At 36.5% G+C, this 139,369-nt stretch overlaps 18 protein-coding genes and 2 non-coding genes across 29 annotated transcripts; 11 read left to right on the top strand and 9 right to left on the bottom strand.

Annotated features, from left to right (window-relative positions):
• The first annotated feature begins 16,090 nt into the window (after positions 1-16,090).
• Positions 16,091-18,292, top strand: LOC110602534 (probable protein phosphatase 2C 24). Its single transcript, XM_021740078.2, has 4 exons — positions 16,091-16,914; positions 17,007-17,339; positions 17,560-17,665; positions 17,746-18,292. Exons 1-4 carry the CDS (start codon positions 16,399-16,401, stop codon positions 18,099-18,101), a joined length of 1,311 nt encoding a protein of 436 aa, XP_021595770.1. The 5' UTR covers positions 16,091-16,398; the 3' UTR covers positions 18,102-18,292.
• Positions 18,293-20,754: 2,462 nt separating this feature from the next.
• Positions 20,755-24,645, bottom strand: LOC110606641 (methylsterol monooxygenase 2-2). The gene is made up of 7 exons (XM_021745548.2): positions 24,489-24,645; positions 23,000-23,137; positions 22,419-22,564; positions 22,126-22,245; positions 21,813-22,025; positions 21,631-21,711; positions 20,755-21,070 (listed from the first exon to the last, which is right to left on the bottom strand). Exons 1-7 carry the CDS (start codon positions 24,516-24,518, stop codon positions 20,989-20,991), a joined length of 810 nt encoding a protein of 269 aa, XP_021601240.1. The 5' UTR covers positions 24,519-24,645; the 3' UTR covers positions 20,755-20,988.
• Positions 24,646-42,042: 17,397 nt separating this feature from the next.
• TRNAV-CAC lies at positions 42,043-42,116 on the bottom strand. Its single transcript has one exon. It is a non-coding gene; the product is annotated as a tRNA-Val (tRNA).
• A 48-nt stretch (positions 42,117-42,164) lies between these two features.
• On the top strand, positions 42,165-46,060 carry LOC110609165 (protein WEAK CHLOROPLAST MOVEMENT UNDER BLUE LIGHT-like 2). 2 transcript variants are annotated; one of them, XM_021748548.2, is made up of 15 exons: positions 42,165-42,308; positions 42,468-42,555; positions 42,657-42,703; positions 42,986-43,075; positions 43,183-43,236; positions 43,344-43,421; positions 43,513-43,581; positions 43,668-43,826; positions 43,897-44,023; positions 44,186-44,223; positions 44,443-44,532; positions 44,627-44,731; positions 45,164-45,346; positions 45,531-45,640; positions 45,761-46,060. In XM_021748548.2, the coding sequence occupies exons 1-15, from the start codon at positions 42,273-42,275 to the stop codon at positions 45,834-45,836; spliced, it is 1,350 nt and encodes a 449-aa protein (XP_021604240.1). In that variant the 5' UTR covers positions 42,165-42,272; the 3' UTR covers positions 45,837-46,060. The 2 variants fall into 2 exon arrangements, with proteins under 2 accessions (XP_021604240.1, XP_021604241.1); XM_021748549.2 differs by having other exon boundaries at positions 42,239-42,308; positions 42,990-43,075.
• A 481-nt stretch (positions 46,061-46,541) lies between these two features.
• On the bottom strand, positions 46,542-50,735 carry LOC110609164 (thymidine kinase a). 3 transcript variants are annotated; one of them, XR_006350015.1, is made up of 5 exons: positions 50,099-50,735; positions 48,368-49,756; positions 47,819-47,963; positions 47,099-47,156; positions 46,779-46,946 (listed from the first exon to the last, which is right to left on the bottom strand). XR_006350015.1 is itself a non-coding variant. In XM_021748547.2 (4 exons), exons 1-4 carry the CDS (start codon positions 50,416-50,418, stop codon positions 46,691-46,693), a joined length of 843 nt encoding a protein of 280 aa, XP_021604239.1. In that variant the 5' UTR covers positions 50,419-50,691; the 3' UTR covers positions 46,542-46,690. The 3 variants fall into 3 exon arrangements, 1 of the variants encoding a protein (XP_021604239.1); XM_021748547.2 differs by lacking the exon at positions 48,368-49,756 and having other exon boundaries at positions 46,542-46,946; positions 47,099-47,220; positions 50,099-50,691; XR_006350016.1 differs by lacking the exons at positions 46,779-46,946; positions 47,099-47,156; positions 47,819-47,963 and adding an exon at positions 47,986-48,223.
• A 944-nt stretch (positions 50,736-51,679) lies between these two features.
• On the bottom strand, positions 51,680-55,167 carry LOC110605881 (DNA-directed RNA polymerase II subunit RPB7). 2 transcript variants are annotated; one of them, XM_021744563.2, is made up of 7 exons: positions 54,823-55,167; positions 53,865-54,030; positions 53,705-53,755; positions 52,905-52,970; positions 52,744-52,812; positions 51,988-52,092; positions 51,680-51,859 (listed from the first exon to the last, which is right to left on the bottom strand). In XM_021744563.2, exons 1-6 carry the CDS (start codon positions 54,936-54,938, stop codon positions 52,030-52,032), a joined length of 531 nt encoding a protein of 176 aa, XP_021600255.1. In that variant the 5' UTR covers positions 54,939-55,167; the 3' UTR covers positions 51,680-51,859; positions 51,988-52,029. The 2 variants fall into 2 exon arrangements, with proteins under 2 accessions (XP_021600255.1, XP_021600247.1); XM_021744555.2 differs by lacking the exon at positions 51,680-51,859 and having other exon boundaries at positions 51,885-52,092; positions 54,823-55,164.
• A 1,478-nt stretch (positions 55,168-56,645) lies between these two features.
• On the bottom strand, positions 56,646-57,842 carry LOC110608797 (extensin). Its single transcript, XM_021748091.1, has one exon. The coding sequence runs from the start codon at positions 57,840-57,842 to the stop codon at positions 56,646-56,648; it is 1,197 nt and encodes a 398-aa protein (XP_021603783.1).
• A 1,714-nt stretch (positions 57,843-59,556) lies between these two features.
• On the bottom strand, positions 59,557-65,121 carry LOC110604709 (serine/threonine-protein phosphatase PP1 isozyme 2). Its single transcript, XM_021742992.2, has 3 exons — positions 64,736-65,121; positions 60,085-60,644; positions 59,557-60,000 (listed from the first exon to the last, which is right to left on the bottom strand). Exons 1-3 carry the CDS (start codon positions 64,941-64,943, stop codon positions 59,827-59,829), a joined length of 942 nt encoding a protein of 313 aa, XP_021598684.1. The 5' UTR covers positions 64,944-65,121; the 3' UTR covers positions 59,557-59,826.
• Positions 65,122-67,531: 2,410 nt separating this feature from the next.
• On the top strand, positions 67,532-70,458 carry LOC110607832 (metal tolerance protein B). Its single transcript, XM_021746996.2, has 2 exons — positions 67,532-67,800; positions 69,187-70,458. The coding sequence occupies exon 2, from the start codon at positions 69,187-69,189 to the stop codon at positions 70,426-70,428; it is 1,242 nt and encodes a 413-aa protein (XP_021602688.1). The 5' UTR covers positions 67,532-67,800; the 3' UTR covers positions 70,429-70,458.
• Positions 70,459-72,891: 2,433 nt separating this feature from the next.
• Positions 72,892-75,004, bottom strand: LOC110609819 (ras-related protein Rab11C). 2 transcript variants are annotated; one of them, XM_021749640.2, is made up of 3 exons: positions 74,846-75,004; positions 74,542-74,752; positions 72,892-73,557 (listed from the first exon to the last, which is right to left on the bottom strand). In XM_021749640.2, exons 2-3 carry the CDS (start codon positions 74,704-74,706, stop codon positions 73,072-73,074), a joined length of 651 nt encoding a protein of 216 aa, XP_021605332.1. In that variant the 5' UTR covers positions 74,707-74,752; positions 74,846-75,004; the 3' UTR covers positions 72,892-73,071. The 2 variants fall into 2 exon arrangements, with proteins under 2 accessions (XP_021605332.1, XP_043810095.1); XM_043954160.1 differs by having other exon boundaries at positions 74,542-74,962.
• Positions 75,005-79,576: 4,572 nt separating this feature from the next.
• On the top strand, positions 79,577-82,062 carry LOC110606657 (elongin-C). Its single transcript, XM_021745573.2, has 3 exons — positions 79,577-79,842; positions 80,110-80,215; positions 81,630-82,062. The coding sequence occupies exons 1-3, from the start codon at positions 79,731-79,733 to the stop codon at positions 81,706-81,708; spliced, it is 297 nt and encodes a 98-aa protein (XP_021601265.1). The 5' UTR covers positions 79,577-79,730; the 3' UTR covers positions 81,709-82,062.
• A 2,788-nt stretch (positions 82,063-84,850) lies between these two features.
• Positions 84,851-98,806, top strand: LOC110610062 (protein THYLAKOID ASSEMBLY 8-like, chloroplastic). Of its 2 annotated transcripts, XM_021749933.2 has the most exons (3): positions 84,851-85,363; positions 85,740-86,196; positions 98,434-98,806. In XM_021749933.2, the coding sequence occupies exons 1-2, from the start codon at positions 84,983-84,985 to the stop codon at positions 86,193-86,195; spliced, it is 837 nt and encodes a 278-aa protein (XP_021605625.1). In that variant the 5' UTR covers positions 84,851-84,982; the 3' UTR covers position 86,196; positions 98,434-98,806. The 2 variants fall into 2 exon arrangements, with proteins under 2 accessions (XP_021605625.1, XP_021605626.1); XM_021749934.2 differs by lacking the exon at positions 98,434-98,806 and having other exon boundaries at positions 84,854-85,363; positions 85,806-86,408.
• A 1,722-nt stretch (positions 98,807-100,528) lies between these two features.
• On the top strand, positions 100,529-100,610 carry TRNAS-AGA. The gene has a single exon. It is a non-coding gene; the product is annotated as a tRNA-Ser (tRNA).
• A 2,265-nt stretch (positions 100,611-102,875) lies between these two features.
• Positions 102,876-104,988, top strand: LOC110609483. 4 transcript variants are annotated; one of them, XM_043954158.1, is made up of 6 exons: positions 102,878-103,324; positions 103,735-103,831; positions 103,965-104,131; positions 104,231-104,306; positions 104,409-104,471; positions 104,557-104,775. In XM_043954158.1, exons 1-5 carry the CDS (start codon positions 103,199-103,201, stop codon positions 104,423-104,425), a joined length of 483 nt encoding a protein of 160 aa, XP_043810093.1. In that variant the 5' UTR covers positions 102,878-103,198; the 3' UTR covers positions 104,426-104,471; positions 104,557-104,775. The 4 variants fall into 4 exon arrangements, with proteins under 4 accessions (XP_043810094.1, XP_021604767.1, XP_043810093.1 ...); XM_021749074.2 differs by having other exon boundaries at positions 102,879-103,324; positions 104,747-104,988; XM_043954159.1 differs by lacking the exon at positions 104,231-104,306 and having other exon boundaries at positions 102,876-103,324.
• Positions 104,745-107,236, bottom strand: LOC110609481. The gene is made up of 2 exons (XM_021749072.2): positions 105,561-107,236; positions 104,745-105,415 (listed from the first exon to the last, which is right to left on the bottom strand). Exon 1 carries the CDS (start codon positions 107,234-107,236, stop codon positions 105,803-105,805), a length of 1,434 nt encoding a protein of 477 aa, XP_021604764.1. The 3' UTR covers positions 104,745-105,415; positions 105,561-105,802.
• Positions 107,237-108,106: 870 nt separating this feature from the next.
• Positions 108,107-109,843, bottom strand: LOC110609482. The gene has a single exon (XM_021749073.2). The coding sequence runs from the start codon at positions 108,683-108,685 to the stop codon at positions 108,116-108,118; it is 570 nt and encodes a 189-aa protein (XP_021604765.1). The 5' UTR covers positions 108,686-109,843; the 3' UTR covers positions 108,107-108,115.
• A 605-nt stretch (positions 109,844-110,448) lies between these two features.
• LOC110608753 (glutathione S-transferase U7) lies at positions 110,449-111,519 on the top strand. The gene is made up of 2 exons (XM_021748042.2): positions 110,449-110,892; positions 110,974-111,519. Exons 1-2 carry the CDS (start codon positions 110,581-110,583, stop codon positions 111,334-111,336), a joined length of 675 nt encoding a protein of 224 aa, XP_021603734.1. The 5' UTR covers positions 110,449-110,580; the 3' UTR covers positions 111,337-111,519.
• Positions 111,520-112,418: 899 nt separating this feature from the next.
• Positions 112,419-113,732, top strand: LOC110608754 (glutathione S-transferase U7). Its single transcript, XM_021748043.2, has 2 exons — positions 112,419-112,965; positions 113,057-113,732. The coding sequence occupies exons 1-2, from the start codon at positions 112,651-112,653 to the stop codon at positions 113,414-113,416; spliced, it is 675 nt and encodes a 224-aa protein (XP_021603735.1). The 5' UTR covers positions 112,419-112,650; the 3' UTR covers positions 113,417-113,732.
• A 294-nt stretch (positions 113,733-114,026) lies between these two features.
• LOC110608796 (glutathione S-transferase U7) lies at positions 114,027-115,137 on the top strand. The gene is given in 4 exon segments (XM_043954157.1): positions 114,027-114,307; positions 114,309-114,424; positions 114,427-114,503; positions 114,590-115,137. Coding segments are annotated over 4 exon segments (630 nt in total). The 5' UTR covers positions 114,027-114,206; the 3' UTR covers positions 114,926-115,137.
• Positions 115,138-115,903: 766 nt separating this feature from the next.
• On the top strand, positions 115,904-117,154 carry LOC110608755 (glutathione S-transferase U7). The gene is made up of 2 exons (XM_021748044.2): positions 115,904-116,593; positions 116,661-117,154. Exons 1-2 carry the CDS (start codon positions 116,282-116,284, stop codon positions 117,015-117,017), a joined length of 669 nt encoding a protein of 222 aa, XP_021603736.1. The 5' UTR covers positions 115,904-116,281; the 3' UTR covers positions 117,018-117,154.
• The last annotated feature ends 22,215 nt before the right edge of the window (positions 117,155-139,369 follow it).

Genomic DNA, 139,369 nt, shown 5'->3' with positions numbered 1-139,369 from the left:
TTTTCTACAATTCCCTTTGCTTTGACTCGTTTTAAAGAGAAAAATCTCATCCATATAACGGGAAAGTGTAGCAGTACTTAATGATATAGTTTAATATAATCTTACTGCTTAATCAGGAGTTTCTTTGAACCAAAAAATTTATAAAAAGCATTTTACCTATCAAATAATGATATTGTTATAGTTTTAAAAATAGTCAACTATACCAAAATGATTTCAAAATTGAACTCTAAATTTTTAAAAGTGGAATCGTTTCCGCTCCAAATTAAAATTGATTTCCAAATGAATTAAATATATATGAAAATTAAAATATCCAAAATTTATATTTATATTAGAATCCTATTTATATTAACAATACATGAAATTATTCAAAATTCAATTAAAAATTAATATAAATTATTCGAAGTCATTCAAACTCCATTATTATTACTCAAATAAAATACTATTTAGTCTCTTATATTTTAATTAGTAATTTATATAAAAAATATTTTTCATTAATAATTTTTATTTAAAAATTTAATATTTTAAAAAATATTTTATTTTAATTTTAAATAAAAACATATAATTAATTTATAAATATTATTCTAAAATATATATTTTTATATTAAATTAATTATAAATATAAATGAATTTAGCGATAAATATCTTATAATAAAATCTAAATCTCATTCGAATTCATCACGGTTTTATTTTTTAGAATTCGTATCAAATTCGATTATAATTATTTAAATTTATCTTTCTCAAATACCGAAAATACCTGACTTAATTATAAATTTCATAATTAGTCTAAATAAAATAGTGATTATATATATTACTTCTTAAGGCTAACCGTTCAGAAAATATTTGTAGAGTAATTGATAAATAAAAATATTTTTTTACAAAATAAAATTAATTTCTTTAAAAAATATTTTTTACAAAATAAAATTAATTTCTTTAAAAAATATTTTTATGAATGTTTTTTAATTTAAAATCCTGTAATTTAAAATTTTATTAACTTTATTTAATTTTTAAAATTATAATTAAATAATAAAAAATATTTTTTCTTGAGAAATGTGTTTTTACAATGTTTTATAAAAAAATTAAAATGTTACATTTCCAAAAATAGACCGTCAAAATTGGTGCAGTAATTTATGTCTGAAAACCAAACCAACCTCCCTCGCAAAGCAATCAGATCCACTGCCGCCACAACTCCCGCAACAGTTTACTCAAACCACCGCCCCTCTGTGTGCAACTCCACATCTCATACCACCACGTAACCCCTCCACCACCCTTCCGCCTGCAGCCCCACATTTGATATCACCACGTAACCTCTCCTTCTTCTCGACGTGTCTCTCTTGTTTTTCACCACGTATTCACAGTCTCTTTTTCGATTTGATCAACTATTTTCATCCTTTTTCATCATCACCGCCACTGCCACCATACGTTTCCCTTCCACATATCACATTTTATTTTATATTTTTTATTTAACTGTTTTAATTTTTAATAACTCTCTGCGAAAGGTTTTAATTCAAGAGATTTCACTGTCTCTTAAAATAAGAATAATTTTTTTTTATTAAAATATAAATATTATATTTTAATTTAATTTATATTTTTAACTTTACTATATAAAATATAATAATATTTTAAACATAATTAAATAATTAGCATGAAGGATAATAATAATAATTATTAATTATAAAGTAAATTTAGGAATTGTACTTGGAAGAGTAAACCTCCGTATTCACTAGCTTGCAGAACTATTTCTTGTTTGATGTTTGATAATTAGTGTATTTACATTATCGCCCCCCAAAAGCCCAAATGTTGTCTTTAACCAAGGACCAGCCTCATTTTTAAGGAGACACAAGTTAATTTGTGGTCAAAAGCACATCTTATTTATACTCTCTTGTCTTTTCATATATTTTTCATAATATTTTTCTTTATTAAAATTTTTGTTAAATTATATAGTATATTTATTATTAATTTATTTAGTTATACTAATTCAGATTTTAGAAAATATTTTCCTTCATTAGCTAAATTGGCAGTTAATACATTAGATTCTTTTAATTTCATTGTTATGTAAAAGATAATAAGGTTGACATTATTAAATTATTTTTAAAGCTATAAAATTGTAAATTTAATTTTATCTAAATTCTAGAAATTATTGAATGTTTCGTGAGAAATAAAATTAATGAAAAAAATCCAATGCTAATTATTGATCTTATAGATAATGCTAGATTTTATATTGTTAGTGATTTTTTATTTTGGAAACCTTAATTTAAGGTGAACAAATATTTTTTATTTTGATGTTAATTTTAAATCATTAATTAAATAATATCCTAATTTAGTAATGCGAAGAAAATTACATATTTAATATATCCATATATATGGATTAACAAATATTTAAAAAATAATTTAATTAAATTTTAATAAATTTATTTTTAAATTACTATAGAACTTGAACAATTATTTTTAATCCCTAAATAATTATTTTTAAGGATGTCTCGCACACAACGTCCTTGGAGCAATCCTCCCTCGCGATCGAACTTGAACGCCTCCACTAGCGCACGCCACCAGTTATCTCCGCAACAAACTGCGACTCTGATAATTACTCTCAGCCAAAGACGTTTTTTTTTTTTTTTTTTTTTATAAGAACTCCTCAAAATCAATATTGTGGTACCAATTATACTTTGTATCAGGCTATTATATATAATGGAGGTTTGTCTGTTTCCTTCAGAATATTTTTTTATCAACTCATTTGATTCTCATCATTATGGAGATTTTAATTATTATCACTTCTATCGATTGCATAAAATTAGTGGCACTATGTAATGTCATTTGTTGATTATTTGGGGAACTTTGTTAATTTTAAAAATTTTTTGAAAATGAGAATGGTGGGAATCATATTAAAATTAGTATAATAATGTTGATAACCGCGAGACCTCACCACTCTTGGATAAGATCGGGTTCAAGAAAATAATGCTGGGCCAAAACCCCTGTCGTTTTCCTGAGTCGCCCGGTTCAGTATCTTAAGTCCCTGTCCAAGTGCACGGAACAGGCCGGGTCGTCCGTGAGTCCAGATCCGATGAGAAGAAAACATAGAAGGAGATGAGGAAAATGTAGAATAAGTTAGTATAGATTCTGTAGATGTTGATTATGTGGGTGACATGGAGGATGAAATGATAGGTAAAAGTGATTCTATCCATTTCTCTGATTTCATAGTGGAGATGAAGATAATATTGATGAAGAAGCTAAAACTGTAGATGAGAAAATGGAAAAATTCTTTAAAAAAATTATACTCAGATCAATTTTCTTGTCAAGAAGGGGAAAAAAATACAATTTAAAATTGGTTAAGTTTTTTATAATGTTCAAGCAGTTAAAGATGCACTTATGGACTATGCAATTACAGGGGGGTTTACAATAATTAGAAAGAAAAATGATAATAAAAAAGTGACCGCAGTATGTGACAATAGTACTTGTCCTTACAGATTTTATGCTTCTGTTTTACCTGACAAGATTACATTTATGATTAAAACGTTGCAAGATGAATATACATGCATAAGACCAATTGACAATCAAAATCATAACCATACTTGCATTTGGATTGCTGAAACACTTAAGAGTAATTTGAGAGCTAATCCTAAAATGAGTTATGAATTGATGTGAAATGAATTGAAGCAAAAGTGGGGTGTTAGCCTCCTATATGGCAGTTGTATAAAACCAAATGTAAGGCAAAAGAAAAAAATATTGGTTTCATTAAGACTCTTACAAACAATTGCATAAGTATTTCAATCCTGGTACTGAGGTGAAAATTCAAAGTATTGAACCTTTTAATTGTAATGAACCTAGGGTCTTCAAGAAAGTATTTATCATGTTTGATGTTGTTAGAGCAGGATTCATAGATGGATGTATACCCCTTTTTTGGGTTGGATGGATGTCATCTTAAGAGATTTTATGGTGAGATATTCTTATGTGCTATTGTATTGGATGTCAATAGGGGAGTGTTGCCCTTAGCTTTTGCAGTAGTTGAATTTGAATGTGGAGATAGCTGGAGGTGATTTCTACAATTCATGGAATCACGTATTGGGCAAGATACAGATAACAGACTATGGACAATAATGTCTGATAGATAAAAGGTATATATTCATTATCTGCATTATATTCTTTTCACAATTATTTCAATAGACTTTATATAATGAAAACTTTTTTTTTTGCAGGGATTAAAGGAAGATGTGAAGGACATATTTCCTTCAGTTGCTCACAGGTTTTGCTGTAAACACTTATACAGTAATTTTAAGAAGGAGTTTCCTGAGTTAACATTAAACAAGGACTTCTGAATGCAGCCAAAACTACTCATGGATATGAGTTTTGGCTACATATGAAAAATATGAAATCTAAGGAGCAGAAGCCTTATGATTGGTTGCTGAATATACCACTTTCACATTGCTCAAGACATGCATTTTGGACAACAACAAAGTGTGACAACTACACCAACAATTTCACTGAATCATTTAACAGCTGGATTGAAAATCTGAAAGGTTTGCCAATCATTCAGATTATTGAGAAGGTAAGACATAAATGTATGCTTAGATTCCATGAAAGGTATGAGAAGGCTGCAAATTGGCAAGGTAAAGTGACCTGAAGAACTCAAAAGACTTTGAGGCAAATTATAAACTAGAGTAGATGTGTGAAGTTAATTCCTTAAAGAAATGATGAATTTGAATGTCACGAAGGTCCTTATAGGTTTGCAGTTTCACTTGAATGGAGAACTTATTCATGTGATTGGTGGGACATTTTAGGCTTGTCATGCAAGCATGCTGTTAAAGTAATAAGATATAAGAGAGCTAAGATTGAAGACTTTTGTGATGAATGTTTTACCATTTCTATATGCAAGAAGGTATATCAACAAGCAATACATCTCATAACACAAAGGAATTTGCAACCAGATAAGGATCACCAACCAATACAGCCTCCTCCTTTGAAAAGATAACCAGACAGACCAAAAAAGGCAAGAATGAGAGAAGATGGTGAGACAGGTCCAGCTCCAAAGAGAAAAAGAAATGCCACAATGGTTTGCAAAAGGTGTCACAAGTGGGACATAATAAAAGAACCTGTCAGGTTACACCTAGTGGGGTAAGAATATCTTTCTAATTACTATTTTCATTTACATATATGTCCATTTACTGTTTCAATTTATTTGACTATATCTACTAATTTTGATTGCAGTCTACCAGTAGTCACAGGGAAAGTCATTTTGAAATGGGGCAGATTGGACAAGAGACGGTGGATATTAATTCTACTCAATCAATGGACCTCCATAGACAAGTATCAACAAACTAAGATACATTTTAGAAAATTAAAGATATTTTGAAACTTATATTTTTTTGGGCAGATTTATTTTTGCATGTTGTGATATTTTTTGTGTACAGGTATGCAGATTGCGAGTTTTTTATTGTATATATTAGATGTGCAACATGTTTTTTTGGACATATTTAGTAAGTTTTAATTTAGTCCAAATTGGATGAAATTGTTATTTTTTTGGACATAATTAGTGTGCAGCTATTGATGTTTTTTTTTTTTTTACAGATTTCATTTGCCGGTTTTGAACATATATTGATCTTCTTGATATATTTTGATGTACAGCTATTTTAGATATATACCGGTCATTTCAGATATGTAGATACTGTAAAACTATTTTAGGCAACTTTGGAGAATTTAGATAGTTTTTTTTTATATATTTTGTGATATAATTGATAAAATTTTGTTTGCAATGTAATAGGCTTGATCAGTAGAATAATAAGACTAATGTTGTCATTCAAATAATCAAACTTTTATATGAATGAATATGTAGTTTTTTTCACATCATGTAAATGCGTTTACATTTCTTGTTAGTTACTTTTTTGTAACATTTTTATATGTGAATTGAGATAATGTACTTTATAACAAAATAATACATTTGTGAAGGATATTGTCACTTGATTAATTAAAAGTTCATAACTATATAGTTCCTATAGGTTTAAATATTTAAACACTATAATTCTCATATTTTTAAATTTGCAGACACTTTAGTCCTCATATGTTCAGTTTTTAAACACTTACGTCCTCATAAAATCAAATATTCAAACACTTTAGTCTCCCATACTACTGTAAATTCAAAATATATATTCATAGAAAAAAAATAGTTTCTATTATCTAAATTCCTGGTATATATTATTTTAAATCACTTTCATTACTACTCTAACTACTACAAAAATCAAAACAATATAAATTATTCTCAATTGGCACATAATCCCCCCAATATTTGCAATCTCATCCCTACTAGCTCTTTGTTCTTTCTTCATCTTCTTCAAATCATTCTTCATTTTTGCAATACCTTCTATTACCTTCTCTAGCATTCCTTCTATAGGTATTCTGTTTTCGATTTTTCATCCCTCCTACACGTTAATGCTGTCATTTGATGGAGTTGAACTTTGATTCACAAGTTCACACTACCCACAAAAACTTCCACACACATCACTTCTACAAAAATAATATGGTTTATTAGGGTTTTTGGCTCACTCATAAATCTTTATCCCAACCCTTTTGCCACATCTGCGGTTCACATTCTTCAATCTTCCATTCCAGTATCCGGTAGACCCACTTGATATAAACATTATTCTTCCCCAGTGATGATTCACAACAATGGCCGAAAGAAAATAGAGAAGATACAAAGGAGAAGAAAGATGTAAATGAGAAAAATAAAAGGAGAATCAACAATGGCCGAAAGGAAATAGAGAAGATATAAAGGAGAATAAAGATATGAGTGAGAATAAAGATGATAAAGAGAAAAAAAAAAAAAGGAGAATCAATAGTAGTCGAAAAGAAACAAATAAGATACGAGAGAGAAGAAAAATAGAGAGATTTCACGTTGAGATGGGTTTTAACAAGTTCATTAAGAATGTTTTTGAAAATAAATCTCACCTCTCATCTTAGACTGTTTGATCAAACGGTTATTTTGGATGGAAATACTACACAGAAGAGAAATGAGGGATTTAAGTATTGAGTGGTCCAAATAGAGGGATAGAAATATTAATTATGTTAAATCTTAGAGATTAAAAATCCCTGCATCCCTTTTGCCTCCTTTTTCTACGATTCCCTTTGCTTTGACTCATTTTAGGGAAAAAATCTCGTCCATATAACAGGAGGGTGTAGCGATATTTAATAATATGATTTAATATTATCTTATTGCTTAATCAGGAGTTTCTTTGAATCAAAAAATTTATTAGGAATATAACTATTTTGAAGTTTATTACAAGTTTAAAAGATCATTTTACCTATCAAATAATGATATTGTTATAATTTTAAAAATAGTCAACTATCACTGAAATGAATTCTAAATTGAACTCAAATTTTTAGAAGTGGAATCCTTTCACTTTAAATTAAAATCAATTTCTAAACAAATAAAATATCTGTGAAAATTAAAATATTCGAAATTTGATTTATATTAACAATACATCAATTTATTCATATTAACAATATTTGAAACCATCCCAAATTCAATTAAAAATTAATATAAACTATTTAAACTCATCACAAATTTAATTATTATTACTCAAATAAAATCCCATTTAGTCTCATATATATTTAATTAGTAATTGATATAAAAAAATATTTTTCATTAATAATTTTCATTTAAGACTTTAATACTTTTAAAAATATTTTATTTTAATTTTAAATAAAAAATTATAAATATTATTATAAAATATATATTTTTATATTAAATTAATTATCTATTGTTGGTGGATATTTTATAATAAAATCTAAACCCGATTCGAATTTATCACAACATTATGTTTTTAAATTTATATCAAATATAATTATTTAAATCAATTTTAATCGATAATATCTGAAAGCACTCGCAATATCATAAATTTCACAATTATTCTAAACAAAGTAATGCTTATATATATTACTTTCTAAGGCCGTGTCTTCAGAAAATATTTGTAGAGTAATTGATAAATAAAAATATTTTTTACAAAATAAAATTAATTTCTATAAAACTATTTTTTTATTTTTTTAATCTAAAATTCTGTAATTTAAAATTTTATTAACATTATTTAATTTTAAAATTATAATTAAATAATAAAAAATATTTTTCTTGAGAAATATGTTTTTACAATGTTTTATAAAAAGAATTAAAATGTCACTTACATTTTCAAAATAGACTGTCAAAATTAGTGCGGTATTTCCATCTAAAAGTCACCTCAAATTTATGTCAGAAAACCAAACCAACCTCCCTCGCAAAGCAATCAGATCCACTGCCACCCCAACTCCCCCAACAGTTTCTTCAAACCACCACCCCTCTATATGCAGCACCACATCTCATACCTCCTCGTAACCCCTCCACCACCCCTCCGTCTACAGCACCATATCTCATACCACCAAGTAACCCTCCACCGCCTTCCGTCTGCAGCTCCCATATCTGATACCACCACGTAACCCCTCCTCCTTCTCAACGCATCTCTATTTTTCTACCACGTATTCACAGTCTCTTTTTCGATCTTCTCAACGTATCTCTATTTTTCTACCACGTATTCACAGTCTCTTTTTCGATTTCATCAACTACTTTTATCTTTTTTTGTACCGCCACCACATGTCACAAAATCACCATCTACATTAAAATAAGAATAAACGTTTCCATTAAAATAATAATAACAGTAAATCTATTAAAATAAAATATTATATTTTTAATATTCAATTTAATTTAATTTAATTTAAATTTTATAATTAAATTTAAAATAAATTTAAATTTAAAAAATAATATTCTTCATAAATTTAAATTTTATTTATAAACTATTTATTATTTGAATTTATTTATATAAATAATTAATTTATTATAAAAATATATATTTTATAATAATATTTATAAAAATTTCTATATGTTTTTATTTAAAAATTAAAATTAATTTTTTTAAATATTAAAATTTTTAATAAAAAATATTTTTATATAAATTATTAATTAAAATATATATTGAATGGGATTAAATAATAATAATAATTAAATTTAAATAATCTATATTCATTTATAATTGAGTTTGGAATGTATTGTTGTAATATGAATAGTTTTGAATTTGGGTATCTTAACGCCCTTAATCATATAATCTAACTCACATTCTCTGCATTTAACCAAACCACAGGTTTCCTTTGTACTGTTGTAAAGTAACCACAGTTATTTCAAGTTTTGCCCTTATTTGTCACGTGGTGGTAAGCTTTCGCCTGCTGTCAACTTCATGGCACTGGATACAGTACAACTGCTTGCCAGCCTGATTTTACACGCGGAGCCTTTGCTATGGGTCTTTTATCATCCTACATTTTTCCCGAGTGGCTCCTACGCACCGTACTCTCCTATCTGTCATCTCACCCATTGTCCATTAGGTTCCTTCCACGTGTCATAAGAATCCACTTGAGTTTATTATTCGCTGCCCAGTCCTCATTAGTTAAGATTACTATTCATCTTGTTATATTCTACCAATGGTATCTTTATTTTGATATTACATAATTATTATAGTGTCTCTAATTTATCTTAATTAATTAAAAAATTTATATATTTTTCAAATTATGTCGCGTGAACCTTTCTATTTGGTTGGATTTAATAGTAGAAAGTTTTGACTTATTGAGTATAAAGAATCAGACCATCATTCTTTCTAAATTTACTAAAACCTGAAATAGACAGATTGATCTTTTCAAAGTTTAGAGAGGATGGATAGACCTATTCAAAACCCATATTATAATGAGATTTTAAATGCAAACGTGGTCGATCTCAGTGACCGAAAGGAATTAGCCTCTATATAAGTCGGATGAACAAGGTACAATCTGATGAAGCCATGGTAAGGACATTGATCTCTTACGCACTAGTCGTCTCCTTGATATGGTACAAGAATCATTAGGCAGATTCCATTTATTATCACGTCGCCCATCATTAATGTGTCGTCTGACACACCTACACAAAAACATCCTCGCCCAGTACGATGGGGGCACGACATCAGGGGTGTCAGAGTCATCAAGAGGTATATGTATCACTAAACTAACTAAAAGAGGAGACCCTTTCTCGCTCGGGGGGACAGAGTCAAAACCCTAGAAACCATCCTCTCTCCGGGGGAGCTTTCTCTTCTATTCTCCTCTCCTCACTATTTTATTTCTCTCCATACCATTAAAGGGTCCTAGATCTGACTTAGTGTCGAAGGGTGTTCACTAGAGTACTCTCGGTGGACCCTTAACCTTTTTTCCATATTTTGCAGGCCCTTTTTTCAAGATCGGCCATGGAGGGACCCGTATAAAATCTCCAAAGCATCCACCCCTAATCGGTCCAATCACAAATCGATAATTAGTTTATCAAATTGAGCCTCTACCTAGGTGTTCGCATCTGGTGCCTCTGTTGGATCTTGCTTTATCAAGTGGCGCCATCTGTGGGAACAAATGAGACTATCATGTCAGTAGAGTTTCCAAACAAAACCCATTGTGATCTGCTTGGCAAATCAAGAAAAGCTAACAGCCAGACAATAAGAAAGATCGAAGGGAAGAGAGATAGTAAAAGACCCAAGAATCACCAATTGCATTTAAAAGCCATACGGTGAAAATAAAAAAGAGGAAGTTATTGATATAAGAAGAAGAAGCAACACAAGGGCAATCCATCAATCATGGAAGAGATATAAATTTTAAAAGTAAGAGTAAGACTAATAAGTCCGGAAGCCACAATCACAAAACGAAGAAAAACTCAACTACGATAGGTGTTAGTCTCGAAAATAGACCCCTAGTACTAGATAAGCCGAGTTGACGAAGTGAAGACCCCAACCGCGGCAGGTGCTGACCTTAGAAATAGACCCCTAGCACCAGAAAAGCCAAGTTGACACTCAACAAAGAAAGAAGCCCAACCTCGGCATGTGTCAGCCTCGAAAATAGACCCCTAATACCACTAAGCTGAATCGAGGACTCAACGAAGAAAGAGCCCAACCATAACAGGTGCCAGCCTCGAAAATAAACCCTTGAGACCAATAATCTGAGTTGAGAAATTAAATGAAGAAGACCCAACCACGATAGGTATCGACCTTAGAAAATTGACACCTGGTACTAGGTAAGCCGAGTTGAGGTACAAAATGAATGAAATACCTAACCACTGTGGATAAGGCTTAAGGGAAAAAAGCCTAAAAAGCGCTTAAGGGCAGATAGCCCAGAAGATACAAAGAGCCATAAGAGCACGAAAGTAGAATAAAGGCAAAAGAGCCCGGTAGATGCTTAAAGACAATAAATTCAGAAAGTGCTCAAGAGCAAAAATGCTCAGAAGAGTAACCAGCGCTAAAGAGCCTAAAATAAGGTCTAAGGGCAAATAGCCCAGAAAGTGCTTAAGGGCAGATAGCCCGGAAGGTACAAAAAGCAAAAACGGTCGGAAGTAAAGTCAGGGCTAAAGAGCCCCGAAGCTGACTAGAGAGAACAATGATTGGACTAAGGTCTAGGGCAAAAGCCTAGAAGATAACAGAGAGACAAAATGCTCAAATAAAAAATCAGGGCTAAGTACTCCGAAGACACTTAAAGAGTAAAATGCTCAGACTAAATTTTAGGACTAAGAGCCCAAAAAATGACAAAGAGCAAAAGTGCATAGGAAAAGAATCAGAATAAAAATACTCAGAAGCAGATCTAGGGCTAGGTTCTTGGAAGAAACACAAGAGAGAAATGCCCGAAAGTAAGTGAAAAAATAGCCCGAAAAAGTGAAAATGCTCGGAAGCGGATTCCCTTCTCCAATGGCTCATAAATAACCCTCAAAGAAGGGTAAGAACACGGAAGAAGAATGAGGGCTAAAAGCCTAGAAAACGTTGAAGGGCAAAAAACCCATAAGATGTTCAAGAGCAAAATGCTCGGAAGGATATTCAAGGTTTAGAGCTAGGAAGACATTCTAGAAGCAAAACGTTCGGACTAAGGTCCAGGGCAAGAGCTCAAAAGAAGCGCTTAAGAGCGAAAGAGCTCGGAAGAAGCGCTAAGGAGACTAAAGAGCTCGAAAGAAGCTAAAGAGGCCAAAAAGCTCAAAAGAAGTGCTTAAGAGCCAAAGAGCTCGGATAAAGACCTAAGATAAAGAGCCGAGAATATCACAATGAGCCTAAGAGCCAAAGTACCTGGATGAAAACGCAGGGCTAAAAAGAGCCCGATAGAATACAAAAAGATAAAAGTGCTCTGAGAAGATGCTTAAAGGGCAAAAATGCTCGGACTAAGATCCGGAGCTGAAAGAGCTCAAAAAATACTTAAATAGAAAAAATGCTCGGACTAAGGCCCGGAGCTAAAAGAGCTCGAAGAAAACGAAGAGCAAAAGCGCTCAGACTAAAAATCAAGGCTAAGAGCCTAATGAAAGATCACAAAAAGCCTAAGAGTTCGGACAAAGAATTAGAGCTAAATAGCCCAAAAAAGAGCTAAAGTGCTCTAAAAAATATTTAGAGCTAAAAATTTCGGAATGATATAGAAAACCAAAGAACTCGATGAACGTTCAAGGCTAAAGAATCCAGGAAAGAGCTAAATCGCTTATAAAATCAATCAGTTGAAACACTTATTAAAAGACTTGGGGCTTAAAGCCCGGAAGACGTCTCAGAGTAAAATGCTCAGAAGAAGACCCAAAAGGGTTGACAAATAAGATCAGGTCAAAAAGACAAGGCTAAAAAGGGTAACCGTCAAGATCAAACCTTCCATAAAGAAGATTCGAAAGGGCAAGTCATTAAGGTCAGGTCGAAAAAGCAAGACTAAAAGGGTATACTATTAAGATCAGGTCGTAAAGGTAAGGCTGAAAAGGCAGAACATCCAAGTCAGATTTTTCAAAAGGAAAACTACCAAGGTCAGACTTTCCATAAAGAAGACCATCAAAATCAAATCAAGAAAAGTTAACAGCCAGACAACAAGAAAGACCGAAGGGAAGAGAGATAGTAAAAGACCCAAGAATCACTAGCTGCATTTAAAAGCCACACGGTGAAAATCAGATAGAGAAAAATACTAATATGAGAAGAAGGAGGAACACAAAGGCGATCCATCAATCATAGAAAAGAGATAAATTTTAAAAGTAAGAGCAAGGCTAAAAGAGAATTAAAATAGAAGAAATGTGGAAAAAAAATAGAGACTAAACTCACCAAAATTCACCTAATCTCAATTCTATTCTCGATTCTCAGACATCACCAACCATGGTCAATAAATAAAGAAAGACGTTATAATTAACATATAACTTTCAACTCTATTTTTTAAAAATCTAAATAGAACCTATTAAAGTCTTCTAAATAACAAAATAAACTTACTAAAAACTATACAAAATAAAGTAAGAAAATATTAATCAATATCATTTTTTTCTAAATCAACAACATTTAAATTTTATTTAAAAATTGATACATCTTTTCTATTTATCCTTTTATTGCCATTTACTTCTTTATTTTTATTTATAAAAAAATAAAATTAATAAATAAAATGATATTTTTTCAGTATTTCTAAAATGAATAGTCCGCAAATCTATCTAGTCGAATTACGCGGGCTCGATCTCAAAATAGACCGAATAAAAAAATCTATTTTAAAAATGGATCTTAAATTTCTTGTTCAAATTCATAAAAATTATGGGGAATTCTAAATTATCAGTGAACTTAAATCCATTTTAAGGATACTACTCACAATTGTCAATGTATTGTAAATCTCTATTTTCTTAAAGAGAAATATGAAGGGAGATGCAATAGAATATGAGAAGGGAGAATATGAATATGAATTGTAAATAAATTTTATCTGATGAGAGAGTAATTTAAGTATACAAAATTTTTCAAATTTATTAATAAATTAATAATAAAAATAAATAAAAATTAGTAAATATCATTTTTAATTAATGTAATAAAAATATAAATATATTTTAATGTAATCTTAAAATATAAAAAAATATTTTAATTATTTAAAATAAATTTAACAGTAAAATTAAATAAAAATTAAAAGATGTTTTTTTAATTAAAGAGAGCTAAAGCTTAAAACAAATAGTAATTATGATCATATTTCTATAATTTTTGTATAAAGAATAATTGTTATCATATTTTTATAATTTTTTTAATTAATTAAAATATTTATAGATTTTTAGAACTATATTAAAATATTTTTAATTAAAAAATAATTAACTATTAATTGATTAAATAGTGATAAAATTACAAATTAATGCATTTATTATTCAGAACAAAGCAATAACATGATGCATTTTACAGATGTTTAACTGCCGAATCAAAATTAGGATAAGTTGATAAACTACTTGTAATTAATTTTATTTAAATAAAGAGTGTAATAATTTTAAAGAAATTAAATTTGAAAAAATATCTCTGAAAGATTTTCTTTTATAAGTAGAGGTTTAGTCGTAGAGCATGCTGCTAAAGTCTCTAACGTGAAACGTGTCAGGCTAGACAACAGGTAGGGTCCAGGTGTTGGGTGGATCATCGACACGTGGAATTTAGTAAACAAGCCTCGCCTCAGATATTCTACAGGCGTTCCCCGTGGATGGGGACTCGTGGGCCCAAGAATGTCAATGTCACTAATGGGTACGTAATGGAGTTTGATTGGGCCACAACGCCTTGAGGAATAACGTTTGGAATTTTAAAAAAATTGTCTACTCATTCTCGTATTTACTTGAGGGCGACACGTGTTCCATACTTTAATTGCGATATCATTTTACTTTTTTTTTTTTTCCCTAACAAAAATTAGAATTGATCGTTCGTTTTTATAGTAATTATATTTGATATAAATTCATCACCATATAATAAATTATATATTTTATTCAAAATTTTACATATTTATTTGAATGATTTTTTTATTATAAAAAAATTACATATTAAAAAAAAATCAATAATAACACTATGGAATTTCACAAATACGAAATAACAAATAGCTCAAAAAAATTACAACGTAGTCTCACATAAGCCTATAAGCAGAAGCATAACAACTCATTCCAATAACTCAACAATCTCGTAGCCCGTTAACGAATGTTTTGAAAAAGCTCACCATCAAAATAACAATAATAATAATAATAATAATAATAATAAAACTATACAAGTCTACTGCCACAAACATCATTATCTAAAGGTAAAGGAGCTTGATGGCCACAGCACCGATTTGAAACAAATTGCAAGCAGGTTCGCCACTTTATCTTTCGATAATTTTATTTGGATTGATGAAAAAAAAAAAGACAAATTTAAAAGATAATTTTAAAAAAAAATCCTTGTTTTATTTTTTTATTGCTCATAATTTACGCAAACATACTATAAAATTCACATTATGAGAAAACACTATTTTAATAGTTATAAAAAGTTTATTTTTTTAACCTTTTATTAATTTTAATGAATTATTATACTTAATATAAAGCTTAGAAATATGAGGAATATTGATGAACTTTCATATTATTAATTAAAAAATTAAATGTATCAATTATATTATTTATTTTCTTCTTCAGTCCTTTATTTAAAAAATAAAATGCTATATAAAAATTCTCAATATTACATATCACATTTATTTGATTTTATTTAGTGCAAATAATAATATATATATGAATTCTAAAATTTCGAGTTCCATCAATATGTATAATTTGCCCATTTATTTTAAATGCTATGAGCATTGTTAAAAAAGAAAGAATGCAACCAATTAAAATTAAGGAATCATTGTAATAAATTGAGTAAATTCGTTTTACATTTAAGAATTCTTTTATAATTTTTTTTGTTTTTTTAACGATTGAAAGTTACACAATTAGATTTTTAGAAATATAAACATATATATAAAAACGAACACTTCAAAATTTAAAGTTTAAAAGCCATGGGAGAGATGGTGGAACAAGGGAGGACCACATGCGTGTGAGAAAAGAAAGGACCTGTTATTGGTCGTGGAGAACTGTAATTGGGCCACGTAGTTTCTGAATAAAAAGGCTTACACGTGTCCAGAAAATGAAGCAGAGAGCTAATAATCTAACGGTGGAGATGTGTTTGATTGGAAAAAGGAGGGCAGTACGTCACGCCACAGAGAGTACCAACTGCCCGTGACGGTGACGGGCAGGCAGCCCGTGCCGACCATACTCCGCTCTCTTATTAAACCAGAAAAAAAGAAGCAGAAAGTGTTTTTCGTTCGTTTTAGATTACAGATTACAGGCTCCTTAGCACGCACCCGCCCATCACCCACCAGTCCAATCCTCCATGGCGGAAGCAGTCTCTCGCTCTTTTCAAGCTCTCGCTTAAACAAGCGGGGCCTTCTCTTGATTCCAGTTTCAAAAAGAAAACTTGAAGAAAGGGAAGATTTTTATCATAGTCTTGGTTTAGATGGCTTGTGACTAATAGGTTAAACAAGAATCGTTACTGAGTACGGGAAGTACAACAAGTTGCTGAAGATCTTGAGTTAATAAGGAGTGTATTTTCTTTTTTAATGGCTGGGATATGTTGCGAAGTGGTGAGTGACGGTGAAGCATCGACTCAGAGTGAAGGGAGTTCGAGAGAGGCTAGGCGGAGGAGAATGGAGATCAGACGGCTTAAATTCGTGACAAATGTTGCTCCGGCCTCGCCCGAGACTGAGGAAAGTAATAAACGCCGGAAAATAGAAGTTCACACGGCATCATTACCTGCTTCTCGCGGGGACAACTGTGAGGATACGGTTGTGGAAAACCAAGATAAAAGAATCGAACTAAAGGTTGAAAATGGAAAATCGGAGGGTAAAGAAATTATAAATTCGAGCAAGTCTTTGAATCTGTTTCGAAGTCGTTCCATTTCATCACCTGCCATAGATCCAGACTTCTTTCCTAAGTACGGTGTTGCTTCCGTGTGTGGAAGGAGAAGAGATATGGAAGATGCAGTGACAATTTGCCCATCTTTCTGTAGCGTGGGCAAAAAATCTACCACCGATTTGCACTATTTTGGCGTCTACGATGGCCACGGTTGCTCTCACGTATGTCACCTGCCCATGTTTGTGCTAAATTGTGTGTTCCAGTTCTAGGGATGATAAAGATTGAATCTTTTTTGTCCCCTATTATTTTTCAGGTGGCGTTCAGGTGCAAGGAGAGATTGCATAAGCTGGTGGAGGAGGAATTGCAGGAGAGCAAGGAAGCAATAGCAGTGACAGCTGCTGCAAAATGGAAAACGGCGATGGTGAGGAGTTTCTGGCGGATGGACAGGGAGGTGATAGCTTGGAATAAAGGGGTCGTTGGTGCTAGTTGTAGGTGTGAGATGCAAACCCCAGAATGCGACGCTGTTGGATCTACCGCCGTGGTTGCAATCGTCACACCTGTTGAGATCATCGTAGCCAACTGCGGAGATTCTAGAGCCGTCTTGTGCCGTAACGGCAAATCCATCCCCCTCTCTACTGATCACAAGGTTCTTGCTCATCTTTATTATCCCAAATGCTACAGAATTTTAAAATAGTGATCAAAGCTAGCTAAACCAGTCTTTTACGCGGGTTGGTAAAGGAATGGGCTTTTTTCGGTTTTTTTATTTTCATACCAACCAAACAAGTGAATGCAATGTGTGTACTTGTTCTTAAAATTTTCGGATTTTTTTTTATTAACATGGATATTCTCGGGATATGTTGTGACAGCCGGACCGTCCAGATGAGTTGAAGCGAATACAAGCCGCCGGTGGGCGTGTAATATACTGGGACGGGCCGCGGGTTCTTGGAGTTCTGGCGATGTCTCGAGCCATAGGTACTTAATTTTTTGTATAAAAAGGTCGCCATTTCTAGTGTGGGATATCTCACAAATTTTTTTTATAATAATCCGCTTAGGTGATAACTATCTAAAGCCTTACGTGAGCTGCGAGCCGGAGGTGACGATAACGGAACGGACGGTGGAGGACGATTGCTTGATAATAGCCAGCGACGGGCTTTGGGACGTGGTGTCGAACGAGACAGCATGTGGGGTGGCGCGTATGTGTTTGAGAGGGATAGTGCCGGGGCCGCAGTTGTGTTCTCCGGCAGAGAATGAGGTGGTGGGCTGTGGTAGTGGCATCAGCAGCGGTTGCGGGGAAATGTCGGACCAGGCATGCTGGGATGCGTCGATGTTGCTGACGAAGTTGGCTCTGGCCAGGCACACTGCTGACAATGTGAGCGTGGTTGTGGTGGATCTTAGGAAAGGCACGTAGCCATGACCTTATATTTTCTTTTTCTTTTTCTTTTTGAATCCTTGAAATGTTTGGGTAGAGACGGTCGCGTGTAGGCTTTCATTTACGGATGATGAAGGAAAAGTGCAAAGAAATGGGGGATGGAAATGAAATTTGGAGTAAGGAGAGTGAAAAGCTTCTTGTCCGCCTCTCAATGAAAATCAGTTTTTTCATATGGTAATAAGTATGGTTCTTTTTTTTTTTTTCTTTTTATCACTCATTTCTATTGTGGAGTTATTTAATTATTTTGCAAATGAGGTTTATTTTTTTAATAAATAATTAAAAAAAAAATCGTTCGTTGAGTCTATTGTAAAACTATTTAATTAAAAATATATATTTTATAACATTAAATTGTTTAATTTTTTCTGTTGAAGACACGGAGTCAATTTGTGTTGTTTTAATTTTATAATTTTTATTAGGAAAAGATTCCTAATTGAAGGATTCGGACGTTTTAATATAGTTTATAAATAAAAAACCGACGTTTTAAAATGGTTTTTAAATAAAAAAAATTAAATGAGTTTGGATTAAATAGTAAAATTTTTATATGACATTAGAGAAGAGTGAGTTTATAAAATTGATTTTAGTATAATAGTGAATTAGTGAATCCTTAAAAGTTTAGGGATTTGTTGATAATTCCTTTTTATAAAAAAATTTAAATTGAACTTTGTTTTCAGTTGATATAAAAGAAACTTGGGAGGTGAAATTTACTTGAATGGAAAAGGAAAGTTAAAAGAGTTCTTAGTTTTCTTTTCTTTTCTTATAGTTGATTCATTTTGTTAAATAAAATGAAATATTATTAAGTTCCCAACTGTATAATTTTATTTCGCTTTTATTTTAACTTCAAGTGCTACATGAATTTTGGGCGTAAAATCATTCATCTAATGAATTTCTAGATTGAAAAATAAAATGAACATTGTATGAGTTGAATTCCTGATAATTACATATATGCAGCGTTTTGAATGATCAGTTACAAAGTTAATTTTTCAGCTTTTAGATTTAGAAGGTTTGCTCAATATGGTTTTTAAATTAATTTTTCAAGATTAATATGATCATTTGGCCTTTGTATGTAAAGAGTTGCATTAAATAATTTCTCATATAAGGATGGCAGGCTGCTATATTACTTTATTAATCATTTGATTACTTGAAAATTTTAAATTTTATTAATTATTTTTTTTAAAATTTGTTTTGTAAGTTAACGTGCAAGAGCTAATCTTTACAAGTTAAATATCCTTAATGGGCAGGTATATATGCAATTAAGATTTGTTTCTCAAAGTAGAAATTTGAATGGTAAGACAAATATTGGGTAAAAGCTGAACAATGGAAAAGGAATAAATGAAAGGGGAGATTAGGAACGTAAGCTATATTCTAAGGGAAAAGAATAAAAATATTTGAAATGAAAGAATTGATTATCATAAATAACAAAGAGAAGAAATGTTTATAAATGGATATATTTGATTAAAGAATTAGGTTTAAAGGTAATAAGAAGGGAGAAGAAGCATAGTGAAACAAAACAAATCTGGCAATGGGGCCAAGAAGGATTTGCAAGTTATAAAAGGGAAACAAAGATGCCCCCCTTAAAACTTGTATACTAATTTGTATCTTTGGGATTGACAACACAGCACCAATTATTTTAATTAATGGTTGGAGAATTTGACACATGGATTTGCAACCCATTGGAATTCGCTGTTTTCTTTCCCCTTGGAAAAGTTGGTGCGCAATTGCAAGTGAGAGGAAGACATGGCTATTGCAATTTCTAATTATCGATAATAGGAGCACTGGTTCTGAATAAACTACATAAATTTATACAACTACCACAAGAATAATTAAACTCTTAGCGAGATTTGTATTTTCAAAATATATAAACAAAGTTATGGGCCTATAAGGGTAATGGTGATGTTCATTAGTTTGTTGAGCCTTGAAAAAAATCTGAAAGAAAGTAGTTCTCGAGAATTGACAATTCCGTTCTGTGCTATTGGTGGTCAGGTTACATATGAGTAGGGGCCACCTAGCCTCAATTGCTCGAAAGGACTCGAGTTTGTACGAGTTTTTTGTATAAGGTAGTTTAATTGGATTAGCAAAAACAAATTATCTTTTTTTATAATAAAAAATAAAATTTAATAAAGTTAAAAGAAATAAACTATTTCCGCAAGTTAAAAAAAACTCTCAACTTCCTAGTTAAGAAAAAATTGTCACTTAACAACTAAAATTTTAATGGATTAAAATTTTTTTAATTGAGTTGCCTAACTAAATAATTTAATTAATTAACTTAATATATATATGCTCTAATTTCACATAATTTATTTAATTTTACTTCCATAAAATCCTGAAAGAACTAAACTGAGGGTTGTTTCATTTACCTTGTTTATCAAGGTTATTTTTACACAAATGATGAGAGGAACTCCCAATTTACGGAGATAAAGGCATAAAGCAAAATATTAAGAGAAATACAAAATCCCCCGACGTCTGGCTCCAAAAAGTATAATAACATTCCCACTGACCCATCAAGTCCACTCAATTAGCTGGGTCCTTTTCAGACCTTAAATTATCAAGAAAAAAAGCATATGCAAGACGGTCTAAATAAAATTAGGCTCCTGCATAGGATGGAAAGAAAGAAGGGATGCACCATTTGAGAATAGAAGCTTAAAATGGGAAAGCAATTTCATTCAATCAACGGAACAGGACATAGAATGTCCAATGAAAGCTTTCCACTGATCCACACTACCACATGCTGTAACATGAACACATCAACTAAAACAAAAAGCCCGGTTGCACACAAGAAAAAGGCCTAAGGCAGGGGAGAAAGAACTTCCATTATATCTGGAACCCATTTTCTGATGTCAAGCTAATATAGAAAGAATCTTCTCTAACATTACATTTGCTTGCTACCATCTTCAACTTCAGTACTCTTCAGCGCCTTCAATTTTCTGTAACCCTTATCGGTGCCAAAAACCCTGATATTAAACAGAAAGAGCCATCAAATCACGGTCAATACTCTATATTATTTTCAACTTTTGCTGGAGAATGAAAAATGGAAATTGAGAACTTCTATTGAGAAAAAAAAAAAAGGATTAAAAGCACGTCTAATTCTTTAAGACCGCATTCAATTATGCTTCTTAATTCTTAAGTCCACCAGATTGTAGTGACAAATGCTAATGGGCCTTCTCTAACCACAACTTTGTGATAGAGAAAGGAGAAAATCCTTCTACAATCATAGAGCTTGAAAAAGAGCTCTTGAAAAGGACGCGTGAGAACTGATTCACCTACATTTAACTGCTTTTAGATTTCTACTTTGTATATCCGTAGTTATCATGTGTAGAATAATATAAGTAAACAAAATCCAACAATGTATAGAGGCTGTCCTTCTAATTTCTAAACTGATTCCATCTCTTTCAACCACAAAATTCCAACAAGTTAAAGCTGCAATTTAGGTTCGCATGCATAAATAAAATGATGAATTTACATTCTAACCACAAGACAGAGAACTCTAAGCAACAGAATCCAATTAACTCACCAGTCCATATAGACAAAAGTAGATGAGTAGTTTCCAGATTTAGTATATAGCAAGCGGTGGTGATAGTCATGGAAATCAGCACTGAGATTTTATGAAGGAAAAATATCAGATACAACAATAAAAAATAGGCATTAAACAAACAGCTTCAAGGTAATCATACCAGCAAGAAAAAAAAAACTCACCCCCCATACAGAGGTATAAAGTTGGAAAGGCTCCATGGGAAATGGTAACCACAGTGTGCTTCAACAGTCTCCAGAACTCTCAGAACCATCCATAACCACAAAGTTATGAGGTGGGGGCCAGTGATGGCTGGACCAATAATAGTAGCAAATCCAAGGAACAGTATTTCAGCAGGGTGAGCATATTCAGATGTCAGTCCAAATGGTGTAGCATATCTGCACAAGTATTATCCAGTAAATGCATCCCAAAAGCAACATGTAGATGACATTGCTAAAACCTAAGTGTGGATGACTGGATGTTAATGATCTCACTTACTCATGGTGGACACTGTGCACATTCTTATACAGCCACTTTGTATGCAGAATCCGATGACCCCAGTAGAATACAAAATCTTCGAGGATGAAGTAGAATATTATCTGCACAAGAACTACTTTCCTGCATAAGCAAAACCAGAATCTATGATTCAGAGGAAATAACAATAGCTAAAGGAGAGATGTTTACATATAAGTTACCCAAAAAGGTAACATGTATCTATAGCAATTATAGCACCACAGACAGTAAACATGCAAGTGAAAATAAGCTTTAGTATATAAAGAACCTGAAAATACCAGGACGGCAATGGAAGACTACTTCGCATGCCCATGTATTTGAATACAGGGTATGAAAAAAGCATAACTGGTAGATTGACACCAAAATGATATAAAAGTAGGCGAGTAATGCATTTCTCCTGTGCTGCAGGACTGTTGTTTTTGGTCTGCACGGAACAAGCAACTAGTAATGACATCATGAGACCCAAAGGAAACAAAGAAAATGAAGCAGCCTGTTTGATTATGCAATTAAGCATCAAGAATGGCATCTAGAAAATGTATAACCATAATGACTAGTTATGCTAGGTTTGAGGGGAAGAACTGTAGGTTTCCCTTGAAGCATCCGGAACTTTTGTGCATATAAGTGGTCAAAAGTTCTAACAGATCATGAATCTATAACCAGGCATGAACTTTATGGATAAAATAAGCATTGAATTGTGAGAGCAAGCTGTCCAGTTTAATCAGACAATGAAACCCTATCCCAACATATTGATTGGCTTCGCAAATTTTCAAAGAAAGTAGCAGCATACAACTAATTGCTTAGACAAGCTAGGAAACTAACAGCATTGCCATAGCAATAATGAAAGCAGAAAAGGGTAAACCTGAATCTTGTACTTGCTCAGCCAACCTGCCCTTTCAATAAATATAAAGGGAAGTCCGGATAAGAAGAAGACACTTTCATGAAGAAAAAAGCTTCCCAGACATGCCAGCTGAAAATCACTGAAATGTGTAATCAAATACTGCACACACATACACAAAAGAAAAAAGAACCATTATTTTTCATATTGTTAAGAATAATAAAAGCATGAATAGGACTGAAAGCTGAAACAGATTTAACAACCGAAGACCACTGACCAAATGGAATTAATAATATGATATGTTAGAATTCACATAAAAAAATAGCAAAACCAAAAGAAATTAAATAGTTTGGTACAATTCACCGACATTGTTGGAACATGGGAATCTTATTAAAAAGGTAATCCTCACTGAATTGTCATTCTAATTAGATTTTATTAGCCTATTCCGCAAGTGATGGAATATAATGGATGCTTATACATGTAATGCTCATTTCATCAGGAGATGTATAACAATTAACTGATTATATTACAACAAAAACATCAAAAGCATACTTAAATACATTTTATGGTTCATAATCATAATTATTGTACATTTTCAAGCAATGTAAAGTTAAAATTACAGTTTCACACCTCTCTGTTCTTTTGAAAGCAGATGACTTCTTTTCACTAATGCAATGTACAAATAATATTGAATGCACCATAACTGTATTTTGTTAAAATTCAAATAAAATTCAATTTTCGCTTCATCGTTCTGTCCATCAAATTCAGTATACACTTTCGTAAAATAATTGCAACTAATTTTTTTTAAGGACGGTAAATTGCGTTAAACTCCACTCCATTCTACTGCTTATCTAACTATGCAATTCATTCCGTTCTATTACATTAAAGCATGTCAAGCATCAGCTGACAGCTCCAAACTTAACACTCAGCGTGCTGAAATAATAGAATCAACCAGATGTTTCACCCAACAAACCACACAACAAGAGGCAACCAAAAGAAAGTTCAAAAAAAAGGGAGAAACAACAAAAACTTAGAACATGAGGAATAACGTTTCAGATTCTTAATTAATTAAGAACTACTTCAGATTCCTAATTAACCATGAGCAGTAACCTAATGGTTAAAAAAATTGATAAAGGAAAAAATCAAGCATATATTTCCTAACAAAGATCTCATAATGAGATACGCATGATAATGCTCCAAATCTTCACGAGCAAACAATGAGTTGAATAAAAATTCATCCACAACAAGTACAAAATAATAACAATAATAACAAGTACTCCTAGAATTAACTACTCGCAGTGAACAAAAAGATCTGCTTCACATTTCCCTAAAACCATGCAGCAGGAAACTCGAATCCTCGAAACATGAAAAATCAACAGAAAAATTGGCATCAATAGACGTAAAAAACAAAGAGGCACAGATCCAAGGAGCTGGAGAAATGAGGAAGAAATACGACAAATCTAAGATTAATCGTTACAGAGAAGGTAGAATAAGGGAGGAAGAGAGGAGTTACCAGCCAGCTAGCATGGACGAAGGAAGCCATGGGCAAATTGGCAATGGCAAAGCAGAAAAAGAAGCGATAGTAAGAGTGAGGCTTTACGAAGCAGAAACAGAGCCACGAGATGAATGAGACGCACTGACAGCGCGAAAGGGAATCTGGGCTTTATTATATAATTTCCCCGCTTTGGGCCTTCTCTGCACTAAACATTCATTCAGTCTTACACTCGTGCCTCCCTCGGTCAAATCTTTTTCTGCTGTTAAAAAAAAAAAGTTTATTATCGACGTGGCTTCAACCATATTTGTACTTTGTGGAATATATTTATTGATTATTTTATATATATCAAATATTAATTTTTGTACATAATATAATGTTACTAATATTATTATTTTAAATTTAGTTAATGAAATACGAATTTTTATTATTATAATGTCAAATCATTATTATTTTATTCATATTTAAGTAAATAAAAAATTATAATAAAAAAAATTAAAAAATATATTATTTTATTACCATAAATGAAATATTATATATGGTAGTATAATAAAATTTTTGGTTTTATTAGCAAACACTTACTATTTAATACAATTATTATTATCCATATATATATAATATAGATTATTATTGTTCAATTATAATAAAAAATGGTTTGTAAAATAAACTTTTATCATAATGCAATACAAATTTAAAAAGTAATACTTTTATAATTTTATTTTACTTTAAATTATTGATTTTCAACAATAAAATTATATATAATCAATTATAATTTTAAGGATATGGTTAATTTTTCAGTATATTGAAAATTTTATTAGTGATTATTTTATTTATAATTTTATTTTTATATAATAAAGAAAAAAAATTATTTACAAAGCTTTACTATTATTAAAACAATTTCAATTTTTTTGTTTTGATAGTATTAGAATTTTAATTTACAAGTAAAATGTAATATATTAAAGCTGTTTGTGAAATTTGACTGCTTAAATTAAATACATATACATAGAATTTACAAAAGTTAGTTATTGTATACATTATTATTATTAATATAAACGTACAGCTAATTAAATTCAGTCTCTTATGTCACGTCCCTTGCCAGTGGGCTCCGAGGATGCTCCCCATACATCCACGGTGCCTAGAACAAGGGGGCATAACACTTATCATCACAATACCAAATCATTAAAACTGTAACTTATATCTAACTAAATACAAATATTTTATGAAATAAAATTTAAAAAATTTGGTATTTTATTTAAAATTATTATTGGAAAAGAAATATTGTAGATATGGTAGTAAAATACAGTTTTCCTATTTTATTCACTAGTATTTATTATTCAATACAATTATTATTATTAACATGTATTTTTTTTCCATAAATTGCTATTGTTCAATTATTTTATTTATAATTTTATTTTAATATAATAAAAAGTATTATTTATGAAGCTTTACTCTTATTAAAAAAAATTAATTTGTTTATTTTGATTTTTTATTTTAATAGCATTAGAATTTTAATTATTATAAGTAAAATGTAATATATATGAGCTATTTGAAGGTAATGAAATTTGAACGCTTAAATTAACTAAATATACTTAGCATTTTCAATTTTAGCTAATTTTTATTTTATTATTTTTATTATTAGTATAAGCATAGCCGATTAAATTCAGTCTTTTATCATGAGAATACCAAATCATTATTAATGAAATTTATATTTTATTAAATAGAAATATTTTAATGAATTAGAATTATAAATTATAGTATTTTATTTAAATTTATTATTATAAATAAATATTGTAAATATAGTGGTAGAATATATTTTTTTGATTTTATTCCCTAATATTTATTATTCAATACAATAATTATTAACATATATTATTGCTATTGTTTAATTATAATAAAGATTGTAAGTAAATTAAACTTTCATCATAATGTAATAAAAATTTTCAAATTTTATGGTTTTATTTTATTGAAATTATTGATTAATAAATTGACTTATTTTTTAACGTATGAAAAATATAAAGAGGATACTCTCTAGAGTTATCCAGCATCAAGCCATGGAAATAACATCCATAGAGCAAAAGAAACAAATCAAAACCGTAGTGAAGCACAAAGGGATGACCCACATCTTCCATATCAGATTGAAACTGCTAAGACATGCAAAACAAATTTGAGTTCTGGGATGAATCATTGCCTCCATGATCCACCAATCAAACAACACTGAAAACCCCAACTAAACAGCCATAAAACCTCTCATACTGGACAGGAAGAGAAGCGGCCTTTCATGCCTTTGAAAAGCAGAGAAAGGCCAACATGAGCAGCAGATTACATAGACTCGACTCTAACCCTCTGCTTGGATACTTAGCTGAAAAAGGAAAATGAAGAGAAATTAAAGAGGAAGAATGAAGAGAAAAATCACTAAAAAAATTCTATTTTTTTAGATTTTTATAATTATATCCTATATTAATTTAATTAGTAATCAAACCCTGAACTTCATATATAGTCCCATTAGTATTTGATGAAATTACTACGTCAGCACATTTTCAGGTACAATGAATAAAAATTTAAAAAGTCAAGGTGTAATTATAATTTTTTTAAAATTCGTTACTTTTTATTATTTTATTTACAATTAAAATTTATAATATAAAAAAATATATTATTATTATAATATATTTTTTTAGTTTTACCCATAGTTTAGGTATATTGTCTTATATTAATTCACCTCCTAAATTATTTTTTCTGAAATTTACTCTAAGTATTATTATAGTTTAAAAATATAAATGATTAACAATATAATTGAAAGTAAGGAAAAAAATTAAAACAAGTATAGTTAACAATATTGTTGCAATTGCAATATTTATTAATTTAATGATAAATTAAATTCTATCCTTATAATATACTTTTTTTAAATAGCTTTTTTTATAAAATATTTTTAACTATATTATTAATAGTATACTTTTAATAAAAATAATAATTATAGTAGATTTTAGAAAAAAATAATTTAGAAAGTGAGTTAATTCGAAATTAAATTAATGTAAATTAATATATTCAAATTATTAATAAAACTAAAATAAATATAATAATAATATTAAATATTTTAATTATTATAAACTTTAATTTTAGACAAAATGATAAAAAAAAAACCCTTAAATTTTAAAAAAAATTATAATTATACCTTTGTATTTTAAGTTTTTACCAATTATACTTTAAAATTTGCTAACATGGCAGATAATAGGGCAATTCCACTAGACATGAACAGCAAAAGTAACAACTGGATACATTTGGGACAACATATAAAGTTTAATATTTAATTGATAATTGATGAGCTTGAGATCCGATGAGAATGGGAGATGATAACACATAGCTAAAGAGTTTGATTTATGGGGAAGTTAATGGATCTGATTGGGTAGTTGATGATCGATAATAGATCAGAGTGGTTTTTTTTCGAATTTAAGAACGTCGGGATTTTCAGAAGAAGTCGACAGCTTCTAGGGTCTGGATTTTATAAAAAAATCTATCCCCATGTAATTGGTTCAGGGGTATTAATATATTGACCATTTTGGAGTGTTCTGACGAATCGTCTTATCGAATGCGACAATGGAGTTGGCTATTAAATGCTAAGCCGCTTTACCCATATTATGTTCATCATTCTCGTCTTGTCTATCAGTCCTACTCGCATGTGCAATTATGATCCTAAGGGGAGATCTGCGCGTATTAAAGAGGTCGGCTTACTTGCTCTGAGCATTAATGAGGTCGAAGATGTAGGTGGTTTGACCTGCACACTATGATGGATGGTCCTTTCATAAAGAGGTCAGGTCGGATGTGCTGGTGTGGTCCCTTCCACTTTCTTATACATGTGTCATGATCTTAGAGGCGCCCATTATTATTATGTTATCAGATGCCCTTTCGCTTCCCTGAGAGTTATTTATGATGGTTGGGGGAGCGATTCAGAATCAACACTTTTATTGTTAAATGTGCATCCGTTAACTCCTTTTGATTTACTAGGCGTTGTCATAAATATGCGTGGCATGCATGCACATCCTTCTAGAGAGGTCTTTATGGCCACTGCTATTTGGAATACTGAAATGCAGTTTCTTTGAAAGCTCATGAATGCTTCGCTTGGAGTATAAAATCAAGCTTTCATCTTTATTTTCTCACTTTCGATATTCTTGTTGTACTTGCTGCCTCTGTTCGCCATTTCTTAGAGTTTTTCTCACTTTTTTCTTCTTCTTATAAGTTTTTTCGAATCTCAGGTACGTGCTTCTTTTTCAATAGCCCTTCTGTTATCCCCTCGGGTTAAAAAAAATTGTTTCTAGGGTAACTCCTACCTCTCTTCGGGAGACTTTTTATCGATCCTTACTTTCTACGTAGACCCATTACATTCGGGCTCCGAACCTAAATGAACGGATTGCCCTATTTTTCCTGCCTCCTCCCCTTGACCTAGTGGATGCTCAATTAGAGAGGAGACTTATTTTTTTATTTAAAATAGTTCTCTATTCTTTTTCGGGTTTGTCCATTCTATTTTTAGGTTTTATCGGGTCACTCCTTGGATGTTGACCCTGAATTAAATTTTGTTTATGAGTGCCTTTGAGGTGATGTGTCGAGGCTAGGGTTTTTTTAATTTGTTTAAGGATTTTATTTTTTAAAATTTAAAAGTTAATAATGAATTCCTCAGATTTTGTGGCTAGAATGGTTTGACCATTTTCACTGGCCACAAGGATTCCATTAAACATTGGGTGGACAGTTTCACTATAGTTGGAGCCAAAAGGGGCTTTGGCTGGGGTTTAGAGCTAGGATGGGGGACCGTAGAAACCTTTTGCAAATGCTTTCCCCTTTCTTTCTGAGTGGGAGCAGTTATATTTTACCTCGATCTCCTCCATTCCCTTTAAATTCAATGTCTTCAAGTGCCTAGAAATCTGCCCGATGGAGGGGTGTTATGCTGCTGGTATATAACTATTCCTTTGTCTATGCTTCTCTGTCAACTCCTTAGAATTTTTCCCTTAATTGTGACGCTGTTCGAAAGGCTGTGGAGTCTTTTAAGACCCGAAAGACCATAGATGTGGTCATTGAGATGCTAGGGGTAGAGGCCGTGCCAGCTCAGGTTGTGCCTCCTCTGCCTCTCATTGAGGCCAGTATGGAGTTGGCTCTGGTCGATTCCGATCAGGCTGATGTCGCGCCGGCGACTATTAGGGATGCCCCTGTCCTTAGAGAAAATTCAGAGGTTGCTATAGTGAAGGCAGTGGTCAACCTGGATAGGTCTTCTCCTGCAGAAGAGGTAGGGGAGGTTTAAAGCGAAATAATTCTCGTCTCCCTCAGGAGTCAACCGCCACTGCCTTGGGGACGATAGGAAAAAAGAGGCCGCTGGTGAGGGAATCCAAGCTGGTCTTCTCTTAGAAGGTGACTTCATCTTCCTCCAATCTGGGAAAGTTCTCTTTGGATAAAGCGAGCAAGGGCAAGAGCAAGGAATGCCAAACTCGAGTGATCAATGAGGGGCTACCTACTGCCTTAATTTCCAAGGAGGTTAGGTTGCCTTTCCAACTAGGTCCTGATTCCACTCCTACCTCAATTGTTGAGCTGTTGAGCAACCATGTTTTCGAGCCATCCCCCAGTTTGACTGACCTTTGGATGGTGAGCACAATTTGCAGGCTAATTGAATACACCGAGCAATCAAACTCTTTACTTCTCGAGCGGAGGAGACCTTTTTGGGACTTCTAAGAGACAAGTTCTTCTTGTAAGTTTTCTTACATTTCTTTTTTCCTTTTGGATGTTCTGGTTGTTTCTTAACTTATCTATTTGTTTTTGCAGCTTCTAGGGGCTTTACTAGAGCTCGAGAATAGAAAAGTTAGTGCTCAGAAGGCTGCCCTCTACGACATTGAAAAGGCCAAAGAGGAGAAGGTTGTCCGGGTAACTGCCGTATTGAAGACTCAATACGAGGGGGAGATGAGCTGGTTGGAAGGGCTTCTCTAAGATAATCAAGCCAAGGGTGAGAAGATTGCTCTCTTGGAGGCACAAATTGATGAGGAGAGGTCTATTGCAGAAGCTAAACTTGCTCAAGAGAAGGTTTTTGCATACTAGAGGGAGAAAGGCCTTTCAGCCTGATTTGCCCATCTTGAGAGAGAGATGATGAAGTTGTTCGAGGAACTGGGGAAGGTCAAGTTAGGGCTGAGTAGGTTTCAAGGGGATCTAAGTGCTTTCGAAGCCGTGAGAAAGCTTGAAAGCGAGGTCCACAATCTTTCTGCGCGGTGTAAGAATTATGAAAAGAAGATCGTGGACGCTAGGGAGAATACGGAGGCAATCGTCCAGAGCCAGATCAACAAGTACCTAAAGTCAGACGAGTTTAAAGGTAAGGTATTTGAGCAATCCACTCGTTTTTATGCGACGGGCTTCAACAATGGCCTTTTAAAAGCTTGTGAATCTCCGACTATTCCTTTTAGGACTTTATGTGTTATAGAGTATGATTATGATGGTGAAGAAGTACAATATGGCTCCAACAACTGTGCTCTTCTCAAAGTGCGTCCCCCTCCTCCCCATGGGACATTAGACCGCTTGGCAGCTGCGTTTGACCAAGGTGCCAGTAAAGTTGGTGATGGTCCACCTGTAGTTGAGGCCGTTAATGCCCTTATGGATCCTCCTTCGGCGAGTGATGTTATAGTGATTTCGACTTCGCGATTGTTAATGCTCCAGAGAATGCTTTTGAAGTTGAGCCCGACTTGGCTGAAGATCTTGCCTCCTCTAGAGAGACTTGAAGATCTTTCTCTTTTTCTTTAGAGTTTCTAATTGTAAATACATAGTTAATTTGTTTTTTGTATTTCAACCTCTTTGTAATGTATGCATATTTTTTATTGAAATGGAAAATTTCTACTTTTGTCTGTTAGTTTTATTTTGCCTTTTCGGCTTATGTTTTTGTGAAATATGCTCAGCCCTGTTTTTTGTTGAAATGAAACCTTAGTGTTTTGTTAGATGGGTAAGGTATTTACGACTTATCTTAGTTCTCATAGCTTGTCAAAATAACTATACTTTGAATTTCGAATGAACAAAAGAAATAAATATATCACTTAAAAATGATGTTGTTGAAAACGTTTTGTAAGTAAGAAATCTCCAGAGGTTGTAACATACTTTACTTTTTTATTTTTAGACTTTCACCTAAAACTTCTTTTTCAGGTTCTTTTGCCTTTAGCATGTTTTCGAGTATCTTCGTTCTTTCATTTTTTCTGAGCACTTAGCTCTAATTATGGTTTCAAGCTCTTTTGCCCTTAGCGTGCTTTCCAACATTTTCGCTCTTTTTCTTTTCTGGGCACTTCGCCCTGATTGTTGCGTAGGACTCTTACCCTTGATTTCACTTCCAGCCTCTTTTGCCCTTAACGTGTTTCTGAGCATTTTCACTCTTTCACTTGGCTGGGTACTTAGTCTTGATTATGGTTTCGAACTCTTAGCCTTAATTTTGCTTTCAGGCTCTTTTGCCCTTAGCATATTTTCAAGCATTTCGCTCTTTTATTTTTGTGGGTACTTAGTCCTGATTGTGTTTCCGGACTTCTAGATTTGGTTGGAGGTTCTCTGGCGAACTTGCCTTCTCTTCTCTTCTCTTCCGAGTTAGGTGTACCGTGGCAGTTTGGTCATGATTTTTTATTTCTAGGATAAAGTTTGGCGTAGGTTCTTGGCTAGGGGTTATGATGGGTGTTATATTTGTGGGTATGGGTGGGGTGAGACCCCTTTTGCTGCATTATTTGGTTGATCCACATCATCGTTTGTTGCAGTTGCACAGACATTGCTTGCAAATCTTGGTTAGATATGTGTGTTTGTGGAATAGTGTTTGCTAGAGTGGGGTTGCTGGTGGAAGGTGTGTGTGGTAATATTTGAGTGGGGGAGTGGAAACAATGTCATAGGAAAGCCTTGAAGATTTGGGGGTTCGAGGGTTGGACTTTCATCTCCAATGGGTGTTGACGGGTTATTTTTTTGATTTGCCATAGTGGATCTCAGTGGATTTATGTTTAAAATACTCCAGTTGATTGGATAATCTTCTTTCGTTTCCCACAAATGGCGCCAATTGATGAGTCTGAGATTCAGTGAGACAAGAGATGATGACACGAAACTAAAGGATTTGATTTATAAGGAAGTTAATGGATCTGATTGAGTAGTTAAAGATCAATAATGGATCAGAGTGGTTTTTTTTGGGTTTAGAAATGCTGAGATTATCGGGAGAAGTCGAGAGTTTTATTTTTCTAGGTACTTAGTCCTGATTGTGTTTCTAGACTTTTGGATTTGGCTGGAGGTTCTCTAGCGAACTCACCTTCTCTTCTCTTCTCTTCTCTTCTCTTCTCTTCTTTTCCGAGTTAGGTGTATCGTGGCAGTTTGGTCATGATTTTTGATTTCTGGGATAAAGTTTGACGTAGGTGCTTGGCTAGGGGTTATGATGGGTGTTATATTTGTAGGTATGGGTGGGGTGAGACCCCTTTTGCTGCATTATTTGGTTGATCCACATCATCGTTTGTTGCAGTTGCACAGACATTGCTTGCAAATCTTGGTTAGATATGTGTGTTTGTGGAACAGTGTTTGCTAGAATGGGATTGTTGGTGGAATGTGTGTATGGTAATGTTTGAGTGGGGGAGTGGAAACAATGTCATAGGAAAGTCTTGAAGATTTGGGGGTTCGAGGGTTGGATTTTCATCTCCAATGGGTGTCAACGGGTTATTTTTTTGATTTGCCATGATGGATCTCAGTGGGTTTATGTTTAAAAAACTCCAGTTGATTGGATAATCTTCTTTCGTTTCCCACAAATGGCACCAATTGATGAGTCTGAGATTCAGTGAGACAAGAGATGATGACACGAAACTAAAGGATTTGATTTATAAGGAAGTTAATAGATCTGATTGAGTAGTTAAAGATCAATAATGGATCGGAATGGTTTTTTTTGGGTTTAGAAATGCTGAGATTATCGGGAGAAGTCGAGAGCTTCTAGGGTCTGAGTTTCATAAAAAATTTATCCCTTATGTAATTAGTTCATGGTATTAATACCTTGACCATTTTAGAGTGTTCTGACAGATCGTCGATAGATGACGGTGGAGTGTTGTGGAAAAAATGTCAGACGGTTCATTTATAGTGGACAGTTGGCTAATAAATGTTAAGTCGTTTCACCCATATCCTGTCCATCACTCGCGTTTAGTCCTACTTGCATGCGCAATTATGACCCTAAAGAGGATCCGCGAGTTTTAAAGAGATTGACCTGCTTGTTCATAGCATTAATGAGATTGGAGATGTTGGTGGTTTAAAAGGACCCAAGGTATAAAGGAAATTTCAATGAATGTATTACTGTAAACAGAGACTGAATTTATACAGGTAAGTGAAACTAAATGTGCAGGAACGGGTTGTGGAGATAAGGTAGAAGGTGGAACACGTTGTTGAAGAGGAGCAAATAAAGGAAATTCTGGTGGAGAACCGAGGACTGAGGAGCTACCATCACTTTGCTTGAACGGAAAATCCTGTTCATCAAACAAAACATGACGGGAATAAAAAAGTTTATGAGTAGATAAAGAAAGACATTTATATCCTTTATGCAGAAGACTGTAACCAAGAAAAACACATTTTGTAGATCGAGGTTCTAATTTATTAGAAGTGTATGGTTTAAGCCAGGGAAAGCAAGAACAACCAAAAATTTTGAGAAAATTATAATCAGGCTGCCGACCAAATATTTTTTGATAAGGAGACATGTGATTAAGATTGGGAGTAGGTAAGCGGTTAATGGTGTAAACGGCAGTAGCAAAAGCATGATCCCAATATTTAGAGGGAACAGAAGCATGAAACAAATTGGCTCGACCAGTTTCAGTGATGTGTCTGTGTTTTCTCTCGGCACACCCATTTTGTTCAGGTGTATGGGGACAAGAGCTTCGTTGAATTATTCCATGTTGAGCAAGGTAAGGTTTTAGTGCTTGGAACTCCCCTCCCCAGTCAGATTGGAACATTTTAATAGAAGTATTAAAGTAATTTTCAACTATTTTGCGGAATTGATGAAAACAAGAACGAACATCTGATTTGTGCCGCAAAAAATAAATCCAAGAGTATTTGGTGTAATGGTCATAAAAAAGAACATAATAACGGCAGCCATCTAAAGTAGCAATGGGTGCAGGACCCCATAAGTCCGAACAAACAAGTTCCAATGGTTTTTTTGCAACAAATGTGGAATCAAGAAATGGCAATTTATGTGTTTTGCTAACACAACAGGTTTCACACAATGATTTATTTATTTTATTGAAACAAAACAAATTATTGGATGACAAAAACTCTGGAAACAGTTTTAGAGCAGGCATGACCAAGCCTAGCATGCCAAGTAGATAAAGAAACTGAATTGCAAGAAGGAGATATAGACGCAGAAGCCAACACATAGAGTCCATCTTTAACATGCCCCCTGTGAAGTATCTGTTTCGACTGAAGGTCCTTAATAACAAAACAATGAGGAAAAAATTCGAGTGAAACACCATTAGAAAGAGCAAACTGACGAACAGAAATTAGATTAGAATTAGCATTAGGAACATGTAAAATATTACGGAGTGAAAAACGATTAGAATCAAGAGATAAAGAGGCAGAACCAGTATGAGAGATTGGAAGAGTTTTACCATTTGTGAGAGTAACTTCGTCAGTGCCAGAATATTCAGAATGAAGAGCAAGATTATCCAGTTCAGATGTCAGGTGATGGGTCGCTCCACTATCCACAATCCAGGGTTGAGGGGTAGCAGTTGGAGAAGATGTGTGATGACTGACAGGTCTGGGATTATGTCTATTATACCTTGGACTTGGACACACATTAGCCAAATGACCTTGGCCGCCACAGTTATAACAAACTGGAGATGATGTAGAATTTGTGTTAGAGCCAGAACCTCGACCAGCAGAACTGGAGTAACTACCACGTCCACCACGCCCTCGACCACGAGAAGGGCCACCACGATAACCAGAAGTATTGAGGTGAGCAAGTGCAGGCACAATTGGTTCAGCCGATTGCAATTGCAATTCTTCAGAAAGCAATAAACCCAATAAGTCATCATATGAAACGGATGCCAAACGTGCCTCAATATTACGGGTAAACGGACGGTAATCAGGTCCTAACCCACGAAGAATATGATCGACAAGATCATCCTCAGAAATCGCAGCATCAAGAGAAAGTAACTGATCATAAATCTGTTTGGCACGACTCATATAGACTGGAATGGAGTCCGTACCTTTAGAAAGGACATAGAGGGAGGACTTAAGTGTGCGAATTTGAGCTTTTGAGCCAGAAGCATACTGGATTTTTAATCGAGACCAGGCATCATGAGCCGTAGCAACACCAACAACCTGAGAAAGAACAGATTCGGATAAGGAACTTAGAATCCAACCAAGAACAGTCTGGTCTTTAAAAAACCAAGTAGAATAAGCAGGATTAGGAGCATCATTGATCTCCTTAGGTGGAGCAATAGCAGACCCATCAATGTGATGAACGAGCTGCTGACTATGAAGAAGGGGAAGAATCTGTGTTTTCCAGAGTAAGTAATTGGTCGAAGTTAATTTGACAGTGACATGATTGTGGATCGAAGGGATGGAATAAGGAATTGTAGAAGAAGAAGCCATTGGGAAAAGCAGAAAAGAGTCGAGAAAAAAAAAAATATAGGGCTCTGATACCAAAAAGGACCCAAGGTATAAAGGAAATTTCAATGAATGTATTACTGTAAACAGAGACTGAATTTATACAGGTAAGTGAAACTAAATCCCTAAACTAAAGGAGATACAATCAGATACAAAGAGATACAGATTATAGAAATATAAACGGAATAGCTATGCCTAAAGAATAGGTCTTTACGATAGTGCCTTATCAGGTTTGACCCGCATACTATGACGAATAGTCCTTCTGTAAAGAGGTCAAACCGAATATACCGGTGTGAACCCTTCTACTTTTTTATACACTTGTCACGATCTCAAAAGAATTTATTATTATTATTATTATGTTATAAGTAATTAAATTAATATATGGTGTAATTATAAAATTTTGAAAAGAATAGGATTTTTTATAATTAACTCTAATTTAATTTACTTTGTCTTGTTTGGATACACTTTAAAAATAAAGGAAAAATACAAATTTTCTTTTAATAAAATATATTAAAAGACTATTATATGTAAAAAAAATAAAAATTTTAGAAAGATGAAAGTATTTAAGTATTTTAATATAATTAATATCCATTACTCTTTATTTCTCTCCATTTTCTATAATTTTAAAGAAAAATATTTTGAATAGGTCGAGTGAAGAAATATAACTTTTCATCCTTTCACTCTATTTCTCTTTTTTATAAAATTTGAAATAAAAAAATTTTGGAAAATTATATTTCTCATGTTTTCTTTCTCGCTATTTCCCTCCATTTAAATAAAGTATAAAAGAAAAGAAACAGTAAAAAGGAGAGAGTTTCTCTGTCTACTTTAAACTAGGGAGAAAAGCAACTTTCTCTCCCTGTTCAGTCAAGCACCTTAATTATTAATCCGTCCTCGAGTACAAACCTCTTTTGAATTTTTATACCAAGTGAGTTGTATCAACAGACTCGGAGTATAAATAAATCCGTCTCTTAATTAAAAGCATCACTATCAATTATTTTTTTTATTTATAAATTAAAATTAATGACTTTGTTGAATCATTGTCAGCATGTGGATATATTCTGAGAGTGCAATTCTGCTGCTGATGACTTGGCTAATTTAGGGCAGCACTTGTTACTTAGTTCTTATATTTAGCCGTATAATTCTTTTAAATGCTTAATTTGGTGGGCGTCGACTTCTGTTATGGTTTAGTGTTGTTTCCTTTTCAATTGTAGATAAAAGATTAAAAAGAAAGATAATAATATAATGCAATGAAGAAAACGAGTCACCAGACATAGTTCCAAAGGAAAAAACTATCCTATGGCTCAACTGAACCGTTCTTTTCTTCCCTTTCTTTCAATTTCGGAAAATCCAAATGATTTTGTAGAAAGACTTGTGCTCCTATTCTTTCCTGTTTTTGACGATAGATAATTAAATTTTAAACGATAGATAATTAAATTCTAAACTCATTAGTTTTAATTTAAATATTTTTTGAAATGGGGTTAAAAATTGAGAGAATAGAACATGAAATGACTATACATATTTAGTTATATAAGTCTAATCATAATCGATTAAAATATACATCGCTCTCGTTAAGATTCATCTAGGAGAATGGAGGACAAGGGATTTTTTTGTGCACCTATCCAAGGCATAACATAGCTCAAGCTTTGCCACCAACAGAACGTTTTCTTCGTTTCTTTACTGTACACCGATTAATAGACCGCTCAACAGTAATGCACTACATTCAGACAATAATGGACAAGAAAAACGACGTTTGAACTAATAGCAACTGGTGCCTACAGTTTAAGAAGAGCTTTCCTTTACCCTTCCATGGTCTATTATTTGATCGGAGAAATTGGCCTTCAAACTAATTCCTAAGCTATATAAACAGCTATCTTTCATAATCCACCAGCTCTAAGCTCTCTCCGATCTCATCAGTTCAAAACCTGTAATGGAGGGCCTAATACCGTATTTCTACAAGGTGATAGTTCAGTACAATGCTGAAGGACAAACGAAGGAAGGTAGCTCATTTGGTGAATCGACTAGTGCGCATTACGTAAGACTTCCAGGCGATTCGGGACGGTTCAATCCATCATGCACCCAACTTTTCCATCCTGAGTATGTTCCTACTTCGTCGGCTTCCGCTGCACATCCGACTCTTACCTCTCAACTCCTTGCCCTTGCAGGAAGCCAATCCCCAGCTCATCTTCCTGTCTCTCATCGTTTCTTTTCCTTCTTTTAACAGCAGTTATATCAGTGTTCATGAGTCTGTACTATGCCAGATGGAGCGAAGTTGATGGCTATTTTTCGGTTACATGTAAAAGGAGAAGTCCATAGCTCATACTTGCTGTCACGTAACATAAACTGCAATTTAGGAATTCAAAACCAAAAGCATCAATAAGAGATGCCAGAGGAGCATCACACTTTGTGCATTGAGCATTGCATCGGGTAAAAATATGTAATAGAAATCAGAAAGGGAAAAAAAACAACCACCCATTAGAAATAAGAGCACTTCAGACAACAAATGCATTTCCAGTTTGCTAGAATTGCCAACTTTTAGCTACTGGTGCTTCTTCTTTGTACTCTGTTACTAAACTAATATATCATATTACCAATTACGTTAAAAAATTATGAGCCAGTAAAGGGGATTAAAGTTACAGATCATTCTGAGAATTTGTTTCCATGCTGGTCCTATAGCATTACATTAGTTAATTTCCATATAAAACTAAGACCATATGACCAAAATTATGCAACACGAGCAAAGGTACAAGTAGGATGAACATCAAACTCTCAAATAAGCCTTGATAAATGTAATCAAAGGTACTTGAAAGAAATGTCCAGAATAGGGCCGGGTCCATCAGGGTATATGATTTCAATTTCATGCTCTAGTAGTTTCTCACTTAAGGAACTCTCTTTTTATCATCCAGCAACACCATCTCAACTGAGAGAATTAGAACGTCTGAATGACAAATTGTCTGTCATCTAAAATCTAGACTTTTGACAGAGAGTTCGAAAACTTCAGGTAGGAAAAAAATCAGATACACATGAGCTATAATTTATGCAAATCGTCTCTTATAGTAACACTCACCCTGACCCATCTCTACGCCGAACAAACTCAACTGGCTTGTTCTTGCGGCTGAGAAGCTCAGCAAAAAAGTTTATATCAGCAAAATCATTCCTGATCGTCATCGTATGGAAGAAATTTTTTGTCATTGCAACCGCGTTTAGCGATAGACTTCTTTATCCTTTTATTTTATTATAGTTTAGTTTGTTTTCATCTCATTATTTGTGTACTTGTTGGCAATTCTTTGTTTTCCTCCTTTGGCAATGTTGTTAACGACATTAATTTGTTTCAAAATGGCCCAAAAAAGTTAATTCTCTTCAACATTGAAGGAGACACCATTTCGAATATTAGTTCACAGTTAAGCTTTTCAGGAGATTGGTGATGGTGAAGCTGTGAACAATGAGCTTCAGAAACTCAAGGACATGAAGGGTCGTGCTTCTTCATTAATCGTCTTCGTGAAATTTCCAGGTTTATTCACTGTCTTGCACTGGCTAGGGCGAAAAGACTCTTTCAGACTATAATTTGAAATTTTAAACGTTTGATTAACATATTTAAAGTGATATTTTCTCTGAAAGTAATTCAAAATGCCGCGCAAACGGATTGGAAGATCGCCAGCTTGTTTTGGTCGAGAGAATGGCTCATGGAGGGAGTTTGGCACTGCGGTCTCCCTTCTCTGTCCGACACATTGAACGGCACTTCTGCAAACGTTGGAAGACGCGTGCTTTGTTCGGCGACTGCATTGTCCGCTCCAAGTTCACAAACTGGTCGGAGAAATTTTTCTGTTCCCCAGCGGAGGACCGAAAGATTCTATACATGACAATTCACCAAAATACGGTATCGTCGAATGACGTACTTGCTGTTTCCTCGACCAACGTATGATTATGCAATCCCTTATAGGAAATGTCATCATTATCTAGCGGGAAAAATACTTTCTTTGATGCCTTGACATTTTCAGTATATGTTATCTAGAGGAATTAAATGCTTAGTTTAGCACTCAAATTACTAATTTAACATTCATATCTTCACTTCATCACTTGTGGTAATTGAACTGCATTTCTTTTCCTTCGTTCTCTTTATGATCTATTTTGCTATATCTGGATATCAAATTGTTTGAGAAACTTAATTTTCTGTGCAGTGCTGAACATCGCAGAGAAGTTTTATATGGTCGAGAATATCTAGTGCTGGTTTTACTAGTTAACGCATCACATTTCAGTATTTTTCTGAACCAGTAAAGAAACTTGCTCCTTCCAAATCCTTAAATTGATGGGCTATATCAAGGGCAACTCCGTTCCTCTTCAGGCCGAGTGCAGATAATAAGCTGCCTCTTCTCTAAAGATTCAGTATTAATTTTCAATAGATCCAAATGAACATGAAGAATATCTAACAGAGAACACGAATCTGCTGCCAAAAAAAAAAAAAAAATACAAATACACACTTCACACCCTTAAAATAAATCAGCCATAGGTAACCATGTTTTATCAGGTTAGAGTCACTGAGTCACATATTATTCACCCCACATGCTCCACTATGGCCGATCAACAGAGAAACCTCAATCAAAAGAGAACAAAAATGAGGGGAAAAAAGCAGAGACAAACTCAGTAGTAACAAGCAAACAAGAAACAAAGCCAAGATTATCCACTTTCAACTTCACGCTCTCACCCGTCACCACCACCGCCACTACCCTCCTTGGCAGATATATGCACAGCACTCACTGCCACGGCAGCTGCTCCGGTGGTTTCATTGCTGGAAGCAGTGGTAGTTCCCTGAAGGCTGCCGCCTTCTGTACTGGGATCACCTGTCCCAGAAGAAGCATCTCCTTTACTCTTGTCCTTTGTTCCAGCAGATTTCTCCCAGTCCTCAGTCTTGTTCTCTTTCTGCTTTAGTCCTGGGATGCAGGAGCAGAGGTTAGCACATATCCTCATTGTTACAAAAGCTTAATTCATCTTGTTTCTTCTATAAGGACAAGCAATATAAAAGGGTTCCTTAATTTTTAATTATCATCATGATTGCGTAGTTAACAAGCATAAATCAAGGAATTATTGGCAAAAAGTATGATTATGATGTTCACTTTTCTTTTTCTACGTGTTGTCCACTACGCATCCATATAATCAATATTGGTATTTATCGGTAAATAATCACTCTGTAAATAAATAGGAGAAAATTTTACACAAACTGACAGTTCTCTGATGATGCACATAGTGAAGGGATATTCAGGTCTTGGTAATTACCCTAAAAAAATATTGAAGTTTGTTTGACAATTAACATGGGAAGATGCCTGTGGAGAGTTGGAAAGGCCAACTTAGCTACATGTGTAGGCTGTAAAGTAATATTTTGCATAATTTATGGAAGAATTAAAGTAACAAGCTATAAAGATTCCTTAAAAAGTTGAAATCCATGAATGATTAATTGGGATTAATCTTGTTACATAATGAAGCAAGTGATGTGAGGCATATATCAGACAAAAAGGACGCCAAATTCTAAAGTGCCATGTGCAGATACAGTCCCTTAGATAATGGACAGGCTGTTATCAAATTATAACATCCTATTTTTACCCTTTGAAGCTAATTAGAATCATTATTACTAATTAAGGTTTTCTTTTACTCCATTTGCATAATTATATTATATATATATATACATTTTTTGCTGTAACATCATTTTTTTTATTTTTTCTTTTTCTTTAAATTGCTGTTTTTTTCCTTTTAGTTAATAAAAATTAATATTTTCATTTTCCATAGAAAGTGTCTATTTATTATATGACGAAACATGGGATATGTTGCACGCTTTTCTAATTATAATCAAAATAACGCTGAGAAGGCTTGATAATTGCCTTAAGTCTGGAGTTTGAAATGTTTCTGTTTATTTAAAGAATAAAGTAAGAGAGAATCAAATAAAAATAACAAGATAAAATGTGAAAAATGATAAAAGAAAAAATGTCTGAGCCCGGGTTCGAACCGGGGACCTCTAGTGTGTGAGACTAGCGTGATAACCAACTACACCACCCAGACGCCTTTGAAGTAAATTTTTCCATGTAATAAGACTATTGTATTATTTTTTTTAAATCTCTTCCCAGTCTCTTTTAGAAGCCTGCGGAGAGAAAAATCGAAACCGAGGTCCAGGGAGAAAGAGAGGAAGATTCATCAGAATTGGCTATTCTCTTCGCCATGGACTCTCATCACGCTTCTCTTGGTCGAAGAACGGTACTTATCTCATCTTCTTTATGCATGATACAGTCGTGGTTTTCTCTTTTAATCAATTATCAAATTTGAACTCATTTTCAATTTCTTTCCTTGTCATTCTCTTTTTTTTTTTTTTTTTTTTTAATTGGATGTGAATCTGAAATCATGTTATATCTGCAGTTGGAAGAGATTAGGCAAAAGAGAGCTGCTGAGAGATTGAGCAAAACATCTTCTGGGCCTGATCTCACAAAAACTCCAAACCCTAATGGTCTCTGTCTCTGTCTCTTTTTCTTAGTAATTTTTTAGAGAATATTTGTCTTCTGATTGATGCATTTATTTATTTTCCCCTTCTGAAAATTTTTTGTGCAGATAATATAGGAATAAAAAAATCAGAAAGCGCAAATCGACTCTCTGAGGTGGGAATTCAACCTTCCATGACCCTTTCTTTTAATTCCCATCTATATATCGTTTTCTGTATGTATTACATTATTGTTTGCGGATAACGTTTCTAGTAAAGTATGGAATTTAAATTTATTTGAAGTGTGCTGTTTTATCATATGGCTGACTTGATGCGGCAATTTATGAAAAGAAAGGAAAACAATAGAATTTTTTTCATTCACGTGTAAGGCCTTTTTTAAATAATTCAATCTGAGTAGGGAAGCAGGCACAGTTTGTTAACGTTTTTTAATCTTGTGCAGACAGATGTTAGTGGTTTAGTTTCTCAGCTAAAAGATCTGCAGAAAAAGAATGCAGATTTGGAGGAAATCAACAAGACATTATCCATGAAGGTACCGTGTGGTAGTTACTACACATTTTATGTTTGGAGTTTAACACCAGAAAATGGCGTTTAGATTGTGCCCATCAAGCTGACACTTTAGTTGTTCTATTGCTTTAGGTTCAAACAAAAGATGTTGAGAATGAATCTCTGCAGAAGCGCTTAAATGATTTGGTAAAGGATTGCTCTTCCCCTTCTATTTGTTCTGCATGTTTAGCAAAATAATTGTTTTAACTGAACTTTGTAGTTTGCTTCTACCCTTTTTTTATTGTGGTTTGCAGGAACAGAATACTGTACCATCTTTGAGAAAAGCACTTAAGGATGTGGCCATGGAAAAAGATGCAGCAGTAGTTGCTAGGGTGAGCAACTATTGGCTTGCTATTTTCTTTAAATGCTATATTTATGTTGTTTTTTCATTCTTCACCCACAATGTCTGATAATTTAGTGTAGGAGGACCTTTCCGCCCAGCTTCGGACCCTTAAGAAACGTCTGAAGGATGCAGAAGAAGAACAATATAGAGTAGGAAAGCTTATTCTGCCTATTTCATACAGTAGCAAATTAGCAATTCAAATTCTAAATTCTCATTAAGTTTACATATGGAATAGGCTGAGGAAGATGCTGCAGCTTTGAGAGCAGAGTTAAACTCGATGCAGCAACAAGCAATGAATAGTAATATACTCAGTGGGATGACATCTGTTGGTATTTCTCCTGATCGTGTCCAAAGCTTGGAAAAGGAGTTGGCTAGTTTAAAGCTGAATTTGCAGGTTAGATTGCTTACTTTGTTTCCCCACTGGAGTTTTGTTATGTGTTTCTTATGGTGATCAAAACTTGTAGCAAGAGTCATTATTGAGGCAACAAGAACAACAACAATTAGCAGAGGAGCAAGCTCGGGTTTCTACCCTTACATCTGAGAAATTGGAATTGGAGGAGAAACTTGGAGCTTTATCCAGAATAGCCCCTGGTATATTCCTTTAGAAGCTTCACAGTTACCCAGTAGTCTTCAAAATGTGGTCCCTGTACAATGGGGACATGCACAATTAATCATGTTCTCGTCATTTTCTGCTATCTTTGTTGGTTCTCATTTGCTTTTCTTAGTCATTGTCTCTGGTTTTGTGCAACGCAGAAGTATCAGAAAAAGTGGCTCTTAAGGCGTTTTCAATGGTAAGAAAATCTCTATGGTTGTTATATTCATTGGTTTGGGTTTCGTAATTGCAAATCATGACATGCATGCTAACCTTTCCGTTATAATTACTGCCTCTTTCCATCTGTTTTGTCAGCCTCCTTTCCAGAAAAATTTATCATCAGTTCTTCATCCTTTGTTAACAGTGGTTGATGGAATGTGGCCTAAGATTTTGATGATGGATGTTATGTGCTTTGCAGGAAGAAAAGGAGAAACTTGAGAAGCAGTTGCATGATATGGCTGTAGCAGTTGAGAGATTAGAGAGTAGTAGACAAAAACTTTTGAAGGAGGTGCAGTCCTTATTTGATTTTCTTTCAGTTGTATTAATGAATGCTAGATACTCGCTTGATCTCAATGCAACCTTGTTCATAACTTGGTTTGCAGATTGATTCCCAATCTACGGAAATAGAGAAGCTATTTGAGGAAAATTCTAATATCTCTTCTTCTTATCAAGAGGCAATAAGCGCAGCAAAACAGTGGGAGAATCAGGTACTTTCTGTACAGTTGAAGTCTAATTCAAGTTTGAGAAGAAAGAAAGAAGTCTAATTCAAGAATTGTTGTATCCAAGAAATATGGAATGCATTTACGCATCTTTTTTTTTTACTCCATAATTAACAAGTTATCAAATGATGTAGTTAATATAGTTAATAGTGGGGATTGAAGGTTGAAATTGGTTGAAATGGAGGAAATAAGCCAGAAAAACAAACTAAATTTTGTTGTTGAAGCAATGGTGGATATCATATGTGTTTTCCAAATGTCATATCCTTGGTGTTTGATTTTCCATAAAACTATAGAAGAGCACGCATGATATAGCACCTTATTGCTGGTGAACTTGTAATTGGCCACACTTTATGTTCAAATTTTGACGTTAGCTATTTTGTACTTCAGATAAATAATTTCTTTGGGTGTAACTTAATGCAGTTGAAGGACTGTCTCAGTCAAAATGAAGAGCTTCGTGGAGTTCTCTTTAAGATGAGAATGGAACAGGCTAATATGCTTTCTTCAGGTGATAGGGAGATCCTGAAAAGCTCCACCGAACACAAAAGCAATGGTATAAATGGGACTGGTTCACAGATATATACAACTGAGGTCCTTTCCCTCAAGGTTAGTATTTGAGGATAAAGGGTTTTGTTTCTAAAAAGTTCTGATACCTCTCTCTGCATTTGTTCCAGTGACGTCTGAGATACAGCATTTGAGATAGAAGAGCCATTTTTGCTTAATGATTTTTATTACATATTAATTTTCAGTCCATCAGTATGCATTCCCTCATGGTTGTGTTTCCTTGTAGGGTGAGCTTGCAAAAGAGCAGAACAGAGCAGATGCATTGTCAGCAGAGGTCCTGCAGCTTTCAGCAAAACTCCAAGAAGCTACACAAGCATATAATGGTCTTGCACGCCTGTAAGTCCTCTTTCTCTCTCTCTCCAGCCACCCCTCTTCTATTTTGGGTACAAACTCAATTTGAAGGTAGAGATTTTTGGACATTGTAGCTACACTGAGTGATCTGATTTGCCTCTGCAGCTATAAACCAGTGCTGAGGAACATTGAGAACAGTCTCATCAAAATGAAGCAAGATGGCTCTGTGACCGTACTGTGAAAATACAGCAATGTTTCTGCAATACTGTTGATGTCTTTCTTTGACTAGTCGGTTGCAATACTTTGACTTCTTACATTTTTGGGGGATTACATGACGTTGACAATATTCAGAGAATGCTTTCCATAGGTTGGTTATTTGTTATACAAGGGTTGGGCCAGCAACCATAAACAAAATGTTGATCTACTTGAGCATTCATTTACTAATACAAAATGTTACGTTGTTTATTTGTTCTGTTATCCATATGAGTAGTTTACTATGATGTGATAATTGCCTTTTGAACTAAATATGCTTTCAGAGCAGATTGTTTATCGCAAATATTGAATTGCATAATAAATACTGGAGATACTTTCAATTAAGTGTCAGATGTCGATTCCAAAGATAGGGAGCATGAATATCATAGCAGGAACAGGAGGAGAATAGCATATAATTATGATTTAAACAACCTAATCAAGACCCACTCGTAGTAGTATCGATAGTAAAATTTCGAGATTGATGTGGTGTTAACTTGGTACGGCATATGCTATTTTGAGCAATTTAAGTACAATGTCCTTTGGACGAAAAAAAGAAGGGTACAATTTCCTGCCTAAGCTAGTCCGTTGAAACAGCGGCAGTTGGTTTGGGCCTTTGCTGTGAGGTGATGGGAGGCTTGGATCAGTTTCATTCGTCTTTGTATCATAAAACTGATCTATTTTATCATTTACGAAATACAAGAAGCAGTGATAGTGATCATAGATTAAATTCAATTGATGATGCTGTCTGGTTGAGCCTCTTCTATTTATCTCACAAAACAATCAAATATACATGAAATCCTAACACAATGTCATCTGATGCATGCTAGTAAGCAGAATGTGGGACTACACGTGAGAGCCACATTCAGCCTTGTGAGATTCAAGTAAAATTCTCGCGGCTTCAACGACTACTTGTCCACTGACATAATGCTGTCGACATACAGGCATGTAGACATCAGCCCCACCAATAAGTTCTATCCTTGTCTCCTCTGTCTTTCTCATGGTAAAGAAAGCCCGTTTTCCACAAACTTCACACCGTGCAGTTAGCTTAGTTACGGAATCAGCCAGGGGAATTATATCAAGCACAGAACCAAAACTCCTCCTGCCACCATCAAAAGGAACTCTGATTATAATGCAATTTAAGAAACAAATCCATGGATTAAGCAGAAAGTAACTATTTCAAAGAAGCAAGTAACGAGCACAGAAATTTGAATTAAACTAAATTAAATTCCATCAGTGTGTATAGATGTATACCTCAAATAGTCACCATCCAGACCAGCAACTATCAAAGTTTTCCCATCATGATCTGCAGCTTCACGACAAAAATCATATAGGTCTTCAAAAAATTGTGCTTCATCAATACCAATCACATCCAGCTGTTACCATGTGGTTTTCACCAGTTAATGTTACCAAGTCTACACTATAAACTCTGGAAACTAGAAAGAATAATACACACATGCATTCAGTACTTACTATTTTTCTGGTATCTTTCTTTCAAGTAGTCATATCGGTTTTCACAAAAATGATTTACTAAAAACACTAACCCCTTGTTTGGAATAAAAAATTTCATAAAAATTCAATTCGATTTTTTTCTATCAATTTCCTTGTTTAGAATGAAAAAATTCATTTCTTTTTTAATTGAAAAAAAAATGATTTACTAAAAACACTAACCCCTCGTTTGGAATAAAAAATTTCATAAAAATTCAATTCAATTTTTTTCTATCAATTTCCTTGTTTAGAATGAAAAAATTCATTTCTTTTTTAATTGAAAAAATTTTCATTTCAAATGAAATGAAATCGTGCATAATTTTGCAAGATTCATTTGAATTTTTTTCTTGTAAAATGAATCATGCCAAACGAAGGGTAAAAGAGAAATAAATGTATATGCGGATATTAACTATCAATAACTTGAATACATGCATTAAATATAGTTTTTTTACGGGACATATATATTATGTTTTGACATTCAGATACCTGTTCATATGCATCAAAGCCAAATTTTTGTCTAAACAATGACAAACTAGGCAGGGCCACACATGGCAGTTTCACTCCATCATGTGTCACTATTGAATCAAGACCATATCTTGTATCCCTGTTCGATTTTATAACAGCCACGTTTCTGCATAACAAATGCACAAAAAGGAAAATGAATTTTAAACTAATAATTTCACTGAAGATTCAACACAATTCAAATTCTACATGAAACACTGCTTTAAATCATCAGCATCTCTGACTGAAATTGTTAAAAACTAAAATTACAAGTCCTATAAAATTTATATGCAGAATATTAGTCTCACTGTTGTATACCACAATAGTAAAGTGAATCTGGGGTGCCCAAGAACATCACCAGGTAAAACACGAAATATTGACATAAGAGTTCTGCCAAGCAAAAAACAATAATAGCAACATACCAAAATCATACTCGAGTTTTCAAAATATGCAACCATTTAGTAAGGAAATTACCTATAAAAAAAACAGTGTAGCTCAAAGTAATTTATGTGGAAAGCAAACAAACATCTTTACCTCAAATTATCATCAGCCTAAGCCTTGAAATCCAATGAGAAGCTCAGCCAATAACAATGCTATATTTTGGATTGAAAATGTAAAGCATATCAATCTTCTAAATGAATTAATTCACTTATGTCAGGAACATAGCCAGCATCTCTTAAAGTGCACATCATTTTGATAATTGTACTACATATTTCCTTATATTTTCTATGAGATTTATCACCCATTAAGAAGCAGTGGATCTCCCCTTGAACTTCAATCCTACTATAAGCAGGCTCCTTCATTATTCCTGAATCTCTCATCATACTCCTAACCTTTGCAACATCATCCCAGAACCCAAATGTGGCATAAGTATTGGACAAGACCACATACTTTCCAGCATTTTGTGGATCCAATTTGAAGTATTGCTTGGCTGCATGATTTACCAGGTCCATGTCTCCATGAATTCTAGAAGCCCCAAGCAAAGCACCCCATACAACTGAGTGTTCTTTACAAGGTGCCTCCAAAACAAACTCATAAGCCTCTTGCAACATGCCAGCACGACCTAAAAGATCGACCATTGCTGCATAGTGTTGCCCTCTAGGCTGGATTCCATAATCTCTCTTCATTGATAAGAAATAATCCCAAGCTTCATCAATCAAACCTCCATGACTACAAGCGGAAAGCACTGCTAGAAAAGTAACATAATTTGGTCTGAAACCTTCATCTTTCATCCTATGAAATGATTCTAAAACCTCTGTAACTCTTCCATGCTGGCCATACCCAGATATTAATGAAGTCCAGGTAACAACATTCCTGTTTAATGATTTACTAAAGACCTTATGCCCATCAGAGAGATTGCTGCATTTGAAGTACATATCTATGAGAGCACTATTGACTACAACATTTTCACTTAGGTTACACTTTATCATAATACCATGGGCTTTCTTACCATGTTCCAGTGTTGCTAAAGCAGCACAAGCTCTAAACACAGATGCAAATGTATACTGGTCTGGTGTCAAACCATTTTGTCTCATTTTGTAATAAAAAGTAAGACCTATCTCTTCATGTCTCTTTTGCACATATCCAGCTATTACTGCATTCCAAGAAATCAAGTTTTTCCCCCCCACCATATTAAACAGCACACGTGCAGTCTTTAGATCCCCAGATTTTGCATACAATATCAACAACTTAGTCTTCAGATATTCACTGGCAACATACCCTACAATAACCATATGTGCATGGATTCTTTTCCCCTTCTTATACTGTTTTCCAAATATGCATTCTTGCAACAGAAGAGCATAGGTACCATGTTCCACTTTGAACCCTGTGTGCCATAACAGTCTCACAGCTTCACTCGTTCTCCCAGAAAAAGAAAGATCTTTTAAGGTTTTATCCAATTGACGTACACTTGTGACCTGAAAGCTGGCAATATCTAAAGAGTGATAATCCCGTTCCATCAACCAGAAACATTGAGTAAACCTCACCTATTAAGCTAAAAGCAGGAATAACGATAACACGAAGGATTTTAAAAAACCTAGGACGATCACAATCAATCAAATTAACAATTCAGGAAAATATTGGCTTTTACTCACTGTTATGTATATATATATATACATATATATATAGTAATGCAACTACATCAACAATTCCAAAATAAAGCCCAAACCTAATCATATAAGAAAAACAAATAAGAGAATCAAAAGCACATTACATAAACGAAACAAAATCTTATATCAACACAAATAACATGTAGAAAAAATAAACCTGCCATCGCTGCTTTCAGACTGCATACGACGGAGAAGCGTTGTGGTTTTTCCAGCGAACATGGGCCCAACTATAACGTGAATCTCGCCGGAGGAGGAAGAGGGGGAAGAATTGGAGTGGAGACATCGATTTTGAATAGGAAAAATTGAAAGCATAGGAGGAGGTTTAAGGGGGAGAGAAATGGGACTGGTAAGAGTAGTGGGAAACGAGAGAAATTTGGAATTAGAGGGTAAAGAGAAGAAGAGGGAAGGTGTAACCTTGGGAATGGATGAAAATGGTGGGGATATAAGGGACTTCATCCTTGAAATAGTAGTTAACATTGACAGAAAAAGCGAAATAGGCTAATGGGTTTTGGACCTTTTGGTTACTGGACAAAAATTTTTATTCGCATGCTTGCTAAATTTAGGGTTTGGGATTGAGATTGAGAGAGAGAGAGAGAGAGAGAGAGAGAGAGAGAGTAGGGTTTAAGGTTTTGCTGTGACAAGGGCGAGAAGAGGAGAGAGCTGAGAACTACTGCCTTGGTTCGCCTGCAAACTCCGGATCACGTGTTGTGCTGTCCACACATGTTTCCTGAGCATGCATTCACTGAAGATCTCGACCGTCGACTCGCATGCCTTGCCATTCGTTTTTCTTTTTCCCCCTCGCAAAAGTACTTAAAATATTTTTTCAACTAAATTTATATGACCTGTTTTTTTAGAATAAATCTATGAGACATTTTTCCTTGAATAATGCGAGGAAAATGAAATTTTTACCCATACTCTCCCATCTTTAATTTATTACTTTTAAAAACATTAGGAAAGGATCTTTTTCACCTTTAAAATCTACGTAAACTCATTTATTTTTAATAATATTACAGAAAAAATCGTTAGACTGTTTTCCATTGAATTATTTATTAAAATTCATATACTGCAATGGAGTAATGAAAAAAAAATTATTCTATTAAAATTTATTATTAAATGATAACTGTTTAATAAACTACAGTTTATTTTTTATAATTTTAATATTTATTACAAAATAAAATTTTAAAAATTAATTCTATCCATGCATCTGTTTTATCAATAGAGTTGATTTCGGCGGTTTGTTTTGAATTGATTTTATTTTGTCGCTATTCTCATTGGATTTTGTAGTTTGATTTCTTGTCTTGTTTTGAGCCCTTTATAGTCCCGTGGGCCTTGAATCAATATTATATAAATTTGGCATTTGTCAAAAAACAAATAAACCTAATCCAAGGCTCTTGTTCAACCATGGCTAGTTCAGCAAGAAAATTCACATTCGGGGCAATTCTGAATCTAATCTATATGGACGTAAACTACATGAAGTTAAAGGATTTCGTTTTTAATTTTACATTCCCACTATAGCCTTAAATTCATGTAACCAGTTTTAGATAAATTTTTCCCAATTTAAAATGCATTCAAGTAGAAAAGTTTTCGTGTACCCAGCTGCTTAACAGATATAGACAATGAGCAATTCTTTTTTTTTTTTTTTCTTGAAGTTAATTTAACTGGTGTAATGACATCATAAGAAAGAACAACATCTTTGCCCGTCTTCATGCCGGAGATCCTGAGAAATCCCGAGAACCTCTAAAAGGTTAATAATCTGTTAGACTTGTCAACAGTCTTTATTGCCATTGTTTTTTATAATATTTAACATATATTCTAATATAAAATTATTAAATTACAACATAAATTGTATTTAAAAATGTCAATACTCCTCTCGTAAGTCGTAATGAAGTATGACTGGCATCGTTCCAATTTCAATTGCCTGGAAAAGAAAATACTTTCAGCGATTCAACAATGCCCTGGTATTCGTATTTCTTAAAATCCAACTTAAAGAAAATTCATGCCCCACAAACTATACAACAAGCACTAAGAAGTGAATGCACTGCATACAGGGAAGTTTGATGCAATCAAAAGTTCTCGTACACTACTCCACTAAGCAGTTGCCGGATCATTTATCACACCCAGGAAATCATCTTTTATGGTACCAATGCAAAACTGCCATAGAAAAGATAAAGAATAGTATTAGATGGACAGCCATGGAATTGGAATCTTAATACAATGAGAACTTAATTAAGAAAAACAAATGATTAAGCAATCTTTCTTACGGAAGCTCCCTAACGTTGTTCATTCTGTGATATCACCATATGACTTAAATGGTGTGAAAGAACTCGTTAGCTTTGGACCCCTTTATCCAGAGGATCATCATACTAAGAACTAGGATAGTCCAACCTATGCCAAACACATATGCTGACCATAATAGAAGATGACTCGAATCATGTCAGACGAAACACAAATTGCAATTTTCTGTGATGTTCAATCTATAAAAAATGAAAGCCTTTCATGATGTAAAAACTTACTCTCACTTATCTAATTTCTAAGGAATACATCAAGTCAAACAGGGAATCTAACGGTCTAATGTAACATGTCCATTTCTTTTATGAAAAAAAAAATAATATTCCTAACTTGATAAAATGGTTTTATCAGTTTATTTGTAATAAAATGCCCAAAATTACTCAGTTACAAGAGAAAATAAATTCTACAATTTCATTTCCAGAAAAGATAAGTGTCATTGAAGCTTATGGTTGATGAGAAAAAAATAGCCAGTGAGATATCAAGAAAAAAAAAACAAAGGAGTTATGTACGCACAATTTCCGTAGCATCAACTCGAGTCCCAATTATCTTCAATCTCACTTCACAATCCTTCTGAATCTTCACCTGAAAAATGTGTGCGACATCAATGACATGCAATGTTATGTCAAAAATAGAGAACTGATTTCGATTCAAAATATGCATAAATGAAAGCATACTGATCCATCCGAAGTTGTGTAGTTTGGCATATCTCCAGACTGGAACTCCATATCATCAGGTATTAACTAGAAAACAAAATTAGAAAGCTAAGTTGTAGAAATGGGGGGTATAAACACAGTTTTATGCATGTAACATTTGTAAATGCGTTTAACAGTTGTGGAGACACGATAGGACAACTTATAAGCTTGAATATTATTAGGCTGCGCATGATATAAAACATAAAACTATATGCACTTGATATGCAGCATTCAACAAATATATAAGATTATGTGTCACAAACAAAAAAGTTCTATTACATAGAGCCAACTCTCTTATAAATATTCATTTCCCCTATTATAGAACTGCTTTCCCTAATAACATTCCCCCTGTCCCACAAAGTAAACAAATGAAATTCTAAAGTTCTTTTTATTTGTATGGAAATATTAAAGAAGTAAAAAACTGAAGCATGACATTAAGCAAGTGTTTCACCCTAATTCTTGAACCAGACATAATCTGTAACTGCTAAGAAAAAGCAAATAACATTGGCAAAACCAAATTCTTTCTCCTGTGACTTTTGGGCTTATGAAATTATAAGATCCATAGAACTAGGTCAAAAAGTTATACTTCCACAAATTAGGTGATTTCAATTTGCTCAAAAGGCAAATATTAATATTGAACAAGTAATCCTACATTTGTAAATGACCAAAAGGCAAAAATGCTGAAAAGCATCAAGGGATTAAAGCAGTCTTGTTAATACAAGGCAATGAGGGAAGCTCATAATCCACTAGAAGAAAACAATGAAGTAAATTACAAAACTTACATGATTTGAAACAAAAATTTGAACAGGCCCAGCTTCTGCAAAAAATCCCATCTGCAAAAATTCCAAACAAAGTTATTCACTGACCATACTTGAAAGGTCCACAAAACATTTCCCAATGTTATTAAGCTTTACTGGAAGAATCTAAGAAAAATGCATATACCTTGTTTACCATTGTAACAACAGCTTCCAAAATCTCTCCTTTAAAAGGTCTGAACACAACGCACTGGTACTTCACTGGAAATGTCACAAATCCTGTTCCATCTCGGATCAACCCTTTCCCAATGTTCTCTATTCCTGTTATTGCAACAACAAATCCATGTCGACCACTGCAGCAAAACCAAGATTTTTAATAATGTTCACACAACATTATTCATCACAAATGAAAGAACTAACAATTCATCTCGTGTTTCAGTGAAAGTGACTCAGTTTCAGAGGACTATTAAAATAAATAAATAAAAAGAAAGAAATCAATCTTGCGATTTAATATCACATTTAAGCACATCCACCAACTCCATTTGAAAAACCAAATTCCAAGTAATTAAACAAAGCTTGACAATAACAGAACAACGCCTTTCATCCTCCCATCTTGTGCTTTACAGTCAGTAAAGACCGTTAACGTGATAAGATCAAGCGGCAAACAGACATGCCAAACATAAATTTTCCAGCAACAAAAGTGGCTCAAATAAGTCCATAGCACACTGAGTACCCTGTACAACAGCAGGCCTCTTCCCAATTATCCATTGATACAACCCATAAGTAACAGCTATACCAAGCGCCATCATTTTCAGCCCTTTCTAGTTTTCACGATGATTTAAGCCTCCCTTAAGTATATAAGACACAATGCCATAACACCAAATGATTCCAATAAACAAAGTTTAACTCAGGTGGTGCTTTCTCTGGTGCCAAGCAAAAATACCTAAGAATCCACAAACTACTATATTCTACTCATGTTTGATAAACCCTAAAAGATGAAACGTTTGTAAGGGTTCAAACCTCATTCTCTTCAATTCCAAAGTTAAGTGAAAAACTTCAATTAAGAGATTTAGGGTCTGGTTAAATTGATTGAAAATGAAGGGAATCGAAAGCAGTAAAACAGAAAGCACAGAAGATAATCATACCTGCAAGTGCCCTCGACATCTTTCATGAGCTTGGATACGAGATTTTCACGGAGGTTGCGGCCGAAGTAGCGTGGGTGCAATTGCATGTTCCTTTCCAATACTATGTGGAAAAACATCTTCTCTGCGTGTGTAGATGCTGCCCTTTCCCTGGTTAGAATTACGAGTGCGACTACGAAGAAAGGCAATACAACTGCAGCGAGCCGATGAGTGATGGTGATCTTGATGGGCTTTGTGGGCTGCCTTTCAACTACAGCGGCTGAGGGCTAATGTTCTCTTAATTTATTTGCAATATTGATAAATATAAAAGATCAGTTTTATATTTCCTTAAAAAAATAAAATAAAATAAAATTTCATACTACAACAACTAAACATATCAAGACTATTTAGGCAAAACTGTCATTAAAATCAAAGTAGTATAGCCATCTGTTGCTCATGCTTGGCAACTGTGACACTGGACGGTGAGCAGTATCCTATTGAACAGTGTGTCAGGATTTGAATTTCTATGGTAGGTTGGGTTATAGTTGTCGGCCTTGGACCATTGCTGGCTGATGGTTCTGTAAAGGTTATGAGTTGTGGGCCTTGGATCTTTATTGATTTAGGTTGTGGATTATTCATTTAGGTTAGGTTTCTCTTTTAGCCTTTTCTAGTTTTATATTTAGCCAGCTTCACTTCATAAACTGTGATCCTTTGTATTGTTCAAAAAATTACATAAGAAACTTTTATTGTAATCTTTCAAATATTAGTTATCCATTTGAATTCCATCATTTTTAATTATGCATGTAATCTTCTTATTAATGATTTTGTAACTTTTAAATTTATATTTATAATTAATAGCTTGTAAATAGACACTTCATATAAAACTTGATGATCTGCGATTAAATTAAAAATTAATCTACTTTTATCTCTTTATTATCGCTTATCTATTTTCGTCTTGTATTTATTATTTTAATTTTTTTTTATAAGCAATAAAATTTATTGAATTAAATGAAGAAGGAGACCATAAGCCAGTGGCACAAGAGAACCAAAGAAAAGGCTAAAAAAAAACCAAAAGATGCCACATTAGACAAAACGAAGACATTTGGACAATAAAAAACACGTGGACAAACAGCTACCTATTAGTTTTTTCTTAAAGTTAATTTAGTTTTTTTTTTAAAAAACAATATTCAATATCTAGCGTTTAACAAAGCCAACAGCAAGATAAAAAAGATAATAATCTGGAAAATAAAAAAGAGGACAGCACTTGATTATTAGCAATTGAATTAACTGCTAATAATCTGGAAAAAAAACTGCTAATAATGGGTTTTCTCACTTTTTTTTTTTTTTTTCTTTTGAATGGGTTTTCGTACATATATTCAAATTTTGTTCTTTGGTACAAAAGGATACTGTTGCCGTGGTCCATACAAAGATTTCCATTAGCGTTTTCTGCCGCTCATTTTTCTTGTATATTTTTTTGGTTATAATTTTATATTCGTGTAGAATGGTAAATAGTTTTTTTGTTAACATTATTCTAATAATTAGCCACTATTTTATGCAACTGATTACAATTAACAACACACCACAACTAACTTTTAGCAATGGTGGATACAGTGGTAGGAAACAACAGGAACGTAGGCACACGACAGCATATAGGAAATTATATAATATGCATGTTTTTTTCATAGAATATTGGTCCAGACACTGGAGAGGCAAGTGCCTTACTTTATTTAAGATACTTGTGACATTCATAACTGAGGTTGATGCATGCCCTTTGATAGTGTAGATGGAACTTGAAATGATTCTGATGATGGATATTCATGATCTGGTGGTGTTTAGGTGGGTATACCTCAGGAAGGTGGTGTATACCCATAAGAAGGTGGCGGCCTTCGCGCTGGTGGACCTTCAGAGGGTGATGTTGAGTTGGGTGGTGGATAATGGGTGGGTGATGGATATCCTTGTGAGGGTGGTGGATGACGGCTAGGTGGTTGACGTTCTTGTGAGGGTGGAGGATATTTGGAAGAGGGTGGTGTTGAGCCACATGGAGGATAACAGGTTGGTGGTGGACTTCCACGTGAAGGTGGTGGATTTTGACAAGGTGGAGAACGGCTAGGTGGTGGATGTCCATGTGAGGGTGGTGTTTGGGTAGGTGGTGGACGATAATGGGTGGGAGGTGGATGACAGTCTGAGGGTGGTGTTTGGATAGGTGGTGGACGATAATGGGTGGGAGGTGGACGTTGTGAGGGTGGTGTTTGGGTAGGAGGTGGATGATAATGGGTGGGAGGTGGACGCCCGTGTGAGGGTGGTGTATGGATAGGAGGGGGACGCCCATGTGAGGGTGGAGGATATCCATAGGATGGTGGTGTTCGGGTAGGTGGTGGACGATAATGGGTGGGAGGTGGACGTCCATGTGAGGGTGGACAACCTTGAGAGGGTGGTGTTTGGGTAGGTGGCGGATGTTCTGGTGAGGGTGGAGGACGATGGGTAGGCGGTGGGTACTGTCCGTGCGAGGGTGGTGGATATCCGTGAGAAGGTGGTATTTGAGTAGGCGGTGGACATCCTTGAGAGGGAGGTGGATGTCCATGTGAGGGTGGTGGATATCCGTGAGAAGGTGGTATTTGAGTAGGCGGTGGACATACTTGAGAAGGAGGTGGATGTCCCTGCGAGGGTGGTGGATATCCGTGAGAAGGAGGTGGACATCCTCGAGAGGGAGGTGGATGTCCATGTGAGGGCGGTGGATAATGAGTTGATGGAGGACAGTGACTAGGTGAGGGAGGAAGGAGAACGAGAGGTGGTGAAGGTCCATATGATTGGGTAGGAGGTGGATGGAAATGCGAGAGCTGACTTAGCTGGTGAGATAGTGGGGTTTTGAGGACAGGTGGTGACAGTCCACGCGGTAGTGGAAGAGTGCCATGGCCAGGTCTATCTGGTTTAATGAATCTGTCATCGTCGGGAAAAGCTCTAGTGATGGTGGCAAATGAAAGAGTATCGCCTCCAACTGCAATCACCACTAGTAGCAAATGAACACAGAAGGCAAACATCTTCATTTTAGCCTAGCGAAACGAGCTTCGTTAGAGTTTGCACATCTAACGAAGTGAAGAGCGCACAAAAGAGAGTCACCAAGTTAGACTATAAATAGAGTCATCAAGTGAGCAGGATGGCATTATACTGACGGTTTCAGGTGCTTTGAGCGAGGACATTACTTTTTTTCCCCAAACATGCTAAGATGGAGAACCAAAAAGCTGGATATGATGTAAGAAGCTTGACATTATGGGTGGAAATAGACGTCAGGGAAATGGCTTTTTATATATTCTAACGGCTGTGAGTGCAAGAAAATCCATGGAAAAAAGAACGGATATTGAGTGTTTGCTGGGCCTTTCTAACTCTTTAAACGCAGATCTAAGTATGGTACGGACATATGGCACGCTTTGCTGCCCATGCAAGCGTTTGTTCTAAGATGAGCCAAAATTTTAAAACACTTGACCTGCTGCCACTGCAAATTCATAACTAGTACTAACTTCGTCAGATGGCTAACCAAGACACCTGAGGATCCTCGAAAAGATATTCTTGCACAAAAGGCAATCTCGGTGGTGTACTAGTGCAAGCATTTACAGCAAAAGTGAGCGATTTCCATGAAATAATAAATGGAAATGATAAATTTTGGCCTTTGCCACTGCACTCACAGCGGTATCACTTCCACAACAGGAATCAAGTGTTCCTCCTCCAAACAAGAGAGATAGAAACCAAAAGAAATATGAGAGAACAGGGTGACTTTCCTGAAAATAGATTTGCACAGAACCATGAATCATCCTCTTCAGTCATTAAATAAAATTTATCTTGCCCAACCTGAGAGAACGGTTAAGAATTCTGCAAAAATTTCAAAGGTTTCTGATCTGATCTACACACCAACATGTTCTGCTCCGCCAGATGACCAAACTAATCTTTTATCATTAAACTTGCAAAGCGAAAAAAATAATATAACTTCGTTCCAAATCTCATGAAACCAGGGATGATCCACTATTGCAACATCATCATTCTAGACATCCATTTCTGAAGTTCCTAATAACAAATATATGAATTATTAACTCATCCTTGTGTACTCTATTTTTTTTCCCCAAATAATAAAAAGGAAAAAACAAAAGAAAAGCATTTAAAACTAGAGTTTCAGAATTGAATATTCCTTCAACGTAAATAAGCAAAGTTACATAATCCAATTAGTTCAGGAAATGTAATACACATATCACAGAAGCAAGAAAATCGTTTTCTTTCTAACACGTAGCTTTTCCTGCAAAGAAAAACTGAGAAGTATATTTATAGAATTGTCACCTAAAAAAAAACAAACATACTCTGCTGGTAATAACAATGAAAAAGGAGAATGGTGTGATGGCAATAGCATGAAATTTGATAGCGGACATCTTAAAATACATGAGAGTTCCAGATATCCTGGATACTGGCGTTCAATATAATAAAACAACCGTACTAAAGGATAAAATGCTCAAAGAAAGATACTGTGTGCTCAACAGTTTAAAGGTATCCTGCAGAGCGTGTAGTGATAATGAAGTAATTAACAAGGAAAGCATAGGAAGAGGTCAGTAATTGATCATAGGATGATGGTGGATATTCTGAGAAAAGAGATTGTAATTGTATAATGTTAAATACGTCTGATCAATGACGCTGCCTCTCAAGTAACCATTCATCTCAAATTAAGAAGCAGCATTAGGTGTAAAAGTAAACCTATTCCTATTTACTCCAAACATCAGATTCAAAATAAATATTCATTCAAATGCATTTCATTAATAGCCTCAAAGAAAAGAAAGTGGAATATTGAGCAATACAACAAATAAAGAAGCGAAAACAAGCAAAAGATATAAGGTCAGCAACGATCCTAATGGCTAATGCATGGAAGAGGTTATCTATGTTGTTACATAGAAAAGGATGCCCTTTTAAGTTTCAGAAATTAAAAAGAACATCCATAGCATAAAACTTATGTTAGCTATTTGTAAGCGGGAATAAGAACAGAACATGTCCTTTTCACATGAATTTGGGCTTTCTATCTGCAGATTTAAGTATTTGGAAAGAGCACATTAAGGTTTCATCAACACTCATCATTGCACCAGCATTATCAAATTCACCACAATAGTTGGGAGCAGAAAAAATTGTAACAAGCTGCCTGTCCGCAAAGAATTCATATCCATCCTCAACAACCTGAAAAAAGAAAAAGGGGAAAAAGGGACATACTGGTAAACTAATCGAGCTACAAGAATCACAAAAGACACAAGCTTCACCAACCTGATGGGCACGACAGACAAGATCCATATCATTATTCATTAAGAATTCTGACACTTTATCTGACCCGAAGGTGTATGAGACTCCTCTGTCATTCATTCCCCAGCCTTTAACATCCCTACTAGGATCAGACCAAAGTAAATCACAAAGCAAACCGGAATCTGGAACATCGGTTGGACGGGGTAAGTTCCTAATTTGATCCAAACTTGTTAAATCAGGGGAAAGCCCTCCATGCATACACAATATTTTGTCATCTATAAGAGCAGCAACAGGAAGACAGTTAAAGCAATCAGTAAAGGTTTTCCAAAGTCTCACATTGAACCGGCGTTTACATTCATCATAAAATCCATAAATTCGATTAATAGATGCAGACTCATGATTTCCTCTTAAAAGAAAGAAGTTCTCAGGGTACTTGATTTTGTAGGCAAGCAAAAGGCATATTGTTTCCAAACTCTGCTTGCCACGATCTACATAATCGCCTAGGAATAAATAGTTAGCACTAGGAGGAAAACCCCCATATTCAAAAAGTCTCAAAAGATCAGAATATTGCCCATGGATGTCACCTGGAAATGCAAAGGGAAAAAAGAAAAAAAAAAAAACTATATAGGTTAAGGAAAACATGACGTGAAAGACCAGAACACAAAATAACAATAGCAAAAATAATAATTCTATAAGCAAAGGGCATTGCAGTTAAAGAGTCGAACCATACATATTTGTTTTGTTTAAATTAAAAATGAAGCTAAATAGTTCCTCAATTTAGGTGGTGTAACAGCAATACAAAGTCACAGCTACTGCATGAAGCAGTAATATTCTAATATATTATATGCGCCTGCAAAGCTCAACCAAACTTTCATTGTAATATCTGGCTAATAGCCAGTGTCGGAATTTCAACTTTCCAATGGAATCTCCGTTGGAATCCGAAATCTCGGAAGCGGAAACTTTAGAAGGTAAAATGAAAACCGAAAAAATTAAAAGGGTAAAATAGGTTTTTCTATAAAATGAATTTTAAGCATTTTATAATAATAATAAAAAAAAAGATAGAGTTTTAGAAAAGTTTTAAAATTTGACCGCCGAACGTGGCTTCTCTAGTCACCTGTAAAAAGGGTTCTGCACGAAAAGGAGAGAACTTTTTCTCCATTTCGAGCAAATGTGAGTCTCCTGCCTCTTTTCTTCATAAATTCTTCGTTTAAGCAGTTTTCTCATGAGTTTTACCTTTGTTTTTAAAAAATCAAGTTGGATCTTTGAAGTTTTAGCTTTTGAGGATCTTCGGAGCTCATTTCTCTTTCCTCCACAACTTCCTTCATGCAGTGTTGTGTTTCCTCCGAAGAGGTGAGTTGGACCCTCAATTTTCTTTCAGTTTTGAGAAGTTCATAAATTGTTTTAAGTGCTTTCGTTGCATGCAAAGATTGAGTTTTCAGTTTTAAAAAAATCTTGAGGGTTGGTTGAGTTTCCTTGATTTGGTAGTTTTGTTGAATGCATGTTTAAGTTGGTTAGTTTTAATGTTTCTTTGTGTGTAGAGTGGTAAATGGTTGTTTTTAAGTTTCTACATGTAAGTTTGAAAGTATTTTGGTGGCTGTGGGCTGAGGCAGAATTAGGTTCTTCAGAAAAACCCAGATTCGGCCGCTAAAGCCAGATTCGACCACCGAACCTGCCTATGAAAGCTGCCTTTTGGCCGCTTAATCTGCCTCCGAAGGTTTGACCTTCGGATCTGTAAGGGAACCTTAGGCTGCTAAACCTACCGCCGAAAATCCCCCAGTCATTTTCAACTCGTTTTCTACATGTTCTCTTATATCTTATCAAGAGTTTCTTGGGATATTTTTGAATATTATAAAAGTTATGTTTGATCCCTTATTTAAGTCAATCTGTGTAGAATCAGAGTTAAGGAGACCGTAGAGGTTTGCAGTAAGATAACTGTTTTAGAGGTAGGCTTGCGTCAGCCAAAGGTGAGTATATCTAAACTGAACTATTATTTTAAAGAAATCAAACGTTTTAAATATGTTCATACATCATGAATGCTATGTATATATGATTAGGTTGTTTTGCATTAGAATTCATATTCATATGATGCATTCCATAGTTAATTGTTATTGTGGATGAATATTGGATGACTCACTAGATCTCGACCATACTATGGTATGTTATGACGGATATGGAAAGAACAGGACTTACCCATTCTACGCCTCTGACACTCTGTAAGGGAATGACCCTGGATTGCCCATTCTATGCCCCTGATACTATGAATACGTTATATTATGATTAAGAGAAAGTTTTGAGGAGCACTCGTTGTGGCCCGGACACTATTAGAATTATGGAGGGTTACTGGTTACAAGTCCATCTTGATGTGAATTGTTTGTGTTGTGACGCATTTATATGATCATATGTGTTATTAAATTGCTTTCGTTATATTTCTGCTTATTAGGCTCTTATACCTTATCATTTCCCCTAACCCCCAAATTTGCAGGATCAGAGTTAACTCGAGAGGTCAACAGTACAGTGTGGTATAATTCTGATATAATAGTATAACTGTGAACATGTAACAATTTGTAGATTAGAATTCTGTATTGTCTGAGTCTTCCTTTATAATCCCATGCTTATGATCTTGTGTAAAAGTTTTAAAATTTAAGTTACGTTTGAACCGAGTTTGAGACATATAATGTTGACCATACTAAAGCATTTGATGAGAGATCTAGTATGAGTTTTATGTTTTTCAGTTATGATACATGCATATGCAGAAGGAAATATTTTTATATGCTTGTATGATCATGTATAGAATTATATCAGGTGCAATAGGATATATATTAGACTTGCTACGGGCTCCGGCGACCATAAACCGACCTAAACCCTAGCGCCGATAGCGGTCCAATTCCCGGGTCGTTACATTCATCTTAAAGTTACTTTCGCGCACAGAATCAGGGACCATTTGCAAATTAGGATATTTGATCAGGGAAGTCTAAAAGGGGATAAAGAAAGAGGGATATCATGATTCTCAAATCTCATATATTTCCTCTCTCAGTGATCTACATTGCAATGGTGCTCCCTCTAAAACCAAAGGGAAGATATTTTGACAATTTAAATGGTAATATGGTGTCATAATTCTAGACTTGATGCTTTGACAATTTTAAAGTGTGTTGTGGATCCCAACAATATAACAGTGATAGAATTATGAGACCTAAGAGATCTAGAAATGCTCTCAGCATATACCCATATATTTTATGCCATGGCTCCTGCTTCTGTCTTCATTCTATTGCCGTGATAGAGACCAATTTCCACAAAACAAGCTTTAACCACAATATTGCCACGATGAGTCAATAGAACTAATATCATCAAGAACCAGAATCAAACTACCACAACAAAGGAAAACCACCAGGTGGCTGCAGTAGCGCAAGCCACTCAACAATAAAGGGAACCCAGCTTACTAAAAAAAAATTCTGAACCATAACCTACAGTTTAAACACTTCAAGTTTACCTCATACAACTAGCAAGATGTCTTAACTTGAACTGAAAATTGCTAATAGTAACATATGTCAGCCCAAATGTAAGATTGATCTAGGAATAAATTATGATGGATAGCAAGCAAAAGTTTTTGAAGCAAAAAATTGGGTATAAGCACATAACTTTATTTGGGAGATAATAGCAAAATCTAATTGGGAAGGGGGAAAAATGAGTCTACTAAAAAGTAAGGACATGCTAATCAAATTTAACAATACACAGGAGCTAGGTTGACTAACTTGTTCCATAACATCCCAGATCAAGGTGACAGTAAAGCACTGAACCACAGCTGGTTCATATTCATCATTTACATAAAAATTTATGAAACATGACTTGAAAACAGCAAATGATTTGGCAAAGTAAATAGTCAAATACTGATGCAAAAATTTTCTCAAAGATGGTATAATCTTTCATGTCTCTCATCTCTTTCACCTCATGCATATGAAGCTCTCCTATGTCCTAAGCTGATTGTTAAGTGGCACTGTATGGAGATTCTCTAGCCCTATTCTATTCAGGGCTTGTTTCCATCTCTATCCAACTCCATGTTTTATTTAATTTTCCCTAAGTCCTCAATCTTTGAGACTCTGTAATCAATAAGCCAACACTCTGAAACATAGAAAAATAAGTTACTCTGTTATGTCCACCAAAGGAATGCTACGCAGGGAAATCTAGTTGCAGTCTTGCCATCTGCATTTTTGCATTAGGCTGCTGTTCTCAAGTTGTAACCAGCAGCTTGTCAGTGGCAGTCCAGGACTTCTATAATTGCACTAGGGAAGACTAAAATCCAGAAAAAACATAGGATCTAACAGCAGTACTTGTTCCATTTAATCGCCATTCTGCATACCAAGTTTTGGATTCCCCTTAAGCACATAACTACCCTCAATAATGGCCAAAACAATCGACAAAAATGAAAAATTATAACACCAAATGAAAAATTATAACACCAAATGATCTCTCTCAAAATACTAGCATGGATCCCCAGCTTCCTACATCAATAAAAGTCATTTTCCAATCCCAGATATTCAAATTTTAGCGATATACAAACGCCAACTAAAGGCAGCAATGAGAAAAGCGTACTTTTTTTGTCCAAATGCAACAGCACTACTCTATCCAATCCCTTCCAAAAAAACAATAGAGGGAAGAAAAGGGAAACAGAAGCAAGTACCACAGATCTTGAGGGGGGCTTCGAGTTCGAGAAGATTGGGCTGTTGAAGAAAGATTTCTCTAGAGACAGTACAGAGTTGGCGGATCTCATTCTCAGTAAGCTGAACCTGCTGCTGTTTGGCTGCTCTTGTTTGCCTAAAATCCAATAAACGACTGATAATATCGTCCAAAACGGCAGAATGGATGGAAGTCTGTGGTCGGTGAGCCATTGAAAGCGATCTCAATCTATCTCAGAGGGAAGAATCAGAAGGAAAGGAAATTGAAGAAAATGACGGCACCAAGACAAACGGTGTTGGCTTGTTAAAGTTCACTTTTTTTTTTTTTTTTTTTCCTCTTGATTTTGAAATGAGTTGGTGGTGGAGACTGCGATTGCGAGCGTGGTTTCTGTATATTTGGTTGGCAACTAAAATAATACTTATGTTAAATTTTGTTAAATAAGAAGACATGTTTTTTAAAAAATTTTAAAATAAAATAATCTTAAAATAATAGAAAAGATAAATAGAAATTATGAAAAAAAGAATAATAACGATTAACACGGTAATTTCAAAGTCCGATGTGGCGGAGAAGCCTTACCTGGCAGATCATTTTCCATCTGCTTCTTTCGCCTACTTTTTAACTCAGTATAATTTTTAGGGTGAAAAAACATTTTAATCCAAAAACTTATGATAATTTTAATTAATTTTTAACAAATTAAAATGTAAGAATTTATATAGCATAGAATATATAATATTTTATTATTTTTTAAATATAAATTAATTTTATATATAAAATAATATTATCTTTCATCTAACTAAAGTTAATTTGCATATTTAATTTTAAATTTAATAATAATTTAATTATTAAATATATAGAATTTATATTTTTAACTGTAAATAAATTTTATTTTATGATAATAATTTTAAAAATTTTATAATAGTGAATAGAGGACTTTGATTATACAATCGATTTTTACTTATTTAAAAGGAAATACAATATATTGAAAACCTTCTCTATATTTCTTTAATTCATTTTGATTTTTGAATTCTGATTAACAACCTTCTCTCTGGTTATTATAATGAGACGTTGATTAAATTAATCAGAAATTTTGAGTTTGATGAGGAGAGTGCAGTCTGAATAAATAATAATGTTAAAAAAATGTCAAGAAACACTAAATATAACGTTGTTATAGGTTTTATTTTCTCTCAACGAGATACCTCTAATAACACTTTTGTGAATGTTAATTTGACAGGTAATAGTGAAACGGCTCATCCCAACAAAGGTCGAGATAGCCGAATATAATGGTCGTCTTGTATTGGAACTGCCGAGAACCCGACAATTCTCGGACAGTTAATGCATTGAATGATTTAGTTACTAGTTACAAGCCGGACATTTTATTTTTGATAAAAATAAAAATTCTTAATTCTCGTATGAAATTTTTTTATAATTTTTTACATTTTAATGGTTGTTTTTCAGTTAATAAACAAGAATTGAAATGAGCCATTTTGTTAATGTGGAAGAGTTGTGTGTCTATTTTTAGAGTTGGTTTTTTTTTAAATTTTATTGATTCGGTTGTTTCAGAAGATAATATTCAATGGAGGTTTAACGGTTATTATGGGTTTCTGGAATCGCAATGACGACGTCAGTCTTTGAATTTTATTCAAGATTTATCTCGTAAAAGATCTATTCTGTGGTTTTGTTCAAGAGATTTTATTGATGTATGCTCGAGAAATGAGAAAGAAGGAGAGCATTTTTGTCGAATTATCTTATACAGGAATTTGATTTTAAATAATTATAAATCTTTGTTAGACTCTAAAATTTTATTAGACTTTAAAAATTGATATTTCTGTTAGATGGGTTCATCGCAATACTATTTATAATTGCTCATATTTTGACTAAAAAACTATTAGTTATAATCGTATTTGTGTTTGTGATGATATTCATGACGATTTGATGAAATTTTATTAGTTTTACTTTAAAAAAAAAATAAATTATTCTTTAAAAAAAAATCCAATGAATTCAGTACATGCAAAGTCTTTAACTAATCACCTACAAGATATTTATAAAATAGCAACATGGATAAAATAAATTCAAAGCAGTAGCATATATAAAATAAAATTAATTTATATTAATTTTATTTTTTATATATATTAAAAAATATAAATTTTTTATTAACTTTTTTATTATATTTATTTTAAAAATATTAAGTTTTATTAAATATTAAAAAATATTTTAATATATTTATTAAAAATAAAGTAAAATTAATTAAGATTATAATAATTAATTTATATATTATTATAATATAAAAAATAAATAATAATTTTAAAATAATTAAAAAAAACAAAAATTATAGAATAAAGAGAATAATAATATGTTTGCTTTTTGTAAAATAAATCTATATAATATTAAAGTTATATAGTTTATATACATAATTTTAAAAGAAAAGAAAATATAGAAAAGTTATAAATATAATCCTTTATTTTATTAATAAGATTCTCAAGAATCTTTGTACTTGTTACTTAACGATGTCGTATTTATTAGCAAATAATCCTTTTTTTTTGTGGCATAGTATAATTAAAAAAAATAATAAATTTGATCATATATAAAAAGATAATTATGCTTTTTTAAACTAAAATTGAAATTTATCAACGTATCCATATTTGATATTTCTGTAAAATATTTAAAAAATATATTTTTATGAAAATCCCTATAATTGGCATAATCCATTATTCATATATATATATATATATATATATATATAAAGACGCAAGATTCTCAAGAATCTCATGTATTAGCGAATACAATTACACAATGAATCTTGGTTTTTATTGGAGAACATTTTTGGTACTAAATTAAACGCTGAAAGCATTGCCTTTTTTTATGCTAAAAAGTAAGGTTCTTTCCTGCCGGCCTATCTCTCTGCAATAAGAAGAACAAGAGAAATTTGAAAACTGCAGGAATCATTCTCTGTTTTTCTATTATAAGAATTTGGTAGCCGATCGATTTCTTTCGATATTATCTCACTTCTGGGCCAGAAACCAATTTTTCAATTCATGCGATTCTTCCTCTCCTCTTTCTTGTGGTTTTCAGGTATATCCTTTCATCAACTTTCCATGCTTGCAATGTCTTTGGTTTTAGATTTTCTCTTTTTTTTGGTATTTTGTGAAATGGGTTCCTAGCAATTTTATTGATCGTCTCAGAAACAATGTTTGATCAGGTATTTTCCCAGTTTTGAGGTCAGAGAAATAGAAATGAAATTATACCGTTGTCATTTTCAAGTTATGGTGCTATTCCTAATGAATTTATGCCTTAGGGTTTTAGATTCTTTTCGTAGATTGAAGTTAGGCTGGATTGCTTGATCATCTAGAGGTGGTTTTACTTTTCAGTGTATAGGAGAAACAAAGCTTTTAAAGGGCATATTGATGCAATGGAGTTTTCATATTAATATGAGTTCTATCATTTGAAATGGGAAGAGTGTCTTCTAAGTGTTTTCTGATTATCATATACAGTTTAAACCATTCAAGATGCCCGATAAAATACTTTACTGCTGCTAAAACCGCATTAAGTGCTATTAGCAGCACAGCTATTAGTTTATTAGAACTTTTTGGTATGTCATGAAACTCAGTTGGAGGATGAACAATTTGGTCAATGAGGAAAACCTTCTGAACTGAAAGTTTTCGTTATGTGGTGGAAAGAAGTCATGGTAAAATAAAATGGTGGGAGTAAAAATCATGGACTCTCTAAAGGAGGTTTTAGAAGATGAACTTTGAATGCTGAATCCATTATTGGTTACATGTAATGGTTTTATTAAGCTACTAATAGGTTTTAGTTTAGTGGTTCTGGAACGTGGACTGAGAGATCTGGCATTTAAGTTCTAGTTGGAGCCAAATTAACAAAAAAAGAAAAAAAAAATAAAGGTTTTATTGAGCTGATGATGGAAGAATCATAAGTAAGGATTATGAATTTATGATTACTGGTCATTAATTTATTTACAGAGGATAAGTGGGATTGTTCTTTAAACTTTTTCAAGGGGTTGTAGATATTTGATATTGATCACCAAAAGGAGGTTTGTGCAAATTTTAAATTTTATTTTGCTTATTTTCTAAAGCTAGCTGTGTGGTCAGTATTGCTACTTGTTGAAATTTGCAGACATTATGAGTCTTCCAGTTTATCGACTTTGATTGTTTTGGTCTACTTGTTATGATGTAATGTCTATCCTTTGTATCTCTACTACACATTTCTTGGTTATAATCATTATGGTACTAGACCTGCTAAAAACTTTTTATCTTAATTGCCATGGCTGGCAATATCGTAATTGATTGTTCTTTTCTCTCTGGCAGTTACTTTTTGTAGCTTGTAGCATTGAAGCTCTCCTTTCATTGTCTGTTTGTGAAGCTATGGCAATTTTACTGTTTAAATTTCTTGTTCTAAATATTATTTTAAATTGACTGAAGTATTAACTTGTTCTCCAAACAGATGGAACATGATGGAGTTCCTATTCTGCAATTACAGCACCGGAAGAATATTGAGATGGCCATAGCTAATGAAGAAAATGCTGTCCTTCCTGTCACAGCACAGTTGACTTGCAATTCTATTTGTGCCTTCTCCAAACATGAAAATGATACTTTTGAATTGGAAGAAAGATCAAAGTCCACAATGAAACTTTCTGGACTTATAATTTTCTATTTAATAGTCATGGCAGTTGAGATCATTGGTGGCTTAAAAGCCAACAGCCTTGCAGTTATTACAGATGCAGCACATTTGTTAACTGATGTTGCTGGATTCTGTATCTCTCTTTTCACAGTCTGGGCTTCAGGTTGGAAGGCAACTTCGCAACATTCTTTTGGATTTAGTCGCCTTGAAGTTTTAGGTGCTCTTCTATCTGTGCAGCTTATATGGGTGATCTCAGGAATCTTAGTTTACGAAGCAATAGACAGAATTCTTCACAAAAATTCAGAGGTAAATGGAGGACTCATGTTTGCAATTGCTGCCTTTGGATTCATTATTAACTTGATAATGATAATATGGCTAGGTCATGACCACTCTCATCATGCTTTCCATGATCATGACCACGACCACAATCATGATCATGACCACAACCACGATGACCACGACCACAATCATGACCACAACCACGATCATGATCACGACCACGATCATGACCACGATCACGATCACGACCATGATCACGACCACATTCACAATCATGAGGTTGATGAGTTATGTGCAGTAAATGAAGGGGAGGGGGCTAAGCTGGTACCAAATTCTCCACCAAAAAGAAAAATATTGAACATAAATATCCAAGGGGCTTACCTACACGTCATGGCTGATCTAATTCAATCTGTTGGAGTGATGGTTGCCGGAGCAATTATATGGGCAAAACCTGATTGGTTGGTGGTTGATCTGATTAGCACTCTCGTGTTCTCTGCTTTTGTTCTGTTTTCAACCATACCCATGCTTATGAACATATTTAGCATCCTGATGGAGAAGACTCCTCATGACATCAATGTTGACAGGGTAGAGAGTGGTCTGAAGTGTGTACAAGGAGTACAAGATATTCATGACCTGCATGTATGGGCCATCACATTAGGAAAGCTAGTATTGTCTTGCCATGTAGTAGCTGAGCCTGGAGCCAGCTCTACTGAATTACTCAACAGGATTAGGGATTACTGTGAAAAGACATATAAGATTCATCATGTAACCGTACAAATCGAGTAGTAGCTTACAGATCTTCATTTTTCAATTTCATTTTTGCTGCATTTGTGACTTGGAAGTTTATTAATTATGGCAGATGCAGGGGCTCTTGAAGCAAAACCTTGTGAGCTGTTTGATTCCCTTTATAAATCAGCTCCCATAGGCTTTGCGCCTGGGATTCTCTGTAAAGTGTAAATTGACTTGCAAAAAGCTGGCCCAGAAATCTTATAATTTGCAATATGGTTAATTATTCAGACCTTGATTGATTCCCTAGTAGCCTATCTGTGAAGAAGAAATTTGAGGTTCTCCACAACATTCAGATGCAAATGTCAAATCCTTTCTAGAAGCAATTTCTTAATAAATCATGAAAAATATGTTTGTAGGCCGTCCAATTTTTCAAGAAGTCGACCAGTTCGTTGCTCTCAATCATTTCACATTAACCAAACGTTTTAAATAATACTTGGCACTTTCGAATATTACTAGAAACATTTTTTTTATAAAAAGGAACCAGCAAAGCCTTGACATGTGTCACGATTCTTCCCATGCCTCCCTAAAATCCAAAGAATTTTGTGAAGGAAGACTTGCGGGACAGCCCTATGGAGTGCCAAAGGGGCGTTGGTGACAGCAGCTGCAGGGCAGGCAGTTGACAGGTGCGTGGTTGGCCTACGGGAGAAGGGCCACTGCCAACTGGGCCTGCGGGATGCGTGGTAGGCCTATCGGACGAGCAGCAGTGTTGCGGGCGCTGGGACAGCGCTGCGCTGTGGTGCGCGGAAGGCTGGCGTGCGCAGGAAGTGTAGGCGGGGCAATCACTGGTAGGCCTGCGGAAGCTGGTTGGCCTACGGAAGACTGGTTGGCCTACAGATCCATGCCAGGCGAGGTCCAATTGGCGGAATGGGCTGGAAGGCGCCCGAAGCTTCCAGAGGCGACTGGGATGCGTGGGAACTCGCCAGAGATGCCTGGTTGGCCAACGAAATTTCCAGGAAGCTGTGGTTGGCTAACGAAAATTCTGGAATCACCCAGAATTCACCAGAGACGGCCAGCAGCACCCAGAACTGGCCAGAACAGCCCAGAACCTTCCAGAATTTGGTTGGCCAGCAGATTCAACCCAGCAAAGTGGGTCCCACAGGCAACTCAGCCACCATGCCCAGAATTCTCTGCAGGGTGAGAAATTACCTTTTAGTCCCTGAAAGTTCTAGAGAGTGAATTGTAGCCACATGTTTGAGAATGCATCTCCACCACACATTAAGGAGGTGGGATGCCTATAAATAGCTACTTAGGGAGTTCATTTGTACATAGAGGTGAGAAAGTGAGCAAAGTAAGATACCAAAGAGTGTACGAAGTCTTGTAAAGCTTTCTTTGAGCAATACAAATTTCTTTCTTCCATCATCATTCTCCTTTTAGCTTAGCCAACACTTTTCTCACACAACTAAGCTTCCATTGCCACAATCACCCAACTGCTCTTATTTCGAGCAAGTGGAAAGGCTTAACTTAGCTAGGGGAGCTAAGTGCCGCACAGCTTAAGTGAGTTTCGAGTATTGAAACACTTAGCCCGTGACACATGGCATGGGCACTTGAGCACAGCTGCTTATCATTTGAATTTGAGCCCCTAACTAATGATGATCCCGACCCAAATGAGAGGGTGATTGATTGCCGATTTCTCTGTTCAGCTGACAGATACCACTCATTTTTGCATACATTCTCTTTTATTTTGGAGTTGGCTTCCGTTGGAGCTACTCTCGACTTTGAGCTCCTTAAGTTGAACCATAATGAGTCCTGTAAGCTCCTTTAGTTGAACTTGATTGGGACGGGTTAATATTGACTTGACTTTGGAAAAAGTAAAGTGTCGCACGTGGATTTGAAATCGGCTCAAGTACATGGTCAATTTGCAAAGAACGTGACACTTCTCTCAGGTTATCTTTAGCTCATAAAAGGATTCTTCTCCATGAATTTTCCTTCATATTTTTGAAAAAGACATTAAAGCTACTTGTCAGAACTTGTTGACAAGCATAATATTCTAAAACAATCATTTTGCCATTTTCCTGACAAACCATTCGATAACTTTCCCCTTATCCTCACATGAAGAAACAGATTACACTTTGCTTATTAAGAATCCACTTTGACCTTTCCTCTCAAAACAAGGGTCAAAACTCAATGCTTTGTAATGAAGAAAAACGAACCTATGGAATATGTCAAGGCTTCTCGCAGCGGAAAGAAATAAAGGATTTGCAAGTAAAACAAGTAATTGCGTGAGAAAAATGGCGGTAACCAATCTTTGAAAAAACATCTCACGAGGGTGAAAAGCTTCTATTGGAAGTTAGGAAGTAGCTCGACAAACAAAACCCAAAACGAGTACTAAAAGCTGCCCTTTATGGTTCTGCACCACTATTTCTCCCAATTGAGATAATGCGATTTCACAATACATCCCTGCTATCAGTCAGTTCCACTTTTAATAAACATACAAGAAATAAACTCAGAAAGAAGAGATCATACTGAAATTCTAACATCACTGACTTTTTTTGTTTCAAATTCACAAACTCAATTTTAAGTAAAAAAGACGAGTAATCTACATGCCTCCCTCAGCCAAAAATTGAAAAAGAAATTTGTTTAAAGAACTTTAAAAATAAAAAGACTGTTCGCTGGCAATGCTTTCCTTCCTCAAATATGGCACTAAGTAGAGCAGCAACCCTTCTTTGTATTCCCAGAGGTCTCAGCAACGTTAATAGTGGTTCCTTGACCAGGGAGTGTAGAATTGCCAGCTGCTTCTTGCGCTGCCAATGCCTTTTTGCTAATAATGTGGTAGATCTCTGTCAATATGGTTTGGAATGCCTTCTCAACATTGGTTGCTTCCAGTGCTGATGTCTCAAGAAATGAGAGACCTTCCTTTTCTGCCAAGCTCTGACCATCTTCCTCTGCAACAGCTCTTAAATGATTCAAATCAGACTTATTTCCAGCCATCATAATGACAATGTTAGAGTCTGCATGGTCCCTCAGTTCACGCAGCCACCTTTGAACATTGTCAAAAGTCTGCCTCTTGGTTATGTCATAAACGAGAAAGGCACCAACAGCTCCTCTATAATATGCACTAGTGATAGCTCGGTACCGCTCCTGACCTGCTGTATCCCAAATCTGTGCCTTTACTGTCTTTCCATCCACCTGCAATAGAAAAAACATATGTATATATATATATAAGAAAAGGGGAAAAGATATATCTAAATCAATTTGCAATATCTCTGCACAAGACTTTCAAAAAATTATAGATCAGCTATAGCCTTGTTAGCACGAATCTGAACAACATAGATGATACCCACTCCCACATAAGCATTCACCACCTAGTTCATACCCAGATGCAAGGTGTCAATTGTCATTCAGATCCTTAATGGACATTGCATTTGAGAGGATGGAATGCCATGTAGCAGATTACCATAAAGAACCAAGTAATTATTTTATAAATTGCAAATATCACTTGGAAAAAATCCATTTAGTCTCTAGAATGGATCCTGTAGTTTCTGACCATGAGAAAGTTGGCCATATTAACGAAAGATCAGTCAATCACACACCCGCAACTAAAGTGAACAACCAACTAAGTTCCACATAAGAAGATCCTAGATATCCAAAACTTACTGTTGAAGCATTTGAGGGAAAATAATGTACTTTACTTATCAAAACAAATTAATTAATGATAGTTCATTGCACAAAGACCAGTTGAAAACTTCATCAAAACTCTGCATCTCCCAAATGAAACTGTTAACAGTATGAGAGTACATGCAAACTCTCTCTTATAGCATAGAGCCCCACAGTCCTGACCTTCAATTAAGGCTTATTATTTGCAGAATCCGAAGAATTTCTCTCACTCACTAATATCTCACAGTCAACTCCATTATGCAACTGGTCAGAGTCACTTAATCGCCGTCGCAATACCAATAGCCAATATCAAAACAAAAAAAATAAAGATACCTGCAAATATATTCATCCTTAACATCTAAGAAATTTCATTTTCGTCATCACACGAATAACCATCAAATATTCCGTTAACCGATGAACAAAAATACGATTCAGACGCCAGTAGATGAACAGATCGTCTTAAACATGCAGAGAGAAAAAGGAAGACAGCGGATAGAGAAAATATTGGATGTGTACCTGGAGAGTTCTAGTGGCGAACTCGACACCAATAGTGGATTTGGATTCCAAGCAGAATTCATTTCTGGTAAACCTGGAAAGGATATTAGATTTTCCCACACCAGAGTCTCCAATCAGCACGATCTTGAACAGGTAGTCATACTCATGATCTACTCTATGCGCCATACTCTAATCTCCTCCTTCCTCTCTTCTCTCCTCAGATCTCTCTAACCTGCCAGATCCAATCACGCACATAGAAATATACATAAAAATCATGAACAGGTCCGTAGAGATATCAAAGAACAGAAGCAAAGCAAGCACGCACCCTAAGGCGAACAGATCGAGAAGAGATTTTTCCACGGAGTGTTTGGATTGAAGAAATTATCTATGGAAATAAAATTGGGAGAATTCCCTTTTTTTTCTCGGAAAAATAAAGACGATGATTGAGGGAAAGGGTTTGAAATGGGCGAATAAATATACGGGTTCCGCCATAGCTCTGTGCGCGTGATTAAGAGCTGAAACAGCGTCGTTTACGAGTAAGCGACAAAAGTTTCGGTGATGTGCGAGTGCTCTTGGATTAGGAACGGCGTCGTGTTACTGATAGGGACAAAAGATTTGGGCGATGTCAGAACGAATGAGATGGCAACTGACAGTAGCAGGCTGGCAGGTGGAATCAGCGGGGATGTTTAGTGATATCCGCGCCTTATTTATTTTTCATTATTATTATTTTTTGTGGTTAGGTTCTGCTCCTCTGAGGTTCATCTCAGCATTTCAAAAGTTATGTCGCCAATTAAACTTTGCCAGGCGAACCTTATAAATAATTTGTTTATATATTTGAAAGTCCTTAAAGGGCACTATATTATTCGGGGAGGGAGATTCCCGGTTAATTCAGAATCGAGATTGATATTAGCTGGCCTTAGCTACTTATAAAAGTTATGAATAAAAATTTTACAGATTTATAACAAAATATGAATACACTAAAAAAAATAGAAAAATTAAACTGCAATTACAGTATTGCATGATATGAGTAGCTAGAGACATCATGATGAAGGATTGGTGATGATGATAAGATATGATATGATTGGGTATGAAAAGCACAATATAGTTTGGTTATTGGGTATTAGTGTTGGTGACTAATCAAATCAAATAATTTAATTGGAAAATACTAATTGTTGGTGAGATGAGACCATTATAAGCCACTCATTTTCTTATTCATGTGGCGCCACTACTATGTCTATACGCACTGCACAAGCATGTCTTGTGATCCTCAAAGCCTTCATTTTATCCCGTTGGATAACAGATTTGACCTCCACACGTTGTGCTGAGATGTGCAGCGGTCATCATCAATTGGCCGAAAAATTCTCCATTTAAATTGAAAAAAAACTAAACCAATTGGTTCAACTTTAGTTTGATTTTTTTTTGGTCCATTTAAATTGGTTTGGTTATTGGTTTCCAGAATATTTATTTTTTCTAGTCGGATCAAATTATATATCAAAAATTAATGCAGAAAAAACAAATTAAACTTTAATAAATCATTTTTTTCTATTAATGGAAAAGTTATTGCATGTTTCAATACTCAGTGATCTAAGTACGTATAGAATAAAACAAATTATATGCTAAGTTACAAACTCACGAGAATATAGATGTTTAATTTATAAAAAAATAATCTAATCAATCAAATCAAATTAATTTAATTATAAATCAAACTAATAAGATCAAGCCAATTAAATTCACCCAAATCCAACTTTTATACATCACATAAGTGCCAATCGACAGACTTATACCACTACACCACTCAACATGCATCCAAGCCAACTCTTAGAGTCCCAATGCAAAAGCTCCCGCCAGACTAAGAAGGTAATGAACAAAACCATCACTCCAAACTCAATCGTAATGAAGAAGCATCGACAAAAAATCAAAATCTAACTGAAGGAAAATTCAAAAGAAAATATACAAAAAGTCATAGTCTCGTCAGTAACCAATAAATATAAAAAACAAATTAAAGACCTTTATAATCGAAATAAAGAATTAATTCATAGCGTCTCACTCTAATATATCCATAGAGCCACTTGGTGGAATCAAACTGAAGACTCATTTGTCGATTATCATTGATCTCAGCACTCCCGACAAACATTACATAGCGAGTCAAAATTTTTCATCAAAATAAACTCCTCGACTTACTAAAGAACTTTTTATAAATAAACCCACACAAAATAAAAATTAAAAATAAAAAAATAAAACCAATTTAATCAACCTTCACTATAAAAAATAAAAAAAGCTAACATGCTTCGACTCATGAATATTCAATTTTTCTCGCTATAATCGCCTTTTTCTATAATCATAATAAATCAACTCATAAATTTTAAAGGGTAAGTAACTATTATATTATTAATCGTTTAATTAATTTTTTTAAAATTTTTTAAAAAGTTAATATCTCGCCTTTTTTATTATGACAAAATAAACTAATTCTCTTTTAACTTATTAAATTATTTTTTCAAAATTTCATCTCCTAAAAACTAAGCCATTTGAATTAAATAAAGATTATCAAATATCATTTAAAAAAATTTTAATATATAAACATTTTAGTAGCGCCTATAGTTTTAAAGTCAAATTTAAGTTGATTTGCTATATAAATATAAGGGTAATTTACGATTTAGTCTCTGAGTATTGCCATTATTAATAAGTCAGTCTCTGTATTTTTAGAAACCTATTAAAACGTTCTTATGTTTTATTTCCGTCAACGAAATAGTCCTTCCGTCCTATTTTCCGTTAAAATTAGATAAAGGAGGAGAGAGAAAATTTTTAAAATCTAATTTTACCCTCAAATAAAACCATTTATTTAGTCATTGTATATTGTAATTATTAACAAGTTAGTCCTTACATTTTCAAAAATCTATTAAAATATTTTTATCTTTTTTCATATATATTAAAACGTCCTTATTATTTTTTTCCATCAATGAAATAGTCCCTATCTTTTCTCACATCTATTAAAACAATCTTATCGTTTATTTAAGTCAACGAAATAGTCCCTCCTCATCGTTTCTTTCTGTCAACGAAATCGTCTCTCCCTATATTTTTAGAAATATATTAAAACGTCCTTATTGTTTCTTTTCGTCAACGAAATAGTCCCTATCTTTTCTCATATCTATTAAAACATCCTTATTGTTTCTTTTTATCAACAAAATAGTCCCTATCTTTTCTTTCCTCTTCCTCCTCCTCCTCCTCCTCCTCCGAAAAAGAAGAAGAAGAAGAAGAAGAAGAAGAAGAAGAAGAGAAAGAAGAAAAAGAAGAAGAAGGAGAAGAAGAAGAAGAAGGAGAAGAAGACGAAGAAGGAGAGAAAGAAGAAGAAGGAGAAGAAGACGAAGAAGGAGAGAAAGAAGAAAAAGAAGAAAAAGAAGAAGAAGAAGGAGAAGAATGAGAAGAAGAAGAAGAAGATAAAGAAGAAGAAGAAGAAAAAGAAGCAAAAGAAGAAAAAGGAGAAGAAGCAGAAGAAGAAGGAGAAAAAACAGAAGCTGAAGACGAAGAAGCAGAAGAAGAAGAAGCAAAAGGAAGAAGAATTAATGAAGAAGAAAAGAAAGGAGGAGGAGGAGGAGAAAAATAATTGGGGGTAATTTAGTCTTTTACTATATTTTTAACGGCAAAAATAGACAGAAGGACTATTTCGTTGACGGAGAGAAAACATAAGGACGTTTTAATAGGTTTCTGAAAATACAGGGACTGACTTGTTAATAATGGCAATATCCAGGGACTAAATCGTAAATTGCCCTAAATATAATTATATATTGGCGGTTATTTACATGAAATCATTATTTTAATATTTATATTTAAATTCATATTTGTACTAATATTAATGAGAAACCTAAAAATCATGAATTTTGGCTTATTGATTCTTATCTAAATTGACTAAATTAAACTTACCCAATACGAATATGAAATTTAATATTAAAATAAATTATATCCATCGATGAGATATTTGTGCTTAAAATTTAACTTTGTCCAAATTAATTTATAAATTTAAATTTAAGCTAAATTAGCAATAGAATACTTGCATAATTTTTTGGCATATAATTTGACTTTTACGATTTTAGTTTATTTGTTTAAAAAATAGTTAAGTATTATTTCAATTTTCTTATTAATAAAACAGTAAAATACTATTGAGATTTGTGTTTTATTAAAATTAATTATTTAATTTTAAATTATTCAATTAAAATATTTATACATTTTGTAAATAATTTTTTTAGTATTCTATCAAACATTTTATCAAAATTATTTACTCAAATTATTTTTGTATTAATAGTATTGATATTTAAAATTTTAAAAACTAAATAATAAATATATTTATTAATCAAATAGTAATTTGGTTAATTTTTCATTATTTTTAAAATATAAAAAGCAGATAGGATAAATTTTTGAGGTGGCATCCTTAAAAAACTAGCTTCTACAGTATAGTCATCAATTGTATTTGACATACCTCTTGATTGTAATCAGAGGGTATGTTTATCTGATTAAATTAAAAAATTAATCGGTTTGGATTAATTTATAAATTTAATTTAATTTTTTATTTATTTTAATTTAATTTTTAATTTTAAAAATTTTAAAATTATGATTTAATTTAATTTTAGTAAAAAAATCAAATTTTTAATAATAATATATTATTTTTATAATATAAATAAATTAAATTTTAAAATATTAACTTGATCAAATTAAATTAAGTTGAATGGAATCATATTAGTTTGATTTAATTTGAATTTTTTTAAAATTAATTTAATTTTTAAAAATATTAAAATTTAAATTTTCAATTTATTCCATTAATTCAATTCAACCAATTAAATGTCTATTTTTAATTATAATAAAATAAATAAAATATTAATTAATTTTTAAAAATATATAATAATGTGAATAAGATATTTATTAATTTTGAAAAAATTCATACCTCGATTTAGTTCATTATTTATTCAAAATATGTAAATGTGAAATTAGCATTTGATTAATGATTGGCAAGAAAGGGAAAAAAACATTTAATTAATGATTAAGAAACTAGTAAAAAAAAAGACTATTGAGCTGCGCAGATTTAAGAGAAACAAATCCTGTCAATAAGATTTGCCACCGGAGAATCAAAGTGAAATCAAAATTCACTTCGATCGCGGTCTCTCATATCACCATTGATTCGCGTCAAAAGGATAAAAGCCTTTGGTAGAAGCAGAAGAAAGATGAGAAAGGAAGATACAGTGAAGCTGATCAGCGCGGAGGGGTTCGAGTTCGTCATCGACAAGGAAGCGGCCATGGTTTCCCAAACCATCCGCAACATGCTCACCTCTCCAGGTCCTTCACTTTCTCTCTCTGTCTCTTTATCAAATTCGTAAGGTTTCTGCTTTGATCGGTAGTAAATTTTCCTTGTTCTTTTGGGTATGGATTAGTTAAGAGCGTGCTCTAGTTAATTAAGGATGATTAGTCAGTTTGCGTTAGTTTCTGCTTTGTTTTCGTTAACCTTTACAAATTCATTGTAGAATTTAAAGAGTTTCCTAACCTTCTTTGGGCTTAACTTATTGGGTCGCAAGCAACCAAAATGAGGTTTCTAATTTGTGGCAGGTAGTTTCGCTGAGGCGCAGCATGGAGAAGTGACTTTTCCGGAAATAAGCACCACCATTCTAGAGAAAGTTTGCCAGTATTTCTACTGGTCCCTTCAATATGCCAAGTGCTGTTCTCATCCTTATCTTTTTTTATCCTTTGATTATGTTACAGTGTCATCTTAATTTGTGGTTCAATTTAGGTTCATTTGCTTCAAAAGCTTGGTTTCAGTAGATATCGTGTCGTACATAATTGTTTTGTTCTGTCTGCAAACGACCTATCAGGGTGAAGTGTTGATTAGATGGCAATTTTTGTTGTCGTTTGAGCAATTTACTGTGATAGTTACCCACATTGAGGCTTATGAGTACGGTGTTGAGTTTTGGTTTTGAAATGTGATGCATTTATCACGCATTCATGCTTGTTGAGTAGAGGATAAAAAAAAAGAATAAATAAATAAAACTTTTGTCAATCCATCCCCACATGCTTGTGAGGCCTAATTTATATCGTTAATGGGAAGCAATTTTTGTTGGTTTTGTTAATTTTATTGCCTCTCTGATGGTTTCATATTTTAGTTTTTGGTAGAATGTCCACTAAAGATGTTTTTTTCATAAATCTCTTCTCTTAATATTTTGTGTGGTCTGGAGTGGAGATGCAAAATTGTCCTTCTGTTTGGCTTGATGGTGAAACGGGTGGAACTACTTATTTTGCCAAAATGATGGTTCGCTTCTCCATTGATTAAAAATCTTGTCTTTGGTCCCAATATTTAGAAAGTCAGAGGTCTGCATTATATAATTATGCAGCACTTTTATTTTTAAATCATTATTAGGGGAATAAAGGTTTCCTCTTAAATAACTTTTGGTGGTTTTGTACCCATTATCTATTCTGTAGTCTGTACACTTTAAGATTTTATGAGCTTATTGTGTCTCTTTAGTTCCTCTAGTCCGTTAACTAATCTCCTCCCTATCATGATTATGAAGTTTTAGCTATACATTCTGTTCTCTATTTCTGAAACTAGTTTTTTTTTTTATTTTTATTTTTCTTGTATGTGTAAGCTGAAAATTTCACCTGCTTCAGGCTCTAGTTCTTCCTTATGATATATTTTAGTATATTACAATCAAAGAAATTGTCTGTTCAAATCCATGTCTCTGCAAGTTATTGTGAAAGTAAGCATCTATGCATATACCTTACATTTTCTGGGTGTCAACCAGCTTAACTATGAAAATGAGCAAGGACGAAAAAGGTAGAAAACAGTGGGTGTTGTCCTGGTGTCCTTTGCATGGCCATCTACTTATTTTTCCAATTGCCGCTAAAGATAATGGCTGGGAGGTCATGCTGGTTGTCAAGTTGCATTGCACATTAACAACTGAGATCTTTTGGGTTTTCCATATGGATCTCCTGTTTAATAAGCCTTGTTGATCTTCATCGTTTTATTGTATCATTCCCTTCTATGTATTTATAGGTTTAAGACTAATCAGGTTCCTGGCTTCTTATTCTATGTGTGATTTTCCTCTATTGACATGAAATTTCTGCTCTTCTTTCAGGGGAAAGGAGACTGAATTCCAGATTGAACCTGAACTGACCCTGGAGCTGATGATGGCTGCGAATTATCTCCATACTTAACCAAATTGTTTTGCTTGTTGTTTGGGTGGCGTGTCTTGCTTAAGATTGTAAACCTACTCTTTATCATCACCTCCCTAGATACAGCATCTGTTAAACACTTGGGTTTAATTTTATTGTAAAACGATTTCTTTTAGGGGATCTATACGAGACAGGGATATAAAAGGATAACAATAGTTTCCCAATAAAGCTTATAAATCATAGGATTTTCTGTATGTGTCAAGGATTGGAAGTGCGGGAGGCATTGCAAGGTCATTTATTCATCGAACCCGCAATGTCATCTATGTAAATTTGAACAGTTCTTGGACTTCGTAGCTAATTGATCATGACTGAATGATGTGACAGCTATTATGAACTGCTCAAGGTGTTGCTCTTATGTCTTAAAGATACTCTTGTCCTTGATTTAATCATTTAAAAAAAAAACCATTTTATTTGATTTGATTCAATATTTTAAGGAAAAAATTGAAGTAAAACCTAGCCGATTAGTATTAGGAATTTAGGGTTAATAGGTTGCATGTATCCCATCCCTATTCCTATAGCTCAATGTATAATGCCTGTACGCCTAAAACGCCAATGCCTCCACTTCTCTAGCTTTGAGTTCTCCATTTCTCTTACCAGTTCTCCCATCCTCCCCGATGAGTTATTGGAATTAGTTTCATAACCATAGGACTATGTAATTCTATTACTACTTTTGTCAATATTGGGAGTTGTATGCTTTTCTTCCATAAAGGTTTATAATTTCCTTGGCTTTGAATGCACGTGTAGCTAGTTAATTGTGCATTGTGAAATCCAGTTAGCAAAAATGTTAAATACCTAGGATTTTGTTGGCAGGAGCTTGTTTTTCATTTATTATGTAAAAATGTTTCTCCTCTGTTTCTTCTTACATAGATGTGAAAACTGGAAATCTAACAGGCAACTTTTAGCTCAAGGATAACACTGAATCTAACACTGAATCTGCTATTGTACGGACTGCTAAATCTTCGCATCCTCTCTACACATCAGGGCTGCGTCTAAATCAGCTCACTTTCTTTGCCGCGAAGCCCTTTATTGGCATCCAAACACAATTTATATGATGTTATTATTGAAAGAGACTCTTTGACGGTGATCCAAGTTACAACTGGTCACACTATTCCCTTTAGTATTCAGGGTTTGATCAAGGATATTAAAAAATTGTCAACATTTTTCAGAACTAATTCCTTTAAATATGTTCGTGTAGAGGGCAACAAAGCATCTCACGCTGCTCCTTTGCAATCGTTATAGTTAAAATATACTTTGTACTTATCAATAAAATCCATATTCGCCATATATAATTTAGATTAGCATAATCTTTTTCACTAAAAATGAATATTAATTTCAAACCAGATTTTGAAAGCTGTACATGTCACATTCTGTTCATTATGATGCTTGGCAATGGTTGTTATTGTCCAAAGCAGCAGCATTGACATGAAAACTCATTGTACAATTAATTCAAATTTTCAATTAAAATATTTTTATAAAAAAATAATGATAAAAATAATGCACAGTACATCATTCTTTTGATTCTTTTTTTTTAATAGGGAAATATGGGAATGAGAGAATTCGAACATGATTATCAAATTGAGTTTAATGCCTAATTTTTGGACCAAGACTAGCCATTTTGTATTAAAATTTTAATTTCTATTGAAAAAAAAAACAAAATATTTACCGCTTTTTATATTTATATAATAATTTTAAAATTTTAGATAATAAATAAAATTTTTTCACATTTATTTTAATTTTAATTATTTATTTTAGTTAATTTTAACAAAATAATTTGTAGTCCACAGTAACACTAATGAAATAAAACAATGGAACTGCCATAGTATTTTCGTTTTTAACTCTTCAGTGATTATTAAATCATTTGCTAAGTTTTATATTTTTTTTTAAAAAAAAATAAAAGTGAATTTTATTACGGAATCGTTTGGAATGCACAAATAACTGTACAGTTATTCAATCTTTTTTTTATTATTATTATTTTTATATTTTTTTATTATTCTTTATTTCTTTTCATTATTTTATTATTATCACGTAATATTATTTTTCAAAATATCTGTTAAATAAAAAAATTTTAAATATTTACATTAATATATATTTATATTTTAAATTTTAAATTTTGAATAATAAAATTATTTTTTTTCAATTTCTTAATTAATTATAATTAAGAGTATTAAATTAAATATGAAAAAATTAATTTAATTCCTAAAGTTTTATATTAATAAATTAATGACAAATTATAATATAGTTTCTAAAGTTTTATATTAATAAATATGTAGTTTTTTAATTTAAATTTTATATTTAAAGTAAATTTATTTTATATTTATCATACATAATATTAAATAAATATTTATTATAAATAAATTTTTTACTACATAAAATATTACATATAAATATTATATATTAAAATATTTCATTAAAGTTTGTACTCACTATTATTATGTATATATTTTTAATATATAAAGAATTATAGTTTATGTTAATAATATTAAATAAAATAAAATATTATATATTAAAATATGTAAAATTATCACTTTTATTATTTTTATAAAAATTTAGACATATTGACTGAGATATTTAATATTTTTATTTTACTCATCTATATAAAATATATTAATTTATTTATTAATTTGATAAAAATTATATTTTATATTAATAATATTAAATAAAATAAAATATTATATATTTTACACTATAACTTTTTATATTTTAAATTTTTATCAAACTATAATATGTGCATAAAAATAAAAAAGAGAAATAAATAATGAGAGTAATTAAATAAAATATTTTTAAAAACTATTTTATTAGTTAAATAAAATTTTAAGAATTATATTATAATTTTTAATAACTTTTTAAATTCAATTTAATGTTTTTAGTTATAATTATAATAAATCAAAAAATATTTAATTTTATTATTTAAAATTTAAATTATAAATATAAATATAAATTAAAGTAAATATTTAAATTTTTTATCCTAAATTTTTAATAATAGTAAAAAAAACCTTAGTAGTTTTACAATGAAGGTTTTTTTTATTATTTCAAAAAAAAAATTAGGGTTTGTTTTTTTCCAATTCAATCTTAAAATTTGAAACTTTATTTTTTTTTTTTCCACTTTTTATATTTAATTGAATTGAGCCCGGTACACCCTGACGGCCCTAAGCAAGTCTTGGGACCAAACACCGTGCGAGTTTTCCCGTCTCCCTCAAGCACTCATCTGCCAGAGCCACTAGATCCCGTAAACATAGTTATCTCATAGCACAATCAAATGGCGATTCGCGCCTTTTCAAGATCAAGAGTAGCAAAACTCAGTACAGTACTCTTTCAAAATCTCCCAAATCAATTAATACATCGGAATTCATTGCCTTCAAACCCCCAAATCCCAGCTTCAGAATCAAATATTTTATACAATCGCGTTTATGGGCTGAGGCAATACCACGACGGTAGGCCGAGAGGGCCACTCTGGAGAGGCAAGAAGCTGATTGGAAAAGAAGCCCTTTTTGTAATACTAGGATTAAAGAGGTTTAAAGATGACGAAGAGAAGCTTCAGAAGTTCATAAAAACCCATGTTTTGAGGCTCTTAAAAATGGACATGATTGCTGTCCTTACTGAGCTAGAGCGCCAGGAAGAGGTCTCTTTATCTATCCAGGTAGTTTATTACTTGTTTGTTTTCTCTTTTATTGCTAAAGTTTATTTCTTTTGCTTTAACTGAGTGGTTTTTTAGGATTTTTCTAATTTAGTTTTCCTTGTTACTGATTGCATTCGTAGTTTTATAGATAGAGTCATTGAAACGTCGGCAATCTTAATGGTGGTGCGATGGCGTTATGTTTATATCACAACTGATGTAGCTTGTTAATTGTTTGATGTTATGCCTCAAAGAAATGTTGACTCTTGGTTATTGTGTAATTAACTTGATGTTGTCAAATAAGTAACACTTTAATATGCATTGAATAGATATCTTCATGAGCCAGCCCTTAATTAAGCTTCAAGATTGTTACCGAATTGCTGTAGTTTTGACCATGCAGATGCAGGAATGTAATATGGCATTGATCATTTTACTCGGGTTATGGTCATATCATAAAAAATTTCAGGTGTTTCAAGTGATTCAAAAGCAAGACTGGTATAAGCCCGATGTCTATCTCTACAAGGATTTGGTCATTGCATTAACAAGAACTGGGAAAATGGACGAAGCCATGAAGCTGTGGGAAGCTATGAGAAACGAGAATTTGTTCCCGGATTCTCAAATGTATACAGAAGTCATTAGGGGCTTCTTGAGGGATGGGTCTCCTGCTGATGCAATGAATATATATGAGGACATGAAGAAGTCACCAGATCCACCAGAGGAATTACCATTTAGGATTTTGTTAAAGGGGCTTTTACCACACCCACTTCTTAGGAACAGAGTGAAGCAAGATTATGAAGAGCTTTTCCCTGAAAAACATGTTTATGATCCTCCAGAAGAGATATTTGGCGTGTACTAAGGTTTGTATGAGGCATTTATCTATATTTTCTTGGTATCATACTTTGTTTATGCTTGTAACTTGTTTGGGGAGATTCATTAGCATGCTTGTGACAATAGAGACGGTGATGTAATTGAGGAGTGCTTAATTGACCATCATGGCGAATCTGATGCTATAATTGTATGAAAAAGTAATTTGCTTTCAATATAAATGACCTTTTCTGGTATTCAATCAGATTTTCTTCTTGTGATTTCATTGTGCTTGGGGGTTGCATGCATGTACATGTGGTTGTGTTATCTCAACTTCTTATTTTGTGGGCGAGAACCAAATATTTTTGCCTTTTCTCATGGATTTACGTATCAGCACATTTTCTTTGAAAAATTACTTGCTATGAGTGGTTAAATTTGAAACATACTTAACTCACCCAAAAACTAGTTAAATTTGAAACATACATAACTCACCTCAAAAACTAGTTAAGGTGAGGGATGTTTAAAGCCTTTGTAAGGGGCACATTACTCTTATTCCAAACTCTCAAACTAATGTGGGATTAAACACACCCTCACGTCCAGAATTATATTGGAGAATTATATTAGAGCGTGATATATTTACAAGAAACCCAATATTAGTGGAGGCTCTAATACCATATTAAATTTGGATTAGACTAACTCATGCTAAAAACTCCTTCAAAGGAAGGAGTGTCTAAATCCCTTATAAGGGAGGCACTTTACATCTCATATCATGATAATGTGTCTTTATAAGAGTTTTAGGCACTTCTCCCTTAAGCTAGCTTTCGAAGGAGTTAGTTAGATTTGTCTCAAATTTAATTTAATATAGTATCAGAGCTTCCATTGACACTGGATATCCCGTAAATATGTCACGCTCCAGTATAATATTGAGTGTGTATTGAATTTCACGTTATAATATTGGGTGTGTGTTGAATTTCACGTTGGTTTGAGATAGAGTAACTTTGAGATAGAGTAACTTTGAGATAGAGTAACGTGTCCTTATAAAGGTTTTAGACTCATCTCCCCTTGAGCTAACTTTCCTTGAGCTAGCTTTTAGGAGTGATCATTGAAATTGAAATTGAAAAGGAGTACATGGTGTGAATTCATGATTAATGAAAGAGATCATAGGAGAGTTTGGCTTACAAAATTGCTTTCATGTGTGATGATCTGAGATCCAATAGAATAGGGTTTTACAAGGGTTCTTGTATTATAGAATCAAGATTAAACTTTCTGAGGAGGGGACTCCTTTTTTATACATTGTCTTGCTTGCTGGTGACGTGTAAAGGTCTCTCCAGGATTGGGCCACGCGTCTCTGCCATACAGATTCGGGTGTACTAGGGTATCAGCTGCCTGCTACATGCGTAACGGCCTCTGATTCTCCTCATGCGTACGTTCGAGCGGATCTGCCAGGCTGTCTGGTGAGTACTGTTCTGGACCCCGGGCTGGGCCGAGAGTAGGGCTGGACGCTGGGCCTGAGAGGGGTCTGCTGGTCAGGGATCAGGCTGGAGAGGAAGCTTGGTCGAGCCCGGCCCGGAAGCTGGAATGAGCCAGGCTTGTTGGGGGGTATCAAGTACGTGGGCCTCTGTGTCATGGGCCTTTGGCTGTGGTCAAGCCCCTGTTCTGGGGTGAAGAAATCCAGCGGTCATCAATTGCCCCTTCACCTTCTCGGGAGTTATTGCTCCAACTGCCGAGGGGGTGAATATCAAGAACTATCATGGCCGCGCCTGTTCGTGTCCAGGTGTCTTTATAATACTCTTTCATTTTTTTATCTTTGCGCAGTTTCTGAATCCTATCTGCTCTTTCCTCTTTCGGACTTTTCTTTATTCTTCGCGTTCTCGGTTATTTTTGCTTTCCTGTCATTGTTATCTGGACATGTCTTTTCTTTCCTTTCTCATGAACATCTTTTAAGGATTCTGACAGCATTAATTGAGAATTCGACTCTACCTTGTCCTGCAAAACATAAACTTTTGGATATATATATTAACCTCACCTCTTTACCATTCCCAGGCACTTTGTTGGAACAGAGAGATTTTCTTGTTTTATCTGTGACGGATCCATTTGGTGCCTTCTTCAAGCGGGCGAAGGCGAGCTTGATATTACATTGCAGTGTTGCCCCAGGAATTTGTTTTAATCTTACTTTTATCATCTCGTCGGAAAATTGTGCTAACTTATCCCTTTTTTGGGACTCTTTCGCAGTACCTGAGACGAAAATGAGTCAATTCAAAATTTCAGAAGAGTGGATGTTACCTCTAAGGAGTTTGAATGTTGCTTTGGAGATCCGTCTGGTAGGGCGGTCGATGGGTGGGACCATTCGGCAAGTTGCTGAAATTATTTTGCCCAGGTCGTCTGGCCGACCTCCCCCGTTGCTGTCTCCTTTGGGTATAAATGGAAGGGGCTCAAGTGCTCGGTTTGTTGTTTTCTTTGATGTGAAGCACCAGTATTATTAGTCTCTTTGATGTGAAGTACCAGTATTATGCGAGACTGAGGTCTGCTATACTTAGTCAAGCTTCTGCTGGTACCTTCACACGTTAGCCCGGCGATCCTCCTGAGGTCGTAATCCGAAGCCTGTTTTTTTATGCGTGATATACACACAGCATATGACATGTGAGTTTGTCACGCGTATCACACTTGGGCAACCGAATGCCGACCTACAGAGGATCCATGGGAAACGCTTATGAGGATTAACTTCTTGGCTTTCTGCAGCTCTTTCTGCCAAACTCACATATCAAGCTGCGAGAATTTCTCCGAACTGAAGACCGAAGTAATAGGATAGGCGATAACGATGTAATCGTAGATGATGACGTATGTGGCTATGTAAATCCTTTAAGAATAGTCTTTCGTCCCGTAGTGTAGGCCTTTGTAACGTGCTGTAATGTGCTTTTCTTTTAATGAAGTTCTTGTTCTGCTCTCATACTCAAGCTGTTCTTCCTTTATCATGTGTGAAATACTTTAGATTGCTCGCCTTATAATTTTAACCAACTGAGCTCTGTCCTTCTTTTTGCCGAGCTAACCATATCTGCGAGCTCTGATGAGTTGCACTCCGGATCCACTTAGTCAACTGGGCTTTCAAGTTTCCGAACTGGACTGTCTGACCGACCTGTGAGCTTGGTCTTTACTTCGATGAATTAAGCTTTGAGTCTCCGGGCTCTCGTGTCGTGTTGTCCGAGCTGGACCATCCGACCTGAGGGCTCCGTCTTTTGTTTAGTGAAATGAGCTCTGGGTCTTCTTTAACTGACCGGGCTCTTAGGCCATGTTGTCCGAGCTGGACTAACCGACCTGAGAGTTCTGTCTTTACTTAGTGAAATGAGCTATGAGTCTCCTTTATCTGGCCGAGCTCTCAAGTCACGTTGTCCGAGCTGGACTAATCCGACCTATGAGCTCGGCTTCTGATGAGTTGGACTCTAAGCTCTCAGCTCAGTATAGATCCGAGGTACCCTTGTCGTCTCTTTCCGATTGCGTAACCCTTGCTTTAACTATAAGTCAAATTCTATGTGATGAGTAGGTCTAACCTTTATCACGCTTTCAACTGCTTGCCTCTTTGAGTTTTTCCTTCTATTTCCTTGATACTTACCACGAATGTGGTGAAGTGATGAATCTTGTGGGTTAAGTTGTCTTGGCCGAAGATCGGGTCCGAACAAGTTGGGCTTGCCTGGGCCTTTAAATGATGGGCTATCATTGTGGACCTGGCCCTTGATAGATGTAGACAAGCCCATCGATCATCCTTTTGCCCCTTTACCTTCTCTCCGGTTATTACTTAACCGTTGAGAGGGTAAACTTCGAGAGCAATTAATGATCGCGCCGCTCCAAGACAAAACTGTTCAGATCAACGTTCCGTCTCATCATTGCCTTTCATTTCGAATTCCTTCTGTCTTCCGAAGAAATTAGCTCTCTTCTGCTCTCTGTCTTCCTGCGACTCCTTTTGCGTTTTTCACCTTATTGTGTTCTCAGGTACGCTCCCTTGTTCTTCAATGGCAAGTTCAAAGCTTCCTGATGTTGTTAACCTTGAGTCACGTATTACGTCTTCCAATATAACTAATCACATCGCCCGGAGGCTTTTAGATACTCCGTTGTATTTTATTCGAGCACCTCGTCCAAATGAGAGGATAGTTCTTCCCTACCCTCCCCCTCCTGGTTTAGTGGATCCCCAAGAGGGTCGTAGCATAGTGTTTTTCCTAAAGCAGAGAGAATTTGGTCTGCCATTTCCTTTTTCCCCTTTCTTTATTGAGGTCTTCGAATACTTCGGGGTAACTCCTCGGATGTTATCCCCAAACTCTATTTTATTCATGTCCTGTTTCGAGTCTATCTGTCTGGGTTGGGGTTTTGCACCTACGGCCTGTCTGTTTGGCACTTTTTTCCGCCTGGTTAGGGCGAAGCAAAACTTCTATTACTTTTCCCCCCGTAATGGGCTATCTCTTCTTACGGGCTACAAGGATTCAATAAAGGGATGGGTAGAGAATTTCCTTGTGGCGGAGCTGAAACTGGGGTCCTGCCGATCATGGGATGTGGACCTAAGTTGGGGGGAGATCTTTCCGGGCTGTAACGATCTGCCCGAATTGAGTCTTATTGAGCAGGTCGGGTTGTTTCGATTGACTTCCGTTGAGAGGAAGTATGACGTCGAAAAGTGTATGTTCGCTGCCAATCTTAGGGATATCCGTGATATGGGTATAGTGTTTTGTCCAGTTATTCTGTTTCTTCTTTTCTCATAATATCAGAAGATATGCTGACTCTTTATAACTTCTTATTTTTTGCAGCTTCTGAGGTAAAAATGGATGGCATCAAATTCCCCAAGAACTTTGCCCTGTCTCGGGAGAATATGCATGCAATTTTTGACGCCTTTGGGGATGGGCGTTCGGTAACTGAGATTGCTGCGGAGCTGGCTCAGGCCGCTTCTTCCAAGAAGGTCAGCCGACCTCCTGTTAAAGCTTCTTCTCGAGCTTCCAAGCCGAGCTCCCGCAGCTCCAAGTCAGTTCGGCCATCTAACCGTGAGGGGTCGAGCTCAACTTCGACGCCTGCGGAAGGATCCAGGGAGACTTCCTTAGCTATTGTGGAGCAGGCCCAAGCTACTGGACAAGTGGGGCAAGATGTTGCCCATTCTGCTGAGGAGGTGTTAGGGGGAGAGTCTCAGTCCCCTGTTGAAGACAAAGAGACCTCTGGGACTGGGATGGAGATCATCCTCCTAGAGGATCAAAGCCCAGAGGTTTCTGTTGAAGGTGCCCCTGCCCCTGTGAGAACTGAGCCTGAGGGCACTCCAAAAACTGGGGAGAAACGTTCAACCCCTTCTGGAGCGTCTGCCCCTCCTCCTGCCCGGAAGAGACCCAGAACTGCTGCCAGGCCTTCTCCACCTCTTCCTCCTATTGGGAAAGGGAAGGGCGTTTCTGCTGTCCCTTCGTCATCCCCTACTGTCGTCGTTCTAGATCCGTCAGCTATTACCTCTGAATCTCCGGCCAGTGCCGTTGCCGCACTTCTCAGGAAGCGAATGTTCAGCGGAACAACAGAGGCTTCGGATCCTCGCCTTCTGGCTCTGACTGGCCATCTGGCCAGTTCGACTAAAGAACAGGTGTCCTTCCGGTCTCGCTCTCGTGAGGAGCTCGGATCCACAATTAGAGAAATGCTCCTGATGGTAAGTTATTTTTTCATTTCTCTCTGTGTTTGGTTTATTTCTTTCTCCTAAATGTTGGCTTCTCTTACCAGGTGACAGGTCTTTTTATGGAAGTTGATGCTCGCGACCACTCTCTCCGGGAGTCCGTGGACCGCCAGATCGAAGAGGCGCGTCGCGATGAGAACCTGACTGCCACCAGCGACGCAAGAGGTCACCTGGTAGCCGCCCGGGAGCAGATCCAGACTCTCCAGATGGAGTTACATTCTGCGCGGGAAGCCACTAAAAAGGCTGAAGGCAAAGCGGCTGAGGCAGCAGAGCACAGCAAATCCCTGGAATCAGAGCTGTCCCGTACTTGCGGGATTCTCCAGGAGACTGACAAGAGGGCAGCTGAAGTGGAAGCTCGTTGTGTAGAGGTTGTGAAACAGCTGTCCTCTATGACAGCGGCCCTTCAGGAGAGGGATGATGCTATTGGCCAGAAAGCTGAAGTCCAGCGCCAATATGAGGCCTTAAAGGCTGATTTCGAAAGACTTCAAGCTTACCTGGATGAGGTGAAAGCTCAGAAGGGAGGTGCCCTAGCCCGGGTGGAGGTCCTTGAGCAGGAATTGGGTGCAAGTTCTGTGGAGTTCAACCTTCGCCAACAACAGCTTAAAAATGAAGTCAGGGCTGTGGAGCGTAAATGTTTAGCCCTGCTCGAGGTGGTAAAGTATGTCGAGGGGAAGGCTCAGCTAAATCGTGAACAGTATATAGCGGGGTATCAGGAGTCTGATGAGCTGAAAGTTAAAATTGAACAGGCCTGTGAAGCTCATCTTCAGGACTACAAAGACTCTTCTGAGTTTAAGGAATTTGTAGCTGAGGCCTGTGAAGAATATCTCGATGAGTTTAGAGCTTCTGGTGAGATGAAAAAGGCTATCCTTGATAAGGCCTTCCGCATGTATGCGACTGGCTACAATCGCGGTTTAAGAGAAGCTAGACGGGCTCCTGATATCCCTTTGGCCCAGCTTCGCAAGCGTGAAGTGGACTCAGATGGTGAGTCAGTGCTGTATGGGGAGGATGATTTCCCTATGCCCCGAGGAGATTGCCGGAGGGACCGAGATCGGCCAGCTGAGTCTTCTTCAGAGGGATCCGAGCTAGGGTCGGAGGAAGACGATCCTGATTCTGTGAAAGGCCCTCACCCTGGGTTAGATGTTGCCCCTGTCATTAATGTTGAGAGCTCTGGCCCAAGGGACACCGAGCTTCCTTCGGAGGGGGCTGTAGATAGAGATAATGTAGGCGAGGGTGTTCTCACTGGTGTAAGTCCTTTAAGGACTATTTATCCTCCCACCTCGCCGGAGGGATAATTTGTAATTATCATCTTAATGAAATATCAGTTTCCTCTTTTCCCCTACTATTCTTGCTCTTCATGTGTCTTCTTTATGTATCTTTGAATTTATCTTAAGTGGCGAACTCAGCTCTTTAGCTGATAGTCAGAGAGAGCAAATCTCATACCTTTTTATTGGCGAATTTGTCTGTTTGCTTTTTGCTCTGCCTTCTTGGCTGTGACTTTGTATGTTTGTTCCAGGTAAACTGATGTAGGCTTTGATTGTAGCCTTAGTATCCTTTCTAAGGATTTATGAGTCCTTCTATGGAGGGAGCTCGGCCTTTCTCTTTGGCCTTTGTAACTTGATCTTTTGAGGATAGGAATTTATCCGAGCTGGGAGCTCGGTTTTGGGCTTTCAAGGATATTGGTCCGAGCTGGGAGCTCGACCTTTTCTTCTGTACCTTGAGTTTTTGAGATAAGTTTTTCCGAGCTGGGGGCTCGTCTTTGGCACTTCTTTAGCTTTTACGTCTCTTTAGTAAGTCGGAGCCTTAATTTTTCTTGGGAACTCCGGACCTCTCTGTGTTTGTGAGGTCGGAAATATAGCTTTGTAAGTTATCCCTGCATAAAGTTGTGGGAAATTTTCATTTTTGGGAGGCCCTTAAGTCCCTCACCAACTATTTTTACTTTCCGGAGGTCTTACGAGATCCTGGCTGTGCCGGGGTCTTACGAGATCCTGGTTGTGCCGGGGTGACCTTGGGGCCTCGCCGGCTATCCTTTATTTTGTTTTCCCGGGAGTTCTAAGGGATCCCGGTCTTCTTTTTTACTGAGGTCTTTATGTCTTAGTGAGGCCTTCTTTTGCCAGGAGATCTTGGGGATCCTGGTCTTCTGCCTTACCGAGATCTCTATGTTTCAATAAGGTTTTCTTTTGCCAGGAGATCTTGGGGATCCTGGTCTTGTAATTCCGGGAGATCTTGGGGATCCCGGTCTTCTACCTCCAGGAGGTCTCTATGTCTCAAGGAGGTTTTCTTTTGCCAGGAGATCTTTTGGATCCTGGTCTTCTACCTCCAGGAGGTCTCTATGTCTCAAGGAGGTTTTCTTTTGCCAGGAGATCTTGGGGATCCTGGTCTTGTAATTCCGGGAGATCTTGGGGATCCCGGTCTTCTACCTCCAGGAGGTCTCTATGTCTCAAGGAGGTTTTCTTTTGCCAGGAGATCTTGGGGATCCTGGTCTTCTACCTCCAGGAGGTCTCTATGTCTCCAGGAGGTCTCTATGTCTCCAGGAGGTTTTCTTTTGCCAGGGGATCTTGGGGATCCTGGTCTTGTAATTCCGGGAGATCTTGGGGATCCCGGTCTTCTACCTCCAGGAGGTCTCTATGTCTCAAGGAGGTTTTCTTTTGCCAGGAGATCTTGGGGATCCTGGTCTTCTACCTCCAGGAGGTCTCTATGTCTCAAGGAGGTTTTCTTTTGCCAGGAGATCTTGGGGATCCTGGTCTTGTAATTCCGGGAGATCTTGGAGATCCCGGTCTTCTACCTCCAGGAGGTCTCTATGTCTCAAGGAGGTTTTCTTTTGCCAGGAGATCTTGGGGATCCTGGTCTTCTACCTCCAGGAGGTCTCTATGTCTCAAGGAGGTTTTCTTTTGCCAGGAGATCTTGGGGATCCTGGTCTTGTAATTCCGGGAGATCTTGGGGATCCCGGTCTTCTACCTCCAGGAGGTCTCTATGTCTCAAGGAGGTTTTCTTTTGCCAGGAGATCTTGGGGATCCTGTTCTTCTACCTCCAGGAGGTCTCTATGTCTCAAGGAGGTTTTCTTTTGCCAGGAGATCTTGGGGATCCTGGTCTTGTAATTCCGGGAGATCTTGGGGATCCCGGTCTTCTACCTCCAGGAGGTCTCTATGTCTCAAGGAGGTCTTCTAATTCTTGTTCTTTCTTTTTCAAAGAGAAGTAACATTCATAATGGGGATAACATCATGGCGTTATTTTATTTATTTATGCTTTTTAGGGTACAATATTTTTCTTTACACCTATTTCAAGGGAAGTACCTTTTTAAGTGCTAGATGTTCCAAGCGTGGGGCTCGGGGTTTCCTTGCATGTCTTCAATTCGGTATACCCCGGGCCTAACCACTTTTGTCACCTTGAACGGACCTTCCCAGGTCGGTGCTAGCTTGCCTGCGGCTGCTCTTTTCCCACTACTCTCTTCTTTTGCTTTACTGGTTTGGCCTCGGGGAGGACGTTCAATTGGTGTGTCATCACTTTGGGGTCAATTCCAGGCATGTCTGAGGGCTTCCATGCGAAGGTCAGCGCGTGACTTCGAATCAGGGTCATGACTTCACCTTTTTGTTCTTTGGTGAGGCTGGCATTAAAACTGAAAACCTTGCTTGCATCTGCTTCTGATAAAGGGAAGGTCTCCAATTCTCCGACTGGCTCTGTCCGGGCTTCTTTTGTTTCATCTCTGACCTCCAGAACTTCTGAGTCAAGTGCTTCTCCAGTTGAGCTTGGCTCTGTTACCGTGGCCAAGTATACCGCCCTTGCTTCTTCCTGGTTGCCCCTGACCATTCCCACTCCTTCTTCCGTTGGGAACTTGAGTGCCAAATACCTGATGCTAGTGACAGCTTCAAAGTTGAACAACGCCGGCCTCCCCAAAATCACATTGTAGCTCAGCGGGAGTTTGACCACCACAAACACCTCATGATGGGTGCGAACTCTGGGTGCTTCTCCCAAAGTAAGGGCCAACTTTACCTTCCCTTCTACTAGTACTGGTGCTCCTCCGATCCCTTTGATGGGTGACTGGTCTCGAACAAGCTGTTCCTCTGGGATTCCCATCTGCTGGAAAACCCGATATGGCAATAAATTGACCTTACTTCCATCATCCACCAGAACCTTTTTCACCCGAAAATTATGAATGACTGCTTCAATGACAAGTGCGTCATCATGGGGCATCTGAACGCCCTGTGCATCTTCTGAAGAGAAAGCGATGGTCATGGGAGAATGTTCAACGATCTGCATAACCTCGCCGTTGCTGGTCTCCCCTTCCCGGTTTCTCTTCTTTCCTCGACGGCTCATCCGTCCTCCGGTTCCTCCAACAATCATATTAATAGTCCCACTGGACCCATCATTCACTGGTCCGGCTCCAGTTCTCCTGGGCATCTGGGCTGCCGGACCGGGCTGAGGCCTCTGCCCCTCCGGTTTCTTCACAAAATTTTTGAGATGCCCCCTTTTTATCAGTCTTTCAATCTCCGTGATTAATTGAAAACAGTTATTTGTATCGTGGCCATGTGTCCGGTGGTACTGACAATACTTGTCGGGATTCCTCTGATCTGCTTCCGACCTCATGGGTTTAGGCCACTGGAGGAACTCCTTATCCTGGACTGCCATGAGCACTTCGGCTCTAGAAGCGTTGAGGGGAGTAGGCTTCTCGGGCACCCAAGGAGGGAGCACTCGTGGTTCATGAGCCTTGAGAGGAGGGGGAGGCCTTTGATCTCTTCTTTCCCAGGCCTGCTTGTACGGCTCAGACCTCTTTCCACGCTTCTTCTCGTGTTTCTCCGGCCTCCCCTCCTCTGGGGCTTTCTCCTTTTCTGCCACCCCTTTGGCAAATCTACTCGTTACTAAGGCGTCATCCTGCCTTATATACTTTTCTGCCCTCTTCATCAACTCGGCAAGTGAAGTCGGAGATTTCCTGCTCAGAGAACCAAAAAACTCAGCAGAGGTTGTTCCCTTTTGCATGGCCTCTACCGCCCTTCCTTCGTCAAGCTCGGGGATCTGCAAGGCCTCCGTGTTGAAACGGGCGACATACTCTCTGAGGGATTCACCAGCTTTTTGTCTCACTGTTTCCAGATAGCTCGTCTTTCTTTCTGCTGGTACCCCGGCTACAAAACGGCTGATGAAGCGGATGGCAAGATCTCCAAAACTCTTAATGCTTCCGGCCTCCAGGCTGTTGAACCATGCCCTCGCTGGTCCCGAGAGGGTTGTTGGGAACACCTTGCACATCAGAGCATCCGACATGGTTTGCAACTCCATGAAGGTCTTATAGTTCATGACATGCTCCCTCGGGTTACCAGCCCCATTATAGGCCGCCATCGGCGGCATCATAAACTTTTTGGGAACGGTCTCCTGCTGCATTACCTTTGAGAAGGGAGAAGAAGTAGGCAAGGAGGTTTGACTCTGATCTTTCTTACCTAGCTCGGCTAGGAGCTGCTCCTTCAACCTTTTCAGTTTTTGGTTCATTTTCTCGTCTTCTGGGTTGGATCTTTTGCCCAAACTACATTCTTCCTCCTCTGTTTCAGTTCCCGTTTCCCTGGTTGTTTCAGCAGAATAGTCGTCCACCTCTTCATTTTCTATCATCTCTCTTGCCCTTCTCCCATGGATTCGGGCCTCCGGTTCTTCCTCTTCTCCGGCATCGTGGTTGTTAGTTTGGAGGCGGATAGAGGTAGGTCGGGGTTCATCGGTTCTGGGTTCCTCCACTACTGGGAGTGCGTTTACTGGGGTGCTAAGTCCCCTCTGTTGCATTATCTGCCCCAACCAGTGAGCAGTGGTCTGTAACTGGAGAGCCATGGTTTGAATGTCTTGATTAGACAGGGTCATGGTAGGAGTATTCCCTGCCAAGCTTGGCGAGGGATTAAGGGAAATAGGGGTTTGGTTATTCATTGTTGTAGGGCTAGAAAAAGAGAACTGCTGCCCATCTTGGGCAGAGCTCAGGTCATTTGGAATGTTAAGGTTACTTTCTTGGTGGTTTGCCATCGTGGATCTCAGTGGGTTTTGAAAGTGAAAACTCCGGTGATGAAAAGATCTCCTTCGTTTTCCCACAGACGGCGCCAATTGATGATCTGAGATCCAATAGAATAGGGTTTTACAAGGGTTCTTGTATTATAGAATCAAGATTAAACTTTCTGAGGAGGGGACTCCTTTTTTATACATTGTCTTGCTTGCTGGTGACGTGTAAAGGTCTCTCCAGGATTGGGCCACGCGTCTCTGCCATACAGATTCGGGTGTACTAGGGTATCAGCTGCCTGCTACATGCGTAACGGCCTCTGATTCTCCTCATGCGTACGTTCGAGCGGATCTGCCAGGCTGTCTGGTGAGTACTGTTCTGGACCCCGGGCTGGGCCGAGAGTAGGGCTGGACGCTGGGCCTGAGAGGGGTCTGCTGGTCAGGGATCAGGCTGGAGAGGAAGCTTGGTCGAGCCCGGCCCGGAAGCTGGAATGAGCCAGGCTTGTTGGGGGGTATCAAGTACGTGGGCCTCTGTGTCATGGGCCTTTGGCTGTGGTCAAGCCCCTGTTCTGGGGTGAAGAAATCCAGCGGTCATCAATGTGTAATGTGAATGTGATTCCCTTGTTTTGATTAATCCAAATTCCGTTAATTGCAGCTAAAACTCATCCTTCACTTTATCAAAGGGCAGCATCATACTTCAAGTTCAACCACTTCAAGTCATGACAATGACAGACAGAAGATGGTACTATGCGCTATTTTACTGCGAGGAAGGAGAGGATTGGCTCTTCAACGCTAGTATACATCCCACATTGCCATTGTTTACTTTTAGAGCCTCAAGCTGTGGACTTCTCTATTGTTCCTATCTTCTAAGATGGAGCTGAAAGGTGGAAGCTGGAGGATTCTTTGTATACTGTTATGTCTTTAAATACCTGTTATACCAGCTTCTTGTGGATTCTCTTCATTTTGGTATTGATTAATGATTTACTTGTTCAATTGAACATTTCAACGAGTCATTATTAGTCTTTTGAGATTGGTGTGATTCTCTTTCTGATAATGGACACCACTCTGCTGGTAATCTCTACTAACTCTGGCCCTGCAAGAGCCTTCTCTACCACTTCCTCCCAGCAAACCGGTGATCTGCACTTCCTCCTATACAACGCTTCATAAGGAGCCATTCCTATGCTAGCATGATGGCTGTTATTGTAGGCAAACTCCACCAAAGGGAGATGCTGCCTCCAAGAACCGCCAAAGTCTAACACACACATTCTAAGCATATCCTCTATGGTCTGGATGGTCCTCTCTGATTGACCGTCAATCTGTGGATGGAAAGCAGTGCTGAAATCCAACCTGGATGCATTTAATTATAACAATTTTGAGTGGGGTGTGAATTGAGTTAAATTTTGACTTTACAAAAATATTAGGGTAATTTTTCATGATCAAAATACTGATAAATTGCTCTATCCTTAAAATAACACATGCTTTTTGATTTCTCTATGGTCTAGTTCTTATATTTTGAGTTTAATTTTATCAAATTTTTAAATGTACAATATTTTCATATATGGATGACAAGAAAACATTAAAAATACAAAAGATAATTAATTTCGACATAGCTAAAAAATTAAAAGTAATTCATCTTAGAATTTTAATTTCAACTTAAATCTATATTACATAAGAAAAATTTTAAAAAACATATTAAACAATTACAAATTTTTATCCTATCATAAACTTTTATCACCTCCATCACTTTTTCCTCAACTTTTGTAGTTAATTACAAATGCTTTCATTTTTTTCCCTTTTTTTGAATATTTACAATTTAACCCCTCAGTATTACCATTATTAATAAATCAGTTCCTACATTTTCAGAAATCTATTAAAATGTCCTTAATTTTCTTTCCGTCAATAAAATAGTCCTTCTGTCATCTTTTCCGTTAAAAATAGATAAATAATAAGAGAGAAAATTTTTAAAATTCAATTTTGCCCTTAAATAAATCTCCTTATTTAGTCATTGGATATTACTATTATTAATAAGTCAGTCCTTATATTTTTAAAAATTTATTAAAACGTTTTTATCTTTTCTCATATCTATTAAAAAATTTTTATCGTTTATTTTCGTCAATAAAATAGTCTCTCCTCCGCCTCCTCAAAAAAAAAAGAAAAAAAAAGAAGATAATGACTTATGCGAAGAAAAAGAAAAAGAAAAGAAAGAAGAAAAAAAGAGAAGAAGATGATGATAATGAAGAAAAAGAAAAAAAAATCTCCTCCTTCTCCTCTCTTTAAAGAAAAAGAAGAAAAATTAAAGAAGAAGAACCAAAGAAGAAGAGAATGAAGAATCAACGAAGAAGGAGAAGGAGGAGAAGGAGAAAAAGAAAGATAGGAAATTTAGTTTTTTGTTATATTTTTAACGGTAGAAATAGACAGAATGACTGTTTTGTTGATGGAGAAAAAAGATAAAAATATTTGAATAGATTTTTAAAAATATATGAATTAATTTATTAATAACGAGAATAATCAGAAATTAAATTATAAATTTTTTTTTTAATAATATAAACGCTTTCACTCTTCAGTTTTAACATCACACATATTTTTATTAATAACACTTTTGTGATATTTTTTATTCCTTTAACTAATAATTAAACTGACAAAAAACAGCGTAAAGGATCAAACAGTTGATGTAATTAATCTTGATGGATGCTAGATTTCTTAAATAAAGAAGTCGTTATTTAATTAAATTAGAAGGGAGACATCAACAAGTGGGCGTGCCGGAGTGGTTATCGGGCATGACTAGAAATCATGTGGGCTCTGCCCGCGCAGGTTCGAATCCTGCCGCTCACGTTTTTTTTATAAGTTTTCAATAGTCTGTAAATTTCTCTTTTTTTTATTTTCCTTCCCTACGTTCATCTACAGAATAGTTTTTCCTTTTTAATTAATATAAGAGCTTGAATTTGAGTTATTAATCAAAAGAAATATGTTAAAAAGCGTTATTACGTTGTGTACTTTATTAAGTTAAAAAATATAATTTTTACATAAAGTATTAAAATCATAATCAAATTATTTGAATATTTTTAATTTTCAATTTTATATGTGCTTTACATATGTTTAATAAATCAATAAATTATAAATAATGAGACTGTATTGACGGTATTGTGCGAATATTTTAAATATAATTATGCTTAAAAATTTAGGACTTGGCCAGCAATTTTAATAAAAAATTATTATATATTAACTATAAAATATATAATTGTTAAAGTTAAAAATATCTGTACACTCAGGTGCTTAATCGTAGTAAGTGAATTTTAGATTTTACTTTTTTAATTTTTAAATTTTTATTTTAAAAAAAATTTAAAATATATGTAATTATGAAAATTAATTATATTAAATATTAAATTTTCAATTATGATGTCCTGAAATCTAGAAAATTAGAGTTTTATCGTGTGTAAGCTTAGCTGGTGAGAAAGCTGTTCTTCCCCTTTTATCCATATTTTTTTGTCTGCCAGTGATATTTAACGATCTTTCTGCTAGAGTATCACATATTTTTATCATGCAGATTCATATGTACGGAAGTGTCAGAATCTTTCTCTATGCCATGCGGCAATTTAATTTCTCCCAGCGCGCATTGGAGTAGGACTGCGAAATAATGCAGTTATTTAATTTTTTTCGACGGCATAGAGCTGCAAAATGACTGAATCTGTTGGCTTTCCTCACGTCACATCATCGGACTGTATTTTTTCTGTCGGATTTGGTCTCACGGAGGATTCGACCTATTTCGCTTATCTGAATTAGACCCTAAAATACTGAGTTGGTCGGTCTAAGAGGTTCTATAAGTTTTGGAGCAGTTCTTATATTTTTGAATCTGGTCTCGCACAGAATTGAGGCCCAATAGTCATCAAATCACATACATAATATATATAAATATCATTTAATAATCTAAGAACGGTATTCATTAAATATGAAATTTAAGGAAAAACAATTTCATTGATCCAATAAGATGTAGAGGATACAATTATTTAAATTAAAAAATTAAATTAAAATTTTTATAAACCTAAAAGATGACCCTTAATTTTATTCTCAACTTTTTGGCTGTAAAAGGAATGCACTGATAAAGGATTAAAGGTCCAAAAAATTCTAATTTCCAATATCTAATCATGCAGAAAAATGACTAAAATTAGCAATCAAAGAGCCGCAAAAGTCAACAGCAAGTGAGCCGCCAAACCAATCAAGCACTTTGGCGGAATGTTAATTCACCTAATCATTGCTTTAATTATCATTATAATAATCCAATAATTGCCCTAATTTTTCTTTAAAGTGGAATTTTGTTACAGTTTCAGAATGGCTTAACCATCACAAAGATCAACGCCCCACTTTATTCCCAAGAATAAGTTTTTATGATGATGATGATAATTTATTTTATTGTGTAAAAGTACCCTTTTTTTTCTAATTTTCATTAAATTGATCTACAAGAAAGTGAAACTCCATTTTTTTTAATAATTTTTTTTTAATTTTTAATAAAATATTATTTATAACTATTAATAATTACTATTTTCAATTAGAATATATAATGATCGAGTTTGAGATTATGGATTTGGATTAGAGCGGTGTTGCTGTTGAGGATACTAGTTTTGATAATTGAAGGAAAAATAGTCAACCATCCACATCCAAATGAGATATTGAGTGGAAAAACAAACCTTATCTAGTTATCTTGTTGTGGGATCAAAAAGAATGGAGATTTCTTGAAATCTATCAATTTCCTTATCAAAGTCTTCAACCCAATTAATATCCAGGAAAATCACTCTTAGAAAGGAGAATGACCATTGGTTAAAAAAATAATTATTAAAAAAAAACTTAGATATGGGTCTTTTGAGTGGGAATTTTTTTTTTCATGAATTCTTCAATTTTTATGTGGCTCTACGGAGCAAGGGGAGGTTGCAATTATCCAGTATAGAACACACTTCATTCATTGGCACGTCCACTTGGGATGACATTTGGACCCCACGTGGCATTTATCCATTCATGTTTCCTGGAAAAAGAAATGATGATCATGGTGGGGTATTAGATTTGAAGAGAGGAGCAGAATGTTAAATTAATTGGCAAGAAAAATTCTCATATCTCAGATAAAAAAGAAAAGAAAAAGAAGAAGAGATAAAATAAAATAAAAATTGAGCTTTCTTTCTTTCACTTCTTTTCTATTTTTCTTTTTTGTCGATGATGGCACATGGGCGGCAAGTGCCGTCTAGTGTAGGGTTATATATTCATGCACATGCTTGACGTTTCAATGAGACAACTAATCTATTCCGTCTTTTTTCCTGCTTTTTTATCTGCAAACGGTATCTGTTTTTATCAGCTGTAACTGTTTTTTGGGAACCAGAATTGGTTAGGCTGCCAGAGATATAGCTAGTTTCATTAACAAGGTAGATAAGATTTTAATGGACTGTAGGAAGGAAGGGTCTTCTTCTTCATCTTCATTCACAGCTGAACTTTTTGGCACCAAGGACTCACCACCTTCTTCTTCAACTGGGATTTTTGCTTCCATCTTTCCCCCTCCGGCCACGGTATGCTTCTGCACTACTTAGGTAAATTACATCCACAGATAGGCTTTAGAGTTGATATACGGTATTGTATTACCTGGATTTTACTTGATATAACAACTCGGAAAAGAATTTGAGAAAATGGGGAGGGAAAGAAAGTTATTTAATGGTCTAATTTGGATGCCCATTTTGAAATACTATGCTTTTTAATGTTGCCTTCAGGGGCTTTTCTGAAATACAAGTACAATTTCTTGAAGTGAACTGATAAAGTTCACAATAGTGGTGGGATCTGCTTGATTTAGGAAAACAATCATAAGCATAAAGTAGGTCCATTTTGCAGATTTTTTAATTTACTTTTTGATATTGAAATTAATTAACATAACTTTGACAGCAGATTTCTTGGTCAGTATCTGAACTTCGTTTTGGTTGTTCAGGTTTTAGGGAGGAAATCTTCTAGCTCTGAGGTGATAGGATCTTGGCAAAAGCAGCCTTTTGGAAATCAAGCGTGGAACACCAAACATGGAGCTCCAGGTTTGTGTTAGAAGGCTAGATCCTGCATTCCTTATATTTATTGTGAAATGCTAACATATCTATCAACTACTAAGCATAAAGCATAAGCTTGGAGCAAATTGCCTCACGTGGGATTTCTTTATTAACAATACAGCTGCAACTAGCGAAGCAGCAAGCTATAACATGCCTAACAAGGACAAGAATTCTATTTTCATGGAAGAAAAAGCAGAGCCATGTCACCTAAGTTCATCCCTTTACTATGGTGGGCAAGATAACTATTCTCAGCCACCAAGTAGCCATATTTCTGGATCATATCCTCCGGTAAGTGTTCATTATTAAACGAATTATTCGAATCCGCATAATGAACTACTGAGGTTAGGTATCAAGTAAATGACCTCATTTACTCTGTGAATGAATTAGTTCAAGAAAGATGGGGGAGAAGATGATCCTAATGGAAACAATTCAAATGATGCTTCTAGAGGAAATTGGTGGCAAGGTTACCATTAATATGTTTTCCTGAGGCTACAAGTAGATATTTTAAAGTCCTGTTCTAGACTATAACATTAACTCCAAGATTCTGAATGCGCTTTTTCTGCAGGTTCTCTTTATTATTAGGACCTTGCCTTCCATTGGCATATGAAAACTCACTCTATTTTTTAAGGTATGCAAAAATACAGAATCTTTTTTACAATAAGTCTTTTTATGGTATGTAGAAATTCATTTGCTCTAATTTTTCCACTGATCAGCAGGAAGACAGCACCATATGTTACAATCTCCTCCATCCTAATCCCACCCAACTGAAAAACTGGGAAAAATAAAAGGGGAAAGATAAGAGAGAAAGAAAAAGCCGGGGTGGGGTGGTGGGGGTGTTAACTCATGGTTCTTCATCCATTTTTTGTTTGATCTGTTCTTATTTCTTTTCCCTTTATATCACAGGAAATCAAGAAGCCTAGGTGAGAATAATGGAAAACGTGCAAAATAAATAAGCAGCTGATGTGGTTAGGTCATGTCAGCAACTTGAAATGCTCATCCCAGTAAAGGCATTCAAGTAACATGATTTTGATATGAGTTTAGCCTCAATGAAAGACATGTTGAAGAACTCTAGGCTGTTGAATATTGTTCTGATGCTCTTTTTATAAGCATGTGAGAAATATCAATACATAGATGATTTCTGAGCCTCTTCAGTTGTACATATTCGCATGGATGCTTTACAGGTTCAATCCCAGAATTTTGTGCATCTTCCCTATTAGCTCTAGAAATACATGCAACTAAAGAGAAGGCTCATGTACTATTTTTTCCTGAGGTACAGGTTTCAGCCTTCAGTAGGCAAATCATTAGATATTGTTCTGGCACAAGCAGCAGGCGGTTGAGCCATTTTCACTTCTAAATACACCATCATATTTTATTGCAAAACCACACAGTTCCATGTATAAATGTCATATTTCTTTCAGGATTTTCATAAATATTAATCAAAATCCATCTCTCTAGCTTTGTCTGCTAAGTGCAAATCCATACACAAAAGTAGCTGCCGATAATAAGTACCTTGTTAGAGGCCAAGAAAATTTAAACTTTCACCCAGCTTGAGGCAAATTGCAGCCTGTGAATCTACAAGTTCAAAAATATAAAATAAGAGACTAAAATGCAAGAGAATTTAGATATTTACAATAAACTATAAATTAAATTTCCTTCTCATTAGTGTCATGGGCAATAAATAAGCATTCAATGGTTAATAATTGTCACAGCTGCTTACTGGATTCAGGTTTATCATGTCTATATAGTAACACTACGATTTTGGTTTCTGTCCTGTTTTCTTCTTAAAGGTCTCCTTTCAACTGGTTCCCACAGCTTCAACCCGACTACTTAATTGTAATGACAGGACCTTTCGAACAGAAGTTACAGAATTCCGTACAACAATTTGCTGGCTCTCTTGAACTGCATGAGACAATGGTGCTGCTATTTTAATTGGATTGGAGGTTAGCATTGACAATAATCTTACATTCTGTTCTCATCATTTGATATGCAAAGAAAAAGCCTTTCATAAGCAGCTGCCATTTTGGCAGCAGTGAACAACTGCAACCCTAACTGCCTAGCAGCCTGGCCTTTCTTTTCTAGAACTCCTCTGCCATCTTCCCAAACCCTATAGAGTGCATTCTTCAAAGAAAGTACTGTTGGAGAAAAGATGTAGCCTATTTCTTTTCCAACAATCACAGATCCTGTGATGCTGGCTACCCTTGTGGCCATAACAGGCTTACCAGATAGCATTGCCTCTAATAAAGTGTGATCCAGTCCTTGAGCTCGAATTGTTGGGTTCACAAAAATGTCTATTGCATTGTAAAACCGTGACAGTTGAGCTTGTTCTAATGGCCCCAGAACAAGTGCATTAGCCCCAAGATCCCTGTATCTAGGACCCCAAGGACCATCTCCAGCAACCAGAACAACAGTGTTCTCACGAAATGTATCATTTTCTTTGAGCATCTGCTTCAGGGCCTCAAACATTAAGGGATGTCCCTTATCTTTCACCAACCTCCCTGCCATGCCCAATACCAATAATCTCCTCTTTGTGACACCAAATTTCTGCTTAAATTCCTTGCCTTTGGCAGCATCTGGCTTGAAAATCTCCTCATCTATGCCATTGAGAATAACATGAACTCGTTCTTCTGGGATCATATATATCCTTTTCAGGATATCTCCAGCATGATCACTAGTAGCAACATGGTGAGCATAATCAGGGAAAAATCTAACCTCTTCGACAACTTTGGTAACTCTTTCAGTCAATGCATACGCCTGTGGCTCTTCAGAATTTCGTAAAAGTTCTTGAATGATGTCAGTATGAATGGTTTCATATGCAATCCCATGCCAAGTAACAGCCAAGTTGGTCAGGTTCCGTGCTCGAGCATGCCAGAGCGCTACACTTTCAGTGTGCACTATATCAAAAGGTTTTCCAGTTGAGTTTTGAGTTTGAAATAGCTTCCAGACCAATGCTTGGTCCAGATAACCAGCAGCTGTTGGTTTTGAAAGGTGAAAATGTAAATTGCTCATTGGGTACCTTGGGAAGGTGGAGTTGAGGGGAGAAGTGCTGAAAACATGTAGCTCATGCCCCCTTTTGGCAAGTGCAAGATGAAGGGTCAAGGCATGCCGTTCAAGCCCTCCAGCATGAGATCTATCAGGCCATTTCTTCACAAAGAGTGCAATTTTAAGAAGTTTTGGAGGTGGTTTTGAGGGAAAGGAAAGATGATTCCATGCAGAAGGGAAATAAAGAAGATTGATGGGTTGATTTTGCTTTTGCAAGACCATCTGGCTTATGGAATAGCAAGGAGCAGAGCATTGAAACCAATAGAGAATTGAAATGAACGAAAATGCAGACAGGAGCAAAATCATCAAGCAGAAACTGCGTAAACTCAAGATAGCAGTCTGATTCCTAGCCATGAAATGCCAAATTATGATACGAAATCCTTCTAGCAAGTCTTTCCTTAGGAAACACAAATCAAGTAACGGGTAAATATAAAATTCAGAACATGAAAGAAATAATTAGATGGGAACTGATGCAAAAATCAACTTGGATCTACTAAGGAACCAAACACGAAGCAAACTTTGAGTGCCAAAAAGGCTTTCATATTCTGAGCTTGAGTTAGAAGGGACCTTCACATGGTTCTCTCAAGTCTTACTAGCAGTGAAGGTGAATCAAATGCTAAACAATCCAATTCAGTGCTTTTTTTTTTTTAAAGCAGCTTTAAAATAACAACAAAAAATTGGTTAGCAATCGTAAAATCCATTGACTTTACAGAATAAAGTATCCTGCTTTGATATCTACACCTCTTGCTATATTATAACACTAAATTCATGCCATTGTCTCAGCCAACTCCTTAGATCATGGCAAATATTATAAAAGACAAAAAAGAACCATTCCCAACACATCCCGCAATTTTATACTGCAAATTGCACCAAATTATGCACCTAAACCACTAGATCGCATCTAAACAGTCAAGAGGGTCCAACTCAGATGCTTGAAGTTCAGGCTAAGACTAAAATGAATTTTAGCATTAAAAACATGTCACAGAATCAACTAATTTACACACTTAGAAATAACTGCAGTATTTTCTTTTCTTTTGACCCATTGAGGTCAAGGTAAGATTATTCAGACAAACAACACTTGGAATAATGAATATATTATTTTTCACTTGATTTTTTATTCATTTCATTTTTCGGAGGCCATACATGTGGCGTTTCACAAATTTACCTTTAATATAAGCATTGACGTAAAATTATAATCTTTTTGTCAATACTATGAACATAATTCAAAAAACTCTAGCGAGTAAATGAATAAATCATAAGAAAAACATAGATTACTAAGGCGAAAGGAACCAATATCACCAAAGGACCGATTGCAGCAAAAGTATACAAACTCCCACAAGCCAAAGTCCCCAACTTTATCTGCACCAAGTCCACTAAAGCCATCATCAAAAACCCACATCCAAAAACAGACCCAAACCCAGAAATCAAAGTCCCCACCCTTAGAGCCGCCAAGTTAACATGCACCAGGGACGCACTTCCCACCTCCTCAAAACTAACAATATTATTGTCGTTTTTATCTGCTATCTTGATAGCCTGCTTGAGGGCTAAAGCAATGAGGCTAGAGAAGAGGAAAGAGCTAAAGGAGTACACATGGAAGGCGATGAGATCCTCAGCGATAGAGGAGCTAGCAGCGCAGGAAGGATCAGTGACAAGGGTGATTGAGGGGTCAGGAGCAGGATACCAAGCGAGACCAAGAAAAAGCGCTAAAGTGAATAAAGAGTTCACGTTAACGATTCCATCTAAGGCCATAATGTGGGTTTTTGTGGTTAGTATTAGAGTGGCGCTCGATAACTGCGGACGCATGGTGGCTGCGGCGGTGGACGAAACAGAGAAAACAAGGGAAATGGAGAGAACAGAGAAAGCATTTTTGGCAATAATAGGAATCACGCGAAGTTTCGTTTGGCAAAGAAAACAATGGCGTGGAGCAGGTAACGTTCACGTTAGGAAGTTTGGGATCAGGGAGTGGCCTTTGGCGTGTCTTTCCCGGCACGGGAATCGCAGCGCAGCGGAAAATCGTGGGCAGATTATACAATATGGATTTTTTCCCCTTAATACAAATTCACTTAACACTTTTTATATTTAACCCTTAAAATTTTGGTTAAAATTACTATTTGCACCCTATAGTCTAATAAAATTAATCATTTGGTCACTCTATTTCTAAACACATAGTGTTTTTATCTTTTCAAACAATCTAACTATTTAATGCAAATAAGTCCGATTAATCTTACGGTTCAAATAATTTTAATTCAAAAAACTTTGTCAATTAAACTCATATTTTAATTCAAATAAGTCCGATTTTCTCTTGGTACTTCTTAAGTCAGCCGCTTGGGGATTAATTGGATGGCCCATGCCCATGGAATATTAGAAAAATCATCAAATGAAGAACACGAATGATGACAATAGCTGGGTATAATTGCCTACATATATGTACATGAAGATGAAAATCAAATTAACTACAGGAAACAGAGAATCTCTGTAGCCAGAGGTATTCTGGGCATTGCCATGACAAATGAAATTCAAACTTCTGCTGCTAAATCTAAACTTAAATTTTGATTCAGCACTGATGATTGTGTTGTTGCAGTCAAGGCCAAGACAGATCGATAGAAAACTTAGGCTCCTGCAGGTCTTCAGCTAAGATCTCTGACTCGTATTTCTTGGTGTCATTCGTCAGAACTGGCCTTTTGGAATGGGAAGAAGAAAATGCACCAGCACAAGAAGAGGCAAGAGAAGAGGAAGCCGCTGTTGAAAAAGCAAGATTTGGATTCTTGGGTCGAACAAGAGCTGACAACAGAAGAAGAAGAGAAGCCATATAAGGAATGCAAGAATCAAGGTCGATGAAATTTGGAAATAAAAGAAATGGTGAAGAGCATTTTATAGGGTTAATACATAGGGATCGTCGAAGAAGAAAGAGAAAGAAAAAGAAAAAGAAAACAAGGGGCGGCAACCGGCAAATTCAATTCAAACGGTGCAGATGCAGGTAGTTTTATGGTGTTCTGCGGCGTTTTAATAAGGCAATAAACACTCAACGCGGTCCCTACCAAATTAGTTGGCGGCACCTGGTTTCGAATTATTGCGCCGTCAAAAAATTGGGACCCGCCGTGGGAGGCCAACGTTATGGGCTATAGGCCTCGTAGTTTGGGCTCTAATAGAACTGGGTTGCTGGTGTTTAAAACTGGCCCATGTTTTATATGTACAGGTGATTTGATTCCACCGGCTACTATTATTGGAGACTTTTCTGTCAAAACAGGCTTATACTGACTCGTCAGGCATGACGAAGAAGACTCTGGATTTTGTGCAAGGTGTTGACATAAAACCTACTCCGTTATGCGTGACAAATGAACCGATGAAATACTATCTCATTTCCCAGGGTAGATTTGCTGATGGCTTCAATAAATTTACTTGGGTTTTTATTTTAGTTTTATTTATTTATAATTTTATTTTAATTTTTATATATATCATTTCAATAACATAAAGCACTGTCCAATGGCGACGTCTCTCCTTGGTTAGTTAATAATGAAGGGTCAAACCTCCTATTGTATATACATCAATGTGGTCATCAGTGACATTGCTGGAACTAAGCTTTGAATTGGCTACTATTGCAGGCTTACTCGTCAAGCAATTCTCTCTTTATATACCTCTCTATAAATGGAGTACCACCACGTTCATTCATAAACCATAAACAAGCCTACCAATTTCAAATGGCAGAAGAAGTGAAGCTGATTGGCGCCTGGGCTAGTCCTCTCTCTCGCAGAATAGAACTAGCCCTGAAACTAAAAGGGATCAAGTATGAGTACATAGACGAAGACCTCCCCAACAAGAGCCCTTTGCTCCTTAAGTATAACCCTGTTCATAAAAAAGTTCCTGTCCTCGTTCACAATGGCAAAGGTATCTCAGAATCACTTGTCATTCTGGAATATATTGACGAGACCTGGACGCACAATCCTATCCTGCCTAAAGAACCTTATCACAGAGCCGTAGCTCGTTTCTGGGCTAAATTCATTGATGAAAAGGTAAATTTAACACTCCATTAGCTTTCTATCTCAATATGGTGTTTATATAGTCTCACAAGATTTGATAATCCATGCATGCAGATCTTGCAGACAGCACTCAAGATTGGTTCTGCCATAGCAGAGGAGAAAGAGAAGTTGATTGAAGAAGTTCACCATGACCTCAAGTTGCTAGAGAACGAGCTGGAAGTCAAAGAAAAGGAATTCTTTGGAGGATTGGAAATAGGGTACCTAGACATTGCGGCATTTTTTATAGGGCATTGGCTTCAAGTTCGCCAAGAAGTTATGGAAATAGAGCTGATCCATGAAGAGAAACATCCACATTTATGCAAATGGCTGGCAAAGCTTCTAAAGATTGATGTGGTGCATGGATGCGTGCCTCCAAAAGAAAAACATATTGCTTTTATGAAAGCTCGAATTGAAGCTGCCAAGTTTTCTTCCAAGTAATTAGAACTAGCTTTCGTCGTTATAGTTCTTGTGTAATTCTCAATGCTTCTCTTTGTTTCTTTGGTTTTCATTTTCCTTCTTTCCTCCTATGCTGTTTTGTAATGGATCGTGTGCTATGTTTCCTTGTGTTGGTTGTCTCTTCTGTTTGAAGAATAAAAGCTTGGGTTTGTTTTGATGTTAAAATAGTTTTCCATTATAATGTTTTATCCTCTAGGGTAGCAAAACCACTTTATTAACTCCTGTTTTTAATTTTTCTAACAAATTTTTAAATTCTACTTTCATTTAATAAATTCAGCATTCTGTTAAAAATAATGACATTTTGCCATTAATTTTCCTTTGACTGATTTTTCTTTTTTAATATCAAAGATGAGGGCTATTACTTCCCTGCCAAGACTTTTGATCTAATATTTTGCAAAACTATTTTGGAAGCTCACCCTTTCCGTAAATATTAATTATAACTTGGATTGAACTTAAGGAAATAAAAAAAATCTTTCGCACTTATTTCCTTTTTCTTTCAAAAAAGGTAAATATATGATTTGTTTTTTCTTCCTCGTGTCCACATAAAAGGAGAGAAAATTGATGGCTAACTAAAATTGATATAATTTAAATATATAAAATCTTAAAATTGCCGTTTTTTGTTAGTGGTGCAACAAAATATAGTACTATTTTATACAAATTAAATCGCATATGATAAAATGAAAAATCGATAAAATTATATAGTATTTTTTTATATTTTCAGAAAAAAAAGAAGACAATGTAGGCAGGGGAAAGGTTGTGCAGCAGAATTGTGAGTGCGACTGTGAAGTTCTGATTAAAGAAGCTGTAACATTTAATGGAGGAAAATAGGCTCATAACTAAAATTGACACCTGAAGTTAAATGAATATGAAATGATCTTCTGTGTTTTGTAACTTTAAACTTAATCTTGAAATCCTGAATTTTTAAGGTTTAATAAAGAAATTGTCCAAAGAAAAGAAAAGGAAATTTTACCTACTTTTTTTAATAGTATGATTTAACACTAAAGACACTTCTGAATGCTAAGCTAGATTGGAATAATCGGCTTTGTTAGTAAAGGATGTACGTATATGATCTTGAGGAATCCGGTCGGCACAATCTTGAGGTCATCCATGACATTGCTGCTTCTTTATACAACCAAAGTAAACTTCTGGATATCAATTTTATATTAATGACAACTTTGAATTCTAAGTGAGTGAAAGGACTTTATATAATAGCTTCCATCTCAAATTGCTTATAAAAAAACTCCACCACATATTGCACCAATATTCACAGCCAAACAGCCAAGTTCAGTACCCAAAATGGCAGAACAAGAAGTGAAGCTAATTGGTATGTGGGCCAGTCCTTTTAATCGCAGAGTAGAACTAGCCCTGAAACTAAAGGGCATCCAATATCAGTATATAGAGGAAGATCTTTCCAACAAGAGTCCTCTGCTTCTCAAGTACAACCCAATTCATAAAAAGATTCCTGTGCTTGTGCACAATGGAATATCAGTTGCAGAATCACTTGTAATTCTCGAGTACATTGACGAAACCTGGCAAAACAATCCCATCCTGCCTAAGGATCCTTGCATTAGAGCCACAGCTCGTTTCTGGGCTAAATTCGTTGATGAAAAGGTAAATTTGATCATCACTTATATCTTTTCTCATTTTTTGGGTTATATGGTTGTACGTTTTCTGGTTTAACTCCCATGGACAATTGATGCAGATACTGCAAACAGGTCACAAGATTAGCATGGCCGAGGGGGAGGACAAAGAGCAGCTCATAGAAGAACTGGATCAAAACCTGAAGCTCCTGGAAAACGAGCTAAAAGGAGAGGAATTATTTGGAGGTGAGAAGATTGGATATCTAGACATTGTGGCATTTTTTGTAGCCCATTGGTTTCAAGTAGCAAGTGAAGAACTGACGCAAATGGAGGTCATCAGCGAAGAGAAATTACCATTCTTACACAAATGGCTGAGAAAGATCCGAGAAATAGATGTGGTGAAGGAATGCCTGCCTCCGAGAGACAAACATGTTGCTTTTATTAAAGCTCGTATTGAAGCTGCAAAATCTGCTCCAAAGTAAAGTGAAGGTTTTCATTATTCTACGTGCATGCAAAATCTGCCTCGAAATAAAAAGTTCAATTGATGGATGACGAGGAAGGTTCGAGAATTGTGCTTGCCAATGTTACTATTTATTGTTTGTGTTTATAAGCTTGTTCAACCTTGCAATAACTTCAGAAATAATGGTAATAGAATGAGTCAATGAGATATTGTCTCTTCCATTCGTGATTTATATCTAGGATTATTCACCCTCTACTTATGGCCTTTTTGTGTATAGCTAGTTGTGGCTGGGCCATAAATTGCCCTTTTTTATAAAACCTAGAGCCTTATTTTCTTTATTGTGTAATGGGCCGTGAGCCATGTCCTGCTTATTATCTTAATGCAATGATTCTGCTTAAAGCAAACTAACAGCCACTTTTTTTTTTTTAAATGAATAAATATACCAGACCAAAAAATCGCTGAAAAGAAACCCGAGTTGATGAAATTGTTAAACCATTAATCCGGTTTCATGCGTATTATGATGAGACTGAACATGCTTGATATTTTGCAGTTTGTTTGGGGTAGTGTAGTCTTTTCCTTGGATACCAACCTTATCCACTTGACTACATTTAACGTGTGGCTATTCTCTTATGTAGAAGGTGCATCGTCAACATTTTTTTTAGAAAAAAAGGTTTTCATAAATCAGCAATTAAAAATTCATTTCTTCACTGTATTTTACTTGTCCTTCAAATTAATCACCAATTGTTTATAATAAAGACACAATTTGTTTCAGCCTGAAGTAGATACATATATTCTTGAGTTCAGGATCCTAAATGAATGGAGAAGTGAAGCTGCTGGCCACATGGGCTAGTCCTTTCAGTCACAGAATGAAACTAGCCCTGAAGCTAGAAGGAATACAATACGAGTACATAGAACAAGAGCCTCTTGCTTCTCAGGTCTAATCCAGTTCATAAGAAAATTCCAGTTCTGTTACACAACGGGAAACCCATTGCAGAATCACTTGTGATTCTTGAATACATCGATGAGACCTGGCAAATAATCCTTTCTTGCCTAAAGAACCCCGCCACCGAGCCATAGCACGTTTCTGGGCTGCATTTGTAGACCAAAAGGTAAATTATACACTTTCTTTTTAATTAGAAGAATGAGTTACATGGGCATAGCTGGAGTTTCTAACTAGGATTGAGAATTTGTGCAGATCTTGCAGACAGCTCTGAAGGGTAGTGCAGCCACAGGAGAGGAGAAAGAGCATATCATGGAAGAAATTGGTGAACAACAGAGGCTGCTAGAGAACCAGCTCAAAGAAAATGATTTCTTTGGAGGTGAAGGTGTTGGATACCTAGATATTGTGGCGTTTTCTGTATTATATTTCTTTCAAATACGTCATGAAGTTATGCGAATAGAGTTGATCAGTGAAGAGAAATTTCCAGTTGTATGGAAATGGATGGGAAAGCTGAGTGAGATAGATGGAATCAAAGAAACCCTTTCTCCAAGAGACAAACGTTTTGCTTACACTGTAGATGCTTCAAAATAGGGATGTTAGGCGTGCGGGTTTTTATGGGTATCCGATCCGTCCAAATCCTATTATGACGGATTTGGGTTTTTACAAAATGGATTTGGGCGGATTCGAATTTAAAAACTTTTACCCGTTTCAAATTCGGGTAGGGTTCGAAATTAGATAATCGGATACCCGTTATCCGAATCCGATTACCTATATTAACAAACTAACCCTAATTTCCTTTTTCATTTTACTCTTTTCTCTCTCCGTCGTCGGTGCCTCTCTCCCTTGCGTTCCTTTCCTCTCTTCGTCGACGCCTCTCGCGTTCCTTTCCTCTCTTCGTCGACGCCTCTCTCCCTCGCATCCCTTTCCTCTCTTCGTCGACGCCTCTCGCGTCCATTTCCTCTCTTCGTCGACGCCTCTCCCCCACTTCATTGACGACTGCCGGCAGCCCAATCGACACCGGCTACGTCTCCTTTCTCTTCCCGATAAATCTTCTCTCTCCGCAGTGCGATATCTCCTTCTCTCTCGTCGGCGACATCTCCCACTTCCCAGTCAAGACCTCTCTCCCCCACTTCACTGATGAGTGCCGGTAGTCGGCACCGGCGATGTCTCGGGTAAGTGGGAGACAACTCTTCCCTCTCCTTCTACTGCTATTTCTTGTCATTGAACATTTTTCTGTTTACTGGGTTGCTGGGGTTCTTGTCATTGAACATTTTTCTTTCTACAGTTAGTTAGTTTATTTGGTAATTTTTGTTATTGAATTGATTATATTTAATTAATGTAATACTGTTGATTTTTAGAATTTATGAACAATTAATGGTTATAAATCATTATTTGTTGGGTTGTTTGTTTTTGTCATTGAACATTTCTTCTTTGGATTGTGCTGGATTATACAAATGTTAAGAAATTTATTTGCTAGTTTATTAAATTTAAAAAATCGAATTCGAATATTATGTGGATATTATTAAATAAATTTGAGATAAATTCAAATAATAAAATTAAAATATTAAACGAATTTAAGACGAATTTAAAAACTTGTATATATAATCGAATTCGAGTTTGGATTCCCTACTTCAAAGTCTGCTCTCAAATAAAGAGATAAAATCAAGACTAATTTTACTAAGGCGTGCTAATACGTACTCCATCCACAGTCGATGTGGGAATGGGAATCAAGCACCTGGCTAAAAAGCTAAAAGCCACTAGAACAAGTCAAGCTAGAATCCTAGAAATTGAGGTCATCAGTGACGTAGCTGATATTAAGTAAATCTGATCAATCCAAAACCCAAAACTGTCAACAGCTTTGAAAATTATGCAAACCACTTGGAATTTTACTATATATTACAGGCTTGCTTATCAAGAAAAGAGGGGATTAGAGTTGCAAACTCCTAAATGGCAGAAGAAGTGAAGCTACTTGGCTTATGGGCTAGTCCTTTTAGTTGCAGAGTAGAACTAGTCCTGAAGCTAAAAGGCATACAATATCAGTACATAGAAGTAGATCTCTTCAACAAGAGTCCTTTGCTTCTCAAGTCCAATCCAGTTCACAAGAAAATTCCTGTGCTCATACACAATGGAAAACCAATTGCAGAGTCACATGTCATTCTTGAATACATAGATGAGACCTGGAAAAACAATCCCATCTTGCCTGAAAACCCTTACGATCGAGCTATTGCTCGTTTCTGGGCTAAATTCATCGATGAAAAGGTATAGCAATTTATCTCCTCTTTAACTTGGTCTCCTTAATTTTTTATGTTGGAAATTTATTATGCAGATCGTTCAAACAGCTTCAAAGTTCAGGTCAGCCAACGAGGAAGAGAAAGAGCAGATCCTTGAAGAACTTGGTGAGCAGCTGAAGGTTATTGAGAAGGAGTTAGAAGGGAAGGAATTTTTTGGAGGTGAGAGCATTGGATACGTAGATATTGTGGCCTTTTTGTTAGTGTATTGGTTCCAAGTGGGTCAAGAAGTTATGCAGAAAGAATGGATCAATGAAGAGAAGTTTCCAGTTTTATGCAAGTGGATGGGAAAGCTCCATGAAATAGATGTATTCAATCAGTGCCTGCCTCCAAAAGACAAACATTACGCTTATATCAGAGCTCAAATTGAGGCTGCAAAATCTGCCTCCAAATAATTAGTCTTTCAATGCTTCATAGTTTCTGAATTTATTTTCTTTTCTTGTTGGATTGCTCTCTACTTTCTCTGCATCACATATCATTGTGGTTATGTCCAAACATTCTGAATAAAGAGTTTGGGTTTATAATTAGGCAACCGAGGCCTCTGCTACACATTACCAGACAGTCAAGCTTCAGATCCTTCACCTCTGAATCAAGTTTATGGAACTTTATATCCTTTTGTTTATCTGTTATGGGTCAGATTGAAAATAAGAAAAAGATCATAAGGAACACGCAGATGAATGAAAGATGAAGGAGGCAACTGTTTCTGCCTAGAGACGGTGTCTAACATATACAAAACCTCTGGATCAAGTTTGATCACGAAACTGCACAAGTGGAATCAGAGCCATAAAAACAGGTGATTTTAATAAAATAAGCTAGTCACCGTTACATCCGCTTCAAATTCAAATTCACTCTCGTGAACTTAGCACTGTATATAGAATAACTTATCATTTTCATATGAAAGTTCATGTGTTTGCAGGCATATTAGCATGAAGCAATGACTGATAATCCAGAAAGTGTGCATGTACTATTTCAAAAAAGAAAAAAAAAAAAAAGAAAATATGTATGCATTACTCTTGAATCCTTGATGTCTTTGTTGTAATTTTACTTTTCTACAGACGTTGTGATCCTATAATGCAATATCTTTGCATGTCAAAACAATTCTTGTTGGTTTTGCATTCAACACATTGGGGTTTTGTTGGGCCGTTAAAGCCCAATTCCCCTTCTTAAAATGACAATGTTGGAATGCCAAAAACTGTCTACAACTCATGGATATGATTTACGGATGCATTTTCATTAATATTAAAAAAATACTGTAATATCCAAGTAATGAATAAACTTCAAATATATATTCTAAGAAAAACTTCATGTATATATAAGAATATTTCAAAAGAATAGCTACCATAACCATTTTATTGTTTTAAAATCAAAGAAAATTTTTTCTTGAACCATGGAATTTTATTTTATAGTATTGGTACCCAGTAGCTAGCTATCCAAAGTAGTTAACCCATCCCTCAATTGACATCTATAATCAATTTAATTAGTAATTAATCCCATTTCTGGTGGATGGGCTATAATTTTATAGGAAACAATTTGGGTAATTTCCTTTTCAATCTTCATGATCTCTCTAACAAACCCTAGCTTTGATACCTAATTAATCCTGCATGCTTAACGTTAATAATGAATATTAGACACTTACCTAATCCAATATGAAAGTCGGTTGAGTTTGTTGACTAATATCGTCATTTTAAAATAAGCATGCATTTAGTTTTGAAAATTAAGTATTTCAAGAGTGATGACCGTTGGGCTCCTACACCTAGAGTAAGGTCGGGTCTTAAGAAAAAACACAAATCCAAGACCCATCATGTCCATCTCAAGGTGAACCAGCCCCACGCTGTGTGTCTTATCTCGGTTAAGAGAATCAGGTCGGATAGATCGCACACGCGGACCCATTTGAAAGAAGTATAGCCCAGTGACGTGATAAGAGAAAGGAGAGCAGGCCAAATCGCCTCGCAGCCCTGCCCGCATGCGCTCCGGGGGAAATTAAATGACCGCTTGGCGTAGCGAGGGGTTCTGACATATCCGTACGAACGAATCTGAGTGACAAAGACAAGTGGCACTGTAATAGAGAAGCGGTTAGACGTCACTAGCGAACAAAAAAAAGGGGATAAAAGGAAAGGAATGTTTTCTTCTCTATTCAAACTTAGACAATCACTATAAACCCTATTTTATAGATTTCAGAACATCAATTGGCGCCGTCTGTGGGAAAGAAGGAGATCTTTTCATCACCGGAGTTCCGTTCTCATAATATCCACAGAGATCCACATGGCAAACCAAAACGAAAACCACACCCATAACATCCCTAATGACCTGACCTCTGCTCAAGAGGGTCAACGGTTCTCTTTCTCTAGTCCTATAACCCCCTCCAACCAACCACCAATACTGTTTAATCTCTCGCCGAGCTCGACAAGAAATGTACCTAGAGTCACCTTATCTGACCAAGAACTTCAAACCATAACTCTTCAGCTACAGAACACCGCCCACTGGCTGGAGCAGATGTTGCAGCAGAGAGGTCTCAATACCCCATTAAACATACCCCCTGTAGCTGAAGGAGTCCGTGCTACCGAACCTCAACCCACCTTCAACTACTAGATCCCTCAACAGAGTAGCAGAAGGACCAGAGAAGGAAGTGGAGGAGCTGGTAGAGAGGAGGAGCTGACAACCAGAGTCCAGGGAAGGAGGGTGAGAGAACTTATTGAGAATGATGAAGCAGAGAGCTACTCAACGGGAACAGCCAGGAGGACGGAGAGTGAAGAATGGGAGGACAGGTATCGCCTAGAGAAGAGGCCGAGGCAAGAGGAGGCAGATGTAGATCAGAAACTGCAGGAAATGAAGGAGCAGCTCCTGGCTGAGCTGGGAGCAAAAGACCACAGTCAGACCTTCCAACAGCACTTGGCAGACCTGAAAGAGGTATTTGGAGTACTGGAGCAGTACAGAATAAGGCTGAATCCGGTAAAGTATGCTTCTTCATCAAGGAGGAAAATTCCTAGGCTACATGGTCCGGGAAAATGGCATTGAACCAAACCCCAAGATAGTATAAGCCATACTGAAGATGCTAGAACCGACCTATGTAAGGGATGTGCAGAGGCTCACAGGGAGGGTGGTAGTGCTCAACCAGTTCATGTTAAAGTCTGCAGAAAAGTGCCTGCCATTCTTCAAGAAGCTGAGAAAAGTTTCAAACTTCGAATGGACAGAGGATTGCTAGCAAGCCTTCAAGAGCCCCAAGCAATACCTCAGCTCACCACATGCGCTCAGCAGTCCACTGGCTGGGGAGGAACTCCTGATTTACCTAGCGGCCTCAGAACAAGCCATAAGTGTTGTGCTGGTAATGGAAGAAGGAGGAGAGCAAAAGCTAGTCTTCTATATCAGCAAGGTGCTCAAAAACGCCGAGGTCATATACTTAAACATAGAGAAGTTGCCATTCGCCCTGCTGTTGGCAGTGAGAAAGTTCAGAGTCTACCTTGAAATCCATTAGGGAGTAATGATGACAGATCAACCCTTGAAGAAAATTCTTCACAGGCCGGAAATGTCAGGCCGAATACTCGCTTGGTCTGTTGAAACTGGCCTTTACCGACCTCGAACGACCATCAAACCTCAAGCCCTTGCTGACTTCATAACAGAATGTTCCTTCAATGAAGAGCAACCGGAGCTTAGTAGAGAATTGCCTGGAGTGGCAAGAGGAGAAAATGGTGAACAGCCCTCATGGGAGTTCGACTGGAAATTGTTTGTAGATGGGGCATCCAGTGCTGAAGGCAGTGGTGCTCGAATACTGCTAAAAGGTCCATAAGGGTTCAAGGTCTGTTATGCCCTGCGACTAGAGTTTGCAACTTCTAATAACATGGCAGAATATGAAGCCCTAATAAACGAGATACTGATAGCAAGAGAAGTGGGGGCAACCGATCTCAAAATAAGCAGTGATTTCCAGTTGGTAATTAATCAAATAACGGGGGCATACCAGGCGAGGGACCTTACCATGCAGAATTACTTGACAAAGGTGAGAGCAGTAGAGGCCGAGCTCGGCGAGTAGGGAATCATTGTGCAATACCAGAGGATACCTCAAGAGGAGAATGAGGAAGCGGACCTGCTTAGCCGGTTATCTAAAGAAGAATTGAAACAGGTCCCCGACGAAGTATATGTACAGCATATCAACATTCCCACCTTTGAAAAGCCTGCCATAATAATGCAGATCGACGAAGGGTAGAACTGGATAACCCCATACCTAGAGTACATGGAGAAAGGGAAGCTCTCTGAAGATAAAGTTGAAGCAAGAAAAATTGCAGCTTGAGCTATCAATTATCAAGCAGTAATAGGGACTCTATACCGAAGGGGAAATCCAGTCCGTGACTTCGATGTGCAGGCCCCGAAGAAGCAGCCCAGGTGATTGAGGAGACACACTAAGGGTTCTATGGAGCACACGAAGGAGCAAGCACGTTGGCAAACAAAATTTTCAGGCAGGGTTACTACTGGCCCACGGTTAAAAAAAAAGCAGAGCAATTTGTCAGGAGATGCGATGTAGGTTAAAGGTTTGCCAACGCCATCAACACCCTAGCTACACTCCAGTCTAGCATATCCAGCCTGTGGCCATTCTCACAGTGGGGCATAGACATCCTGGGTCATTTCCCTAAGACCACGGGGCAAAAGAAGTTTGTGATAGTAGCTGTGGAGTACTTCTCAAAGTGGCCTGAAACTGAGGCCATCTTCACCATCACGGCACGAAAAGTGATAGACTTCGTTTAGGGCAACATCATCTGCAAATTTGGAATACCGATGACACTTATATCAGACAATGGCAAGCAGTTCGACTGCAAGACCTTCAAAGATTTTACAAGGAACATGGGCATCTGGCACAAGTTTTCCTCGGTAGCCCACCCTCAAATCAATGGCTAGATGGAGGTCACGAATCGAGCTATCTTTTAAGGATTAAAAAAGTGATTGGATGGGGCAAAGAAGAATTGGGCGGCCGAACTCAATAGCATCCTATGGGCATTCAAGACTACCCTTCGGAAGCCAATGAAGGAAACACCATTTGCACTAGCATTTGGCACCGAGGCAATAGTCTCCATCTAGCTGCAAATCCCTTCTCACCGTGTCCAGTTTAACAATGAAGACACCAACGACGACAGGCTGAGAGGCAATTTGGATGCCCTAGAAGAGATTAGAGAAGAAGCCCAAGTACGCACAATCGCTTATCAATAAAAAGCAGCCCGATATTACAATCAAAGGGTTAGGAAAAGAAGTCTGAAGGTTGGAGACCTAGCCCTGAGGAAAAGTCACGGGACAAAGAGCAGCAGTGGGGAAGATAGCACTGACCTGGGAGGGCCCCTTCAGAATAACTAAAGTTGTCAAGTCCGGAGTATACCAGATTTAAGACTTGCAAGGGAACCCGGAGCCCCATGCTTGGAATATCCAACATCTGAAGAGGTACTTTCCTTAAAATACGGGCAATGTAATATCCTGTACTCTGACAAACATGAATGAAATAGGAAATATTATTTTTACCATTATATGTGTCTCAATCATCTCTTAAAAAAGAAAAACAGGCATTAGAAGCCCTCAGTGAGATGGGTGACTAGCCTCGGAAAAATGACCCCAGCACCACAAAACCGAGCTGAGAGGATGAAGCGCCAGTAAGACCAAAGAGTTTGAATCCCAAAAGCCCTCAGTGAGGTGGGTGACTGGCCTAGGAAAAATGACCCCCAGCACCACAAAATCGAGCTGAGAGGACGAAGCGATAATAAGGCCAAAGAGCCTGAATCCCAAGTGAAGCCCTCAGTAAGGTGGGTGACTGGTCTCGGAAAAATAACCCCTAGCACTACAAAACCGAGCTGAGAGGACGAAGCGACAGTAAGGCCAAAGAGCCTGAATCCCAAGTGAAGCCTTCAGTGAGGTGGGTGACTGGCCTCAAAAAAATGACCCCCAACACCATAAAATTGAGCTGAGAGGACAAAGCGACAATAAGCCCAAAGAGCCTGAATCCCGTGCAAGGCCAAAGAGCCTGGAAGCGACAGTATGGCTAAAAGAGCCTGAATCCCGTGCAAGGCCAAAGAGCCTGGAAGCTACAGTAAGGCCAATGAGCCTGAATCCCATGCAAGGCCAAATAGCCTGGAAGCGATAGTAAGGCCAATGAGCCTGAATCCCGTGTAAGGCCAAAGAGCCTGGAAGTGATAGTAAGGCCAAAAGAGCCTGAATCCCAAGGGAGGCCACAGAACTTGAATGCAATAATAAGGCCAGAAAAGCCTAAATCCCGAGCTAAGTTGCGCAAAACCAAGCTCGGAGGGAAATAAAACCAGGAAAGAAGGTGACTGAACCTAGACAATGACTATCAGCACCGCCCAACCGAGCTACAAAGAGAAAGATCAATAAAGAAAAATAGCGGCTCTGAGCCTTCCTTCACTAGAGGAGACTAAGGCAAAACGAAAACACGAATAAATAAACTAAAGCATAGCTTGTGTTGGGCTCTGCACAGAAGCAAGGAAGCAAGTCCGACCTAAAAGATCGAGGCACTTGAAAACCAAAAAACAAAAATCTGAGCTCCCAAACCCATAGTAGAGACGGGCTCACAGCTTAGGTGAACCCACAACATGCAAACCCCCAAGCCGAATAAAGCCAAGTGCAGAAGAAATAGTAAAGAGCCATACCCCCTGTTGTCCCTTGAGGCAACCCAAGAGGGGGGGTGAATTGGGTTTATAAAAAATTTAATGGCAAAGACAAGAAATTAAAAGAGAATAGGGAAGAGAAAAATCAATACAAAGATTTATAGAGGTTCAGCTATCCAAGCCTACGTCCTCTCCTCAAGGTCCACTTGAGAGTTCAACTCCACTATCAAATCTCCTTTGGGTGAAGATCAAAACCCTTACAATCTTAGAGCAAGGCTTTGCTCTTTACAAATCTCTTTTTCCACTCAAGAGCAATTCTTTGCTCAATGCCACACTCACAACAACAGAATCTCTCAATCAACCTTTACTCACTCAGAAAAGCCAATCAATTACAACTCAAAACAGGCTTTCAAGAAATCAATGTTTTGGCTCAAGGTTTTAAGAGAGAGAGAATGAAAAATGCTGTAATCTCAATAAATATTTGCTTAGATGGTTGTTGTAACCTCACAAAAACAAAAACAAGTTGTATTTATAGTTCTATCATAAATATGGCCGTTGGGGGTGCATTAAATGCAAATAGAGCCGTTTATGTTCAGAAATAACCGTTATACCGTGCCCAGAAAAACTCAGGTTCGGCGGCCTAAGCTTAGAGTTCGGCGGCCGAACCATTTGGGGCGAAGAAACTATTCTTTTAAAACTGAACTTTCGGCGGCCTAAACTCAATGTTCGGCGGCCGAACATGGTGGACTTTCGTTTCTGTTCCTCACTTTCGGAAGCCAAACTTTAGGCTTCGGAGGCAGACCCAAAACACACTTTTCGGCGGCCGAAGGTTAAATGTTCGGCGGCCGAAAGTGTGGGACTTTCGTCTCTGTCCCTCACTTTCGGAAGCCGAAGGTTACACTTAGGGGGCTGGTTGAAAACCCACTTTCGGCGGCCGAAAGTCAATGTTCGGCGGCCGAACATATGGGACTTTCGTTTCTGTCCTTGACTTTCGGAAGCCGAAAGTTGTGTTTAGGGGGCACAAAATCCCTTCTATAAAACTTTGAAAAATCATAACTTAGGCTATAAAGATTCATTTTTCAATCCGTTTGAATATTTGTAACCTATATTTTTAGATCTTTCATTTTGATGAAAAATATTTTCAAAATCACTTCTTTTGGAAAATTTCATTTTGGTCCCTGAAAGTCAAGTACTTCAAAAAAGTGGCCATATCTAAAAGAACTTTTAGAAATGAAAGAACCCTTGAGCCATCACAATTAATTACTTGAAATTCACAATGAATAAAATGACAAGCATAATAAATAAAAATACTTTATGATCCCTTTCTTGTAGTATGCTTCCAAAATTGGCACTTTTCACTTTTGTGATTGAAGCAATATCATTTGTTTCAATAAGGGACCTGCAAGCTCAATACAAACACTCTTGGAAATAATTAGTAGCACACCAATTGTTTATTAATCATCAAAACAAGGATTAGGACATTTAGGTCCAACAATCTCCCCCTTTTTGATGATGACAAACAATTGGTAAACATTAGGATAATAATCATAAGTGTAGTGTGTGCATTTAAAAAAAATTCTCCCCCTTAATGTGCTCCCCCTGTTAAAAATACTTTATGCCATATTTAAAAAGTGAGAAGGCACATAAGGGAGGTTTTGACTCAATGCAATGAGATGTAATGGATCCTATATGAATGAATGAGTCCCAACAAAAATGCATCTCAAATGAATACACACAATATCCACAAACCAAGAGAGAAAAATATTTAATCCAAACGAGTCAAATAAAAATAGCCAATATCCATAAAAATTATCAAATGTATACATAAGTAATACCATCTCTCCCCCTTTTGACATCATCAAAAAAAATATCACAATAACAAAAGGGGAAAACAAAAGTAACCAAATAAACAAACAGATCACTGAGGAGGCTGAGGAGGTGGCACTCCAGATGACTGCTGAAGAAGGTGCAAAATCTGGCTCTGCTGCTCGATCAGGATCTGCTGCTGGTCTGTAAGTCGTGCTAACTGCTGCTCCATCTGAGTCTGGCGATCAGATATCTGAGTCTGGTGATCAGACATCTGAGCCTGGCGATCAAACATCTGAGCAACCTGCAGCTCCAGACGACCCATGGCATCATACAGATCAGATGCAGTCCGTGAAGATGTACCCTGCTCGGTGGACCGCCCGGTACTAGCATCGCCTCTGGGAGCTCGCTCTGTCTCAAGATCAGTAGGAGAAGCATCATCTGACTCCTCATCAGAACCATCATGTGCCTGTGCTGCTGCATGTGCTGCTCTGCGGGCTGCAAAATCTCTCCTAGAATTATAAAATTCATTGCCTCTCCTAGTCAAACCCATGTGGTAGAGTGTAGCCTCAGTATAGGGGGTGTACTCACTAGACAAAGGTAAGGCCGACTCGGTACCTGGGTCAACCCCTAGGGCTCGAAGAAGAAGAGTGAGATGACGGCCAAAGGGGGGACAACCTCGACTCAGCCTAAGGGAGTCTGCTATAGAGTGAATCATAATATGTGGCAGGTTAAGGGCTCGACCCTCTAGCAGACAAGATACTACAAACATGTCAGAGTAGGAGAGTGCAGTCCTATGACCCGATCTAGGGAGAATCTCATAGGTGACTATGTGGTGAACAACTTTAGGGAGAGTGTTGAGGTCACAGGCCTTAAGCCTAGAGGGCTCCTCACGATCTACGTCTCCTGAAATGACCCTAGTCTGGTGAAGGGAAGAGACCTCACCAGTGATCCACTTATGAGTGGTAGAGACAACAGCCCCAGAATTGGGGATACCTAGGTGACGAGCAATGATGTCAGGAGTGAGGTAAACTCTCTGACCATTTACAAAACTGACTAGGTGAGGGGGAGTGTGACGGGTGAAGGTGTGTAGGTTTGCATAGAACTCCCTAACAATCCTAGGATGGGTGTCTGATGGAGTGATAAGAAGGTGCTCCCATTCCTGGACAATGAAGGGCTCTAGGAAACCCTGAGTACGAAAAAGCCGAATGCTGTTGGGATGAACTGTTCTCCCAGGATGAACAAACCTGAGAGTAAAAGGCTGAAAAGCAGGATCACCCTCTCTAACTACAGGAAACTCAAAGGGTGGAGAATCAGGAGGGTCTGGGGAGGGAGATCTAGGAGGCTGCCTACTAGTCTGACCTCTAAAGTATGGGTGTCTACGGGCTGTGGATTTTCTACCCATTTTACCCAAACAACAGCTACAGAGGCATATGAAGAAAAAGAGAAAGAAAAAAAAATAAGCAACATTGCCACAAAAACTCAGCCCATAAACACACAAAAGCCAACCAATAAGAATCACAGTCTTATATTTAAAACTTGATATATATAAAAACCCAGCTAATCAAGATAACACAGCTAATCACAACAACCCAGCTAATCAGTTACTGCACCAAGGCCATATTCAGAGCCAAGGTCATGTTCAAAACCAGAGAAAAATTCTGATGCTCCATCGTTTGCAAAAACATAAACAAGTATCTAAGACAAAACCAACCAACTCAATCCAGCTAACAAAATGCATTATAAAGAGAGCAAAAAGAAATATTATATGTATATAACCAGCTAATTGTTGTTCAGCTAACAGAGAGCAACAAAACAGAGAAAGAATAGGCAGTTTAAAAAAAAAAAAATAGCTATCAATAACCCAGCTAATCAGTTACTGCAAAAAAAATGCCTACATTCAAAACCAAAAAAAAATTCTGATGCTTCATAATTTGCAGAACTAAAAAAATTGTAAACCAAATATATATAAAAATAAATATACTCAGCAGATTCTAAATACCCATATCAACAAAACATAATAAAATCACAACCCTAAAGATCAAATCAACAAAAAAAAATAAACAAAAATAAAGAAAAATAGAAAGAGAAAAACAAAACTTACCCAAATGAAAAAGGTTCGAAATGGGTTCCGTGGGAAGAAACGAAGCTGATTTTTGGTGTTTCAGAGAGAAAAACGGAGTAAAAATGGAAGTTTTTGAGGAAAATGGGGCTCAAAACAGGTGATTTGGGAGAGGGAGACGAAGAGAGCTTCGGGGAGAGAGAGAGAGAGCTTCGGCGAGAGGGAGAGGGCGCGCGAGGAAGACGATGAGCTGTCGCGAGGGGTTTTTAAGGAACGCGCAGTTTCGGCGGCCGAACCTGGGCAAGTTTAGGAGGCCGAACTTAATCTTCGGCGGCCGAACTTGACAATGTTCGGCGGCCGAATAAAATGTTAGGCGGCCGAAAAAGAAAAAGAAAGAAGACAGAAAAATTTCCGCTTTTCATATTGCCCTTGAAATTGAAGGTTAGGGGGCCGAAAGTGCCTCCGAACCTGGAATTTTTGGGCTTCCCCTCCCCCTTTTTGTTAAAAAAAATAAAACTATATCAAACAATTTAGACATGCTTTCAAAAAGATACACACAAAAAAAAATATACACTCAACAACCACCATCTAGCATTCCCAATTCCCTTTTAATGAAGTTAAATCTTTCTTCATTTAAAGGTTTAGTGAAAATATCAGCTAGTTGGTTGTTTGTATCCACAAACTCAAGAACAACATCACCATTTAACACATGATCACGAATGAAATGATGTCTAATGTCAATATGCTTAGTTCTAGAATGTTGAATGGGGTTCTTGGTTAGATTGATTGCACTTGTATTATCACATTTAATAGGAATGTGATCAAGAGATACTTCAAAATCTCTTAATTGTTGTTTAATCCAAAGGATTTGACTACAACAAAGACCCGCCGCCACATATTCGGCTTCGGCGGTTGATAGTGCAACCGAATTTTGTTTCTTGCTACACCAAGAAACAAGAGATTGTCCTAGAAGTTGACAAGTACCCGAGGTACTCTTCCTATCAAGAATGCTTCCGGCAAAGTCGGCATCCGAGTAGGAACATAAAGTAAAGGATGAACTTCTAGGATACCATAACCCAAAATGCAATGTGCCATGTAAATATCTAAGAATGCGTTTAACGGCATGCAAATGAGACGCTTTAGGACATGATTGAAAACGTGCACATAAACATACGGAAAACATGATATCCGGTCTAGATGCGGTGAGATATAAAAGGCTTCCGATCATACCTCTATAGAGCTTTTCATCAATAGGCTTACCCTTTTCATCCTTGTCAAGCTTGGTGTTTGTGCTCATTGGAGTTCTACTTGGCTTGCTATTCTCCATTCCAAACCTTTTGATTAGCTCCTTTGTGTATTTGGCTTGGTTGATGAAGATGCCATCCTTAGCTTGTTTGATTTGAAGCCCAAGGAAGAATTTGAGTTCTCCCATCATGCTCATCTCAAACTCACTTTTCATAACTTTTGAAAACTCTTCACACAAACACACATTAGTAGCACCAAATATAATATCATCAACATATATTTGTACCACAAGGATGTCATTTTCATGATTTTTGACAAAAAGAGTTGTATCAACTTTGCCTTTTAAAAAACCATTTTGCAAAAGAAAATTACTTAGTCTTTCATACCAAGCTCTAGGAGCTTGTTTTAAACCATATAAGGCTTTGGACAATTTAAAAACATGATTTGACAATTTATGATTTTCAAACCCCGGAGGTTGCTCAACATAAACCTCCTCCTCAATAAAACTATTTAAAAAGGCACTTTTCACATCCATTTAAAAGAGATTAAAATTCATGTATGATGCATATGCAAGCAAGATTCTAATGGCTTCTAATCTAGCTACGGGGGCAAAAGTTTCATCATAGTCTATGCCCTCCTCTTGGTTATAGCCTTTAGCTACCAACCTAGCCTTGTTTCTAATGATATTGCCATCTTCATCAAGCTTATTTCTAAACACCCATTTGGTGCCTATGATGGGGTGATGTTTTGGTCTAGACACTAAGGTCCAAACCTTGTTCCTTTCAAATTGGTTGAGTTCTTCTTGCATAGCAAGAACCCAACTCTCATCACCAATAGCCTCATCTATAGATTTAGGCTCTATATGAGATATGAATGCAATATTATTACATACATGTCTAAGAGAGGATCTAGTAGTTACCCCTTTTGATGTATCACCAATTATTTGATCCTTGGGGTGATCCTTCTTGTAGGCCCAATCCTTTGGCAAGTCATGTTGGACTCCTTGACTTTGTGTAATTTGCATTTGTTGCTCTTGAGGTCCAACTTCATCTTCCTTTGCCTCTATTGAATCCTCCTTGGGTTGACTTTGATCTCCATGAGGTTGAGGATCTTCAATGGTCAACTCATCAAGGTTACCTACAAGATCATCATCACAAGATACCTCCTTTCTAGGAGCAAAAGGATTAGATTCATCAAAAACAACATGCATTGACTCTTCAACTATCAAGGTTCTTTTATTGAATACTCTATATGATTTACTAGATATAGAGTATCCTAAGAAGATACCTTCATCGGTTTTGGAATCAAATTTGCCTAGATTATCCTTATTGTTTAATATGAAGCATTTACAACCAAAAACTTTAAAATAACTAATTCTAGGTTTCCTTCCATTCCAAAGCTCATAAGGAGTCTTATTTAAGAGAGGTCTAATTAAAACTCTATTTGAAACATACCAATCCGTATTTATGGCTTCCGCCCAAAAATAAGTAGGTAAATTATATTCTCTTAACATAGTCCTCCCCATATCTAAAAGAGTTCTATTTTTTCTTTCAACAACACCATTTTGTTGGGGAGTCCTAGGAGATGAAAAATTATGAGTGATCCCTAACTTATTACAAAAGACTTCAAATTTTTCATTTTCAAATTCTCTACCATGATCATTCCTTATTGAAGAAATTTGAAAATCCTTTTCATTTTGAACTTTCTTTGTAAAACTTTTAAAAGCATCAAAACAATCATCCTTATGAGCAAGGAACACAACCCAAGTATACCTAGAGTAGTCATCAACTATAACAAACCCATAATGCATGCCACCAAGACTAGCTACTCTAGTTGGACCAAATAAATCCATATGCAAGAGTTGCAAAGGTCTAGAAGAGATTACCTTATTAATAGCTTTAAAGGAACTCTTAACTTGCTTACCCATTTGACATGCATCACATACTTTGTCCTTTTCATATTTGATCTTTGGAAGACCATCAACTAGCTCATCTTTGCTCAAATTTTTGAGGAGATCCATGCTAGCATGAGAAAGCCTTCTATGCCAAATCCAAGAGTTATCACTAACAGACACAAAGCACTTCATATCTTGGTTAGTCATAGCTTGTAAGTCAATAAGATAAATATTCTCAACTCTTTCACCAACAAACAATATTTTGTTATCCGACATTCTAGACACAAAACATGATTTTGGTTCAAAGATAACTCTACAACCTTTATCACAAAATTGACTCACACTTAACAAATTATGCTTCAAACCATCAACTAATAGAACTTTATCAAGAATAGGAGAGTTTTCCTTACCGACTTTACCTATACCAACAATTTTACCTTTTCCATTGTCTCCAAAGGTTACTTGTCCACTTCCGTCTTTCTTTTCAAGAGAGATGAAGTGATTTGAGTTTCCGGTCATGTGCCTTGAACATCCACTATCTAGATACCATTTGCTTTCAATTTTTGAGGATTTCAAGCACACCTAAAAGAAAGAATTCAAACACTTTTAGGTACCCAAATGTACTTGGGTCCTTGGGGGTTAGTCATTCCACTATCCAATTTCCATATGCTACCATATCCAAGATGCAATTTTCTAATAGAGCACTTATAGTTGGTATGACCAAACTTGCCACAATAGTGACAATGACCATTGAACCTTCTTACTCTAGGTCCATAGGTGAGTGAGTATGTTTGAGTTCTCATGTGGCCATTTCTCATGTGGCCATTTCTCCTTTGCTTATTAAAAACATGTGAGCAAGAGATATGATTAGAGTGGTGATTTTGTGAACTATAAGTGTGTGTTCTATAATGATCATTTCTCTTATATGCAGCTTGCCTAGGTGTGTGTCTTATATGAGTGTTGTAACTAGTGGATTGGTGTACATGTGCATTCCTTGTAGGTGCATTCCTCATAGACAAATCACTACTAGAATCTTTAGGCATATTTCCATTTGAGCTAGAAACCTTAGGTTCATGTGAGTTGGTAGCTTTAACAAAAACGGTTTTAGAAAAATTTGCTTGAGTTGATTTATCATAGCCAAGGCCATACTTGATGCTAGGAGACCTTTGAGAGTCTAAAATCTCATCAAGTTTGTCCTTGCCTTTTAAAAATTTTGAAAGAGAATTTTTCAACTCAAGGATTTCATTTTTCAAATTTTTATTTTCTAGTGAGAGCTCATCTAAGGATTTTTGTAAAGAATCATTTGAGGGTAAAGGTTCCTTAGGTGAGTTCTCACTTTCCTTTTTAAAGCTAGCTAACTCACATTTCAAAATTTTATTTTTCCTATGACTCTTTTCAAGCTCATCATTCATCAATTTTAAAGCACCTATAAGTTCATCATATGAAAACTCAACATCATCATCATTTAAAGTAAAGTCATCAAGAGTAGTTACCTCATCGGAGCTTTCCTCTAGAGCCATGAAGCACATGTTGGCAATTTCATCATCAACCTCCTCTTCTTCGGAATCACTTGACTCATCCCATGTTGCTTTGAAGGCCTTCTTCTTGAACTTCTTGATAGGCTTCTTCAACTTGGGACAATCCACTTTGTAGTGACCCGGCTTATTACATTCATAGCAAATGACTACTTCTTTTTTGCTTGATTCACCCTTTTCCTTTCTAAAATTCTTCCTTGGGATGAACCTTTTATTTTGGAGAAGCAACTTCCTTATTCTCCTAGTTACCAAAGCCAGTTCTTCCTCACTTATCTCTTCTTCTTCCTCACTAGTATCTTCGGAGGCTACCCTTAGAGCAATGTTCTTTTTCATCTTGCTAGGTTCCTCCACTTGCTCTCTCTTTAGAGTCATCTCATAGTCAATGAGATTCCCCAAGAGTTCATCCAATTGCACTTTGGTCAAGTCTTTGGCATCCTTTAAGGAAGTTACCTTTGGTAGCCATTCTTTAGGTAGACATCTAAGGATTTTCTTCACCAACTCTTCATTTGTGAATGTCTTCCCAAGAGATTTCATCCCTCCAATGATCTCAATGAACCTATCATACATTTGGCTAATAGTTTCATCGGATTTCATCTTGAACAACTCATATTGATAGATGAGGGATTCCATCTTGTTTTCCTTGACTTGATTGGTACCTTCATGAGTGACAACCAAAGCATCCCAAATTTCCTTGGCGGTGGACTTCATGCATACTTTGTTGTACTCACTTCTACTAAGAGCACAAAACAAGATGTGAATGGCTTTGTCATTGAGGGCTACCCTTCTCTTCTCTAGCTCACTCCATTCACTCTTAGGTTTTTGCTCTTGGTTTCCATCAATGAATCTTGTGGGAAAGAAAGGCCCATTCTCTACAATGTCCCACAAATCAACTCCTTCCGATTTAAGGAAATAATACTGTAATACCCGGCTAGGCTCCGGTATCGGAATTCCTACCGTCCGGTGGAATCTCAGATGTCGGAAGCCTCTAGTAGGGTAGAAACATGTTTTCATAAAATGTTTTAAGGTATTTCATGATTTTAAGTATAAAAATTAAATGAGTTTTTGCATGAGAAGTCTTTGGAGGAAAACCCAGGTTCGGCCGCCGAAAGTCAAGTTCGGCCGCCGAACATGCATGCGTTTTGGAGGCACGTTAGGCCCCCGAAAGCATGAGTTATGGAAGTCCAGGTTCGGCCGCCGAAAGTCAAGTTCGGCCGCCGAACATTTCATGGATGCGGAGGCACATTCGGCCCCCGAACGTGGCCTGGCCAGCCACCTATAAAAGGGGCACTTAGCCGAAATGGGCGAGCTTTCTCCCATTTTCGGCCACAGCAAGCTTCCGACCTTCCCTTTGCAAATCTTGTGTTCTTCCTCCAAATCTCTTCCATTTTCCTTGAGTTTTAAACTCACATTGCAAGTTTTGAGCATTTAAACCAAGTTTTGGAGCTTTGGGAACTCAGGAGCTCATTTTCGTGGATCTCCAAGTTTAGGTCGTCTCCCTCTCGATCTTCAAAAGGTAAGAGCCGATCTTAAGCTCCTTATATGTTTTAAGTAAGTTTTAAGTTGTGTTATGGGTAAAGATGCATGTTTAGGCTTGTTGATGAGTTTATGGGTTTTGATGTTTTGATGAACAATGTATGTTGTTTGTGTGTGTTGAAGTGTTGTAGTTGGGGTATTTGATAGTTTGAGACCCCCTAGGTGTGATGTATGGTGTTTATGCATGTTTTAGAATAAGTTTATGCATGATTGGTGAGTTTGAAGGCAAAAATGCTTAAGGGAGCCAAGTTTCTGCCCTTTGGCAGAAACCAGGTTCGGCAGCCGAAGGGAGTTTCGGCCGCCGAACATGGCTTGAGAGGCAGCTTTAGGCTGCCGAAGCTTGCCCCCGAAAGTTGGAGTTTCGGCTCTGTCCGAGACTTTCGGCCGCCGAAGGTGCCGCCGAACATGCATGAGTTTCGCCTCTGTCTGGGAGTTTCGGCCGCCGAAGGTGCCGCCGAACCTGCCTGACTTTCGGCTCTGGAGGGACTTCCGGCCGCCGAAGGTGCCGCTGAAAGTGCCCTGTCCAGCCTTTTCTTGCATGCTTCCTAGGAGTGTTTTGAGGTGTTTTTAGGAGGTTTTTGGGGGTATGTTTAGAGTTATGTTCTTGTTGTTTGGTGCCTCATTTGAGTCCACCTGTGTAGGTTCGGACCCGAGGAACCGAGACCCCCGGTTGTGAGATAGTCGTTCAGAGTTCGTTGTTAAAGCTTCAGTCACCAGGTGAGTGGAACAACCCCTTAAGTTTTAAAGTAAAGTAAATGAATAAATGAATGAATCATAAAGCATTGCCCATGCATCATTATGCCACGCAATATTTCAGGATGTTTGCATTAGAATTCACGAATATGCTGCATTGCATAAATTGATGTTGATGTGGATGGTTGTTGGGTGATCCATAGTCCTCTGATGTAATGTTATGATGATATGTTATGGAAGACCAGCGAGGCCCATTCTACGCCCCTGGCACTATGTAAGAGAAAGACCAGCGAGGCCCATTCTACGCCCCTGGCACTTTAGAATGTTATGTTATGTAAGAGAAAGACCAGTGAGGCCCATTCTACGCCCCTGGCATTTGGAGATGTTGAGGACTAATGGTGACAATACCATCCTTTATGTGATTAGCTGTGATGTGTTGCATTTCATGAAAGCATGAATAAGAAAAAGAAAGAAAAAGTTAAATAATATGAAAAAAAAATAATAATAATAATAATAATAATAATAAAATGAATAATAATATACCTAAAAATGGAGGAATTAAAGCAAATATTTTTTTTTAGTTTCTGCTCATTGGGCTTTATAGCTCACCCCCTCTCCCCTAACCCCAGTCTTGCAGGTGCAGAGTAGATAGAGAAGTCAGCAGAGTAAGAGAAGTTTATGTAATAGCTTAGCTGTGGACATGGTTTGTTGGTAATGTAAAAGTATGAGATGTAATGTAATGTAAGTTTAATAATGTGCTTGACTAGAGTCTGTTGTATTCCCTGTACACATGGTCTTGCATGAGACATAATGTTTTTATGATGCCTATGTAATCCAAGCCTATGTTACGTTATGTTACCCCATTGGAGTATTTGATGAGGACTCCAATGAGAGGTTTATGTTATGTTTGTGTATGCACAGGCTAGGCTTGGCAAAGAAATGTTTGAATGAAAGAAAAGTTTTTAATTTTTTATGTATGTTGTTGACCATGTATGGGATTAAACAGGTTCACAGGATGTATGTTTGGCTTGCTACGGGTTCTGGCGGCCTTAAGCCGACCTGAATCCTAGCGCCGGTAGCGGTCCGGTTTCCGGGTCGTTACAGAGTGGTATCAGAGCCCTAGGTTCATATGGTCGGACCTAGAGTGTCGGGCTCATAGATGTGATAGAAAGTCAAGCACAATAGGAAATCATGTCCACCAGGATAGGATGTAGAGTCCTGTCTAGAATGAAAGTATGATATGCCATGAGATATGCTATGTATATGATGTGGGTTCATGTGTTTCCACATGAACCATTGGATGCTAATGTTTTGTTATCTGTGCTGTTTTTTCAGTAAACAGAATGCGAGGAACTCGTCGATCAGCTAGATTGACTAGAGTACCACCGGAGGATGAGGGCACGAGCGCCCGTCCTCCAGCATTGCCAAGGGCAATGTCAAGTAGGTCCAACAGGGACAGAGCAGTGGGAGACCCTAGAAGATCTCTGGATCTGGGTAGAAACAGATCAGTAAGAGGAACGGTTCAAGGAGGCAGGTCAGTGGATGTGGGAGAAGAGATGGATGTGGACCAGAGGAGGGATGGTAGTCTTGGTGTGAGCATGCCAGAAGAGGGCATGGGTGAGTCTCAGGGAGGCACACAGGCCTCGGGGTTTGTTCCACCACCCCAGTACCCACCTTTTTCACCATACCCTGGGTATTCGATGGGAGGTACATCGGATTACCCCAGTTTTAATCCTTACCCTTCTCACATGCCATACCCACCCTTCTACCCACAGTATCCACAGTACCCTATGTACCCACCTCCATCCTTCCATCCAGGCACAGCAAACCCTATCCCAGGGGATGCCGCACCTCTACCACCAGCAGAAACCACAGTTACAGAAACCCAAAGACCTCAACCTACCTCATCTGGAGGGAGCAAGGCCAAGATGACCGACTATATGAAGTTGGGTGCTCCCCAGTTTGATACCGGTGATGATCCGTTTGTGTACCTGGAGAAGGTCAAAACAATTACAGATGAGATAGGGGCTGACGATAGTAGAGCCATTCAGATGGCTGGTTTCACTCTGAAATGCAAGAAGGCACGAGAGTGGTTCAAGAACTATGTGAAACCAAGGGTGGACAGTCTGTCATGGGAGGAGTTTGCGAATGAGTTCGCAGGATGGGCTTTCCCTGACAGTTCCAGGGAGCTGAAGGTGATTGAGTTTGAACAGCTGAAGCAGACAGATGAGATGGGTGTCGATGAGTACACCGATAGATTCTTAGAGTTGTTGCCGTTTGCTGGGCAACATCTGGACACAGATCCGAAGAAGTCGAGGAGGTATATCATGAGGCTCAATTCCAGGTATTCCTCTTTGATTCAGTCAGCTGATAGAGAAAGTTTCCATGCCATTATAGACATGGCCAGTAGAATGGAGGCTAGTGCCGTAATAGAGGGAAAAGTCAAGCAGTCAGTGGCACAGCCTTCTGGTTCTAAGACCCCAGGTGGGGGAAGGATAGACCCTTCATCCTTGAGTTCAGCTAGTAAGAAGTGGGGCAGTACCACTAAGAAACCAAAGAAGAATAAGTTCTGGAGCAAGATCAAATCAGGTCTGGGATTAGGAGGTGGCTCAAGCTCTGGTGCTGATAATGCAGTGTGTGCAAGGTGTGGTAAGCTACACAGGGGGGTATGCCGGTTTGGGACGACAACCTGCTACAGGTGTGGGCAAGAGGGACACATGTCTTGGGAATGTCCGAGAGCAGTTCCTACGGCACAGCCCCAGCAGACAACTTCGGGTAGCGTAGCACAGCCAGTAGCTTCAGCCGCAACACAGGCTAGTGGCAGAGGCCGAGGGAGAGGGTCAGCCTCTTCTTCATCAGTTTACAGAGGGGAAGGTCCGTCAGCTCCAGCACGGATCTTCACAATGACGCAGCAGGAGGCAAACGCATCCAACACCGTGGTGTCAGGTAATATCATCATTGGTTGTTCAGATGTTTATGCCTTAATGGACCCGGGTGCATCCCATTCTTTTGTTTCTCCGAGAGCGGTCGAGAGGTTGGGCTTGATGGTCTCTGGGTTAGAGTGTCCCCTATGGGTCAGCGGACCCAAATGTGACTCGTCAGTGGCAGAGTCAGTCTGCCAGTACAGTCCAGTTTTCATAGAGGGAAGATGCCTATCCGCCGACCTAGTGGTTCTAGACTTGACAGATTTTGACGTCATTCTAGGGATGGATTGGCTATCTACCCATGGTGCTACCTTGGATTGCAGAGACAAGGTAGTTAAGTTCAGATGTCAGGATGGGTCAGAGGTTGTCTTTAGAGGAGACAGGGGGAGTACACCTAGAGGTTTGATATCAGCCCTACAGGCTCGTAGGCTGCTCAGGAGGGGTTGTCAGGGTTATCTAGCTCATGTGAGAGAGCTAGACAGAGATGTCAGAGAGCCCGCCTCGGTGCCTGTGGTTAGAGAGTTCTTAGATGTTTTCCCAGACGAGCTGCCAGGTTTACCGCCTCCTAGGGAGATAGAGTTCGAAATAGAATTGATGCCAGGAACCAGACCGATCTCTATCCCTCCCTACAGGATGACGCCAGCAGAGCTGAAAGAGCTTAAAGAACAGTTGCAAGAGCTGGTAGACAAGGGCTTCATCCGACCGAGTACCTCACCTTGGGGTGCTCCAGTGTTGTTCGTGAAAAAGAAGGATGGATCCCTCAGACTTTGTATCGACTATAGACAGTTGAACAAGGTTACTACCAAGAACAAGTACCCGTTGCCTAGGATCGATGATCTATTCGACCAGCTAGCAGGAGCAGGTTGTTTCTCCAAAATAGATCTGAGATCTGGGTATCATCAGCTGAGGATAGAGATGAAGATGTGCCAAAGACAGCATTCAGGACCAGATATGGGCATTTTGAGTTCCTAGTGATGCCGTTCGGGTTAACAAACGCCCCTGCAGCATTCATGGATCTCATGAACAGAGTATTTAGCCAATACCTGGATCACTTCGTTATTGTCTTCATAGATGATATCTTAGTGTATTCCAGGAATGCAGAAGAGCATGCCCATCATCTGCGGTTGGTCTTGCAGACTTTGAGGGAACATGGCTTGTATGCCAAGTTCTCTAAATGTGAATTCTGGCTGAGGAGCATTTCGTTCTTGGGGCATGTAGTGTCAGAGAATGGTATTGAGGTGGACCCCAAGAAGACAGAAACTGTGGCTAACTGGCCTAGACCCACTTCAGTGACAGAGATTAGAAGTTTCTTGGGTTTGGCAGGTTACTACAGGAGGTTCGTTCAGGACTTCTCAAGGATAGCAGCTCCTCTGACCAGGTTAACCAGGAAGAATCAGAAGTTTCTGTGGACCGACCAGTGCGAAGAGAGTTTTGAAGAGCTTAAGAAGAGGTTGACTTCAGCACCAGTTTTAGCTCTGCCATCTAGTAATGAGGACTTTACAGTCTTTTGTGATGCGTCCCGTGTGGGACTGGGTTGTGTACTGATGCAGAATGAGAGGGTGATTGCTTATGCTTCTAGGCAGCTGAAGAAGCATGAGTTGAATTACCCCACACACGACCTGGAGATGGCAGCAGTAATCTTTGCACTCAAGATGTGGAGGCACTACCTCTATGGGGTAAAATGTGAGATCTTTACAGATCATAAGAGCCTGCAGTACATCCTGAGTCAAAGAGATTTGAATTTGAGACAGAGAAGATGGGTAGAACTGCTCAGTGACTACGATTGCAAAATCCAGTATCATCCGGGTAAGGCTAATGTTGTAGCTGATGCCTTAAGCCGGAAATCACTCGGCAGTCTATCCCACGTCACAGCAGAACGAAGACCAGTAGTAAAGGAGTTCTACAAGCTCATCGAAGAAGGGCTACAGTTAGAGTTGTCGGGTACAGGTGCCTTGTTGGCTCAGATGAAAGTGACACCCGTGTTCCTTGAGCAAGTGATCAAGCATAATTTAGCCTCATTTTTATTATATTTCTTACTGTTTATTTACACATTTTTCTAGCTTAATTTGTGTTTTTTATATGTTTTTACAGAAAAGGAAGAAATTGGAAAGTTAGAGAAAAAGTGAAGAAAAAGCTGGAAAAGTGATTGGGTCAAAGTGATTTGCCCAAATCACTCGGAGAAACTGGCCAAATCACTCGCAGAGACAAAGACAGAAACTGGACTGAACCCCAGGAAGCGATTGGGGCAAATTGAGCAAGTGATTTGCCCAAATCACTCGCAGAATCTGCCCAAATCACTTTGATAGCAGAAAATACAGCAGAGGCGGGAAAAGAGCAGAAATTAGAAATTCAAAGAAAAGAAGTCCAAGTCCACTTCAAACACCACAAGATCAGTCCCAAGAGCCACGCCCTTCACTTAGAGAGTTCCATTCTCAATCAAACACAAAATTCAAAGAGGAATC

The sequence above is a fragment of the Manihot esculenta genome, chromosome 2 (genome assembly GCF_001659605.2).
Source record: "Manihot esculenta cultivar AM560-2 chromosome 2, M.esculenta_v8, whole genome shotgun sequence".
Taxonomy (NCBI): domain Eukaryota; kingdom Viridiplantae; phylum Streptophyta; class Magnoliopsida; order Malpighiales; family Euphorbiaceae; genus Manihot; species Manihot esculenta.
This window is presented reverse-complemented; position numbering and strand designations above follow the sequence as displayed.

Bases quoted from the DNA above. Each gene is read 5' to 3' on its own strand.
- LOC110602534 (XM_021740078.2), top strand. From the start codon at position 16,399: ATGGCTGGGATATGTTGCGAAGTGGTGAGTGACGGTGAAGCATCGACT. The intron at 17,340-17,559 runs GTTCTTGCTCAT...ATGTTGTGACAG, and splicing joins CCCTCTCTACTGATCACAAG to CCGGACCGTCCAGATGAGTT. The intron at 17,666-17,745 runs GTACTTAATTTT...TAATCCGCTTAG, and splicing joins GGCGATGTCTCGAGCCATAG to GTGATAACTATCTAAAGCCT.
- LOC110606641 (XM_021745548.2), bottom strand. From the start codon at position 24,518: ATGGCTTCCTTCGTCCATGCTAGCTGGCTG. The intron at 22,246-22,418 runs GTATTTTCAGGT...TTGCTTATGCAG, and splicing joins AGTCTTCCATTGCCGTCCTG to GAAAGTAGTTCTTGTGCAGA. The intron at 21,071-21,630 runs GTGAGTTAATTG...GTTTAATATCAG, and splicing joins ACTTTTGTCTATATGGACTG to GGTTTTTGGCACCGATAAGG.
- LOC110609165 (XM_021748548.2), top strand. From the start codon at position 42,273: ATGGACTCTCATCACGCTTCTCTTGGTCGAAGAACG. The intron at 43,582-43,667 runs GTAGGAAAGCTT...CATATGGAATAG, and splicing joins CAGAAGAAGAACAATATAGA to GCTGAGGAAGATGCTGCAGC. The intron at 44,533-44,626 runs GTGCAGTCCTTA...CTTGGTTTGCAG, and splicing joins GACAAAAACTTTTGAAGGAG to ATTGATTCCCAATCTACGGA.
- LOC110609164 (XM_021748547.2), bottom strand. From the start codon at position 50,418: ATGTTAACTACTATTTCAAGGATGAAGTCCCTTATATCCCCACCATTT. The intron at 47,964-50,098 runs GTTTATTTTTTC...TTTGTTATGCAG, and splicing joins TCTGAAAGCAGCGATGGCAG to AAACGTGGCTGTTATAAAAT. The intron at 46,947-47,098 runs GTATACATCTAT...TGATGGTGGCAG, and splicing joins CTGGATGGTGACTATTTGAG to GAGGAGTTTTGGTTCTGTGC.
- LOC110605881 (XM_021744563.2), bottom strand. From the start codon at position 54,938: ATGTTTTTCCACATAGTATTGGAAAGGAACATGCAATTGCACCCACGC. The intron at 53,756-53,864 runs GTATATGCATTT...GAATTTTTGCAG, and splicing joins TTGTTACAATGGTAAACAAG to ATGGGATTTTTTGCAGAAGC. The intron at 52,813-52,904 runs GTATGCTTTCAT...CACATTTTTCAG, and splicing joins ACACAACTTCGGATGGATCA to GTGAAGATTCAGAAGGATTG.
- LOC110608797 (XM_021748091.1), bottom strand. From the start codon at position 57,842: ATGAAGATGTTTGCCTTCTGTGTTCATTTGCTACTAGTGGTGATTGCA.
- LOC110604709 (XM_021742992.2), bottom strand. From the start codon at position 64,943: ATGGCTCACCGACCACAGACTTCCATCCATTCTGCCGTTTTGGACGAT. The intron at 60,645-64,735 runs GTACTTGCTTCT...TTGCATTTCCAG, and splicing joins AGCCCCCCTCAAGATCTGTG to GTGACATCCATGGGCAATAT. The intron at 60,001-60,084 runs GTTGGTGAAGCT...TTCTTTTTTCAG, and splicing joins TTGTCTGTCGTGCCCATCAG to GTTGTTGAGGATGGATATGA.
- LOC110607832 (XM_021746996.2), top strand. From the start codon at position 69,187: ATGGAACATGATGGAGTTCCTATTCTGCAATTACAGCACCGGAAGAAT.
- LOC110609819 (XM_021749640.2), bottom strand. From the start codon at position 74,706: ATGGCGCATAGAGTAGATCATGAGTATGACTACCTGTTCAAGATCGTG. The intron at 73,558-74,541 runs GTACACATCCAA...TTTCTATTGCAG, and splicing joins TCGCCACTAGAACTCTCCAG to GTGGATGGAAAGACAGTAAA.
- LOC110606657 (XM_021745573.2), top strand. From the start codon at position 79,731: ATGAGAAAGGAAGATACAGTGAAGCTGATCAGCGCGGAGGGGTTCGAG. The intron at 79,843-80,109 runs GTCCTTCACTTT...AATTTGTGGCAG, and splicing joins CAACATGCTCACCTCTCCAG to GTAGTTTCGCTGAGGCGCAG. The intron at 80,216-81,629 runs GTGCTGTTCTCA...CTCTTCTTTCAG, and splicing joins TGGTCCCTTCAATATGCCAA to GGGAAAGGAGACTGAATTCC.
- LOC110610062 (XM_021749933.2), top strand. From the start codon at position 84,983: ATGGCGATTCGCGCCTTTTCAAGATCAAGAGTAGCAAAACTCAGTACA. The intron at 85,364-85,739 runs GTAGTTTATTAC...TTGACCATGCAG, and splicing joins AGGTCTCTTTATCTATCCAG to ATGCAGGAATGTAATATGGC.
- LOC110609483 (XM_021749074.2), top strand. From the start codon at position 103,199: ATGGACTGTAGGAAGGAAGGGTCTTCTTCTTCATCTTCATTCACAGCT. The intron at 103,325-103,734 runs GTATGCTTCTGC...TTGGTTGTTCAG, and splicing joins TCTTTCCCCCTCCGGCCACG to GTTTTAGGGAGGAAATCTTC. The intron at 103,832-103,964 runs GTTTGTGTTAGA...TTAACAATACAG, and splicing joins CACCAAACATGGAGCTCCAG to CTGCAACTAGCGAAGCAGCA.
- LOC110609481 (XM_021749072.2), bottom strand. From the start codon at position 107,236: ATGGCTAGGAATCAGACTGCTATCTTGAGTTTACGCAGTTTCTGCTTG.
- LOC110609482 (XM_021749073.2), bottom strand. From the start codon at position 108,685: ATGCGTCCGCAGTTATCGAGCGCCACTCTAATACTAACCACAAAAACC.
- LOC110608753 (XM_021748042.2), top strand. From the start codon at position 110,581: ATGGCAGAAGAAGTGAAGCTGATTGGCGCCTGGGCTAGTCCTCTCTCT. The intron at 110,893-110,973 runs GTAAATTTAACA...CCATGCATGCAG, and splicing joins CTAAATTCATTGATGAAAAG to ATCTTGCAGACAGCACTCAA.
- LOC110608754 (XM_021748043.2), top strand. From the start codon at position 112,651: ATGGCAGAACAAGAAGTGAAGCTAATTGGTATGTGGGCCAGTCCTTTT. The intron at 112,966-113,056 runs GTAAATTTGATC...CAATTGATGCAG, and splicing joins CTAAATTCGTTGATGAAAAG to ATACTGCAAACAGGTCACAA.
- LOC110608755 (XM_021748044.2), top strand. From the start codon at position 116,282: ATGGCAGAAGAAGTGAAGCTACTTGGCTTATGGGCTAGTCCTTTTAGT. The intron at 116,594-116,660 runs GTATAGCAATTT...TTTATTATGCAG, and splicing joins CTAAATTCATCGATGAAAAG to ATCGTTCAAACAGCTTCAAA.